Source organism: Pleurodeles waltl, chromosome 3_2 (genome assembly GCF_031143425.1).
Source record: "Pleurodeles waltl isolate 20211129_DDA chromosome 3_2, aPleWal1.hap1.20221129, whole genome shotgun sequence".
NCBI classification, from domain to species: domain Eukaryota; kingdom Metazoa; phylum Chordata; class Amphibia; order Caudata; family Salamandridae; genus Pleurodeles; species Pleurodeles waltl.
This window is the reverse complement of record NC_090441.1, coordinates 215768879-215902752: the sequence shown is the minus strand read 5'-3', so window position 1 is coordinate 215902752 and position 133874 is coordinate 215768879. Positions and strand designations below refer to the sequence as shown.

Below are 133874 nucleotides of genomic sequence, written 5' to 3'. Positions count from 1 at the left end.
GAAGGCATGCATACGTCATGCCTTTTCCGGTGGTTAGCCCTCCTCGAGCGCATCAACCAAGTACAGAAAACATGCGAGGCTCGCTATTTTCTGTCCGGCTCGTGGACTACTTTTTCTCTAATTTACTAGCGCGATTTCGCTTGGCAGAAGTCAAGCGCTTTACATAGTTAATTGCACTTTTTCGGGTTACGTACATAAATGCACTTTTGCCGATAGGTAAAAAGTCGGGTTAGGAGTTTACAGTGCTATCAGCTCTAACATGAGCAAACGCAAGACCCGTTGCATTGCAAATGCTTGTTATAATATATGTCCCCAATGAATACTCCGAAATTAGACAATATTTCTTGGTCCTATTCAGTACCCTTGAGTAACTGACATTAGCAATATGCACTCAATATTGCGGCATATCTGTATAGCTTGTCTTAGTCCTACTTCTCTTTTCATGAAACTTCCAGGAGACTGGCTCTGCGTGAGCCGTCCTCTGTTTCTATGCCCTCACTTGCACGGTCCGGAAGTGCGTTGTCTTCTGCTTCTACTTTGTTAAATTTGGAACTGCTACACCCGGCGAGCGTCAATTCGGGAAGAGACGCCGGGGTAGGTTCCAGATGAGCGGACCGCTGCACAGATTGTGAGTAGCTCCTGATTTTTGTGGTTCCGACACCTTTGACACTCCAAGAAGCGCGGCGGCTAGCACAGACCTCCGTGTGCAAAAGCTTCAGCTGCGGAGTTGTCGTATGTGAGCTAAATGCTCCAGTTACTCCTCGCTTGTGTGTTTCTGTCTCTGACACTCCAAGAAGCGCGGCGGCTAGCACAGACCTCCGTGTGCAAAAGCTTCCGCTGCGGAGTTGTCGTATGTGAGCTAAATGCTCCAGTTACTCCTCGCTTGTGTGTTTCTGTCTCTGACACTCCAAGAAGCGCGCGGCGGCTAGCACAGACCTCCGTGTGCCGTTGCCTTGGCTGCGGAGTTGCCGTTTGTCAGCTAAATGCTCCATTTACGACCCTCACTATTATGTTTGTCTCTGGCGGGGTCGTAAAGATCGCTTTACATCGCCATTTTCTAACCAAAGTTTTGCAACAATTGTGAGGATGTGTCCCGAGGTTTACAACGGCGCTTTGTCTCGGGGCAGCAACGTCTACTTGATTAACACCTTGTTTAAAGTGCTGACTGTGTTTCTCTGCCGCCCCATTCTGTCTGATATTAAGTGCATTAGGACTTGACATTTCGTTTTACAATATTCACGTCTCAACTATTGTCTCATTTCAATTGTTGGTCCTTGTTTCTGATACTAGCGGCAACAGTCCTAGGCTTGTATCTTCCCGAGGAGGCTCATCCTACAGTTGGGGATGGTAAGCTCGCTGGCTTTCACTATATTGCATTATGGATTCCACCCTGTGTGTGCACTGCTTTGGCACAGGTTGCGTTTGAATACACAATACGCACTTTTTTTATTCTGAATTAATCTACCTTTTCTCTACAGGGCGACCTCTTTGTTTAGTTGACCGGACGGACAGTATACTTGTATGTAAGTGACTGGAGTTGACCTTTTTTGTCCTCATAGTGACCTAATACTTTTTTGCGCTTCAGGAGAAGTTTCTTTTTGTTTTTGTTGGTCCTGATGAAGTGTCATTGGATCCGTTTGGACCGCCGGACACGAAACATGTTGACCTGTGTTTAGAGGCGATGTGATAATTTCCTTGCCCTCACTCATTAATAGAAAGTGGTTGAGCATTATTTCTCACATTATCACTTCCATGCTGTTTTTAATCTTGGTCTAAATCCTCTGGGTCTTTCAAACATTAAATGATTTGTTTGTTGAGGTTTAGAAACAATTTTAATACTTTCTCTCCTGCTTGATTAGTGTCTGCCCTTAGGCACCACCTTAGACATTCTATTTCGGCAGCCACTAAAAAGATCTCCGGCAAAGAGCCCCCTCTTGGGGAGCCCGTCAGACATTGCAGTGCTGGTCTGACGAGGAGCATCCCCGATGATGAAGCATGACATCCGAATGGGTGTTTTTGCCTCTAGAAAACAACGTGTGGTTGCCTGGACTCCCTACACAGTGTGCCTAGTTTTGTACACTACATAGAGGGCCAGCCTCCTGCACAGGACCCCCACTTAGGTAAGTGGGTTGTGTAGAGGGGAGCTGGAGGAACTAGGAAACCCCACAGTTAAGTACCACAGTGCCCCCCACTGACCAGGAAGACAGGAGTAAGTTACTGGATTTTCCCCAAACCACCCAAAAGAATGAAAAAGAAGATATTGCAACACCCAGACAAGACTGCAAGAAACCAGTGTTGGGTTACTGAAGAGGAAGACCTGTGGAAGAAGTGGACCAAGTCCAGACATCACAGAAGTATCCAGTCGGGGCAGGGGCCACGACCCACTCGTCTGTGGTTGCAGGAGTTGGTCGAAGGTAGAACGAAGACGGTCAGCATTGCAGCCTTGGAGTTGGTCAAGAGTTCCTGGAGGATGCAGTCGACGTCCCACGCCTGATGGATGATTGCAGTCGGTCAGTGATGTGGAAAAGCCACCAAAAAGCCTTGGCAAAGGCAGAAGTCATGGTGAAGCAAAGGTGGAGCTGCCGGGAACCAGCAAGGTCCAGGAGGAATCAACCCATAGTGGGAGTGCTGTGGGGACCCTCAGCAAGGCAGATAGTCCACAGAAGAAAAGGCAGCCCCCTCAGGAGACCCACTGAAAGAGGAACCAGGAGTCAGAGTAGCACCTGCAGCACAACTGGAGAAGGACCCCATGCTGCAGGAGAAGCACGCAGGGGGCTTTGAGTGCCAGAAAGGAGTGATGGGGCTAAATGGAGCCTGAAGATTCCTTGGAGGAGATGCCAGCAAGCCTTGGTAGCTGCAAGAGGAGCAGTTTACGGGGCTACAGTCCTGCGAGGGAAGGCAAGGTCTTACCTCCACCAAAGTTGGACAGCTGAGGACCAAGAGGACTACTTCAGCCCACCATCCGAGATGCAGGTTCCACGGAGCTCAGGATGAGAGGAGTTCCACGCAGCTGGTCGTCGTTGCAGTTGGTGCCTACGGATGCAGGGGAGTGAGTTCTTCACTTCAAAGGAGATTCCTTCTTCCTTCTTGTGCAGACTGAAGACTTGCTGCCCTCAGCTGGGGAAGTGTTGTAGAAGCTGGATGGAGCCATGGAAATAATGTTGCAAGCAGAGTCTTCGTTGTGGATGCAGATTGTTGGTTCCTGAAGGGTCCAGTCGCAGTTCCAGTGGCTAGAAGTCAAAGTAGAGGTTGCAGAGGAGTCCTGCTGAAATCTTGCAAGCCGCAACTTAGGACCCACCCAAGAGGGAGACCCCAAATAGCCCTGAAAGGGGGATTGGTCACCTAGCAGGTGACCACCTATCAGGAGGGAACTCTGATGTCATCTGCCTGACCTGGCCACTCAGATGCTTCCAGAGGTCCCTGCCCACCTTGGATTCAAGATGGCAGAATCCAGGGACCCTTTGGAGGAGCTCTGGGCACCACCCCTGGGGTGGTGATGGATGGGGGAGTGGTCACTCCCCTTTCCATTTTCCAGTTTCATGCCAGATCAGGGACTGGGGGTCCCTGAACCAGTGTAGGCTGGTTTATGCACAGAGGGCACCAAATGTGCCATTCAAAGCATACCAGTGTGTGGGGAGGCTACCCCTCCCAAGCCATGTAACACCTATTTCTAAAGGGAGAGGGTGTTACCCCCTCTGTCAAAGTTAATCCTTTGTTCTGCCGTCCTGGGCTTGAGCTTTTCAAGCACCAGGAGGGTAGAAACCTGTCTGAGGTGTGGCAGCAGCTTGGACTGCCCAGAAAACTCCAGAAGGATGGTAGGAGCAATGCTGGGGGGGTCCTCTAAGGAGCCTCCAGAGTGCATGGAATCATACTTCACATACTGGCAAAAGTATGATACCAAACATGACCAGGTTCGGAGTTACCATTATGTAGCTGGACATAGGTAGAGACCTATATCCAGTACAAGCATAAAATGGCGTCCCTGCACTCACGAAGTCCAGGAAAATGGTTCTGGAGCTCATGGGGGCTCCTCTGGGCAAGGAGGGCCTACCATGGGGGTGACTTGCAGTGACCTGTAGTGAAAAGGGTGCACAGGCTGCAATGGCAGGCATGCAGATACACTTTGCATGGGTTCCCCATGGGAGGCATAATACATGCTGCAGCCTATCAGGAGCCCCCGGTATCCCAATTCCCTGGGTACCATTTACCAGGGACTTTCATGGGGCCACCTGTATGCCAAATGTGAGGTGTATGTGGTTCAAGTAACCACGTTTAAAGGGAGAGACCATAATCACTGAGGTCCTGGTTAGCAGTATCCCAGTGAACACAGTCAGACAGACTGACAACTGGCAGAAAATGGGGGTAACAATGCCAAGAAAGAGGGTACTTTCCTACACTGAACAAGTCTGCTTCTTGTGGGAAGGCTCAAATTGCAATATTGTTTCTCCGGATCCTGCATGAATCCTGCAACATCCAAGGTTGCGCATCCTCCAGTTTCATAAGGGCTCTGTTTGCACGTGGAAGCAATAAGGAATCTCCCTTGGTCTGAAGAAGTGACCCCCCTACACCCACAGGCCCCTCAAGACAACGTCGACTGGCTGGTGGGGTCTACTGTCCCACGGACACCGAACGGCTCTGCATCACAGGTGGTGAATCTGTGGCTTCCTCTGGGTCCTGCTTGTCTTCTGACCAACTTGGGAAACTGTGGGCCCCTGCTCCTGCCACTGGATTGGAACCCCTGGGCACCACAACTGTTGCTCTTGCCAAGGCTTGTTGACTCTTCCTCCAGGCGATCTTCAGGTGCCAAGAAGCCCTGGCCTCCAGCACTGTGCAACCTGAAAATCAACTTCTGGCCTGTAACTCCTGCAACGTGGGACTTCTGTTTTGTTGTGCTACTGAGGCCTCCTTGTGACTCCCTGTGTCCAGAGCCTGTGGGTCACTTATGGGGGCTCCAACGACTTCTGGTGGCCTTCTTGTGTGTGAGGGCCAGCACTGACTCCCCCTCAAGGGTTGAGTCCTCTGGGCCTTGCTGGTCCCAAACAACTCTGCAAACCCATCTTCAGCTCCTCCTTGCACATGCCAGTGCTTGTTGGTGGCCTTGTTGGTCACTGACCGTCCTTCAATTCGGCGACTGTCGAAGGACAGCTCATAGGGATCTTCAGCAGCTCTGGGACCCCACAACCGGACTTCTTCCTCCACCGACTTGCAGGAACTTCATCTCTAGGAGGGTGGGTATTGCCACCTGCACCACCTGGGGAGCTCCAACGGTGCTGGGTTCTGTCTCTTTCTTTACAAGTCCTCCACATCTGGAATCTGTCCCTGGGTTCCACTGGCCTGTTCCACGGGTCGTGACAGCAGATGGACAATCCAAAGCTTCCATTGACTTCAGTCAGATTCTCTTCTCCCTTCTGCATCTGGGTCCCTGGTGTAGGTACTCCTGTCTTCTGGGTATCCTGGGGTGGGGGGACTCTCCAACCTTCCACTTGTCTGGTGGTTTCCTCGGCGTCCTCTGGGAAGGGTCTAAAACGCACGAACTCCAACCACTACTTCCTGTAAGCCTATGGGACGACTGGGTTGGTAACCTCTCTGCACCTGTCACTGGGAGCACTTGCTGTACTTCCTCTGGTGTTTTCATCTTTCCCCAGCTCCTAGCTAACTACTGTCCTCACCTTGGTTGGATTCGCTATTTCGCATTCCACTTACTTAGTATATGGCCATAGTGCCCTGTATATTCTATGCTATTTACGCTGGTTATTTTTGTGTGTATGTTGTGTGTAGATGTCTCCCAAGGGAGATACACTAATGCTAGTCTAGTAGTAGTGATGTAATAAAGTATCCTTTATTTTTTTCAACATATGTGTGGTTCTTTTTTGTGAGTGAGTTACTGTCTGACTACTGTTGTATTGCACGTGCTTTACATTCCTCCTGGATACGCTTTATCTACTCGCCCTAGCTACCCCTAGAGAGCTTCTACTATCTGGACACCTATTCAGTATCACTAGGGGTTGCCTGGACTCAGTATATGGTGCCACACCATAGGTGTACACCATTAACGGAGCCAGCCTCCTACACTTATGATAGAAAGAAAAGAAAACTATTGTGACAATGTATGTGTGGGTATGATAGATTATTCTTTGCAACATACATAAACCCTTCATGAAAAATTTGTCTCCGGGTGGAGCGGGGGGTGGATTCTGCAAGATTTGCCAGATTGTAGATTACAAGAATATAGTTACAATATAGAGTACATACCTAGTTGGAGGAATGCTCAAGCAGATTGCTTGTCTCCTATGCCACTGGATTCGAAATATGTGGTTTTGAGTGAGAAGAAAGGTGCAGTGGCAGGTGCGATTGATGTGGTTCAGTGGAGTCATGGTGCTGTCAGTGATACAGGGTGGACGTTTGAAAAGGATAATGATGAAGTGCTAAAAGCTGTTTTGCAAATGATTGAGAAAACAAAACAGAAACAAGAGACCAACTTTAAAGAAACTCTCACTTCCCGCCAGAAGTGTGAGTCTTCACACTCTGCAGCCGACGCCCCCGGCTCGCGTTTGGAGAAACCAACACTGCAGAGAGGACTCCCAGGTGACTCCAATGACGTGGACACCCTGAGTTGACCTCCCTGCACCCCCACTGCGACGCCTGCAGAGAGGATCGAGAGGCTCCCCCTGACTGCAACTGCCTGGTAACAAAGGAACCTGCCGCCTGGACCAAGCACTGCACCCGCAGCCCACAGGACCGAGAGGAACCACCTACCAGTGCAGGAGTGACCAGCAGGCGGCCCTCATCCTAGCCCAGTCGGTGGCTGGCCCGAGATGCCCCCCTGTGCCCTGCCTGCATCGCCAGAGTGAGCCCCCAGGTCCCTCCATTGTTTCCAATAGCAAACCTGACGCCTACTTTGCACACTGCACCCGGCCGCCCCTGTGGGTGTGTTCTGTTTGCTTGTGTGTGCCCCCCCCCCCCCCCCCCCCCCCTCCAGTGCTCTACAAAATCACTCTGGTCTGCTCCCCGAGGATGCAGGTACTTACCTGCTAGCAGACTGGAACCGGAGCACCCCTGTTCTCTATAGGCGCCTATGTGTTTTGGGCCCTCCTTTGACCTCTGCACCTGACCGGCCCTATGTTGCGGGTGCTGTGGCTTTGGGGTTGCCTTGAACCCCCAACGGTGGGCTGCCTATGCCCAGGAGACTGACTGTGTAAGTGCTTTACTCACCTGAAAAACTAACCATTAGTTACCTCCCCCAAGAACAGTTGATTTTTGCAGTGTCCACTTTTAAAATAGCTTATTGCCATTTTTGCCAAAACTGTGTACATTACTGTTTTAATTCAAAGTTCAATACTTACCTATGCCAAGTACCTTACATTTTATGTACTTACTTGAATCCTGAATCTTGTGGTTCTAAAATAAATTAAGAAAATATATTTTTTTGTATAAAAACTATTGGCCTGGAGTTAAGTCTTTGAGTGTGTGTTCTCATTTATTGCCTGTGTGTGTACAACAAATGCTTAACACTACCCTCTGATAAGCCTACTACTCGACAACACTACCACAAAACAAAGCATTAGTATTAGCTAATTTTGCCACTATCAACCTCTAAAGGGAACCCTTGGACTCTGTGCACACTATCTCTCACTTTGAGATAGTATATTCAGAGCCAACTTCCTACAAAGGTGGAGTAGTGAGTTGAGTGCATTGTCAAAAGAGACTCAAAGTGGGTTGTCAGGCATATTTAGGCACTCTCCATGATCCTGGGAAGGTGTGGCACAGTGTGTGCATTGATTTTATGGGTCCTGGAGGACGGGAGGTGAGATGACGTTCCGGTAGACATGGCTGCCAGGCCCCGCCCACCGCAGATGCCGGCAGTTCGGAGCGGCGCAGGCCGGGGGTGGATGCATTTGGAAACTCAACGCGTGTCGGATTCTTCAGTTGGAAGCCTTTTTTTTTTTTTCACTCGATGCAGCGGAGGGTCCCCTGGATCGGATTCCCCCCTCGCTCCCTTGCTCTGCTCCCAGGGGATTGTGTTTGCCGTTGCTGAGAGCACGGAGAGCCGGGAAGCAGTGCGAGTGCGGTCAGAGTGGCCCGCACACCTCTGTCACCTTTTAGCAACATGAGGTATGGAATCTGGTCTGTGGTGGGAGCTTCGAAGCCACGCTGCATAAAATGTTTTGTGAGACGCTGAGAACAATGGAAATCGAATCATTGTGCAGTGCACAACGCAGCCCCATTCCTCTCTCGCTCTAGGGTATGGAGCCTTGACCTGGCCTGACCTGGGCTGATTATTAGAGGTCACAGCAAGTGAAGAGGAGCAAGCTGAAGTGCCGGATCCCCTAAATGGGATATTTATATTGGCAGCAAGGTGTTTTTTTTTTTTATGATGAAGATGGATGGTGAATATTTTTGGAGTACATAGAGGACTTGAACCAGGATAAGTTTATCCGGACATGTATGGCCAGGTCTTCCTGAATCTAGCGAACCTTCACCCTACAAATACTTTTGGCTTGTTTGTGTGGGGTGTGCAATCCTGGTTAACGCGATTTGGGGAATTTTGTGACGCATTTTTTAGCGGCCTTAACAGCATTATGGGACCAAAAAATAGTCAAAATCTTGGGGAGAAAGGAGAGGGTGCCCGAGCGGCGCAAACTAAGAAACCTAATGGAGAAATGGTCCCCGGAAGCAGACGTCCAACCTGGACACTCGGGAAATTGAGTGGAAAACGTTCCGCAGGAATAAGTAAGGATGCCAAGAGCAGCATTCCCCCATTATCTTCCCTTGTGGGAGATAAGACACAACCTATGATTATGGGCTTTTGGGAGGGGGGCTCGCAAGAAGATAATTTAGTGCATATTGTGCCTCCTCAAGTTGACACTCAATCAACATTAAGCGGGAAACTCGGGCCGATAGTGAAGGGAAGATGCATCCTGATGATGCGAGCAAAGAAAAGGACTCTCTCCTGAACTGGTTGCAAGCTCCTGAAGTTCTGGATGCTCCTGAGATTGAGTTGCCCGAGGGTGGAAAGGATCCTTCTATGTCATTAAAGTATGGGGAAATACATACACTCCACTGGGAAAATGTCCAACCAGGATTTGAGGAGCAAGAAGCCCACGACTCCTCTCAAGCTAGCCAAGGGAAAGCCACTAGCCCATTGATGGGCGATGCAGGGGACTTAACTCATATGGCCCAAACACTTGCCACAGGATTTGAAGCAACTGGGGCAGGGGCAAAGGCAAAGGAAAAGGGGCCTGAATGGTCTAAAGATGGAGGTGATACATTTTATTCCTTGACAGAAGATTCAGACTCCACCAACAGTGATCAAGGCTTGAGTGAAACCGGAGCTAGCATATCCTCCGAATCTGTGAGTTTCTTATTACTAGCAGAGCCCACAGTGTGACAACAACGACGAGAAAGCAAGGGGCGGGCCCCCATTAGAGATGGCATGGAGCTCTCCGCCCAGACCAGGAAAATACTTAAATGGGACTACTCAGGAACTAATCTGGTGAGCACTGCGGAGGCGCATACTCCCGAGGTCCAGGCCAACGCGGAGAAGAGGTGTGATGCACTGGTGTGTAGCTTGGTTTCTAGCACTGGCACTAGGCATACAGACTCAGAAATGCTACAGTCTATATATGACTCGATTAAGGAGCTACAAAGGAACTGTCCGCAAGGTGGTGAAATCATGTGTAGAAATTGAAGGGAAACTAAGCACAATGGAGGATAGGATGATGGCAGTAAAAGCAGATATTGAGGCTCTAAGAGTACAAACCGCATCACATGATGGACAATTATCTGATATTATGTGGAAACTAGAAGATCAGGAGAATAGGCAGAGGAGGAACAATTTACGTTTCTTAGACATTAGAGAAGGAGCAGAAGACAATAACATTAGGGCATATATGATTAAAATGCTGTCTGAGGTCCAACGGGTGCATAGGTACCCAGTAGTACGACAAGAGGGTCGCAAAGAAGAGGCTAAACACCCCAGAGCTATATTGGTCTATTTTGTGAACTACCTCCTGAGACAGGCTATATTTGAAAAAGCCCACCCGATGCCCTGCGTAGTGGGGAGGGGGTAACCTTCACTCGACCAGATTATTGCCATGTCACTGTAGAGCGAAGGTTTAGGCTGCTGATCAAACCTTTTCAGGACACAGGTGGAGAGGCGCATTTACTTGCACCCGCTCGTTTAAAGACTGTGATCAATGCGAAAGTTAGACTGTTTAATTCAGAGGTTCAGGCTAAAGAATATTTACTTGGGCTTAAAACAACATAATGTAAGGATTTCAAAGGGAATACGGTTTAAGAAAGTTTGGTGCTTTCGAGGGAGCAAGCTTGGGTGGTCTGGACAGTCTGGGGTGGGGTGGCGGTCTGCACCTAGGCGACACCAACATTCAGGCCAACGCTGGTCTGATTGCCTTGTCGGAGAGGGGGGAGAGGTCTTCAAGGTGGGGTGTTTGGGAGGGGGGTGGCGGGGCAGTTAGGGAGGGAGGGGCCGAGGTAGTTGGGCGAGGGGATGGATGGGGTTCGGGGAGGGGGCAAGCCGCCACGGGGGAAATAAAAGGGGAAACTTCATACACAAAGAAATACAGTCAAGACAGGATCAGCAAGTACAAACGCCTCACTTCTAGGAACTTGTGCTATGAAAATGGTAATGAAGGGGTGGGGATGCAGAATCATGCATGTTTGTATAAATTGTAAGTTGGATATTGATAAGGGTGAGTCAGTTATGCAAAATCAATCAAACCTATCTATTTGTCGACAATCCGGATAGCAACTATAAATGTATGTGATCTAAATAATCCTCGTAAGAGGAAGAAAATTGCAGATAACCTGAGGATATTGACAGCAGATATTTATTGCTTGCAAGAGACGCACATAGAAAAGGCAGATAGAAAATTGTTTGAGACTTTGGGTCTGCGTCTGTTAGGGTGTACTGAACAGATGTCTAAAACAAAGGGGGTTGCTATTTTAGCAGGTGATACTAGCTGCACCGTTACTCGGAGGAAAGCAGATGTAAGTGGGAGATGGGTATTAATGGAGTGTACATTCGGCAATGTCAGATTCACGTTATGTTCATTATATGGCTCAGTGGACGATGACCCCTCCTTATTTGATTTTATATCTGCAGAATTAGCACTCTGGCCCGTTCCGTATATCGTATGTGATGATTTGAACTTTAACGGGTCATGGGACGGAGTACAGAATTTAAGAGATGTTAGGAAGGAAAGATACCCGGGGCTGAAGCCTAGAGTTTTTCAGGCCCTTAAGAATATGTAAAGGGAAGTTGGGCTGATAGATGCATGGCCAGCTTTGGAGAGGCCAAATCCGGGGTATACCAATTTTTCTGCACCTCACATGAAATTTGCTCTACTAAATTACTTTCTTGTTTCTCCCATATTTCTAGATGAATTGGAGATTAAGCTATACCCTCGTTTTATGGCGGATCATAATCCATTAGTATTAGAGGTCAGGGTTAGAGACTGGCAGAGATTCAGGAAGAACTGGACCTTTGAGAGTGCTTTGCTGAATAACCTCCTGTATGTACAGCATATGAATATGCGGCTGAAGGAATTTTGGGATTTTAATGTAGGAGCTGCCCCAATAGAGATAGTGTGGGACACATTAAAGGCAGTTATAAGGGGGGAAACTCTTGGCTTCAGCGTAAGGCGACAAAAACAAGCAGCAGCCCAGTTTCACGTACTCATGGGGGAATTACAAACAACTGAAGAGCAGCTTATTGGGGAGATCGAGAATGAGGTTGGGTTTAAGGACGCCCTTCCCCAGGTATCAATAGCTAAAATGCTATTAGGAAAACATTCACCGAGAGGACAGCCGAAACTTTTTTAACAAAACGAAGGGAATGCTATGAATTCAGTGAGAAAGCAGGGCATATTTTAGCAATGCGGACTCGTCAGAGGGCTTCTTTAGGCTCAGTTTTGAAAGTGCGGAACAAAGCAGGGCTGATAGTTACGGGACCCGATGCCATCAGGGAAGCTTTCCGAGAATACTACTTAGAATTATATTGCGCTGTCAACACTGGACAGGAGCATATTGATAGTCACTGGCTGAGGCTGACTCGGGTGGTTGGATTACTACAGAGGATCAAATAACACTGGGGAAGGAGGTGACAATGGAAGAATTGTCAGATGCGCTAGAAGCGCTTCCAAATGGGAAAGCTGTAGGGCCGGATGGCATTCCTTTAGAGCTATATAAATGCTTTAAGAATATGCTCTTACCAGTGTTGTTGAAACTGGTGATCCATGTGCAGCAAGGGGGCAACCCCCCTCCGTCTTGGGGCTCTGCTAATATTGTAGTGTTTTTAAAGAAAGGCAGGAACCCGACCAGTCTAAGCTCGTACCGTCCGATCACCCTTATTAATAGTGATGCGAAAGTCTACTCTAAAATATTTGCGACCCGATTGTGTGTATTAGCAAATTGGTCAGTTGTAACCAACATGGATTTGTCCCTGGTAGGGATCACAACCGATCATATTAGAAGGGTGATAGCGTTGTTTGATGCTACGCATATAGCAGCAGAGCCCATGGCTATGATTCTGCTGGATGCTGAGAAAGCATTCGACAGAGTCAACTGGGAGTATATGTGGGACACTTTGAAGGTATATGGTCTAGGATGAAGATTTATTACAGCTGTCAAAGCTTTATATAGGAAACCAAGTGCTAGAATACAGATCGGGGGAGAATATTCACATCCCTTTAGGATCGAACAGGGTACACAGCAAGGATGTCCATGTGCACCCCTATTATTTGCATTATACTTAGATCCCTTTCTGTGATTCTTGGAAATGAATGCTAATGTTCAACCAGCCACTCGCTATGGGTGGGCAACAAAAATTCTGGCTTATGCAGACGATGTTGCAGTTATAACCGCCAACCCGGATCTTGCCCTTAAAGAAATTGAGAGCGCTGCAGAAAATTTTGGGGCAGTCTCGGGCTATCTTCTTAACAAAGATAAGACTCAAATAGTTTTGAATGAACACTGTAGTTCGTCGGATACACGAAAAGTAGAACACTCGGTCTATTTAGGGATTGATATTCGACCCCAGGTAGAGGAGATTGTCCGGACTAACCTTTGGCCTATTATAGATAATGCCAGGTATAATTTTAGCAGATGGAATAATTTGCATATGACAATTATGGGGCGGTGCAATATGATAAAAATGATGTTCCTTCCTAAAGTGTTATATCTATTTCGGGCTATACCATTAGAATTTGAGAAATCTTGATTTAGGAAATTGGATCAGCTGGTAATGCGGTTTGTCTGGTCATATGGTAAGATACGTAGAGCCAATAAATATTTGATATTACCAAGGTCAAAGGGCGGAGGGTCCCTTCCCAACTTTAAATTGTATCAGACGGCAGCTGCAATGCAGTATATGCAACCACTGTTTAAAAACTGATCCCTGGTCAGGGATGGGGAATATGTCCAGAGTATTTATGAGGTATTAATTGGCCCTGCTGCAAATGGGGCATTGCTCACACTCTTGGAGCCCAGCTATTTTAAGAAGGTTCGGTTTAAACTCCTAAATGCCGCTTTTAAAGTCTGGAGTCCTTGGGCTTGGAAGATATAATTACTATACTTTGATTAAGAATAATACTTTTCTTCCCGAGATTTTCCGAGATAATATCATGGAAAGGTGGAATCAACAGGGAGTACAAAGATTAGGTGATTTTATTGAGGGTTCTACAATCACCACATTTGAAAATCTTCCTGGGAAATTTGGTTTAGCCCTAAGGGGCTTTTTTAAATATCTACAAGTAAGGAATTTTATCCTCTGGAGAACCGGCGGGCAGGGGGGTTTGTAAAGAATCCTTTATTAGAGATGATGATCTCCTCTGATAAGATTACGATACGATCAATATATGCTAGACTGACTGACGATTTACCAGAGGATCTGGCTAAGTAGAGCAAAAAGTGGTGCGACACGTTGAATGTGGAAGAGGTTATTTATGAATCTCTCGAGCTAGGCCGGACCTCTTTGATCTCAGCATCCCTTCAAGCACAACATTATAAAACAATTTTCGATCTGTATATTACGCCTGGGAAACTAGCGCAATAAGGCCAGGTACAAGGGGTGCACTGCCCAAGATGTCAACTACATGGAGTGGATGTAATACATATGTTCGCCACCTGCACGAAGCTGGTGAACTTGCGCATTAAAGTGGGGCAGTTCATTAAAGACGTTGCCAAATTAGAAATTGTACTAACACCAGGGGTTGTCATGTTCGGGGTTTTGGAGTTAAGTGAGCCGTTCGCCAGTAAGTTTCTCTTTATAGCTATGTCTGTGTTTTGATTGTGTATTTCTTCTGCATTGCTGGATCAAACGCCCCTCACATATCAAAATTGGTTAAATCGCCTCCTTGAGATATATACCAGTTGGAACAAGCCCTGTGTGATCGAAAAGGGAAAAAGAGGGAGATGTGAAGGGCAAGATATACGGGGGGTATTGGGGAATGGTTAGCTAATAGGAAAGGACTGTATAGCGCTATTGTATATTTTGTTAAATGTTTTTCCATTTTCCCTTTTTTTTCTTTTCTGATGAATTATATATGTATTTTCTTGGGTACCGAATAAAAATTAATACAAAAAACAAAATGATTTTATGGGTCCTATGTCTGGTCTTAAACGGAAACTGAGATTTGCATTGTTAATAGTGGACGTGCAGTTGAGGTGGTTGGTGGGAAGAGTTTGGTCAGATGTTTCTGAAAGGTCTACCAGAAGTGCGCCTCGAGACCTTCTTTGAGAGGAGTTTCCTATTTCCCCTCATCAGTTGGCATCTCAGGATATGAAGGAATGTGTGCCTTACAGTTGCACATGGCGTTGTACCGTCCTGGCGCTTATGGCACTCTGGAGGGCACAATACTATACCATACGATATGGTAAAGTGGACGATACAAATAGCACTGGCCAAAAGATTGAATGTTGAAGACATCTCGGGTCTGCTTTGGACATATTGCACTATGGAGAATTCTTTCACAGGATGTTTCCTTTTTGTCCAGTGAGGCGAAGGAAACCAAGCCCCAAGCTCATCCCTTATTGGATGAATGATTTGGTTGAAGGGGACGTGGCTTGGCAGCAGCTAAGCTGCCGCAATCTAAGGGCTCTCCTGGGAGCTCAGACTCCTAACCCTCAGCATCTGGAAACAAAGCCGACTACATCCATGTTAAAGTGTGTCCCCAGTCGGTGCTAGACATCAGCGGAGTCTGGGGGTGGCAGAAGTGTTGACGGAGGAGCAGTGTGGCCAGGGCTGGGGTGCGGAGGGTGCTGGCAGTGGCGGCCCCTAAAGCTTGCCACCTGGGCCGCAGCAGGCCAGATGTGCTTGTGGTGGGACTCAGCCTGCCAGAGCCTACGGCGGCTGCTCATCACTTGCCAGCGAGGGGAGTGCAGAGGTGGAGCAGCCCTATCAGCTGGGACAAGCAACGAACGGTGGAGACCGGATCCGGAGTGAAGTGTCTGGATCGAGGAATCCCCGTAGGTCTGAGGCCCGAGGAATCAAGGCAGTGGAGGAGAGGAGAGCTGGGCAGCCCCTGGGGGAGATTGAGGCACACATCAGGCCCAGTGGCTGGTAGACGGATGGGCAGGAGCCGGCGGAGGCAGCAGTGCTGGCTGATCCCAGCCCTGCATGGATTTGTTTGAACTCCCCTGGATGGGCTGAGCGGGAGCACACGAAGCAGCGCACAACCGATGTCACTGTAACCCACCCATCCTCATAGCACACGCTCTGGTGGGAAGGCATCACCCGGGAGTACACCAGTTGACATTTGGGGGGAGTGGCCCACAGGGAGACCTGTCCCCCCACACCCCCATCTGGCTGGGGAGCGGTGAACGAGGAGCACGATGAAACCCAAGGGGCCACTCAGACGCAGTCCAAGAAGATGCACAAGTACTTGGTGACCAAGCCAGTGGTGCTGAGTGACTGGGGCGTGGAGGAGGCACCGGAGGCAGCGGAGCCCTCGCTGGGCACCATCATGGCAGCGATCCCAAGTCCTCGCTTGAGCCCACCTGGATGCTCTCACCATGGATACTCAGATCCTGGTCCTTGACTCCACCAGCGCAAGCCTGGGATCCGGCTGAGGGTCGCAGCGCAGCTGGAAAACGCTCCTTCAGAGACACAAAGACAAACTACGCGGCGGATAAGCAGGAACAGCTACAGCAGCAAAAGCTGTGGCTTATGCAACGGACCGTGATGCAACAGAGCGGACTCTTGCTAACGTTGCATCTACCAGAAAGGGCACATAGACCGGCGGGCGAGGTGCAGGTGCGCTTAGAAGTTGTGGGACACCATACATTATGGTATTAGAGCCTTGGCATAATTGCCCTCCAATGTCCAATGGGCAAGCAAAATAGTATAATCGGGTGGCTGCTGGGGGAGGAAACCCACAGCGCAAAATAGGTGCACGCATAGGTGCTAGGCATAACAAATATGCGGGAAGAAGTATCGGCAAAGAGGTTTTTGTACAAAATAGATTGCATTTGAATTCTGCTTGGGGGCAGCCAGCCATTCCTTAGCTAGTTATGTTAATGCTGGGGCGACAGGAGCTCTGCAAGTTGGGGGAGGTGAATTTGAGCCTACTATGCAGGATAGCGGGTGGGGGGGGGGCGGTTATTGGGGAATTTTGTTCTGTGATATGTTGTGGTGTTTTCAGTTTACTGTGTTCTTGCTTAGCAACATTACATACCCGGTATAGGGGAAATACTACGAATAAGCGGGAGTGGGGGGTCGATAGGTCTTGGCTACATGTTGGGGGGGGTGCGGTGGGACAGAGAATACAGTACTGCCCGACACAACATGGAGCTCCGTAATACATCGGAGGTTAAGGGCATGGCCTTGGTAATAAAATCAAACGCACCGTAGCCCTACAATACATCAGAAGACATTAACCAGATTTCGTCCTACTACAGGAAATCCACTTGAAAGGGAACGGACATAAGGCATTGGATCGGGTGGAATACTCCCTTATAGCACACGCAGGCTATACATCCAACTCCAGGGGTACGGGAATAATGGCCAAACCGTCCATGCCTTCCACGCCTGGCAGTGCACGGGCTGCTCAGCTTAGCAGATTCATAGCACAGACGGGTACCTGGGAGAGTCAAACGCTCCACATATGCTCTGTATATGTGCTGCTGCTGCTCCTTACTGAAACCTACCATGCGAGTGCCGAAGTACTACCTGAACTGCCTAAAGGTACCCCGATACTGGGAGGAGGTATGAATGATATTATGGACCCAGGGAGAGACAGACTAACAGGAGCCATGGGGGCGGAAAAATGTTAGCTCACTCGAGACATTTGTAGATGCGATGGGGCTGGTGCACCTGGCTAGGGAAAATAACCCGAGGGGGAACCAGTTTAAATATTTCTTGACATCACATACATTTGACACAAATAGATCATATCTTCACATTGCATTCCCATTTGGGACAATTCCACGGGGCTACACATCTTTTGCGGGGAATATCCGGTCACTCTCCAGTGGAAGTGGCGCTCTTGGCCCAAGCAGGGACTGGATGTTACCCCCAAGGTCAGACCCATGGTATTTTAAAGATATCGCCTTTCAGGGCAAAATACGGGAACTGCCCGTTCACTACTTCCAGGAAAATGAAGGGTCGGTAGCCCCACCCTGTACCCTTTAGGAGGTCTTTAAAACAGTAATCTGGGGGCCAGACCCAGGCCCTGATTGAAGGGTTAAGAAGAGAACAATCTCTCCAGAGTGAGGGGTTAGAAACAGAAATTGGCGCTCTGGAGTCAGCAATATTGAAGGGAGGGCAGCCAAACCCTTCACAAAGTCAAAGGCTCCAGCTTCAGCAACAGGAGCTCAGAGATCTGGTGGAAAACAAGGCGAGAACATACAAGCTTGCTATGCAGCACTGTTTGTATGACTTTGGGGACAAGGCCAACAAACTAATAGCCTGGGTTGAGAGGGCAGGGGGAGAGACTGGATATTAACACTCCGGGACACTGCAGAGGTGACACATACTATCAGAGAGGCCATAGTGGAGACCTTCGCCAGGCATTATGAACAACTATATGCATCTAAGATTACGTACTCTGGCGAGGAATGTGCCGTCTCCTGGGGGATGTTCCCCTCCAGGCCCTCTCTAGTGAAGATCGTGAGGAACTGGAGCAAGACTTGTCAGAGGCAGAGGTGGGAAAAGCCATTAGAGAGCTGCAATACGGGAAAGCAGCCGGGCCGAATGGAATACCGGTTTGTGGCCGTGGATGCTGCAAAACACGTTACACACGTTTCAAGCGGCAGGGAAAAAGGGGATCCTTCCAGCGGATCAGAGACCGGCCACTCTAGTCATAATTCCAAAAAATAGTAAGGATGTGGAGGTCCTGAATGTGGAGGTCAAGGTTCTGGCGAACGCTTTAACCATCAGACAGAAAAGTGTAATAACAACAGTGGTTCACCCAGATCAATCTGGGTTTATGCTCCACAAGGGTACCAGATTCAATCTGAGACGTCTGTACGGCGTCATGCATAGGACAGGGTTGCCCGGCCATGAAGACGCAGTTGTGCTCTCCCTGGATGTTTGGATCGCCTTTGACAGTATTGAATGGCCGTACCTCTTTGCTGCCCTTGCCAGGATTGGTACCAAGTTTTGCAAATTGATTAAATTCCTTTACCAGACCCCTCTAGCGCAAGTGAGGGTGAACGTGGCGCTATCTTGCCCATTCACTCTTCATAGTAGAACGAGACAGGGATGCCACCTGTCCCCAATGATTTTCACACTGGCCCTGGAGCCCTTGGCTGCTTGGATTCGTCAGAACTCTCTGGTGCGGGGGATTTCTGGAGGTGGGGGGTGGGAAGAGTGCATCCCCCTATATGCGGATTTCTGCTCTATGCTACACAACCCCCAACCACAGTAGACAGGCTACTTCACATCTTCCAGATTTTTGGAAACTACTCTGGATACCAGATTAATTGGGACAAGTCCCTTATTTTCCCCCTAACAGGGAACACCCCTGTACCGTCATGCTGTGCTGCCCCGGTGTTGATGGCTGGATTCCAATACTTGGGCATGTATATAACACGTAATGTGGATAGATTCATGGAGGAAAATGTGTTTCCACAGCTGAAGTGCCTCCGCTGTGATGTATCCCACTGGTGGGGACTCCTGGTGTCCCTGGTGGGACGTGCCGTGCTCTTCAAGATGATGGCTCTCCCACGTTTGCTATACACCTAGAAACCCTGTACAGGGTGCCACTTGAGGTATTCCAAAGAATAAATAGTGAGCTGCGTAGTCTGCTATGAGATGGAGGTAGCTCACGAATCTCCTTAATCAAGCTCCAAAGGGGTGTGTTTGAAGGGGGGCTGGCAGTTCCAGATATACGCATCTACTACTGGGCGGCGCAATTGTGCACAATAAATTATGGGGTGCTTATGGAGGGAGAGGACCCGGCGTTCCGAGTGGACAGAGAAGTCATGGGTGCCCAAGGCTATCAGTCAATATTATATGATGGACAACGGGGGGAGGTGGGTGGAGGGGTCGGAGAATCAGCTGCCACTGCATACTCAATTGGTGGTGTGGGCATGGAGGGAGGCTAATAGATTCTTGGGATAGGAGAGTAAGCTTACAAACAGAACCCCACTGTGGGATAGTAAACTTCGTCAAGAGGTCAGAAAAATGCAGGGCTTTAGAAAATGGGGGCTACCGGTGCCGGTCCGTGGATCAATCGGCACCAGGCCGCCCGAGGAACTTCAACTTCATTTCACTGTGGCGGGCGGCCGAGGCGCAGAGCATTGTGCCCTCCCAAGCGGGCCACGGAAAAATTAACAATCATTTACCGGTCCGCGGCGATAAAAAGGTTGGACAACACTGGTATAGAGCACCTGGGAGACGGCTGGAGGGGTGGGTCGCTGCTGCCTTTTGAGGACCTAGAGAGGGAATTAGATATTGGAAAGTATGAGCACTTTAAGTTTCTGCAACTGGGACATGCATTACAGACACATACTAGAGGGGTAGCAATTGCTGGTATCGTCTCCAATGGAAGACAGACTATTGTCAGACACCATGAAGTGGTGGGGGTAGGGGGGAGGAGGAGGAAGGAAGAGGGCTCCAGGGAGGGGCGGTAATACTGGTTTGGTGTAATGGAACCATGTGAGTAAGATGGATATACTATCAATCAATGCTGTTTATACTAATGATGCTGTTGAACACCTCGCCTGTGATGTTATCTACTTGGTCATGGATTGTCTCAAATCTTATATGCTGAGCAAAGGTTGAAAAAAAAAGGATTCAGTTGACGGAAGGAATTTGTCTGTTGTTGACCAATTTGAATTTTCTTCGGTTGGAACGTGGTAAAACGTTTGAGTAGTTTTGTTGTCCCTTTGAAGTGAGAGATGTGCATCCCTGGTATGTGTTTTTGGTTATTGGCGAGTGGTGGAATCTATGGCAATATATGGCTTGAGTGAATGTGTTAAAAGAGATGATTGTATAGATGTAGGGTGCAGTGGTTTTGTGCTGAGGAAAGATGAAGCGGTTGTGAACAGATCTGGGGCAGATACCAACCAGCGCAGTGTTGGTCCAGAGAGCGTGGCACTATCAGATTGGAAAGGACACATAGGGCATATTTAGAAGAAAGTGGTGCATCAGTACTGATGCACCACTTTTCTTGCGTTGCCCTGTGCCCCCCTAGCGACACCATGTGTCTGCCATATTTACAGTACGGCGTACGTTAGGACAGTAGTGTCAAAGATTTTGCCGCTCGTGGTGCTTTGCAGGATTACCACCAAAAATGATAGACCTAATCCTGCAAAGTCAAGGGAGGCCCACTGAAAACAATGGCAGCGTCATTTTAACGCATGTCTCAGTCAGGCGTTAAGAATGACACTAAAAATGGTGCAGTGAAAGCCTGTAAATTTCACTGTGCCATTTTTATGGGCCTCCCTGTGTGGGAACGCCCCCTTGCACGCATTGTGACTGGCCCAGGCATAATGTGGCGCAGGGGGTTAAAAAAATGACGTAATGCATGCATTGTGCCACTTTGTAAATATTTCACGGGGAAATGGCCTCCTTAAGACATAAGTGTATAAAAATTACACTACTATGGCTTGTAAATATGACCCCTAGAGTAAAAAGGCTTCCAAGTTACTTGCAAGAGTTTACTTGATAACTAGTGTTAATGTAATTGCATGCTTTACTGTTTTGATGTTCTTAGTGTTCTTAAAAAAAAAAAAAAAAAACTAAAGTCACTTGGCACTCTTTGGCAGAAAACAAATCCATTATTGAGAGATATCCATCTATAATTCTGCATGTTTGCTTTTCACTGTTCTCGTGTCAGAATAATGCAACCCCACGTTTTGAAGAGATGGAAGCCCTTGATACTGATGTGACATGAGGGGATACACCCATCTCTAATTTGTCCTCAATAAACAGAGGCATCACAATGTTGGTGAAGAATCTGTATAGTTTATTAAAACAAATCCTCATATGCATAATTGCATCACATTCACATTTCATAGATCCATCTTCCTGACAAGACAGCTTGCTTCTTTCCTTGAGACATTCCTCTTCCAGTCACACTGCCTTGCTACTTGCAGATGAAATTTCAGCTCTGCACTGGGCCAGTCTTCAGGACAGACCATTTATACATGGATCATTGTTCACCGAGTGCCTTTAACGCCATGGGTGCCTTTGCATCACTTCTCCAATCTTGAAGAAGATTGAGTCCATACTTTGCCTAGAAGTCCATGTGTACCAGCTCTTGTCCATGTGGTCAGTGTTGCCCAAGGTACATAGGTGAACCTATTACAGTAGAAAGATGCTTAGGTACGTTTGTCTCCCAGACTTCGCAAGAATTGCTTGGAAAGGCATTTCCTGCACTGGCACCCCATTAACCACCAACACTATGCCACTTCTGACCTCACACATCTGCACCAACTAAACTAAATGAGCACTCCCCTCTTATCAAATATTGACTTTTGTCTAATGCTGCTGAAGGATACCTCATACTCCTTGTATTCATCTTACACTTGTATCACTCTACTTCTACCCCTCAACTATCAGCTAATGGGGGTGCCATCACGGTACATTGAATATTCAACACCACATCCATGGGAGCTCCGGGGCCGATTTCATATATGACTAAATAAAGTGGATCCACAGGCAAACCTACTCGAAATGTAGCTAAAGCCTACAGTCGCCCTGAGCCTTGCCTTTCCCCAGCAGTACCTATGGATACCTCTGTCTTATCTGAGTCAATATCCTCCCCTCTACTACTGAGGAAATCTCTCTAGCTTCTAATCCCTCTGCTAAAATGTTCTAATTTTAAGAAGAATCCAGAAAAAATGTGGGACCCTGATACAGAGTCCACTTGGTAAACATCAAACACAGAAATAAATGTAAAACAGATAACCTTGTGCACAATAAGGCCATCTATACAAATAGCCAGTAAACTGGATAACATTTTTGGTGGCAGTTAAATGATCAGAAAACATACACATTTATTTAGTACTGTTTTGCAGATTGCCAGAAAAAAAGTTCATTTTTTTAACCCCAGCAGCACATTAATTTTAAAATAGAGCAATGTTCTTATTAAGGCTTGAGAGAAAAGGCAAATTTGGACAAATTAAGAAATCATTAAAAAATGCAGCTAATGCAACAATACCCTCAAACATGTATCTGCTCACGCATTTCTCAAAGGCTCACAAATACAGACAATAAATATTTCCAAATCAACTGGTTTTCCTGAACCACTAGATACTGCAATACTAGAGTTTCTCATTTAAAATTTCCCAAACGCTTTTTCACAAGTAATGTATTATACAATATATTTTGCAATTTTCTATACTGCAAATAATGAATTACATTTGTTTTTTCAGTACATTCTTTTTATCAGCTAGACTAAGCCCAACTTGGAGTTCTGCGGACGTGTACTAATTCACATGTGACGGATATCCTGTTTGTTTTACTACAAATGTCACAGGATAGAACAGTTATATTAAAGCAGACTGGAAATCTGCACACCTGGGATGAAGTAAGCCGTCCGGCAAACTCTAATTCAGGCTCTAAATTACGCTCCGTGAATTCCAGACACGTGCCACACTGCTGGTGTCCTTTGGGACAGTTCGATAAATAAACATCACAGATTTACAGGACTGTGGTAGACAGGTGAAATAGTGGTGGCCATTATGTGAACACAACTGAACCCAGAAACACCAATATTAATTCCAAACTGTTATGATATGTAAATGGATAGTCAGAAAAAAGAAAGTTAGGCATAAATACTTAATAAACCCACTTGAATGTGTTATGGGATTACATCTTACTCTTTAAACATCTAATTAGATGTTTGCTTGTGGGTTAGCTACTAATTGAAGCTACATTCATTTACATACCCTAATTAATTTGGACATATTTTCGATAATGAAAGATCAGAGAAAAATAGCAGAAATTGCTCACAATACTTTTGTTCTGGTCATTTTATTGTGTCTAAAATAGAATACGAGTGTGTAGGCAACGTAACCTGAATTTTTCCGTGTATGACCGATACACGGCCATGTTTCTTACAAGTAACCTTTGTGCCTAACTCTTTACTCATTGGGCATGAAAACACAAGGTGACAACTTATCAAGTGAGGCACAGAGCACGCTAGGCACACTGGGTGAAATCACTCCGTGGGGAAATATTCCTAAGGGCATATACGCAATCGAATGGAGAAATGCTACATACACATTTTACAGCAGCCTGTATATTGAACTTTGCAAATATGATATTGCATATGCAATGCCTATTATAACGGATAACATTATTGTTCTTGTACACCGCTCTCTGGTGCTAAAGAGGTTTTTTAGAAGACACTTTTTCCTATATGACTTGCACAAAATTATGAAGTGTCCCCTTTTATTGAAACATAACAGTGATATACTTTGACCATGATGGTTCTTCTTTACACATGTTGCACATTCTTAAGATATGTCTGACTGCTTAAATGTGTCAGACAGATCTTTAAAAAAACATCAGTCAAGACATTTTCCTATATATATTTTGATGTAAACTTTGTGCACAGGCGTTTTTCGTATTGCATTTCAGTAATGGCTAGTGAGTGGGGATGCTTTGGTTCATCATATAATGGTAATTATTAAAACATGGCAACCATTTGCTGGTATTAGTAAAAAGAGACACTCGCCTTCTGCAGCTAGACCACTGATCAGCAATGTGTTTCAGCTGTTACATGGAGCAGTATTTCATCCTACTCTTTAAAGAGTATACTGTAGATTTTGCAGGTTGTAGGTTGTGTTTTCACTTTTTATGTTGTTTTACTTGCATCAGTATTTTATATCAGCCTCCCGTTTTCTGTGGATCGGACAAGATGTTTTATATTCTATTGGCTTTCTTAGAATTATAGCTTTGCCAGAGACTAAACCCCAAAAGCGGGGTACGTTGTTAAGAGGTGTCTTGACTTGTCCTGAATGCTAGGTAACTATTTAGCTGCCAATCAGGAAAGGTGTGGAATGAAGTACTCATTAGGGACAGAGACTTCTAAGAGCTTAGCTATAATTGTGTGTGTTTTCCCGGTTCTCCGTTCTGTGTTTCTTGTCTCCTGAAGAATATGGTGAATATGTTGAGTAAAGCTCTTCTCACACTCAGTGCATTGATCTTTTTGCTCCCCGTTAGATGCTCTGTGATCTTTGACATGATTAGTGATCTGTTTTAAAGTGTCTTTGCAGGCATCGCACTGCCCCTCTCTTTTTGTACAAAGTGATGTTTGGTGGTCAGTGAAATTACATTGTACACCATTTGTCTCTTTCTTAGGATATTGATATTGCCCATTTGTCATGGCTGCTGCCTCGGTGTGCATCCTCTGATGAGCAGTAAGATGCCTCTTCTGGGAAAAGCTTTTCCTACATTTAATGCAGTGACAGGGTTTTGCTTTGACACAAACATTTTCTGCATGCACTGCCTGATGACTAATGAGATACTGCTTCCGAGTATAGCTTTTCCCACATGTAGTACACATAAATGGTTTCTCTCCTGAATGCATCATCTGGTGTCTTTTAAAATTACCCTTGTGAGTGAAGCTTTTGTCACATTCTTGACAAAGAAATTCTATATCTTGACAGTTGCTTTTCAGGTGTACTTTAAGTCGTCCCTTTGTATTAAAGCGTTTCTCACAATCGGTACATTTCCAAGGTCCCTTGAGAGAATGTGTTTTACGGTGATAAATAAGTTGTTTCTTTGTACGGAATCTTTTCTCACATTCAGTACACTGGTGAGATTTTGGAGTCATGTGCCTCAGTACATGCCTCAAGAGACTTGCCTTGATACTGTAAGATTTATTGCATTCCGAACATGGGTACTGCTCCATGGTTGCATGTGTACTCTGATCTATTACAACTTTAGGATCACTTAGGGTGCACTCGATGTAAACTGAAACACACGGAATTACTAAAACCATTCTGGCAAAGAAAGGCCTCCTCTCCTTTGAGCTTTGTATTACTTTCTGACAACATCATCCTTAAACCATCAGTGCCCTCCTTGTAGTGTTGGAGAGTTCAATTTTACTGTTCCTGATAAAGCTTAAACTTGAGTGCCTTCTCTGTTTATTCTTCAAAAGTTGCACCATTTTTCTGAGCTCATTGTTTCAGTACCTGCCAGATAAAAAGGACAGTTAAACCATTAGATTTGTTACCACACATTGGAATCTCTAACCTTTTCATTTACTACATTGAGATGCTACTAACACGAAACATCATGGTATCAGCACAAATAAAAGTAACTAAAAGAGTGTGCACTCCAAAGAAGTGGCTTATGGGAGACTAATATGGAACTCCGCTTATACTTTAGATTATTCAATTATTGTGTAAAGTGTGATTGAAAGAAGGAGCACTTATGAGAAAACAACGTGGGTAAGGTAGCTTAGATGGGATGATTACAGATTTCTCAAAGGCAAATCTCAGAATAGTTTTGATGTACAGTTCAAAAGAACAGGATCATTTGAAGCCTTGCAGATCAAACAGAGCCCACTTTTTCTATAAACAAAATGTATTGTTTTTAAGGCAAACAAAAACACAACAGTAAACACACTGCTTCTTTAATTAAGACATCTCCACACACAGATCACATTTAACCCACATCCTTATGCTTTTAGGGTGGAAGTCCACAATATGAAACTGGGGCATTTTGATAGCACCACTCTTGCTCCATGATGGTCTGGATTGCTGTGTTTTGAGAGGTACTAATGACATCATTGTTTGTATGGGACACTTTAGGCTGATTTATGGCCTGTGTGCTCATACAACAATGTTCAACCCACACATGGTGCAGTATGTATTGTACTGATGAACACTAGCAGATAGACAACGCTTTCATTAGTGACATCCCTTCTGAAGCAGAAGTTATACAATTGCCTGCATGAGTACCGCACTGACTTTTGTAATTCACACTTATTTCCAGGAGTACTCTGAAATAATCTCCAAAGTGGGTTGTTTCAATAAAGAGAGTTTATTCCAAGAGCACAGTACAAGAGAAACTCTATGCGGGTGAATGTCAAGACACTGGTAACTGGAAAATCCTCCAAGAATGAATCCAATAATATACTACAGAAACAATGATGTAATAAGAATGTTCACAACGAAGACATTCAGCAGGAGGCGGGGAAGTAGCTGATTTACTAATTTGGTTAAAGGCAATCCTTCAATCCACCCCCCCACACCCCTGCATCTCTTCAATAATCAGAAAAGGTGCAACAGATATTACCACAACCACACATTACAACTGCTCAGTTCTACAAAGATCACTGCAGTCGCTCTCAGAACCTTTAAAGCTTCTTCTCCGTCAAGGGATTTGCCATGACCATGCGCTGAATCCCAGAGCACAATTTTTCATGCCCATGCGCGAAATCCCAGATCACACTTTTACATAAAGAAAAAGAGAGAGTATATATATATATATAAAATATAATAATTTATTTTGGAAAGAGACATTTTTTTCTGAACAAAAGAAATGTTTTACAACAGCCAGGCAGGCTATATTAGCCAATTTTGGAGTACTTATTTTTAAAAATCAATACGTTTTAAAATAGAAAAGAAAAAAAACACTACAAAAAAAAACAATTAAAAAAAACTAGCGACCTGAAAAACACACACACAAACCATTTTAAAGGAGCAGTGAGAGAAAATGAAAAGACTACAGAGTATATAAAACTCAGCAGTAAGATTTATCCTTGACCTCCCCAGACGGACTCATCACCTGCACTTCAAGAAGTTACACTGGCTACTAATCCAAAAGAGATGAAAGTCCAAGATGCTGACAAAATGTCATCTCCCAAACAGTCTCTCATGCTTTTTAGATTGTCTGCCTTGGCATTGTCCAGACTCCTGTCACTTCTGTAAGCAGATGTCAAGAAAAAGTCTGAAAGACAGAAAGGTGATAAAGCTGCTTAGTCTTCATGAAGAACAGTGCAGGCGTGAACAGGTAGCCGGAAGATCTGAGGGATGAGAAGAGGAACTTCCCTCTACTCCACTGCTTTCTTCACGACTGTGATCCAGAACACCAAGAAGGTGCATTTAGGTGCTATGATTTACATCAATGGTCTCCTTCATGACATTACTCTCAACACGTTTCTTTTTTTTACATTTAATATGCATTTTTCTTAAACCATACAGCTTTTTTGTGCAATAACTAAAAAAGGGGGTACAGGTAAGCATTGGTGGTTCATATAGGCAGATCAACTATTTAATAAAGTCTCCCCCCAGTGAACCCTTCAGTGTGTGAGTTTAAGGCAATTAATACCTACTACTGTGATGCAGTGGCATCCCCATGTGTTGCGGTCACTACTAACCCTTCCTTCCCCGGTCTTCCCTTGAATCTTCACCTTCACTATCCGTGGAGGTCAGGACCGAGCCTGGACCCAAGAAGACATCACAAATTTCTTCCATTCAGCCTTGTCCTCAAATACTTTGCCGTTGTGGCAATTACTTTCAACACAGTTACTGGTGTCCTCTCTATCTTCAAGAGCAACACATTGGTTAAGTAAGCAAAATGCTCCAGGTCTTCTCATTACACCCAATCTTCATCTTCTGTTCGCGATTACTTCCTGACCCTTTCAGATTCTCCACAACACATACCGATAGAAGGTATTGGTAAGAAGTACAGATACACTGGACATCCTAATACCAATGGCCCAATACAATTCTTATGTCATTTTCTAAATGATGCCCTACCATTCCTTTGCTCATCCTTTGTTGCCCAGATTCCAAGTGTTCTTGAACCGGTGGTGGTGTGGTTTCTAGCTCCAGCCTCAGCTAAATTTGCTCCAACATGGTTAAAAAAAAAAAAAAGAAGAAAAAAAAAACACACACACAGGCCTCGCGAGCAGGATTTTCTTTTAATGCATGCAGCCTCTCTGCCTCATTCACTGATAGTGACAGTGGCTGCAACAACAAAACGTCAACTCACTTCACATCCTCTACAGTGTCCCCTGGGAAGGGAAGGGAGAAATTGGCCGCATGTCCTGTGGAACATCGGTGACTGCCATGAAAACAGCAAGTGCGACTGCCTCACTCAGGAAGCACAATAGGCAGACTCTTCAGAGGTTTCAAGGAATACTTCCTTGCGAAACTAAACATGAATTCTTAGAGGTGCTTCAACAAGGGAATGTTGGCCTCCAATCAAGTAAGTAGTGCTGCTGCTGATTCTGCTGAATTAGCCACCCCTGTCTTCTGCCATAGCCTGGCCCTTCATCGATATTTATGGCTCCACCTGACAGGTTAGAAAGTTAGAGGTTCAAGAAAGGATTTTAAAAGTACAATATTCTACTAATACTTTGTTTGGGGCCCATGCAGAAGACGAAATACTGTGCAGGAAAACTGAACTGCACACACATAAATCAGTTGGGCTACAGAACATAAGAAGTACAGGAAGCATTTCTAACCCCTCAGTGTCTGCAGCAGCTTCATTCGCAGCAATAGCATCAGAAGTATTTTAAACCTTGAAAGTCGTGAAAGGAAAAGAGAGTTAACAAACATGAGTTTCCACACAGTGGGTCTCCTTTTCACCCTCTTGCATTAGCCACTCTGAAAGGAGTTAGCATAATCAATCATCTGGTAGAGTGGAAGAAAATGACAACAGGCAAGTGGGTGCTGAATATTGTGCAGAATTGCTGTTCTCTGAAGTTGAAGTCATATCCTCCAACTATTACACCAAAGAAAGCATCATCCGCTTCCTTTGGTTGTCAGCACCCTCCTGCTCAAAGAAGCATCTTTGAATTTTTTTTTTCGACTGCTCTTGAACCGAACTATTTCGAGGTGCGCAGGTGAAGTAGGTGTGTTAATCTAAGGCATGTCTAAATGTCATATTCATCAGAGGGCGGTGAAGACTCTGACATTGTTCTAAGCAGTGAGTCTAGACTTTCTGTGCTCATATGTGACCCCCACACTGAGACGAAACCTCTCTATTTGCTTTAATATATTTGGTCCATTAAACCTATTCACTTTAGGGCTGTATTATAAAGTAGTTGGTTTGTGACCGTGATCAAACTACAGTTTCCCATCAGACCTCACTGAGCTGCAAATCTGCACTTAAAAAGAAATAAACAGCACACCTTTCAAATTCAATCCAGTTTTCTGCTGTGTCCCTTCGCTGCTTACACCTCCCTTTCATACCTTAAGTTGGTTCTTCCTGATACTGCGGTTCTCGGCCTGTGCTGCTGACTCTCCTGCCTGTGCCCCGCCTGGGCCTCCCTTCGCTCGCTACTTCCCAGCTAAACTGGTCTCCCACTGTATGTACACTTCTTACCTGCTGCGGGCTCCGAGGGCCACGTGTCTTTTGATTACACTATTGATGCGTGAGAACCCGTCACTTGCCCTGAGTGAACCCCTCACTCGCCCCTGAGTGAACCCCCCCCACACTCGCCCTGAGTGAACCCCACACTGCCCCGAGTGAACCCCTCCACACTCGCCCCCGAGTGAACCCCACACTGCCCCGAGTGAACCCCACCACACTCGCCCCCGAGTGAACCCCTCACTCGCCCTGAGTGAACCCCACACTCGCCCCTGAGTGAACCCCCCCCCACACTCGCCCTGAGTGAACCCCTCCACACTTGCCCCCGAGTGAACCCCACACTCGCCCCTGAGTGAACCCCCCCCACACTCGCCCCTGAGTGAACCCCCCCCACACTCGCCCCTGAGTGAACCCCACACTCGCCCCTGAGTGAACCCCTCACTCGCCCTGAGTGAACCCCACACTCGCCCCTGAGTGAACCCCTCCACACTCGCCCCGAGTGAACCCCTCCACACTCGCCCCGAGTGAACCCCTCCACACTCGCCCCCGAGTGAACCCCTCCACACTCGCCCCCGAGTGAACCCCTCCACACTCGCCCCCGAGTGAACCCCCCCACACTTGCCCCCGAGTGAACCCCCCCCACACTTGCCCCCGAGTGAACCCCCCCACACTTGCCCCGAGTGAACCCCCCCACACTTGCCCCCGAGTGAACCCCCCCCACACTGCCCCGAGTGAACCCCACACTCGCCCCCGAGTGAACCCCTCCACACTCGCCCCCGAGTGAACCCCACACTCGCCCCCGAGTGAACCCCACACTCGCCCCCGAGTGAACCCCTCCACACTCGCCCCCGAGTGAACCCCACACTCGCCCCCGAGTGAACCCCTCCACACTCGCCCCCGAGTGAACCCCCCCACACTCGCCCCCGAGTGAACCCCACACTCGCCCCCGAGTGAACCCCACACTCGCCCCCGAGTGAACCCCCCCACACTCGCCCCCGAGTGAACCCCACACTCGCCCCCGAGTGAACCCCACACTCGCCCCCGAGTGAACCCCCCCACACTCGCCCCCGAGTGAACCCCACACTCGCCCCCGAGTGAACCCCACACTCGCCCCCGAGTGAACCCCTCCACACTCGCCCCCGAGTGAACCCCACACTCGCCCCCGAGTGAACCCCACACTCGCCCCCGAGTGAACCCCTCCACACTCGCCCCCGAGTGAACCCCACACTCGCCCCCGAGTGAACCCCACACTCGCCCCCGAGTGAACCCCACACTCGCCCCCGAGTGAACCCCCCACACTCGCCCCCGAGTGAACCCCCCCACACTCGCCCCCGAGTGAACCCCCCCACACTCGCCCCCGAGTGAACCCCACACTCGCCCCCGAGTGAACCCCACACTCGCCCCCGAGTGAACCCCACACTCGCCCCCGAGTGAACCCCCCACACTCGCCCCCGAGTGAACCCCTCCACACTTGCCCCCGAGTGAACCCCCCCACACTTGCCCCCGAGTGAACCCCCCCACACTTGCCCCCGAGTGAACCCCCCCACACTTGCCCCCGAGTGAACCCCCCCACACTTGCCCCCGAGTGAACCCCCCCTCACTCGCCCCCGAGTGAACCCCACACTCGCCCCTGAGTGAACCCCTCACTCGCCCTGAGTGAACCCCACACTCGCCCCTGAGTGAACCCCTCACTCGCCCTGAGTGAACCCCTCACTCGCCCGTCCCTCGGCCCTCCCGGCCTCCTACCCGGAGCGCCCGCACCGCAGGGAGGGGTCTCTGCCTGTCCTCTCCGCCGCCGGGTCCCGTTCTCGCCCTCCCGCCGGGGGGACTCACCGTGCTGCCGCCGCCGGGGGCTCCCAGGGCTCCCGCGGGACACACGAGCCCGGAGGGGCGGAGCGTCCCCACCCGAGGCGCAGACAAATGACGCATACAGGCGAGCTGCGCATGCTCCGGAGACAAACACCACACTGCGCATGCTCCGAACACGCAACACTGCGTAGGCTCAGGCCAAACACTGCGCATGCTCCTGGGACGGACATCCAACACTGCGCATGCTCCGAACACGCAACACTGCGTAGGCTCAGGACAACAACGCGCATGCTCCGGATACAGAACACTGCGCATGCTCTTTACACAGACATCTGTAAAACAGACATCTCCTGGCAGCCGCGGAGCGCGTACCACTCTCAACTTCCCGCACAGAGGACAGTGCGGCGGGCGCAGCTCAGGGACCGGCGTGCGGGGTGTCACCAAAGAGACAGCCACGGGCTTATCTGCGCCAATGCATAACGTCAACCCTCATTTAATCAAAGCTTGACTCGTTCTCTGTGTAAAAACTGCATTTAATTAACACTCCTCAGTATCTCTTTCTCTCTATTTCCCGTTGGCTCGCTCTCTTTTAACTTTCAGTTTTGTAATACAAACTACACCCAAAGGTATCAGAGCGCTTTACACGAGCACCGGTTACATTACACAAGGGCACATTAAATTATGGCACAGGGAGATTAAGTGATCTCCCCAGAATCCCAGGATGTTGAGCCAGCACAGAGACTCGACCCGTGTTCCCAGCTCCAAAGTCGGCAGCTCTCGCCCTTATGCCACATCCTCTCCCCAGCTCCTGCTTAAGTCATTCTGCAGCCCTCAGTCACTTCAAAACTCATACTACTGCTACTTCTATGTTTTGTAATGTCCTGGTTTTTGTTTTTAAAATCTGCTCACCCTAGCTCTTCTGATTCTTCCCAAGCCTACAGCGAGACGTATTCTCTTCAAGCATGGACAGAGGCTGCAGGTGCAACTTCTCTTCTTCATCCTTAAGCGCTGGACGACCTCCTGGGCCAGCATGTGCTGCAGCAGTTCAAGGCAGGACCCATTTTGCTGCTCCACCTAATTTACATTGGTTGTAGCGTTTTTTGAATAGTCAGTGCATTAAATGGAAAAACAGAATTGCAGGTACTCTCTAGTTAAACTGCCTGTTTGCTCCTGAGAGATGCAGGTACTCTCCCATTAAATATATTGCAGGAGTGCTGAGAAGTGCAGGTACTCTCCCTTTCAAATTGAAGAAGTGCTGGTACTCACTACCGGACAGTACCTGCCCATTTAAAGCACTGCACAGTCCTCTATTTTCCTCATTTGCCATAAAAGCCACCACCTGCTGCATAATTTGAAGATTTCACCAAAGTTGAAATGTTTCTTGCTCAAATCAAGCCCATCTAAACACTGCTTCGTGGAAAACTTCAGTGATGAAGCATGCCATAAATTGTACGTGATGGCCGTGCTTTCCTAAATGAAGTATCTCTATCATCTAAGTAGGATCATATATCATTTATTATCTTAAGCTCACTAATTCATGTGTGTACTATCTATCCTTCCAAATCCATTTGAACCCAGCCATATGCAAATAAGTCTTGATCCTGTCCCAAGATGCTAGGTTCCGATCCAGGGTGGACCTGGTCTGGTAGTTCGGGTTGGAATGTTCCCATGGGGAACCGGGTCAAGACGTATTTGCGTATGGCTGGATTCAATCTGGGGTGGCATGGTGAGCAAAAGAACAATGGACTAAACCCAGATCTGTGACTGGGGGTGAGGGTTGGAAAAGTTTCAGCACTCCGTCCATCATCTTTACGTGTTGCTAAAATTTCCTTAAGTGGTAGGGGTATGCCCAGACGTGGGTCCCTTGCTTTCTGTGCCACTGGATTCAAGCTAGCCTGGCTGATGAAGGGTGATATCCTGAAACCGGTCCCAGGAGGCTTGTTTCTGGTCCAGAGAGGACCTGGCCTTGCAGTTGGGGCTGGACTGTTCCTGTGAGGAACAGGATCAAGACTGATTTGCATATGGCTGCGTCTAAACCTGGGTGGCATGGTGAGCAAAAGTACGATGGATTAAACCCAGATCTGTGACTAGGGCTGAGTGTTTGAAAAGTTTCAGCACTCCGTCCATCATCCTCTTGTGTTGCTATTTTCAAGGCACACTACAAGCTCAGAAGTTGTCACTATTCAATAGGCACTTACAAGCATATTAAATCCTCCAACCACAAGACTGTGAGCCCGTCCGACAGCAGGTGACTGAGCACTCCATGAGGAGGAGAGCTTAGAGTTTCTGGTCCGCGTTACTCGAGAGAAAAATCTGCAAGAGAAAGTGGGTTTTGCATTGGCCTATTATACTATTTGTGTGTATATGATTATCATAAAGTGCAATTTAAGTAAGCGTTGTGTTTATAACCGACATTTACAGTAATAGTTTATTTGAGTGGTTATTTTGTTTGGGGAAACAGTAAGTGTGACGAAGTGCCTCTTTTATCATGGTTAGCCCCCCACGTTTTGCCTGGAACATGATGTGGTATCAAAGTGTAAGTGCCCTGGGACCTTGCTAAACAGGTTCCCAAAGCCAGATCTCTTTCTCACAACTGTACTTTGTTTGGCAATGTTAGACCTGACAGCCTTAGGGTAGTCACCCCTAACTTTTTGCCTGCCTCCCTCCACTTTTTGGACACTGTTTTTGCTGGCTTTTAGACTCTGCGCACTTTATCACTGCTAACCAGTGCTAAAGTGCATATGCTCTCTCCCTTAAAACATGGTAACCTTGAATCATACCTGATTGTGCTATTAATTTACTTATAAGTCCCTAGTAATGTGCACTCTATGTGCATAGGGCCGGTAGATTAAATGCTACTAGTGGGCCTGCAGCACTAGTTGTGCCACCCACTTAAGTAGCCCCTTTTTCCTTGTCTCAGGCCTGCCATTGCAAGGCCTGTGTGTGCAGTTTCACTGTCACCTCGACTTGGCATTTAAAAGTACTTGCCAAGCCTAAAACTCCCCTTTCTCCACATATAAGTCACCTCTAATGTGTGCCCTAGGTAACCCCTAGAGCAGGGTGCTGTGTGGGTGAAAGGCAGGACATGTACCTGTGTAGTTTACATGTCCTGGTAGTGTAAAACTCCTAAATTCGTTTTTGCACTACTGTGAGGCCTGCTCCCTTCATAGGTTAACATTGGGGCTGCCCTCATACAGTATTGAAGTGGTAGCTGCTGATCTGAAAGGAGTAGGAAGGTCATATTTAGTATGGCCAGAATGGTAATATAAAATCCTGCTGACTGGTGAAGTTGGATTTAATATTACTATTCTAGAAATGCCACTTTTAGAAAGTGAGCATTTCTTTGCACTTAAATCTTTCTGTGCCTTACAATCCACGTCTGGCTGGGCTTGGTTGACAGCTCCTTGTGCATTCACTCAGACACACCCCAAACACAGGGTACTCAGCCTCACTTGCATACATCTGCATTTTGAATGGGTCTTCCTGGGCTGGGAGGGTGGAGGGCCTGCTCTCACACAAATGACTGCCACACCCCCTACTGGGACCCTGGCAGACAGGATTGAACTGAAAGGGGACCTGGTGCACTTCTTAGCCACTCTTTGAAGTCTCCCCCACTTCAAAGGCACATTTGGGTATAAAACAGGGCCTCTGCCCTACCTCATCAGACACTTGCTGGAGAAGAAACCTGAACCAGAAACTACATCCTGCCAAGAAGAACTGCCTGGCTGCTCAAAGGACTCACCTGTCTGCTTTCTACAAAGGACTGCTGCCTTGCTGTTGGCCTGCTGCCTTGCTGAACTCTTGTCTGGCTGTGAAAGAGCTCTCCAAGGGCTTGGATAGAGCTTGCCTCCTAGGTTCCCTGAAGTCTCAGGACCAAAAAGACTTCTCTTTTTCACTTGGACGCTCCGTGCGCCGAAAAGTTCGACGCACAGCGTGTACCGCGGCGAGAAAAACGCCGCACACTGATGCTGATCGACGCGACGCTCTTGGGACGACCGGAAATCCGACGCACGGCTTCACAAGGACAACGCCGCCCGACCTCTAGAGGAGAAATCGACGCGACGCCTGCCGTGAGATCGTAATTTCGACGCGCAGCCCGCAGAACGACGCGCAGCCGGAAAACAAGCAGGAAAATCCACGCACAGACCCGGGACATCTGGTAATCCCCGCGACCCACAGAAAGAGACTGTCCGCGCGCCGGAAAACGACGCACGTCTTCCCCGCGTGGAAAATAACGACGCAAGTCCGTGTGTGCTGGGGAGAAATCGATGCACACACCCTTTTTCCACACACCTCTTCCTTTGTGGCCCTCTGAGGAGATTTTGCCACTCCAAACCAGGTACTTGTGCTTGAAAGAGACTTTGTTTATATTCTAAAGACTTAAGACACTTTATATCACTTTTCCGTGATATCTCTACAATTTCCCATTGCAACTTTATACTTTTGACCTACAATTATCCTGATAAATATTCTATATTTTTCTAAACACTGTGTGGTGTATTTTTGTGGTGCTATATGGTGGTATTGTATGATTTATTGCCCAAATACTTTACACATTGCCTTCTAAGTTAAGCCTGACTGCTCGTGCCAAGCTACCAGAGGGTGGGCACAGGATAATCTTGGATTGTGTGTGACTTACCCTGACTAGAGTGAGGGCTTTTGCTTGGACAGGGGGTAACCTGACTGCCAACCAAAAACCCCATTTCTAACAGGCAACTTCAACCACCCTCGAAAATTCCTAGTAAATGGTACCTAGGGCATGGGTACTGGAGAGGGGCCCCAGAGATGCAGCTTCACTTGTGCACTCTGAGAGGCCCCAGACCAGCCTCATGCAGACTACCATTGCAGGCTGCGTGATAAGTTGTTCCCAGAATTGCAAACATGACATGACCCTCAGCTTGAGTGCCATCTCCCTTAACACTGCATGCAATATAAATTATTTACCTCTCTAGCAGGCCTTACAGCTCTAAGTCAGGGTGCATTATATTACAGGTGAGGGCATATGTGCATGAGCAAATATGCCCCTACTGTGACTATCAATTCTTAGACATAGTAAGTGTACAGGGAAGCCTTAGTAAGTGCATGTGCTGGACACTGGTCAGTACGAGTTTCACAGCTACATGATAGCCTCTCTGAACCCTGGGTTGTCTGGTATCAAACAACTGAGCATAATAAATCTTCACTGGTGCCAGTGTTGGATTTATTATCAAATGTACTCAGAGGGCACCTTAGAGGAGCCCCCTGAAAACCTAACAGCCCTGGCATGGTTGCTGACTGGTCTTAACCAGCCTGCCACCACCAGACATGATTCTAGACCCCTGTGGTGAGAGCCTACATTCTCTAGGGCCAGAAGACAAAGCCTTTCCTGGGCAGAGGTGGCACACCTCCTTCCCCAGGCAGGCACCCTGCTCAGACAGGAAGCTTCAAAAACTATACCGCCTTTGAAATGCGACCCCAGCCTCTGTTGCTACCAGCAGAAGACAACCCCCCCAGTTCAGCCCCCACTTTAGGCGGAAAAACTGTTGTGAAAACTAGGAAGAATAGCATGGGTGGCCACCCTCAGCCAGCATCACCCCTCAGGTGTGGCAGGCGAAGTGACCCCTCCATTTCATTTTTCTCCTTCTTGGATGGAAGGAAAATAGCCAATTAAAGTTAGGGTTGTGTCCCCCTCCAAAAGGAGGTGGTCACGTAGTGGTTGTAGCCACCCAAGGTATGTAGCCTATTGGCTACAACCATGTACCTCCACTAACGCCCCTAAATACACTACTTAGGTGGCAACCCCCGACCAGAACTTCAGATTCAATGGACACAAGAAGACCAGGACAAAGAAGGCCTGAGGCACGAGAACTGAAGCCCTGCTGCATAAAGAAAAAGGCGCCAAACCTTGTTGGCTGCTCCAAACACTTGTCAATAAACGCTGTGGTGTCACCTGGAACCTGAAGGACTCCACAAAACCTCGGAGCACCTCCAGCCGTATAAAAATCGCCAAGCACCTCTCTCAGAGTGAAGGTATCACTCTCCGGCACCCTGCAGGCAAGGAAACCTTGAAATCCGGTTTAGTGCCCGGCTGCCACCCAATGACCCCGACAGAGCAGCCCAATTAAAAACTGCATAACAGCACCTGAGGATTAGACCTGCCTCTTTACCAAGTTTGGTGGTCCTAGGAACTACCTGAGCTGTGGTGTACCAATACCTGGGGTACTGGACCCCCATTCGCAACCACCAAGAAGAAAAGCCCCCCCCCCCCGGACTCTTAAAAGACCAGAAGCAAGCACCTCCTGAGGGACTTTAGCGTGCCCGAGACCCACCTCCTGAGTGACCTGTCTGACCTCCAATCCACCTCAAAACTGCCTGCTTCTGACCACACAGATCTGAAAATGCACAGCGGCCGGCTGACCTATCCAGCTTGCACCCAGCCCCACTGGCCTCTCCACTGACCAGCCAGCTCTGCTCCCACGAGCCCCAAGCCCCTGTGACCTCCTCCCTCCAAGGAGACCCCTGGGACTTACCTTTAAGTCCCCTTGTGCAGTGCATTTCCAAGTGGCCCCTTCTCCGGTGCGCACTAGCTCAAAGACCTTCAGCCGCTGATCCACCTTAAACCAGGAATTGCACAAACTTCTCCTGCTGGACTGTTGGACCTGGCCACGGCCTCGACTTAAGGACAAAAGGTGACACTAGTGAGAGCATTGCCTGATTTTATATGCAAATTTCTAATTTCTCCCATTGACTTCAATGGTGCGCAATTACGCATAAAAGCATTACGTTTTCCGAACTTTGAAAAATCATCTGAAAGTACTTATCTTGTAACAAAGGTCCTGGTCTTAAATATTATATAAAATCAGCTTTAGTTTTGCGAATTGGACTCAAGTTATTCTGCTGAGTGTGTGTCTCTATTTAATGATACTGTGAGTACAGCAAATGCTTAGCATGACTCCTAGATAAACCTAACTGCTTGCTCACACTACCACAAAAATAGAGCATTGGGTTGTCTGTTTTTGCCTTTGGATACCAAGGTGGGGTTTTCTGGACTCTCTGCACAGTGCACATAATTTTCGTTCACCATATAGAGAGCCAGCCTACTACAGTAAGATAGACAAAACCAGCCACTGATTTACTTTTGATGTCAATGTCACTTGAAGAAACCTGTAAATCAGCTGCTTTCGCATGATTTAAATACCTCTCTGAGAGAGTACAATGTGACTGTCACTGGTGGTTTCAGTAGATTGTTCATGCTGGCTTTCCTTCGAATGGGACGGGTTTCTGGCGATCCTAGGGTGGGGGCTATTTTTTGGCCGGTTTTATACAGTGGATCCCTGTGGCTTGGCCCCATACTGAAATATTGTCCCAGTATCAATGTCATATACACAGCGCAGCCCCGAGGTCTTGGTTCCAGTGCCAGCCATAGAATGTCACTGAGCAGCAGTGGGCTTCGCCAGGAGCAGGGCGAGCCCCTGGGCTCTAATCACAAATAACTTGCAAGCTTTAGATTTCTGCCTCATTCGGCAGTAAACATTATGTTAGGGCAGAAGAAAAACCTCTAACTCATGCTTGAAAGATCAATCGAGGAAGGAAAAGGCAGCAGCAGGACTGACAAGAGAAATCTTCCTTTTGTATGCTAGCATTCCTAGGGGAATGGCACATGTCTTTTAAACATTATTTGTGGGAATGATCGAGAACATTATCCAGTGCTTAATTTGTAACTAAAAAGGTGCCGGTGCCCAAAGCCCTCCTCTTAAACATGCAGCTTCTGCAATTAAATGTGAGAACACAGAATACTGAGGCAGCGTAATCCTGAGGCCACCTCGGGCCTCTTCCATCCATGTAAAGCCATCCTAACACTCACTCTTGCAGCTTTCTGCTTTCTCCCTTTGTGCCGCTTTTTCGTTTTTATCTTCCTCCGTCTTTCCCATATGTGTCTTTTGCTCGCAGCAAATGCTTGAGGCAGAAAAATAAGCGCCGGCCCTGAAAAATAAGTGCCGGTGCTCACCACCGGAAACAACAAGCACAAATTAAGCACTGACATTATCCCTCCACAGGTCTAAGACAAATTAAGTAATTTTGCAGAGTAAACAATTCAACGAAAAATGGATGCTTATTTTCTATTATATTGGATGGGATGCAGTGTTAAAAAAGATAGCTAGCAAAGTCAAACTGTCAATAAATGTTACTTAAATTATGGCAAAATGTTTCAGGCACATGTTTGCTAACCTTGTATTTATTTAAAATGTAAAAACTATTTACTCGAATAGGCCCTGTCAGAAACTGGGTTATTGATTTTGGGGAAGGAGGGCTTCCAATTTATAAAGTGCACTCTACTCTCAAACAATCTACTCTGTGTCACTCTACTCCACTCTGCGTAATTCCAACCTACGCCACTGAACTCTACACCACTCTACTCCACTCTGCATAACTCCACTCTATGTCACTGCACTCTATGCCACTCTACCCCACTCTGCATAACTCCACGCTGTCACTGTACTCTACGCCACTCTAGTTTGAACTACTGCACTCTACACAACTGCACTGTCACTGCACTCTACTCTGCATCATTTTACTCTACACCACTGCTCTCTGTGCCAGTCAACTATGCACTACTCCACTCTGCATCACTGCACTCTATGCCACTACACTGTATGCTACTACACCCTAAAGCACTATACTCTGCACTACGGTATGCAACTCTGCTCTGCATCACCCTACACCACTGCATTCTATGCCACTTGCCTCTACTCTGCACTCTATGCCTCTGCACTTTATGCCACTCAACTCTACTCTGCGCCACTGCACTATGTGCCACTGCGCCTCTCTATTCTGTGCCACTCTACTCAGCATCACTCTACTCTGTCATGCCACTCCACGCGATGCTACTGCATGTGATGCCACTCCACTTCACCCACTCCAATCTTTTCCACTCTGCACTACTGCACTCTACTATTCACCACTCTAATCTTTGCCACTGAATTCAATGTCACTGCACTCAATGCCACTATACTCTTCAACACTGTACTCCAATGCACTCTACACCAGTCCACTCTACTCTATGCCACTCCAATATATGCCACACTACGAAACTCCACACTTTGCCACTCCAGTACACAACACTCTCTGCCATCCCACTCTACAACACTCTATGCCATTCTACTCTACAAAGCTCCTAGCCACTCTCCTCTATGCGACTAACCTTTAGCCATGCTAAACAGCAAACATGCTGGTGTACAAAGTGGCTAAAACACATTGGCAAAACCAGCAGCTCTTGCATAGGTAAGACCTATTTGCTTTGCAAATGCTTGTTTACAGTTTGCAGTTCCCCTGCCTAAATTGCATTTTCCTCACGCTTCTGTTGTGACTGCAGCACGTTGACTGCCTGGGCACCGAGGAACTGTGGTACCTTGCGTGTTCCCGGGTCTCAAGAAATGCTGCATGAAGCCTGTAGCTGCAGACTGTGAGTTCCACTCATCAGGAGCTGCCTTCCCTTGTGCTTCTGGGCTCCTGGCTGCTGCCCCTTACTCCTCCAACTTCAAAATGGCTATCACTTGCTTGAGGGATTGTAGCTGCCTTTTAAAGCTGCTCCGCAACTAGTTTGGTTCAGGTTTCGTTTTCTGATTCCTTTCCATCATGGCTCTTTCTTTCTTAATATCTTTCTGGTTTTCCCAATCCTCAGAGTTTCCTCTTGTGACGTTGGATGCCATTTCCTTTTCTTTTCGTTTACCACAGGCAGACTTCAGTCTGGTTGCAAGGTGCGTCCCCACAAAACAGTGGTCTTTTGTGTTTTATTTCCTCACTTCCTCCATTTGCTGATCCAGACTTCTTGTTCCTGAAGAATTCCACTTTCGGATTCTTGGTTTTCTTCACTCCTTTGAAGTTTTCGTCCAGCAAGGAGGTTTTTTGTGCCTTTGGCTTCTACATCCTGAGAAGGTGGCAGCTTCTCGAAGGCACTTGCCTGCCACATATTCCAGAAACATTCCTGTACATCAGACAGAGGAAGACACGGACTAGGATTACAGGTAAGTATTCAGACCTGAACAGATTGCAACACCAACATTTCTGATTGTTTTTGCAATAGATACGGATGTAGACCTGACCGCTGTCCTTTAGCAACAAACTTTGGAATTAGACCATTTAAGGACCAAGAATGCTACCCCTCGACAAGCAATCCGCTCCAGGTCTTGCAACCTTCCTGAATCACTCCTTCAGCTTCAAAGTATTCCGGATATCTTTGAAGATTAAAGGAGTTTCTGGACTGCCTGGTGTTTTATTTTTCTATTTGACTTGGACATTTTCCTTCTGACAGACCCAAAGTTAAGTATCTGATTGGTGCCTTGACCTGCGCAGTTCCGAGTCGTCCAATTTTTTTAGTTGTCACAGAAAACCCTTGTCTGAAAAATGATGCCAATTTCCTGACAAACTTCAAGATGTTTGAAAGAACTGGATGTGAAGCTTCTGCAGAGGTTGTCTTGTGTGACATATCACAGGAAAAGTCTGATGTACTGCCCTATTGTACACAATTTTCGGATCTTGCTGGTGAAACCAAACATGGTGGAACACACTCAGGACCTTATTGTGAAGAGGGTAGAAAGAGAAGTTAAAAGATGAGTAGGCAAGAGTTATCAGAGCTCCTTCATTTGCTTAACGACTGGATCAAGTTCTCCTGTGAACACAGAAGTTAAAGAAAGAACAGAAAAAATAGGTTTACTTTTACTCCCTCTCCCCAAGTTTTTAGGCAGTCAGAGCCAACTACTGAACCTACTAATCCTTCGCCTGATGTGCTAACAAACCAATGCAACTCAGATCTATTACAGGCTCATTGTCTGACACAAATGGGATTGAAGACGTAAGGAGCGAGTTTTTTTCTGTGAAAACCCACATTTCCTGCTGCAAGTCTGTATTATCTGACCTTCCTAGCCACAAGGAAAATGACAGATCTAGTTCTTTGTATTGGAGAAAGGGTGTACATTTCTACTCATCCTAAAGCTTTCAGCTCCTCCGATGGGTCCAGTTCACCTTTGGTGACATTGGATTTAATTCTTCAAGACCATCCCTGTTCCAGCCTTGTTAGATTCCAGTGCCTCTGGAATGTATATGGACTTGAGGTGTGGCCAGACACTGAAAGTTCGGGTCAGGAACAAGTCTTCTTCAGATCATGTACAGACTATCAATGGATTTCCATCAACCTTGGATCTAGTGATCTCTATCATGGTCCCTCTCTTAGTGTCTTTAGGCAATCATAAATAAATGGTTAACTTTGATCAAATAATGTCTCTGAATTATGCCATCGTGTTTTGGATACCCTTGTTGGAATCACAAACTCCCTACTTCTGTTGGAAGATCAGGGTTGTCTCTCTTTCCTTCCAGTCTTGTAGAGACATTTGTTTTTGAGACAGGAGCTATTGGGCTCCAGTGGTACAAGAACTTTCTGAAGCCTCAAGCCTCTATAGCCCAGACCGTTTCCATAATTATGACTTATCAAGAGTCTCTTAAGTTCTTTCAGAAGTCTATGTCTGTGTGATTTCTTCTTCATAGGGATTTGGATTGTGCCATCCCAATGGAACTGGAGCCATAATTTCCTATGACATAATCTACTCTCTTTCACACTCTAGAAGCAGGTTATGAGAGAATATTTGGATGAAAACCCTTGAAACGGCTTGATTACTTGATCAGTTTCCGCCACTGAATCTTCTCTCTTCTTAGTCTCTGAGAATTTCAAAGAGATAGGACCTTTCATCAATTATCATGGATTGAATAAGGTTAATATTAAGGACCCTTCCACTCATCAAGCACATCCGTGAGTCAGTTTGGGGTGCTAAATATTTCACAAAGTTTGACCTCTGTGGAGTTTACTGTCATCTCCGGATAAAGAAGGGTGATGAGTGGAAGATGGGCTTTTGGACACCCTTAGGGCATGAGTATTGAGCCATGCCCTTTGGCCTCCCCACCAATCCAGCAGTTTTTCATAGTATGTGACATCCTGAACCAGTTTCTTGTGGCACACCTGGATGACATCCTGGTCTTCCCTTTTTTTCCTTCCTAAACATCAAGTCCGTGTTCATTCTGTCCTTCTATGTCTCTTGAAAAAACATCTATCCTGTAAAGTGGAAAATTGCGTGCTCGAAAGAACAGAAATGGAGAATTATTGCCTCTATCAATCAATCAATCATTAAACTTATAAAGCGCACTATGTACCCGTTAGGGTTTCAAGGCGCTGGGGGTGGGGGGCAGCTGCTATCGGTCGAAGAGTCATGTCTTGAGGAGTCTCCTGAAGGTGAGGAGGTCCTGGGTCTGGCGCAGGGAGGTCGGGAGAGAATTCCAGGTATTGGCGGCGAGGTAGGAGAAGGATCTGCCTCCGGAGGTCTTGCGTTGAATTCAGGGGACGATGGCGAGGGAGAGGTTGGCAGAGCGGAGTTGGCGGGAGGGGACGTAGAAGTTGAGTCTGTTGTTCAGGTAGGCGGGACCGGCGTCGTGTAGTGCTTTGTGCGCGTGGGTGAGAAGTTTAAAGGTGATCCTCTTGTCCACGGGGAGCCAGTGGAGGTCCTTTAGGTGGTGGGAGATGTGGCATCGGCGGGGGATGTCGAGGATCAGGCGGGCGGATGCGTTCTGGATGCGTTGGAGGTCTTTTGCTGGGATGCCTGTGTAGAGTGCGTTGCCGTAGTCAAGTCTGCTACTGACGAGGGCCTGGGTCACCGTTTTTCTGGTTTCCGTCAGGATCCACTTGTAGATTCTACAGAGCATGCGGAGGGTGTTGAAGCAGGAGGAGGAGACTGCGTTGACCTGTTTGGACATGGTGAGGGCGGAGTCGAGGATGAAGCCGAGGTTGCGTGCGTGTTTGGCTGGAGTAGGTGGGGGTCCCAGTGCGGTGGGCCACCAGGAGTTGTCCCAGGCCGAGGGGGAGCGTCCGAGGATGAGGACTTCCGTCTTATCTGAGTTTAGTTTCAGACGGCTGTTTCTCATCCATTCGGCGATGGATTTCAGTCCCTCGTGGAGGTTGGCTTTGGCGGTGTGTGGATCTTTAGTAAGGGAGAGGATGAGCTGGGTGTCGTCGGCGTAGGAGAGGATGCTGAGGTTGTGCTGACGGGCCTGTTGTGCAAGGGGTGCCATGTAGGCGTTGAACAGCGTTGGGCTAAGCGAGGAGCCTTTGGGGACACCACCGATGAGGTTGGTGGCTTCAGAGCGGAAGAGACTCTCTGGGTTCTGCCGGAGAGGAAGGAGGAGATCCAGTTGAGGGCTTTGTCTTGTATTCCGGCTTCGTGGAGAAGGGTTAGTAGGGTGCGGTGGCAGACTGTATCGAAGGCGGTGGATAGGTCTAGGAGGATGAGGGCTGAAGTTTCGCCGTTGTCCATTTGCTGTCTGATGTCGTCTGTGGCGGCGAGGAGAGAAGTCTCGGTGCTGTGATTGCGTCTGAATCCGGATTGGGGGGGGTCTAGGATGGAGTTGTCTTCGAGGTAGTGGGTGAGCTGGGCGTTGACGATCTTCTCGATCACCATCGCTGGGAAGGGGAGGAGGGAGATCGGGCGGAAGTTTTTGAGGTCGTTGAGGTCAGCCTTTGGTTTCTTGAGGAGAGGTTGGATGTCGGCGTGCTTCCAGCTGTCCGGAACGGTAGCGGTGTCGAAGGAAAGGTTGATGATCTTACAAAGTTGGGGGGCGACGGTGGAGTCGGCTTTGTTGTAGACGTGGTGTGGGCAGGGGTCTGATGGGGATCCTGAGTGGATGGAGTTCATGGTCTTTCGGGTTTCGGCGTCATCTACGTTGGTCCAGGTGGTGAGGCGGTCGGCGTAGGAGGAGTTGTCGGGGGTGGGGTCTTGCGGAGGTGTGGAGTTGAGGCTGTCGTGGATGGCGGCGATTTTCTGGTAGAAAAAGGTAGAGAGTGCGTCACAGAGTTTCTGGGATGGTGGGATGTCGTTGACGTTGGGGTTGGAGAGCTCCTTTTCGATGCAGAAGAGTTCCTTGCTGTTGTGCGTGTTGTTGTTAAGGCGTTCTGTGAAGTGGGAGCGTTTGGCGAGTCGGATAAGTTGGTGGTGCTTGCGGGTGGCTTCCTTGTGAGCTGCTAGGCTGTCGGTGTGCGCTTGAGCAGCCATTTTTTCTTGAGTTTCTGGCAGGAGTGTTTGGAGGTGATGAGTTCGTCTGTGAACCAGGCTGCTTTTTTCTTTTCTTGGTTGACGGTGGGCCTCTTGAGTGGTGCAAGGGTGTTGGCGCAGTTGAGGAGCCACTGTTGGAGGTTGATGGCGGCGGAGTCCGGGTTGGTGAGGTCGGTCGGCGGGTTCTTGGCGAGGGTGCTGGTTAGTTGGTCTGCGGTGACTTTTCCCCAGCGGCGGTGTGGTGGTAGTGGGGTGCGGTGACGTTTGGTGTTTTTCTTGAATGTGAAGTGGACGCAGTGGTGGACAGTCCAGTGGAGTTCGGTGGTGTGGTTGAAAGAGATGTGGTTGCTTGCAGTGAAGAGTGGGTCTAGGGTGTGACCGGCGATGTGGGTGGGTGTGTTGACCAGTTGTCTGAGTCCGAGGTTGGAGAGGTTGGTGGTCAGTGATGCGGTGTTGGCGTTGTTGTTGTTCTCCAGGTGGAAATTGAGGTCTCCAAGGAGGATGTAGTCCGTTGAGGCGAGGGCGTGGGTGCTGGCGAGGTCGGAAATGGTGTCACTGAAGGGGGGTCTTGGTCCTGGTGGTCGGTATATGAGAGTTCCTCTGAGGGTGGTGTTGGGGTCCGTGTGGATCTGGAAGTGAAGGTGTTCAGCTGTCTTGAGGGTGTCGTCCGTGTGGGTGTGGATCTTGAGGGTGGATTTGTGGACGATGGCTATTCCTCCACCGATTCTGTTGGTGCGATCTCTTCTGGTGATCTTGTAGCCGTCAGGGATGGCGATGGCGATGTCCGGGGCCGAGGAGTCGTTCCACCAGGTTTCAGTCAGGAAGGCTACGTCTGGGTCGGTGGTGTCGAGTAGGTCCCAGAGCTCGATGGCGTGCTTTCGTGCGGAGCGTGTGTTGAGGAGGATGCATTGGAGGTGGTTGGAGTTGTTTAATGTAGGTTTCCTTGTTCTGTTGCAGGTGAAGTTGCAGGAGTGGCAGGAGAAGGGTCCTTTGGTGTGCTTCGGAGTGGCCTGGAAGTAGGCTGCGGAGGAGCCAGGGTTAAGGGCGAGGAGTTCGCTGGCCGAGTAGCGAAGGCTGGTGGTGCGGGGGGCGTGCGGGCCAGGGGGGGGCCGGCGCTGGGCGCGGTCCGGGGACGGACGGGCGAGGACGGGCTTGCCTCTGGCGCGCCAGCAGCGCGCCCGCTGCGCGGATGCGCAGCGCCAGCCATTAAGAAGGGAGGGAGGAGCAGCTGGGAGACAGGAGGCAGGCGGGAGCGGCGAATGGGGGCGCGAGGGGGGCGGGCCGCGGGGAGGCAGCGGCAGGGAGAGAACGGCAAGGGGGGAGCGCACAAGGGGCGAAAAACCAGGAAACAAGGCACAATAACAAGAGTAAGGCACAATTCAAAACAGTCACAAAAATACGCTAAATGGCACAAAATACAATTGGAATACAGCAATCAGAAGGGGCACAAATGGGGGCTAGAGCGCAAGGAGGTAGGCACTGAAAAAGTGGAAAAACACTTACAGGAACGGCGAAAAAGCGGCAGAAGCCTCGGGCCTCGAACACGCTAGCAGCAGCGTGGGCGGGGGTCAGGGGCACGAGACAGCAGGGTGGTGCTGCGGACGTGGGGGGCGAGCCCTGGACCAAAACAGGTCAGAGGTGAGAGTCTGTGAGAGTCAATTATTTACTGGCCGTTCCTTAAATCCATCAAGGAGACCCAGAATTTCTTAGGACTGGCTAACTTTTATATACAGTTTGTGTGAGAAAATAGGGTGGTGGTTGACTGGGGTGTGAGCCCTGGTCAAGCATTGGCCATAATCCCTGGCAGGGTGAACCAAAAAAGTGACTAAATTAACCTGTGCTTAACCCTTGGTAGCTTGACACAAAAACAGTTAGGCTTAAATTAGAGGCATTGTGTAAAGTATTTATGCAGCACTCAAACAGTTATAAAGTGAAGGCACAACACAAGAAAAATCGAACATCAATTTATATACATAGAGTAAATTTTAATACATTATTTGACACCAAAAAAAACAAAAATCCAACCAGTACAACCAATGTTATTAGTTTTTAAAAGTTTTTAGTACAAACTAGTGTATAAAAGATTGTCGTTGGGGTCGAAGAAAGTTGTGCTGAAGATTTCTACATCCGGACTTAGGGCCTGATTTAAATATTGGTGAAGGGGAATACTCTGTCACAACCATGATGGATATCCTGTCTGCTGTATTACAATCCCCTTATATCCTATAGAGATCGTAATACGGGAGAAGGGATATCTGCCACATTTGTGATGGAGTATTCCATCTGCCAAGATCGAAATCAGGCCCTTAGTCACTTTTATGGAAGCTGATACTCTCCAGCAGAGCGAGGCATGATGATGTAGTCTAAGGCAGTTCCAAGAGGTCGGACACCCTTTTGGCGAAGGCCCGCTGAACATGATTTGCTGCTATGGAGAAGAACCTAGAAGAAGCAGGCACAAAGTCCGTCCGATGGACGATGCATCTTGGGCAGATCGATAAGCAGGTTGGTCCCGGACTTTCCTCTGTTCTCAGAGCAGTTTTTATCCAAAACGTTTTCAAGTCACTAAGTTTTGGATTTTGGCCATCTGGGCATGTTTAACACCACATCCAAGGGTCCAGGACTGGCAGGACACCACTTGGGGGTTCAGAACTCACTTAGGCTGGGACGGATGCAGGTTCAAGCTGGTGGGAGTCATTTATGACCCTGTGGCTCTGAACAGGAGGCCAGCAAAGTAATCCATGGAGCCACTCTGGTAGGCCTAGGTTCAGGTGAATATAGAGTACTCCAACAACAGGGCTGGTCTCTGAGGGTTCCAGGCAGGCTCCAGGCAGCAAAGCAGTCTTGTGGAGTACACAGAAGGCCACTGCAGCAGGCAGTCCTCTAAGAGTGTTTCTGCAGGTCCAAAAAGTAAAATGAGGAGTGGGACTGAGGGCCCTATTTTTATACCTGGTGCCTTCTTTGAAGTTATAAGAAATGTCTAGAGATTTCTCTTTGAAATGCTTGGAATTTCATGGATCCCCTGCCCTGGCTCCAATCTGGATATATGGTATAGCACTCTACAAGGGACTTGTGAGTAAAATAAATACCGATTTTACCATGTTTAGGGGAGTTAGTACAAGCGCTTTAGCACTAGTCACCAGCAGTAAAGTGCACACGGTCCTAAGACCAACAAAAACGTATTTCAGCAGAAAGACTAAAGTAAGTAGGGGAAAGTTTGGGGAACACCACCATAAGCCTGACAGGTGTAACAGTTCATGATGAACTTTGCAGACATGCATCCACCACTTTGAAGAAGGAGAACCTAACTGAAGGTTTTTCTTGGAATCTTAAAGTCAAGGAGACCTTTGTCAATCTCAGGAAGACTTTCAACCAAGCTCTCATTTCCAGATCCATCCATGAAGTTTATTGTGTTACTGATCCTTCAAATTTTGATGTTGGAACCTTACTTCTTCAGCTCCAGGAGGAGAACAACCTGAAGCATCCCAAATGTTATCATGCCATGTCCTGAAATCATGTGAGCAATGGTTTTCAGTTCTGGAATGCCAGTTTATAGGAAGTGGCTGCATCTTTTAATTGGATCTGTGGAACCTTTTGAGGTGTGGATGGCCACCAAAACCTCAAGTTTCTGTAGAACAAGCAATGCAGAAACAGTGGTAAAGATTTTAGGGCCTATTTCTTTTCTCAATATATTTTCTGTGTTACGCACATCTCTGGCAAACAGAACATTGATGGTAATGCCTTGTCTATAAGGGACATCTTGGTTGAGGATTCTGAGACATCTGTGCTTTTGCTTCCTGACAAAGTGGTCTGTCTGGCAAGCTCCTTTTATAGTGTGTGAGAGATGCCCATGCTGAGATCTCTCTGGAAGACCTTGATGCGTTGCAGGGTCAAGTACCCTTGGCCTACCGCCAGAATCTATATTTTTTCTAGCAGGCCTCGTTGATCCCTACTAAGGTCCTTCAAAATGAGGTTCTGGGAATGTTTCACTGCACTGCAGTATTAGGTCATTGCTGGGTTAAGTCAACCTTAGAGCTTGGTGACCTCCTTTTCACAAGGATGTAGAGTTTTAAGTTAAATTCTGTCCTGCTTGTTTAATCCATGTGAGTCCACAACACATCTTTTGGCTTTATCCAGCCTTTGCCTACCCCTCATCACTGGCACACTATTTCCCTGCTGACTTTATTATGGATTTACCCCCTAGAGCAGGAAAGCGAGCCATCATGGTCACAGCAGAGCTCTTTTCTAAAATGGTTTCCTTTTCTTTGTTCTGAAGGGGTGCATCTGTCAGCATGATTGTGAAGAAAAGTCTGGTTAATATAGCGCATCTGCATGTGATGCTGGGGACTATGATCTCACATAGGGGCTCTCAGTAGATTCCTGGCACTGCACCTGCTTTACCCTGGGAACCCATCAAGATATATCCTCAGGTTACCGCCCGTCATCTAATAAACAGACTGAGATGGTCAGCTGAAGTCCTGAACAGTGTTTGAAGAGAAGCGGGGTTGTAATGCCAGGCACTGCCACACCTGAAGTGCAACCCCTAAACTATTCACTCGTTGTGCACTGAAGAGAGCTCGGGCGGAGCCGAGAAGCAGTGATCCAGCTGGCGGAAATGAGGAGAGTGGCACGAGCGGGTAGATGAAGAGAAGCGGCCGTGACCTCACCGCGGGGAGCTCTGCCTGTCTCCGGGCGGACGCTTCGGCCCCGTCAGAGTGTGACCGGGATGACGCAGCTCGTGGCCGCGGCGCGCGCCGGGGCGGCCCTGAGGAGCCGTGACGCGTGACGTCGCCAGGAGAACCGTAACCGCGAGGGCACAGGGCAGCACTCCGGCAGGAGGGAGCAGTGTTTGCGGCGCGGGAAACCGCGGCTCAGCTCCCGCGCATGCGCCGTATGGCGGCTCACCTTCTGCGCATGCGCCGTATGGCGGCTCACCTTCTGCGCATGCGCCGTACGGCGGCTCACCTTCTGCGCATGCGTGGTATAGTGTCCCAGCTCCAGCACATCGGAGACGTAACTTTCGAACGTGGCGTGTAGTGTCGCATGCGCCGCACAGTGTCTCAGACGTCGCGCATGCGCGGCGTAGTGTGCCGAGCTACGCGCATGCGCAGTATGCTGTCTCAGACTCCGCGCATGCGCAGTGGCGTGGATTGTTCTGTCGCCTCGGTCTCCCCTGAGGACCCCTCTTCCTCCTCGAGCTCCCCGGACTCCCCCCTTCAGCCGCAGGGACCCCGCCGCGGAGATGCCCCAGCAGGATCCGGACACGGTGAGTCTGAAGACGGGGGAGGCCGTGGGAGGCGGCCCCGGCAGCGGTTGTTTCCCTGCAGTACCGGGGGCAGTTCCAGGGGCTCTGCCCCCTCTTCACACAGACCGGGCCGGGGCGCTCCTGCTGCTGTGTCCGGCTCTGGGCCCCAGGACTCTGCCCCCCGGACACTCGCCTCCTACCCCCAGCACCGGGCCCAGCAGCTCACACTCCCAGACCGCCCCGAGCGCTGCAGCACCCGCCCTCCCGGGACACACCACCGGCCGGGCTTCACTTGGGCAGGTGCTCCCCGGTGCTCAGGGCCGGCACTTCCTTCACTACAGAGAGCCCTGCGCTTCCCAGGGCTGCTGCAGTGCATTTAATGGGAGAGACCTGCACTTCCCAGTCATTCTGCTGTACATTTAATGGGAGAGCCCCTGCACTTCCCAGCACTGCTGTAATACATTTAATGGGAGAGACCTGCACTTCCCAGGGCTGCTGCAGTGCATTTAATGGGAGAGTACCTGCGCTTCTCAGTAATGCTGCTGTGCATTTAATGGGAGAGACCTGCACTTCCCAGGGCTGCTGCAATGCATTTAATGGGAGAGTACCTGCGCTTCTCAGCACTGCTGCAGTACATTTAATGGGAGAGACCTGCACTTCCCAGCACTGCTGCAGTACATTTAATGGGAGAGACCTGCACTTCTCAGCATTGCTGCAGTACATTTAATGGGAGAGTACCAGCACTTCCCAGCACTGCTGCAGTACATTTAATGGGAGAGACCTGCACTTCTCAGCATTGCTGCAGTACATTTAATGGGAGAGCCCCTGCACTTCCCAGCACTGCTGCAGTACATTTAATGGGAGAGCCCCTGCACTTCCCAGCACTGCTGTGATACATTTAATGGGAGAGTACCTGCACTTCTCAGCACTGCTGCAGTACGTTTAATGGGAGAGTACCAGCACTTCTCAGCACTGCTGCAGTACATTTAATGGGAGAGCCCCTGCACTTCCCAGCACTGCTGTGATACATTTAATGGGAGAGTACCGGCACTTCTCAGCACTGCTGCAGTATATTTAATGGGAGAGTACCGGCACTGCTCAGCACTGCTGCAGGACATTTAATGGGAGAGTACCGGCACTTCTCAGCACTGCTGCAGTACATTTAATGGGAGAGTCCCTGCACTTCTCAGCACTGCTGCAGTGCATTTAATGGGAGAGTACCTGCACTGCTCAGCACTGCTGCAGTACATTTAATGGGAGAGACCTGCACTTCCCAGCACTGCTGCAGTGCATTTAATGGGAGAGACCTGCACTTCCCAGCACTGCTGCAGTACATTTAATGGGAGAGTACCTGCGCTTCTCAGCACTGCTGCAGTACATTTAATGGGAGAGTACCTGCACTTCTCAGCACTGCTGCAGTACATTTAATGGGAGAGTACCTGCACTTCTCAGCACTGCTGCAGTGCATTTAATGGGAGAGACCTGCACTTCCCAGTCATTCTGCTGTACATTTAATGGGAGAGCCCCTGCACTTCCCAGCACTGCTGTAATACATTTAATGGAAGAGACCTGCACTTCCCAGGGCTGCTGCAGTGCATTTAATGGGAGAGTACCTGCGCTTCTCAGTAATGCTGCTGTGCATTTAATGGGAGAGTACCAGCACTTCTCAGCACTGCTGCAGTACATTTAATGGGAGAGTACCAGCACTTCTCAGCACTGCTGCAGTACATTTAATGGGAGAGCCCCTGCACTTCCCAGCACTGCTGTAATACACTTAATGGAAGAGACCTGCACTTCCCAGCACTGCTGCAGTACATTTAATGGGAGAGTCCCTGCACTTCTCAGCACTGCTGCAGTGCATTTAATGGGAGAGTACCTGCACTGCTCAGCACTGCTGCAGTACATTTAATGGGAGAGACCTGCACTTCCCAGCACTGCTGCAGTGCATTTAATGGGAGAGACCTGCACTTCCCAGCACTGCTGCAGTACATTTAATGGGAGAGTACCTGCGCTTCTCAGCACTGCTGCAGTACATTTAATGGGAGAGTACCTGCACTTCTCAGCACTGCTGCAGTACATTTAATGGGAGAGTACCTGCACTTCTCAGCACTGCTGCAGTACATTTAATGGGAGAGACCTGCACTTCCCAGGGCTGCTGCAGTACATTTAATGGGAGAGACCTGCACTTCCCAGGGCTGCTGCAATGCATTTAATGGGAGAGACCTGCACTTCCCAGGGCTGCTGCAATGCATTTAATGGGAGAGACCTGCACTTCCCAGGGCTGCTGCAATGCATTTAATGGGAGAGTACCAGCACTTCTCAGCACTGCTGCAGTACATTTAATGGGAGAGTACCAGCACTTCTCAGCACTGCTGCAGTACATTTAATGGAAGAGACCTGCACTTCTCAGCACTGCTGCTGTACATTTAATAGGAGAGTACCAGCACCTCTCAGTAATGCTGCTGTACATTTAATGGGAGAGCACCTGCACTTCTCAGCACTGCTGCAGTACATTTAATGGGAGAGACCTGCACTTCTCAGCACTGCTGCAGTACATTTGATGGGAGAGTACCTGCACTTCTCAGCATTGCTGCAGTACATTTAATGGGAGAGTACCTGCACTTCTCAGCACTGCTGCTGTACATTTAATGGGAGAGTACCTGCACTTCTCATCACTGCTGGAGTACATTTAATGGGAGAGACCTGCACTTCCCAGGGCTGCTGCAGTACATTTAATGGGCGAGACCTGCACTTCCCAGGGCTGCTGCAATGCATTTAATGGGAGAGACCTGCACTTCCCAGGGCTGCTGCAATGCATTTAATGGGAGAGACCTGCACTTCCCAGGGCTGCTGCAATGCATTTAATGGGAGAGTACCGGCACTTCTCAGCACTGCTGCAGTACATTTAATGGGAGAGTACCAGCACTTCTCAGCACTGCTGCAGTACATTTAATGGAAGAGACCTGCACTTCTCAGCACTGCTGCTGTACATTTAATAGGAGAGTACCAGCACCTCTCAGTAATGCTGCTGTACATTTAATGGGAGAGCACCTGCACTTCTCAGCACTGCTGCAGTACATTTAATGGGAGAGACCTGCACTTCTCAGCACTGCTGCAGTACATTTGATGGGAGAGTACCTGCACTTCTCAGCATTGCTGCAGTACATTTAATGGGAGAGTACCTGCACTTCTCAGCACTGCTGCAGTACATTTAATGGGAGAGACCTGCACTTCTCAGCATTGCTGCAGTACATTTAATGGGAGAGCCCCTGCACTTCTCAGCACTGCTGCAGTACATTTAATGGGAGAGACCTGCACTTCTCAGCATTGCTGCAGTACATTTAATGGGAGAGCCCCTGCACTTCCCAGCACTGCTGTAATACACTTAATGGAAGAGACCTGCACTTCTCAGCACTGCTGCAATGCCTTTAATGGGAGAGTACCTGCACTTCTCAGCACCGCTGCAATGCATTTAATGGGAGAGTACCTGCACTGCTCAGCACTGCTGCAGTACATTTAATGGGAGAGTACCTGCACTTCCCAGCACTGCTGTAATACATTTAATTGGAGAGTACCAGCACTTCTCAGCACTGCTGCAATGCACTTAATGGGAGAGACCTGCACTTCCCAGCACTGCTGCAGTACATTTAATTGGAGAGTACCAGCACTTCTCAGCACTGCTGCAATGCACTTAATGGAAGAGACCTGCACTTCTCAGCACTGCTGCAGTACATTTGATGGGAGAGTACCTGCACTTCTCAGCACTGCTGCAGTACATTTAATGGGAGAGCACCTGCACTTCTCAGCACTGCTGCAGTACATTTAATGGGAGAGACCTGCACTTCTCAGCACTGCTGCAGTACATTTGATGGGAGAGTACCTGCACTTCTCAGCATTGCTGCAGTACATTTAATGGGAGAGCCCTGCACTTCTCAGCACTGCTGCAGTACATTTAATGGGAGAGACCTGCACTTCTCAGCATTGCTGCAGTACATTTAATGGGAGAGCCCCTGCACTTCCCAGCACTGCTGTAATACACTTAATGGAAGAGACCTGCACTTCTCAGCACTGCTGCAATGCCTTTAATGGGAGAGTACCTGCACTTCTCAGCACCGCTGCAATGCATTTAATGGGAGAGTACCAGCACTTCTCAGCATTGCTGCAGTACATTTAATGGGAGAGTACCTGCACTTCTCAGCACTGCTGCAGTACATTTAATGGGAGAGACCTGCACTTCCCAGCACTGCTGCAGTACATTTAATGGGAGAGTACCTGCGCTTCTCAGCACTGCTGCAGTACATTTAATGGGAGAGTACCTGCACTTCTCAGCACTGCTGCAGTACATTTAATGGGAGAGTACCTGCACTTCTCAGCACTGCTGCAGTACATTTAATGGGAGAGACCTGCACTTCCCAGGGCTGCTGCAGTACATTTAATGGGAGAGACCTGCACTTCCCAGGGCTGCTGCAATGCATTTAATGGGAGAGACCTGCACTTCCCAGGGCTGCTGCAATGCATTTAATGGGAGAGACCTGCACTTCCCAGGGCTGCTGCAATGCATTTAATGGGAGAGTACCAGCACTTCTCAGCACTGCTGCAGTACATTTAATGGGAGAGTACCAGCACTTCTCAGCACTGCTGCAGTACATTTAATGGAAGAGACCTGCACTTCTCAGCACTGCTGCTGTACATTTAATAGGAGAGTACCAGCACCTCTCAGTAATGCTGCTGTACATTTAATGGGAGAGCACCTGCACTTCTCAGCACTGCTGCAGTACATTTAATGGGAGAGACCTGCACTTCTCAGCACTGCTGCAGTACATTTGATGGGAGAGTACCTGCACTTCTCAGCATTGCTGCAGTACATTTAATGGGAGAGTACCTGCACTTCTCAGCACTGCTGCTGTACATTTAATGGGAGAGTACCTGCACTTCTCATCACTGCTGGAGTACATTTAATGGGAGAGACCTGCACTTCCCAGGGCTGCTGCAGTACATTTAATGGGCGAGACCTGCACTTCCCAGGGCTGCTGCAATGCATTTAATGGGAGAGACCTGCACTTCCCAGGGCTGCTGCAATGCATTTAATGGGAGAGACCTGCACTTCCCAGGGCTGCTGCAATGCATTTAATGGGAGAGTACCGGCACTTCTCAGCACTGCTGCAGTACATTTAATGGGAGAGTACCAGCACTTCTCAGCACTGCTGCAGTACATTTAATGGAAGAGACCTGCACTTCTCAGCACTGCTGCTGTACATTTAATAGGAGAGTACCAGCACCTCTCAGTAATGCTGCTGTACATTTAATGGGAGAGCACCTGCACTTCTCAGCACTGCTGCAGTACATTTAATGGGAGAGACCTGCACTTCTCAGCACTGCTGCAGTACATTTGATGGGAGAGTACCTGCACTTCTCAGCATTGCTGCAGTACATTTAATGGGAGAGTACCTGCACTTCTCAGCACTGCTGCAGTACATTTAATGGGAGAGACCTGCACTTCTCAGCATTGCTGCAGTACATTTAATGGGAGAGCCCCTGCACTTCTCAGCACTGCTGCAGTACATTTAATGGGAGAGACCTGCACTTCTCAGCATTGCTGCAGTACATTTAATGGGAGAGCCCCTGCACTTCCCAGCACTGCTGTAATACACTTAATGGAAGAGACCTGCACTTCTCAGCACTGCTGCAATGCCTTTAATGGGAGAGTACCTGCACTTCTCAGCACCGCTGCAATGCATTTAATGGGAGAGTACCTGCACTGCTCAGCACTGCTGCAGTACATTTAATGGGAGAGTACCTGCACTTCCCAGCACTGCTGTAATACATTTAATTGGAGAGTACCAGCACTTCTCAGCACTGCTGCAATGCACTTAATGGGAGAGACCTGCACTTCCCAGCACTGCTGCAGTACATTTAATTGGAGAGTACCAGCACTTCTCAGCACTGCTGCAATGCACTTAATGGAAGAGACCTGCACTTCTCAGCACTGCTGCAGTACATTTGATGGGAGAGTACCTGCACTTCTCAGCACTGCTGCAGTACATTTAATGGGAGAGCACCTGCACTTCTCAGCACTGCTGCAGTACATTTAATGGGAGAGACCTGCACTTCTCAGCACTGCTGCAGTACATTTGATGGGAGAGTACCTGCACTTCTCAGCATTGCTGCAGTACATTTAATGGGAGAGCCCTGCACTTCTCAGCACTGCTGCAGTACATTTAATGGGAGAGACCTGCACTTCTCAGCATTGCTGCAGTACATTTAATGGGAGAGCCCCTGCACTTCCCAGCACTGCTGTAATACACTTAATGGAAGAGACCTGCACTTCTCAGCACTGCTGCAATGCCTTTAATGGGAGAGTACCTGCACTTCTCAGCACCGCTGCAATGCATTTAATGGGAGAGTACCAGCACTTCTCAGCATTGCTGCAGTACATTTAATGGGAGAGTACCTGCACTTCTCAGCACTGCTGCAGTACATTTAATGGGAGAGACCTGCACTTCCCAGCACTGCTGCAGTACATTTAATGGGAGAGACCTGCACTTCCCAGCACTGCTGCAGTACATTTAATGGGAGAGTACCTGCACTTCTCAGCACTGCTGCAGTACATTTAATGGGAGAGTACCAGCGCTTCTCAGCACTGCTGCAGTGCATTTAATGGGAGAGACCTGCACTTCCCAGCACTGCTGCAGTACATTTAATGGGAGAGTACCTGCACTTCCCAGCACTGCTGCAGTACATTTAATGGGAGAGTACCTGCACTTCTCAGCACTGCTGCAGTACATTTAATGGGAGAGTACCAGCACTTCTCAGCACTGCTGCAGTACATTTAATGGGAGAGTCCCTGCACTTCTCAGCACTGCTGCAGTACATTTAATGGGAGAGTACCTGCACTTCTCAGTAATTCTGCTGTACATTTAATGGGAGAGTACCGGCACTTCTCAGCATTGCTGCAGTACATTTAATGGGAGAGTACCTGCACTTCTCAGCACTGCTGCAGTACATTTAATGGGAGAGTACCAGCACTTCCCAGCACTGCTGCAGTACATTTAATGGGAGAGTACCTGCACTTCTCAGCACTGCTGCAGTACATTTAATGGGAGAGACCTGCACTTCCCAGCACTGCTGCAGTACATTTAATGGGAGAGTACCTGCACTTTTCAGCACTGCTGCAGTACATTTAATGGGAGAGTACCTGCACTTTTCAGCACTGCTGCAGTACATTTAATGGGAGAGTACTGGCACTTCTCAGCACTGCTGCAGTACATTTAATAGAAGAGTACCTGCACTTCTCAGCGCTGCTGCGATGCATTTAATGGTAGAGTACCGGCACTTCTCATCACTGCTGCAGTGCATTTAATGGGAGAGACCTGCACTTCCCAGCACTGCTGCAGTACATTTAATGGGAGAGTACCTGCACTTCTCAGCACTGCTGCAGTACATTTAATGGGAGAGTACCAGCGCTTCTCAGCACTGCTGCAGTGCATTTAATGGGAGAGACCTGCACTTCCCAGCACTGCTGCAGTACATTTAATGGGAGAGTACCTGCACTTCCCAGCACTGCTGCAGTACATTTAATGGGAGAGTACCTGCACTTCTCAGCACTGCTGCAGTACATTTAATGGGAGAGTACCAGCACTTCTCAGCACTGCTGCAGTACATTTAATGGGAGAGTCCCTGCACTTCTCAGCACTGCTGCAGTACATTTAATGGGAGAGTACCTGCACTTCTCAGTAATTCTGCTGTACATTTAATGGGAGAGTACCGGCACTTCTCAGCATTGCTGCAGTACATTTAATGGGAGAGTACCTGCACTTCTCAGCACTGCTGCAGTACATTTAATGGGAGAGTACCAGCACTTCCCAGCACTGCTGCAGTACATTTAATGGGAGAGTACCTGCACTTCTCAGCACTGCTGCAGTACATTTAATGGGAGAGACCTGCACTTCCCAGCACTGCTGCAGTACATTTAATGGGAGAGTACCTGCACTTTTCAGCACTGCTGCAGTACATTTAATGGGAGAGTACCTGCACTTTTCAGCACTGCTGCAGTACATTTAATGGGAGAGTACTGGCACTTCTCAGCACTGCTGCAGTACATTTAATAGAAGAGTACCTGCACTTCTCAGCGCTGCTGCGATGCATTTAATGGTAGAGTACCGGCACTTCTCATCACTGCTGGAGTACATTTAATGGGAGAGTACCAGCACTTCTCAGCACTGCTGCAGTACATTTAATGGGAGAGTACCTGCGCTTCTCAGCACTGCTGCAGTACATTTAATGGGAGAGTACCTGCGCTTCTCAGCACTGCTGCAGTACATTTAATGGGAGAGTACCTGCACTGCTCAGCACTGCTGCAATACATTTAATAGAAGAGTACCAGCACTTCTCAGCACTGCTGCAGTACATTTAATAGAAGAGTACCAGCACTTCTCAGCACTGCTGCAGTACATTTAATAGAAGAGTACCAGCACTTCTCAGCACTGCTGCAGTACATTTAATGGAAGAGTCCCTGCACAGCTCAGCACTGCTGCAGTACATTTAATGGGAGAGTACTGGCACTTCTCAGCATTGCTGCAGTACATTTAATGGGAGAGTACCTGCGCTTCTCAGCACTGCTGCAGTACATTTAATGGGAGAGTACCTGCACTGCTCAGCACTGCTGCAATACATTTAATAGAAGAGTACCAGCACTTCTCAGCACTGCTGCAGTACATTTAATGGAAGAGTCCCTGCACAGCTCAGCACTGCTGCAGTACATTTAATGGGAGAGTACTGGCACTTCTCAGCATTGCTGCAGTACATTTAATGGGAGAGTCCCTGCACTTCTCAGCACTGCTGCAGTACATTTAATGGGAGAGTCCCTGCACTTCTCAGCACTGCTGCTGTACATTTAATGGGAGAGTACCAGCACTTCTCAGTAATTCTGCTGTACATTTAATGGGAGAGTACCGGCACTTCCCAGCATTGCTGCAATACATTTAATGGGAGAGTACCAGCACTTCTCAGCACTGCTGCAGTACATGTAATGGGAGAGTACCTGCGCTTCTCAGCACTGCTGCAGTACATTTAATGGGAGAGTACTGGCACTTCTCAGCACTGCTGCAGTACATTTAATGGGAGAGTACCTGCGCTTCTCAGCACTGCTGCAGTACATTTAATGGGAGAGTACCTGCACTGCTCAGCACTGCTGCAATACATTTAATAGAAGAGTACCAGCACTTCTCAGCACTGCTGCAGTACATTTAATAGAAGAGTACCAGCACTTCTCAGCACTGCTGCAGTACATTTAATAGAAGAGTACCAGCACTTCTCAGCACTGCTGCAGTACATTTAATGGAAGAGTCCCTGCACAGCTCAGCACTGCTGCAGTACATTTAATGGGAGAGTACTGGCACTTCTCAGCATTGCTGCAGTACATTTAATGGGAGAGTACCTGCGCTTCTCAGCACTGCTGCAGTACATTTAATGGGAGAGTACCTGCACTGCTCAGCACTGCTGCAATACATTTAATAGAAGAGTACCAGCACTTCTCAGCACTGCTGCAGTACATTTAATGGAAGAGTCCCTGCACAGCTCAGCACTGCTGCAGTACATTTAATGGGAGAGTACTGGCACTTCTCAGCATTGCTGCAGTACATTTAATGGGAGAGTCCCTGCACTTCTCAGCACTGCTGCAGTGCATTTAATGGGAGAGTACCTGCACTGCTCAGCACTGCTGCAGTACATTTAATGGGAGAGACCTGCACTTCCCAGCACTGCTGCAGTGCATTTAATGGGAGAGACCTGCACTTCCCAGCACTGCTGCAGTACATTTAATGGGAGAGTACCTGCACTTCTCAGCACTGCTGCAGTACATTTAATGGGAGAGTACCAGCGCTTCTCAGCACTGCTGCAGTGCATTTAATGGGAGAGACCTGCACTTCCCAGCACTGCTGCAGTACATTTAATGGGAGAGTACCTGCACTTCCCAGCACTGCTGCAGTACATTTAATGGGAGAGTACCTGCACTTCTCAGCACTGCTGCAGTACATTTAATGGGAGAGTACCAGCACTTCTCAGCACTGCTGCAGTACATTTAATGGGAGAGTCCCTGCACTTCTCAGCACTGCTGCAGTACATTTAATGGGAGAGTAACTGCACTTCTCAGTAATTCTGCTGTACATTTAATGGGAGAGTACTGGCACTTCTCAGCATTGCTGCAGTACATTTAATGGGAGAGTACCTGCACTTCTCAGCACTGCTGCAGTACATTTAATGGGAGAGTACCAGCACTTCCCAGCACTGCTGCAGTACATTTAATGGGAGAGTACCTGCACTTCTCAGCACTGCTGCAGTACATTTAATGGGAGAGACCTGCACTTCCCAGCACTGCTGCAGTACATTTAATGGGAGAGTACCTGCACTTTTCAGCACTGCTGCAGTACATTTAATGGGAGAGTACCTGCACTTTTCAGCACTGCTGCAGTACATTTAATGGGAGAGTACTGGCACTTCTCAGCACTGCTGCAGTACATTTAATAGAAGAGTACCTGCACTTCTCAGCGCTGCTGCGATGCATTTAATGGTAGAGTACCGGCACTTCTCATCACTGCTGGAGTACATTTAATGGGAGAGCCCCTGCACTTCCCAGCACTGCTGTGATACATTTAATGGGAGAGTACCGGCACTTCTCAGCACTGCTGCAGTATATTTAATGGGAGAGTACCGGCACTGCTCAGCACTGCTGCAGGACATTTAATGGGAGAGTACCGGCACTTCTCAGCACTGCTGCAGTACATTTAATGGGAGAGTCCCTGCACTTCTCAGCACTGCTGCAGTGCATTTAATGGGAGAGTACCTGCACTGCTCAGCACTGCTGCAGTACATTTAATGGGAGAGACCTGCACTTCCCAGCACTGCTGCAGTGCATTTAATGGGAGAGACCTGCACTTCCCAGCACTGCTGCAGTACATTTAATGGGAGAGTACCTGCGCTTCTCAGCACTGCTGCAGTACATTTAATGGGAGAGTACCTGCACTTCTCAGCACTGCTGCAGTACATTTAATGGGAGAGTACCTGCACTTCTCAGCACTGCTGCAGTGCATTTAATGGGAGAGACCTGCACTTCCCAGTCATTCTGCTGTACATTTAATGGGAGAGCCCCTGCACTTCCCAGCACTGCTGTAATACATTTAATGGAAGAGACCTGCACTTCCCAGGGCTGCTGCAGTGCATTTAATGGGAGAGTACCTGCGCTTCTCAGTAATGCTGCTGTGCATTTAATGGGAGAGTACCAGCACTTCTCAGCACTGCTGCAGTACATTTAATGGGAGAGTACCAGCACTTCTCAGCACTGCTGCAGTACATTTAATGGGAGAGCCCCTGCACTTCCCAGCACTGCTGTAATACACTTAATGGAAGAGACCTGCACTTCCCAGCACTGCTGCAGTACATTTAATGGGAGAGTCCCTGCACTTCTCAGCACTGCTGCAGTGCATTTAATGGGAGAGTACCTGCACTGCTCAGCACTGCTGCAGTACATTTAATGGGAGAGACCTGCACTTCCCAGCACTGCTGCAGTGCATTTAATGGGAGAGACCTGCACTTCCCAGCACTGCTGCAGTACATTTAATGGGAGAGTACCTGCGCTTCTCAGCACTGCTGCAGTACATTTAATGGGAGAGTACCTGCACTTCTCAGCACTGCTGCAGTACATTTAATGGGAGAGTACCTGCACTTCTCAGCACTGCTGCAGTACATTTAATGGGAGAGACCTGCACTTCCCAGGGCTGCTGCAGTACATTTAATGGGAGAGACCTGCACTTCCCAGGGCTGCTGCAATGCATTTAATGGGAGAGACCTGCACTTCCCAGGGCTGCTGCAATGCATTTAATGGGAGAGACCTGCACTTCCCAGGGCTGCTGCAATGCATTTAATGGGAGAGTACCAGCACTTCTCAGCACTGCTGCAGTACATTTAATGGGAGAGTACCAGCACTTCTCAGCACTGCTGCAGTACATTTAATGGAAGAGACCTGCACTTCTCAGCACTGCTGCTGTACATTTAATAGGAGAGTACCAGCACCTCTCAGTAATGCTGCTGTACATTTAATGGGAGAGCACCTGCACTTCTCAGCACTGCTGCAGTACATTTAATGGGAGAGACCTGCACTTCTCAGCACTGCTGCAGTACATTTGATGGGAGAGTACCTGCACTTCTCAGCATTGCTGCAGTACATTTAATGGGAGAGTACCTGCACTTCTCAGCACTGCTGCTGTACATTTAATGGGAGAGTACCTGCACTTCTCATCACTGCTGGAGTACATTTAATGGGAGAGACCTGCACTTCCCAGGGCTGCTGCAGTACATTTAATGGGCGAGACCTGCACTTCCCAGGGCTGCTGCAATGCATTTAATGGGAGAGACCTGCACTTCCCAGGGCTGCTGCAATGCATTTAATGGGAGAGACCTGCACTTCCCAGGGCTGCTGCAATGCATTTAATGGGAGAGTACCGGCACTTCTCAGCACTGCTGCAGTACATTTAATGGGAGAGTACCAGCACTTCTCAGCACTGCTGCAGTACATTTAATGGAAGAGACCTGCACTTCTCAGCACTGCTGCTGTACATTTAATAGGAGAGTACCAGCACCTCTCAGTAATGCTGCTGTACATTTAATGGGAGAGCACCTGCACTTCTCAGCACTGCTGCAGTACATTTAATGGGAGAGACCTGCACTTCTCAGCACTGCTGCAGTACATTTGATGGGAGAGTACCTGCACTTCTCAGCATTGCTGCAGTACATTTAATGGGAGAGTACCTGCACTTCTCAGCACTGCTGCAGTACATTTAATGGGAGAGACCTGCACTTCTCAGCATTGCTGCAGTACATTTAATGGGAGAGCCCCTGCACTTCTCAGCACTGCTGCAGTACATTTAATGGGAGAGACCTGCACTTCTCAGCATTGCTGCAGTACATTTAATGGGAGAGCCCCTGCACTTCCCAGCACTGCTGTAATACACTTAATGGAAGAGACCTGCACTTCTCAGCACTGCTGCAATGCCTTTAATGGGAGAGTACCTGCACTTCTCAGCACCGCTGCAATGCATTTAATGGGAGAGTACCTGCACTGCTCAGCACTGCTGCAGTACATTTAATGGGAGAGTACCTGCACTTCCCAGCACTGCTGTAATACATTTAATTGGAGAGTACCAGCACTTCTCAGCACTGCTGCAATGCACTTAATGGGAGAGACCTGCACTTCCCAGCACTGCTGCAGTACATTTAATTGGAGAGTACCAGCACTTCTCAGCACTGCTGCAATGCACTTAATGGAAGAGACCTGCACTTCTCAGCACTGCTGCAGTACATTTGATGGGAGAGTACCTGCACTTCTCAGCACTGCTGCAGTACATTTAATGGGAGAGCACCTGCACTTCTCAGCACTGCTGCAGTACATTTAATGGGAGAGACCTGCACTTCTCAGCACTGCTGCAGTACATTTGATGGGAGAGTACCTGCACTTCTCAGCATTGCTGCAGTACATTTAATGGGAGAGCCCTGCACTTCTCAGCACTGCTGCAGTACATTTAATGGGAGAGACCTGCACTTCTCAGCATTGCTGCAGTACATTTAATGGGAGAGCCCCTGCACTTCCCAGCACTGCTGTAATACACTTAATGGAAGAGACCTGCACTTCTCAGCACTGCTGCAATGCCTTTAATGGGAGAGTACCTGCACTTCTCAGCACCGCTGCAATGCATTTAATGGGAGAGTACCAGCACTTCTCAGCATTGCTGCAGTACATTTAATGGGAGAGTACCTGCACTTCTCAGCACTGCTGCAGTACATTTAATGGGAGAGACCTGCACTTCCCAGCACTGCTGCAGTACATTTAATGGGAGAGTACCTGCGCTTCTCAGCACTGCTGCAGTACATTTAATGGGAGAGTACCTGCACTTCTCAGCACTGCTGCAGTACATTTAATGGGAGAGTACCTGCACTTCTCAGCACTGCTGCAGTACATTTAATGGGAGAGACCTGCACTTCCCAGGGCTGCTGCAGTACATTTAATGGGAGAGACCTGCACTTCCCAGGGCTGCTGCAATGCATTTAATGGGAGAGACCTGCACTTCCCAGGGCTGCTGCAATGCATTTAATGGGAGAGACCTGCACTTCCCAGGGCTGCTGCAATGCATTTAATGGGAGAGTACCAGCACTTCTCAGCACTGCTGCAGTACATTTAATGGGAGAGTACCAGCACTTCTCAGCACTGCTGCAGTACATTTAATGGAAGAGACCTGCACTTCTCAGCACTGCTGCTGTACATTTAATAGGAGAGTACCAGCACCTCTCAGTAATGCTGCTGTACATTTAATGGGAGAGCACCTGCACTTCTCAGCACTGCTGCAGTACATTTAATGGGAGAGACCTGCACTTCTCAGCACTGCTGCAGTACATTTGATGGGAGAGTACCTGCACTTCTCAGCATTGCTGCAGTACATTTAATGGGAGAGTACCTGCACTTCTCAGCACTGCTGCTGTACATTTAATGGGAGAGTACCTGCACTTCTCATCACTGCTGGAGTACATTTAATGGGAGAGACCTGCACTTCCCAGGGCTGCTGCAGTACATTTAATGGGCGAGACCTGCACTTCCCAGGGCTGCTGCAATGCATTTAATGGGAGAGACCTGCACTTCCCAGGGCTGCTGCAATGCATTTAATGGGAGAGACCTGCACTTCCCAGGGCTGCTGCAATGCATTTAATGGGAGAGTACCGGCACTTCTCAGCACTGCTGCAGTACATTTAATGGGAGAGTACCAGCACTTCTCAGCACTGCTGCAGTACATTTAATGGAAGAGACCTGCACTTCTCAGCACTGCTGCTGTACATTTAATAGGAGAGTACCAGCACCTCTCAGTAATGCTGCTGTACATTTAATGGGAGAGCACCTGCACTTCTCAGCACTGCTGCAGTACATTTAATGGGAGAGACCTGCACTTCTCAGCACTGCTGCAGTACATTTGATGGGAGAGTACCTGCACTTCTCAGCATTGCTGCAGTACATTTAATGGGAGAGTACCTGCACTTCTCAGCACTGCTGCAGTACATTTAATGGGAGAGACCTGCACTTCTCAGCATTGCTGCAGTACATTTAATGGGAGAGCCCCTGCACTTCTCAGCACTGCTGCAGTACATTTAATGGGAGAGACCTGCACTTCTCAGCATTGCTGCAGTACATTTAATGGGAGAGCCCCTGCACTTCCCAGCACTGCTGTAATACACTTAATGGAAGAGACCTGCACTTCTCAGCACTGCTGCAATGCCTTTAATGGGAGAGTACCTGCACTTCTCAGCACCGCTGCAATGCATTTAATGGGAGAGTACCTGCACTGCTCAGCACTGCTGCAGTACATTTAATGGGAGAGTACCTGCACTTCCCAGCACTGCTGTAATACATTTAATTGGAGAGTACCAGCACTTCTCAGCACTGCTGCAATGCACTTAATGGGAGAGACCTGCACTTCCCAGCACTGCTGCAGTACATTTAATTGGAGAGTACCAGCACTTCTCAGCACTGCTGCAATGCACTTAATGGAAGAGACCTGCACTTCTCAGCACTGCTGCAGTACATTTGATGGGAGAGTACCTGCACTTCTCAGCACTGCTGCAGTACATTTAATGGGAGAGCACCTGCACTTCTCAGCACTGCTGCAGTACATTTAATGGGAGAGACCTGCACTTCTCAGCACTGCTGCAGTACATTTGATGGGAGAGTACCTGCACTTCTCAGCATTGCTGCAGTACATTTAATGGGAGAGCCCTGCACTTCTCAGCACTGCTGCAGTACATTTAATGGGAGAGACCTGCACTTCTCAGCATTGCTGCAGTACATTTAATGGGAGAGCCCCTGCACTTCCCAGCACTGCTGTAATACACTTAATGGAAGAGACCTGCACTTCTCAGCACTGCTGCAATGCCTTTAATGGGAGAGTACCTGCACTTCTCAGCACCGCTGCAATGCATTTAATGGGAGAGTACCAGCACTTCTCAGCATTGCTGCAGTACATTTAATGGGAGAGTACCTGCACTTCTCAGCACTGCTGCAGTACATTTAATGGGAGAGACCTGCACTTCCCAGCACTGCTGCAGTACATTTAATGGGAGAGACCTGCACTTCCCAGCACTGCTGCAGTACATTTAATGGGAGAGTACCTGCACTTCTCAGCACTGCTGCAGTACATTTAATGGGAGAGTACCAGCGCTTCTCAGCACTGCTGCAGTGCATTTAATGGGAGAGACCTGCACTTCCCAGCACTGCTGCAGTACATTTAATGGGAGAGTACCTGCACTTCCCAGCACTGCTGCAGTACATTTAATGGGAGAGTACCTGCACTTCTCAGCACTGCTGCAGTACATTTAATGGGAGAGTACCAGCACTTCTCAGCACTGCTGCAGTACATTTAATGGGAGAGTCCCTGCACTTCTCAGCACTGCTGCAGTACATTTAATGGGAGAGTACCTGCACTTCTCAGTAATTCTGCTGTACATTTAATGGGAGAGTACCGGCACTTCTCAGCATTGCTGCAGTACATTTAATGGGAGAGTACCTGCACTTCTCAGCACTGCTGCAGTACATTTAATGGGAGAGTACCAGCACTTCCCAGCACTGCTGCAGTACATTTAATGGGAGAGTACCTGCACTTCTCAGCACTGCTGCAGTACATTTAATGGGAGAGACCTGCACTTCCCAGCACTGCTGCAGTACATTTAATGGGAGAGTACCTGCACTTTTCAGCACTGCTGCAGTACATTTAATGGGAGAGTACCTGCACTTTTCAGCACTGCTGCAGTACATTTAATGGGAGAGTACTGGCACTTCTCAGCACTGCTGCAGTACATTTAATAGAAGAGTACCTGCACTTCTCAGCGCTGCTGCGATGCATTTAATGGTAGAGTACCGGCACTTCTCATCACTGCTGCAGTGCATTTAATGGGAGAGACCTGCACTTCCCAGCACTGCTGCAGTACATTTAATGGGAGAGTACCTGCACTTCTCAGCACTGCTGCAGTACATTTAATGGGAGAGTACCAGCGCTTCTCAGCACTGCTGCAGTGCATTTAATGGGAGAGACCTGCACTTCCCAGCACTGCTGCAGTACATTTAATGGGAGAGTACCTGCACTTCCCAGCACTGCTGCAGTACATTTAATGGGAGAGTACCTGCACTTCTCAGCACTGCTGCAGTACATTTAATGGGAGAGTACCAGCACTTCTCAGCACTGCTGCAGTACATTTAATGGGAGAGTCCCTGCACTTCTCAGCACTGCTGCAGTACATTTAATGGGAGAGTACCTGCACTTCTCAGTAATTCTGCTGTACATTTAATGGGAGAGTACCGGCACTTCTCAGCATTGCTGCAGTACATTTAATGGGAGAGTACCTGCACTTCTCAGCACTGCTGCAGTACATTTAATGGGAGAGTACCAGCACTTCCCAGCACTGCTGCAGTACATTTAATGGGAGAGTACCTGCACTTCTCAGCACTGCTGCAGTACATTTAATGGGAGAGACCTGCACTTCCCAGCACTGCTGCAGTACATTTAATGGGAGAGTACCTGCACTTTTCAGCACTGCTGCAGTACATTTAATGGGAGAGTACCTGCACTTTTCAGCACTGCTGCAGTACATTTAATGGGAGAGTACTGGCACTTCTCAGCACTGCTGCAGTACATTTAATAGAAGAGTACCTGCACTTCTCAGCGCTGCTGCGATGCATTTAATGGTAGAGTACCGGCACTTCTCATCACTGCTGGAGTACATTTAATGGGAGAGTACCAGCACTTCTCAGCACTGCTGCAGTACATTTAATGGGAGAGTACCTGCGCTTCTCAGCACTGCTGCAGTACATTTAATGGGAGAGTACCTGCGCTTCTCAGCACTGCTGCAGTACATTTAATGGGAGAGTACCTGCACTGCTCAGCACTGCTGCAATACATTTAATAGAAGAGTACCAGCACTTCTCAGCACTGCTGCAGTACATTTAATAGAAGAGTACCAGCACTTCTCAGCACTGCTGCAGTACATTTAATAGAAGAGTACCAGCACTTCTCAGCACTGCTGCAGTACATTTAATGGAAGAGTCCCTGCACAGCTCAGCACTGCTGCAGTACATTTAATGGGAGAGTACTGGCACTTCTCAGCATTGCTGCAGTACATTTAATGGGAGAGTACCTGCGCTTCTCAGCACTGCTGCAGTACATTTAATGGGAGAGTACCTGCACTGCTCAGCACTGCTGCAATACATTTAATAGAAGAGTACCAGCACTTCTCAGCACTGCTGCAGTACATTTAATGGAAGAGTCCCTGCACAGCTCAGCACTGCTGCAGTACATTTAATGGGAGAGTACTGGCACTTCTCAGCATTGCTGCAGTACATTTAATGGGAGAGTCCCTGCACTTCTCAGCACTGCTGCAGTACATTTAATGGGAGAGTCCCTGCACTTCTCAGCACTGCTGCTGTACATTTAATGGGAGAGTACCAGCACTTCTCAGTAATTCTGCTGTACATTTAATGGGAGAGTACCGGCACTTCCCAGCATTGCTGCAATACATTTAATGGGAGAGTACCAGCACTTCTCAGCACTGCTGCAGTACATGTAATGGGAGAGTACCTGCGCTTCTCAGCACTGCTGCAGTACATTTAATGGGAGAGTACTGGCACTTCTCAGCACTGCTGCAGTACATTTAATGGGAGAGTACCTGCGCTTCTCAGCACTGCTGCAGTACATTTAATGGGAGAGTACCTGCACTGCTCAGCACTGCTGCAATACATTTAATAGAAGAGTACCAGCACTTCTCAGCACTGCTGCAGTACATTTAATAGAAGAGTACCAGCACTTCTCAGCACTGCTGCAGTACATTTAATAGAAGAGTACCAGCACTTCTCAGCACTGCTGCAGTACATTTAATGGAAGAGTCCCTGCACAGCTCAGCACTGCTGCAGTACATTTAATGGGAGAGTACTGGCACTTCTCAGCATTGCTGCAGTACATTTAATGGGAGAGTACCTGCGCTTCTCAGCACTGCTGCAGTACATTTAATGGGAGAGTACCTGCACTGCTCAGCACTGCTGCAATACATTTAATAGAAGAGTACCAGCACTTCTCAGCACTGCTGCAGTACATTTAATGGAAGAGTCCCTGCACAGCTCAGCACTGCTGCAGTACATTTAATGGGAGAGTACTGGCACTTCTCAGCATTGCTGCAGTACATTTAATGGGAGAGTCCCTGCACTTCTCAGCACTGCTGCAGTGCATTTAATGGGAGAGTACCTGCACTGCTCAGCACTGCTGCAGTACATTTAATGGGAGAGACCTGCACTTCCCAGCACTGCTGCAGTGCATTTAATGGGAGAGACCTGCACTTCCCAGCACTGCTGCAGTACATTTAATGGGAGAGTACCTGCACTTCTCAGCACTGCTGCAGTACATTTAATGGGAGAGTACCAGCGCTTCTCAGCACTGCTGCAGTGCATTTAATGGGAGAGACCTGCACTTCCCAGCACTGCTGCAGTACATTTAATGGGAGAGTACCTGCACTTCCCAGCACTGCTGCAGTACATTTAATGGGAGAGTACCTGCACTTCTCAGCACTGCTGCAGTACATTTAATGGGAGAGTACCAGCACTTCTCAGCACTGCTGCAGTACATTTAATGGGAGAGTCCCTGCACTTCTCAGCACTGCTGCAGTACATTTAATGGGAGAGTAACTGCACTTCTCAGTAATTCTGCTGTACATTTAATGGGAGAGTACTGGCACTTCTCAGCATTGCTGCAGTACATTTAATGGGAGAGTACCTGCACTTCTCAGCACTGCTGCAGTACATTTAATGGGAGAGTACCAGCACTTCCCAGCACTGCTGCAGTACATTTAATGGGAGAGTACCTGCACTTCTCAGCACTGCTGCAGTACATTTAATGGGAGAGACCTGCACTTCCCAGCACTGCTGCAGTACATTTAATGGGAGAGTACCTGCACTTTTCAGCACTGCTGCAGTACATTTAATGGGAGAGTACCTGCACTTTTCAGCACTGCTGCAGTACATTTAATGGGAGAGTACTGGCACTTCTCAGCACTGCTGCAGTACATTTAATAGAAGAGTACCTGCACTTCTCAGCGCTGCTGCGATGCATTTAATGGTAGAGTACCGGCACTTCTCATCACTGCTGGAGTACATTTAATGGGAGAGTACCAGCACTTCTCAGCACTGCTGCAGTACATTTAATGGGAGAGTACCTGCGCTTCTCAGCACTGCTGCAGTACATTTAATGGGAGACTACCTGCGCTTCTCAGCACTGCTGCAGTACATTTAATGGGAGAGTACCTGCACTGCTCAGCACTGCTGCAATACATTTAATAGAAGAGTACCAGCACTTCTCAGCACTGCTGCAGTACATTTAATAGAAGAGTACCAGCACTTCTCAGCACTGCTGCAGTACATTTAATAGAAGAGTACCAGCACTTCTCAGCACTGCTGCAGTACATTTAATGGAAGAGTCCCTGCACAGCTCAGCACTGCTGCAGTACATTTAATGGGAGAGTACTGGCACTTCTCAGCATTGCTGCAGTACATTTAATGGGAGAGTACCTGCGCTTCTCAGCACTGCTGCAGTACATTTAATGGGAGAGTACCTGCACTGCTCAGCACTGCTGCAATACATTTAATAGAAGAGTACCAGCACTTCTCAGCACTGCTGCAGTACATTTAATGGAAGAGTCCCTGCACAGCTCAGCACTGCTGCAGTACATTTAATGGGAGAGTACTGGCACTTCTCAGCATTGCTGCAGTACATTTAATGGGAGAGTCCCTGCACTTCTCAGCACTGCTGCAGTACATTTAATGGGAGAGTCCCTGCACTTCTCAGCACTGCTGCTGTACATTTAATGGGAGAGTACCAGCACTTCTCAGTAATTCTGCTGTACATTTAATGGGAGAGTACCGGCACTTCCCAGCATTGCTGCAATACATTTAATGGGAGAGTACCAGCACTTCTCAGCACTGCTGCAGTACATTTAATGGGAGAGTACCTGCGCTTCTCAGCACTGCTGCAGTACATTTAATGGGAGAGTACTGGCACTTCTCAGCACTGCTGCAGTACATTTAATGGGAGAGTACCTGCGCTTCTCAGCACTGCTGCAGTACATTTAATGGGAGAGTACCTGCACTGCTCAGCACTGCTGCAATACATTTAATAGAAGAGTACCAGCACTTCTCAGCACTGCTGCAGTACATTTAATAGAAGAGTACCAGCACTTCTCAGCACTGCTGCAGTACATTTAATAGAAGAGTACCAGCACTTCTCAGCACTGCTGCAGTACATTTAATGGAAGAGTCCCTGCCCAGGTCAGCACTGCTGCAGTACATTTAATGGGAGAGTACTGGCACTTCTCAGCATTGCTGCAGTACATTTAATGGGAGAGTACCTGCGCTTCTCAGCACTGCTGCAGTACATTTAATGGGAGAGTACCTGCACTGCTCAGCACTGCTGCAATACATTTAATAGAAGAGTACCAGCACTTCTCAGCACTGCTGCAGTACATTTAATGGAAGAGTCCCTGCACAGCTCAGCACTGCTGCAGTACATTTAATGGGAGAGTACTGGCACTTCTCAGCATTGCTGCAGTACATTTAATGGGAGAGTCCCTGCACTTCTCAGCACTGCTGCAGTACATTTAATGGGAGAGTCCCTGCACTTCTCAGCACTGCTGCTGTACATTTAATGGGAGAGTACCAGCACTTCTCAGTAATTCTGCTGTACATTTAATGGGAGAGTACCGGCACTTCCCAGCATTGCTGCAATACATTTAATGGGAGAGTACCAGCACTTCTCAGCACTGCTGCAGTACATTTAATGGGAGAGTACCTGCGCTTCTCAGCACTGCTGCAGTACATTTAATGGGAGAGTACTGGCACTTCTCAGCACTGCTGCAGTACATTTAATGGGAGAGTACCTGCGCTTCTCAGCACTGCTGCAGTACATTTAATGGGAGAGTACCTGCACTGCTCAGCACTGCTGCAATACATTTAATAGAAGAGTACCAGCACTTCTCAGCACTGCTGCAGTACATTTAATAGAAGAGTACCAGCACTTCTCAGCACTGCTGCAGTACATTTAATAGAAGAGTACCAGCACTTCTCAGCACTGCTGCAGTACATTTAATGGAAGAGTCCCTGCACAGCTCAGCACTGCTGCAGTACATTTAATGGGAGAGTACTGGCACTTCTCAGCATTGCTGCAGTACATTTAATGGGAGAGTACCTGCGCTTCTCAGCACTGCTGCAGTACATTTAATGGGAGAGTACCTGCACTGCTCAGCACTGCTGCAATACATTTAATAGAAGAGTACCAGCACTTCTCAGCACTGCTGCAGTACATTTAATAGAAGAGTACCAGCACTTCTCAGCACTGCTGCAGTACATTTAATGGAAGAGTCCCTGCACAGCTCAGCACTGCTGCAGTACATTTAATGGGAGAGTACTGGCACTTCTCAGCATTGCTGCAGTACATTTAATGGGAGAGTCCCTGCACTTCTCAGCACTGCTGCAGTACATTTAATGGGAGAGTCCCTGCACTTCTCAGCACTGCTGCTGTACATTTAATGGGAGAGTACCAGCACTTCTCAGTAATTCTGCGGTACATTTAATGGGAGAGTACCGGCACTTCCCAGCATTGCTGCAATACATTTAATGGGAGAGTACCAGCACTTCTCAGCACTGCTGCAGTACATTTAATGGGAGAGTACCTGCGCTTCTCAGCACTGCTGCAGTACATTTAATGGGAGAGTACTGGCACTTCTCAGCACTGCTGCAGTACATTTAATGGGAGAGTACCTGCGCTTCTCAGCACTGCTGCAGTACATTTAATGGGAGAGTACCTGCACTGCTCAGCACTGCTGCAATACATTTAATAGAAGAGTACCAGCACTTCTCAGCACTGCTGCAGTACATTTAATAGAAGAGTACCAGCACTTCTCAGCACTGCTGCAGTACATTTAATGGAAGAGTCCCTGCACAGCTCAGCACTGCTGCAGTACATTTAATGGGAGAGTACTGGCACTTCTCAGCATTGCTGCAGTACATTTAATGGGAGAGTCCCTGCACTTCTCAGCACTGCTGCAGTACATTTAATGGGAGAGTCCCTGCACTTCTCAGCACTGCTGCTGTACATTTAATGGGAGAGTACCAGCACTTCTCAGTAATTCTGCTGTACATTTAATGGGAGAGTACCAGCACTTCCCAGCATTGCTGCAATACATTTAATGGGAGAGTACCAGCACTTCTCAGCACTGCTGCAGTACACTTAAAGGGAGAGTACCGGCACTTCTCAGCAGCATACAGATACTCTAAATAGCGAATATCCACACTCCTGTATTTCCATTTAAACCACTAGTACTATCGAGGCGTACACTGACCCCACAGTCCTATCAGTGGTCACCTACTGCATGGATCCCTCTCGCTGTGTACACTGATGAAGCCCCACCGAGGGGTCCCTAGACTGAAACGTGACACAGCGCAAGCCACACCAGGTCCACTCCCAGCCACACTGAGTCCTACATGGATGGTATGTCTCAGTTGCTTGAACAACTTCCTTAAAGCCACTAGAGAAATCAGTGGGACTATGAAAAGATCACTTCTTCTCAACTATGAACGTGAAGAAATCTACATGTTGTTCTTAAACCTTCCTAACACTAGATACCATGACTCTGAAAAGTGTGCGGCTGTACTCAAACACATTCCAACCCACAAATAACTCATCTTACACATACTTCATGCTCTGTCTCGCTCAACATCAAGACGAAGAGTCACTCACAGGACTGTTGCCTTAACTGGACTGTAGGCACCACCATTGGCCTCTTAACTGGGCTCTGCACACACCCATCATGCTACACCCATGCCCAGTTAGGCTATCTGTGTCATAATGTGTGGTCTGCACCCACCTCTGTACACAGTGCTCATTGAGCCATGCTCTGCATTCACCCATAATGCTACACCCATGCTCAGTTAGGCTGTCTGTGTCATGATGTGTGGTCTGCACCGACCTGTGTACACACTGCTCATTGAGCCGTGCTATGCACACACCTATCATGCTACACCCATGCCCAATTTAGGTTGCCTGCGTTATGATGTGTGATCTGCACCCACATGTGTGCTCCCTACCCATTCAGCCATGCTTGTACTCCTCATACTACACCCATGCCTAGTTAGGCTGCCTGTGTCATAATGTGTGCTCTGCACCGACCTGTGTACACACTGCTCATTGAGCCGTGCTATGCACACACCAATCATGCTACACCCATGCCCAATTTAGGCTGCCTGCGTTATGATGTGTGATCTGCACCCACTTGTGTGCACACTACTTATTGACTATGCTATGCACTCCTCATGTATGCTTTACATTGACTTAGGCTGACTCAATGCCAGTCATACTCTTTACACCTTCAGCGACTATCATCTGTCTGTGCACAGTCGGAGGTTATATTTTGTACATTCCACCATGCACAAGAAATCATCAGGGGATCCCTGGAAGGAATGTTGAGCCGTGCACCGACACTAAGGGGAACATGTATGTACCATTTTTCCTGTCGCAAATGGCCTGATTTGCAGAATCGGACTGTTTGCGACAGGAAAAAAACAGACGTTCCCTTCCTAATTGCGAGTCGCAGCGCGATGTAGCATTGTTTTGTGACCGTGAATGCGGTCAGAAAACAATCGCAGTTAGCACCAGTTTCAAACTGGTGCTAACCCATTCGCAAACGGGAAGGAGTCCCAATAGGACCCCTTTGTGATTAGCAGCGAAAATATTTTTTCAGAGCAGGCAGTGGTCCCACGGACCACTGCCTGCTCTGAAAATTGAAAAGAAAACTTTTCATTTTTTGTTTTTGAAATGCATCTTGTTTTCCTTAAAGGAAAACGGGCTACATTTAGAAAAAAAAAACAGCTTTATTTAAAAGCAGTAACAGACATGGTGGTCCGCTGTCTCCATCAGGCCACCATCCTTGTGAGTGCAGCCATTCCCCATGAGGTCGCAAATTGTGACATACCTCATGAATATTCATGAGGTAGGTCATTTGCGATCCCCTTGCGAATCGCAAACAGTGTAAAGTACACTGTTGTTCATCCGGTTTTGTGACTCGCAAATTCCGAGACGCTAAGACTCTCAGTTTGCGAGTCGCAAAACCGGATCTTTTTACATGTGGCCCTACATCCCTAACACGAGCCTTACCCTACATTGAAGGGTAGGGTAAAGAGCTTGTGGACTGACTGTAGAGGCACAGAAGGGAGCTCCATATATAATAAGGAGCAGAGGCCTCCAGGGTCGCTTTTAATCCGTAACCCTTTTTAAGTACTACGGCATTCTGGGAACTTTGCTTTATATTCCTTTAAACAACAGGGCATTACAAACAGTGGCTTGGCTGTGGTGCTTTACTTATGCAGTTTTGTGTCAATCGTCTGGCCTGTCGTGCTGTGTTGATTGTGCAGTTGTACTAACTGGGAGCAGCGCTGTGAAAACCCGCTCTAATGCTTTACGTATCAGGGCACTGTGCGGGCTGGTAATGATTTACACAGTGAGAGTTCATGACAAAAAGGATGGCATTACACACAGAGGTGCTGTTGAAGCTTCCCGGATTACAGATTTGCTTTATATACTGGGGCAGTATGGAGACTTGCTTAACTGTGGTGTTTTATGTATGTGGGGTAGTGAAAATTGTGCCATGATACAACTATGTATATATGTGTACATTGTGCTAAGTAGCATGATTCTGGTACTGAACTGTGCAAACTAGCATGCAGTTGTACTTTATAACCTGCCCAGCGTAGGTACTGGCATCATGGCACTATCGGTAATCTGAAGGATAATTCTTTACATCGAACCTTTAATTGAGCAGTGGCCGTGGCACACTAAACAGTCCTTGGTACAGTGAGATACCCTTGCACAATGACCATCCCTTGTCTTGTTGAACATCAGTGATCACCACTGGCAGGCCTGCGTTTTTAGCGTAAATGTTCATTACTTTAGAGCACCCTAATTAACAAACATTTTTGGAAAATTGTACTCTGAAGTGCTCTGTTTGTATCCATTTTCCTCAGAATTTTCTTTGGGAAAGAAGCACCCTCAGTCATCTAGAGAGTTTTGAGCTGCCCACTCTTTCACCCAACGGGTGCAGTTTGGGGCTAGTAGACTCATTTTTGTCAGGAGTATTTGAGGTTGCAAGCACAGCCGTGGCCAGGAGAATGCTCCAGGAGGGTACATCTACGAGTTCTTTGCATCACATCAATCTTGTCTAAAGCTCACAGGTCGCCTGGCTCTTCATTTACTGCATCGGGGAATAATGGTTCACCAGTTGCTTTGCATGAAGTCACACATGTATACACACCACACACCGCACACACACGCGCGCTTACAAGGAAGACAGGTTAGTGGTGACTACAAAATGAAGAAATAATTCCTAAATAACAATGAGTACAAATGAAGTTTTTTGGTGAATCACATTCCTGAGTATGCCCCATTCGTTTCTTCCTGCAGGTCCCGGTTACAATGCTTGATGTCTCTTCGCACTTCTCGGGAGAGGAGTGGAAGCTCTTGCACGACTGGCAGAAGGACCTGTACAGGAACGTGATGAACGAGATCCACCAGGCCTTGGTCTCGCTGGGTAATGATAAACAACCTTTACACTTAGTAAGATGTTTTACAAACTTGGTGCTTGATTATGGACAGACTACACAGTAGCCAGGTATTTTACTCATGCAGATGGGTATAGTATGTGATATTAGTGCTTTAGTCCCAGATCTGAAATATACCCATATTAATAAAACGGTCTATTGTAACATCATCTATGTGCAGACTAGTGCAGTTGTGAAACATTCACACCCGTGTTTCTGAATATTTACATAGGTTATTGTACATTCACGCTGGCACTTGGACACCACTGTGTTATTCAAGTATTGAAGTGGCATATGTGGCACCTACCGTAATAGAATGTTTTTTGCTCTTTCAACCTCGAGGGATGAAGGCAGAGTCAGCCGCTGTTATTCACACATTTTTGTGTGTGGTCATCTGAACTGAAGGCAGAAGTCATCGGTGGCTTGAGCAAGAGCATAAACCCATTTAGCTGCCTTGCCATAATGACAAATAAATATTTGCACCTTCCTTCGAATAGTAGCAAATGTCAGCACATTTATGGGGCTCCCTACAAAGTTCATAGGAATTGTACTAAACCATACCCCGGGTAATTTATGGATTAAATGTGCTCACTTAACATTAAACACTATGGCCCTAATCACGACCCTGGTGGTCCGAAAACTGCCAGGGCGGCTGTGGCAGTGTCACCGCTGATCGCCTGGCGGTGGATACCGCCAAATTAGGAGTTTGGCCGAAGCCAAACCGCCGAGCCTCCACCCATCCCGCCACAGTACTGCGTTCCGCCAGGCCAGAGGTGAGCACCTCCAGCGCGATGGATGGCATGATACCGCTAGTGATATCAGGAGGTGGGAGACCGCCAGCATTATTCTGGCGGTTGCACCTCCAGAAAAAGCTGGCAGTCTCGCACCCTGGCGACAGGAATAAGCATTCCTGTCACCATGATACACTCGCACACACGTCCACATACCGGATACATGCACTCACATAATCCCACACACTCACGAATGCACTTGCGTCATACACCCCCATTCACATTAACATACATACACAAACACTGCACTCAAGCACTCATTCACTCCCTCCTCCCCAGCGCAAACATACATTCACATCTCCCTCCCACCTCCCCCAGTACATACATACATTCACATTTCCCCGTCCCCCCAGCGCATACATACATTCACACCCCCAGCACATACATACAGTCACCCCCCCCACCTGCACTGCATATACACACTCACCTGCTCTCCCCGTCCACTGACACACACGCACTGCTCACCCCGTTCACGCACACAAACATGCACCGCCTCCCCTTTTACTCACACAAACATCCACCCCTCATCCACTTACATATACATGCGCACTCATACACTCACCCCTTCCATCCGCTCAGTCGCACTTGCGCACTCAGTCGCTCACACGCACTCATGCACTCCCCCATCCACAAGCACTCACACACCCCCACACCCCATCCACAATCACTCCCCCCCTCATTCATGACATTCACACACACACACACACCCACCCTCCCCTGTCGGACAATCCACATACCTTGTCTGTCGAGGAGGTCATCCGGGAGGGGATGAGATTGTTCTTGAAAACGTCACTTAGCCAACACATGTTTTGTTGCATTCACGACTTCATCAGGGCTAAAAACACAACATAATAACCACTACTTAACATAAACTTTAATTTATAACAATATTTCAAGCATGTAACCGGCTCCAACTGGATCCGCACGTCCTGCCCGTTCCCGAAAGAGGCGCTGGGAGTCGGGAGCTCAGAGCCTGGAGCTCGGAGCTCCGGCAACTGGCAGTTGGTGGTGGAAAAGCACTAGCGGAGATCCCTGGTAAGTGCTGGGTTGGGCCAGAGTTGAGGAGGGTATGGGGGATGCGGGGCCGGTGCCAGGGGGGAAACCGCGGGCTGCTGGGGGCAGTTGAGTTCAGTTAGGTTGGGCGCGGTCGGGTGAAGCCTGCTTGGGTTTGGGCTTGGACCTGTGCTGGTTTGGGCTGAGACAAAATTACAAAGAAAGGGAGCACACTGCCTACACTCCAGCAACAAAGTCCAACCCCAATGCATCATGGTAAATGCAGTCGAATTCGTAGTCCATTCCGAAAGTAATAGTCTTTCACCTCTGTAGGCGCAGCAAGTGCTGTTTATCCCTGTACACGTGTTTCTGGGTTTAGCCCATCATCAGCAGGGAGCAGCATGGTATAGGGGCTTGCTTGAAATGCCTCCAAATGTTTTCTCAGGTTTATGTACCTCTCATAGCGCACAGGTGCCTCCCAAGGCTCGTCAGCCGTGGCTCAAGGGAGCCGTCCAAAGACAAAATTACAAAGAAAGGGAGCACACTGCCTACACTCCAGCAACAAAGTCCAACCCCAATGCATCATGGTAAATGCAGTCGAATTCGTAGTCCATTCCGAAAGTAATAATGTCTTTCACCTCTGTAGGCGCAGCAAGTGCTGTTTATCCCTGTACACGTGTTTCTGGGTTTAGCCCATCATCAGCAGGGAGCAGCATGGTATAGGGGCTTGCTTGAAATGCCGCCAAATGTTTTCTCAGGTTTATGTACCTCTCATGGCGCACAGGTGCCTCCCAAGGCTCGTCAGCCGTGGCTCAAGGGAGCCGTCCAAAGACAAAATTACAAAGAAAGGGAGCACACTGCCTACACTCCAGCAACAAAGTCCAACCCCAATGCATCATGGTAAATGCAGTCGAATTCGTAGTCCATTCCGAAAGTAATAAAGTCTTTCACCTCTGTAGGCGCTGCAAGTGCTGTTTATCCCTGTACACGTGTTTCTGGGTTTAGCCCATCATCAGCAGGGAGCAGCATGGTATAGGGGCTTGCTTGAAATGCCGCCAAATGTTTTCTCAGGTTTATGTACCTCTCATGGCGCACAGGTGCCTCCCAAGGCTCGTCAGCCGTGGCTCAAGGGAGCCGTCCAAAGACAAAATTACAAAGAAAGGGAGCACACTGCCTACACTCCAGCAACAAAGTCCAACCCCAATGCATCATGGTAAATGCAGTCGAATTCGTAGTCCATTCCGAAAGTAATAAAGTCTTTCACCTCTGTAGGCGCAGCAAGTGCTGTTTATCCCTGTACACGTGTTTCTGGGTTTAGCCCATCATCAGCAGGGAGCAGCATGGTATAGGGGCTTGCTTGAAATGCCGCCAAATGTTTTCTCAGGTTTATGTACCTCTCATAGCGCACAGGTGCCTCCCAAGGCTCGTCAGCCGTGGCTCAAGGGAGCCGTCCAAAGACAAAATTACAAAGAAAGGGAGCACACTGCCTACACTCCAGCAACAAAGTCCAACCCCAATGCATCATGGTAAATGCAGTCGAATTCGTAGTCCATTCCGAAAGTAATAATGTCTTTCACCTCTGTAGGCGCAGCAAGTGCTGTTTATCCCTGTACACGTGTTTCTGGGTTTAGCCCATCATCAGCAGGGAGCAGCATGGTATAGGGGCTTGCTTGAAATGCCGCCAAATGTTTTCTCAGGTTTATGTACCTCTCATAGCGCACAGGTGCCTCCCAAGGCTCGTCAGCCGTGGCTCAAGGGAGCCGTCCAAAGACAAAATTACAAAGAAAGGGAGCACACTGCCTACACTCCAGCAACAAAGTCCAACCCCAATGCATCATGGTAAATGCAGTCGAATTCGTAGTCCATTCCGAAAGTAATAATGTCTTTCACCTCTGTAGGCGCAGCAAGTGCTGTTTATCCCTGTACACGTGTTTCTGGGTTTAGCCCATCATCAGCAGGGAGCAGCATGGTATAGGGGCTTGCTTGAAATGCCGCCAAATGTTTTCTCAGGTTTATGTACCTCTCATGGCGCACAGGTGCCTCCCAAGGCTCGTCAGCCGTGGCTCAAGGGAGCCGTCCAAAGACAAAATTACAAAGAAAGGGAGCACACTGCCTACACTCCAGCAACAAAGTCCAACCCCAATGCATCATGGTAAATGCAGTCGAATTCGTAGTCCATTCCGAAAGTAATAAAGTCTTTCACCTCTGTAGGCGCAGCAAGTGCTGTTTATCCCTGTACACGTGTTTCTGGGTTTAGCCCATCATCAGCAGGGAGCAGCATGGTATAGGGGCTTGCTTGAAATGCCGCCAAATGTTTTCTCAGGTTTATGTACCTCTCATGGCGCACAGGTGCCTCCCAAGGCTCGTCAGCCGTGGCTCAAGGGAGCCGTCCAAAGACAAAATTACAAAGAAAGGGAGCACACTGCCTACACTCCAGCAACAAAGTCCAACCCCAATGCATCATGGTAAATGCAGTCGAATTCGTAGTCCATTCCGAAAGTAATAAAGTCTTTCACCTCTGTAGGCGCAGCAAGTGCTGTTTATCCCTGTACACGTGTTTCTGGGTTTAGCCCATCATCAGCAGGGAGCAGCATGGTATAGGGGCATGCTTGAAATGCAAGCCCCTGGTTTGGGCTGAGCTGAGGGCTAAGGCTGTGGACTGAGGTCAGAGAGGACGGGGCAGAGGAGTTTTGGGGGGAGCTGCGACAGGGAGAGCGTGAGTGTGAGCACAGGCGACCGTGCTGCTTTCCCTCCTGCCTCCTTGCCCTACCTCTGTACCAACTCTGCCCTTCCCGGTCTTGGTCCTGGTTCTGGTTCTTGGTTCTTTAATCTCCCCCCACACCCACTCCTTCCCTCGCCCCTTCCCACGCGGTTGCTACCTCTCAGCCACCTGTTGGCTCCGGCTGCCCTCTGGTCCACCCTATTCTCCCCTCCTGCTCCTCCCGCTCCATCGGATCTTCGCGGGCCTACCCAGCCCTCCTGGCCTGGGTCCTGCAGGTCCTAGCCCCTCCCTCTACCATGCTTCTCCCTGCCTTCCCTGGAAGATCCTATGACAGCTGCAGTTGCGCAAGGAGGTCTCCGATCGCGGTGGTTGTAGCTAGCCACCGCTGAGTGCGTGCCACGGGGCTCTCGTGGAAGCGGCCCAGCTAGGCTGGGTGCGTCCTGTGAGTCCTTGGTGAGACCCGCTCGCAGCCCATCCTCCTCAGTCACCCTCTCCCTGCTGATGGTATCCTGCTTCACCATCCCAAACCCCTCCTTAGGGCGCACATTTAGAGAAAGAAGTTGCCGGGAACCAAGCTGCCACTTGTTATCATCTTGTGTTAGTGCACTAAAAGCGCAGCGAGAGTGCTGTAGAAGTATAGAAGGCGAACAAGAGAGCAAGAGAGTTGAAGCCCCAAAAATGCGCTCTGGGAGAACTAGACACCTCCCTATCTCCAGTAGAAGAAAGAAGCCAAACTGAAGAGGGAGGGCTGACTCATCTGGAATTCTGCTCAGCGTCACTGACACTAATGATACAATTGATCAGTCACCCTCTCAACAGAACAACAGCTCCAACTTGATCAATTCAGGCAACCAGACAGCGCCCCACGGCAAGACTAGCTTAAGGGGCTCAAGGACTGTACAAGACATTCTTTCAGCTGCAAAGTGCCAGCCCAAAATTGACACAAAATGTCTTCTTCTTAAGGACCCAGCTTCAGCTATCTATGCGGTAAATTCAAGTACTCCAGGTCTACCATCCCCTTTGAAACCAATTATCATCAGTCAAGTAGCAGCTCTTGGTTCCGCTCCAAACTCAGTGCACCCCCCCAAAATTGTCAAAACTGTGGAGCATCTATCTGTTCCACCAGTCGCCCTGCCTCTGGGGTCATCCTCCTTGCAAATGAGGTCTAAACCCTTTACAGAGGTTCAGGTCCATTTGCATGGCACCGGATCGGAGTCTCCACCCACAGCCGAAATTGTCAACTGTAACGTCTGTGAGAAAGTAGCCTCTTTCTAGCCTTGTTACCCCCACATTTGGCCTGTTTGTGAGTGTATGTCAGGGTGTTTTCACTGTCTCACTGGGATCCTGCTAGCCAGGGCCCAGTGCTCATAGTGAAAACCCTATGTTTTCAGTATGTTTGTTATGTGTCACTGGGACCCTGCTAGTCAGGACCCCAGTGCTCATAAGTTTGTGGCCTATATGTATGTGTTCCCTGTGTAGTGCCTAACTGTCTCACTGAGGCTCTGCTAATCAGAACCTCAGTGGTTATGCTCTCTCATTTCTTTCCAAGTTGTCACTAACAGGCTAGTGACCATTTTTACCAATTTACATTGGCTTACTGGAACACCCTTATAATTCCCTAGTATATGGTACTGAGGTACCCAGGGTATTGGGGTTCCAGGAGATCCATATGGGCTGCAGCATTTCTTTTGCCACCCATAGGGAGCTCTGACCATTCTTACACAGGCCTGCCACTGCAGCCTGAGTGAAATAACGTCCACGTTATTTCACAGCCATTTTTCACTGCACTTAAGTAACTTATAAGTCACCTATATGTCTAACCTTTACCTGGTAAAGGTTAGGTGCAAAGTTACTTAGTGTGAGGGCACCCTGGCACTAGCCAAGGTGCCCCCACATTGTTCAGAGCCAATTCCCTGAACTTTGTGAGTGCGGGGACACCATTACACGCGTGCACTACATATAGGTCACTACCTATATGTGGCTTCACAATGGTAACTCTGAATATGGCCATGTAACATGTCTATGATCATGGAATTGCCCCCTCTATGCCATCCTGGCATAGTTGGCACAATCCCATGATCCCAGTGGTCTGTAGCACAGACCCTGGTACTGCCAAACTGCCCTTCCTGGGGTTTCACTGCAGCTGCTGCTGCTGCCAACCCCTCAGACAGGCATCTGCCCTCCTGGGGTCCAGCCAGGCCTGGCCCAGGATGGCAGAACAAAGAACTTCCTCTGAGAGAGGGTGTGACACCCTCTCCCTTTGGAAAATGGTGTGAAGGCAGGGGAGGAGTAGCCTCCCCCAGCCTCTGGAAATGCTTTCTTGGGCACAGATGTGCCCAATTCTGCATAAGCCAGTCTACACCGGTTCAGGGGACCCCTTAGCCCTGCTCTGGCGCGAAACTGGACAAAGGAAAGGGGAGTGACCACTCCCCTGACCTGCACCTCCCCTGGGAGGTGTCCAGAGCTCCTCCAGTGTGCTCCAGACCTCTGTCATCTTGGAAACAGAGGTGCTGCTGGCACACTGGACTGCTCTGAGTGGCCAGTGCCACCAGGTGACGTCAGAGACTCCTTCTGATAGGCTCCTTCAGGTGTTAGTAGCCTATCCTCTCTCCTAGGGAGCCAAACCCTCTTTTCTGGCTATTTAGGGTCTCTGTCTCTGGGGAAACTTTAGATAACGAATGCAAGAGCTCAGCCGAGTTCCTCTGCATCTCTCTCTTCAACTTCTACCAAGGAATCGACTGCTGACCGCGCTGGAAGTCTGCAAAACTGCAACATAGTAGCAAAGACGACTACTGCAACTCTGTAACGCTGATCCTGCCGCCTTCTCGACTGTTTTCCTGGTGGTGCATGCTGTGGGGGTAGTCTGCCTCCTCTCTGCACTAGAAGCTCCGAAGAAATCTCCCGTGGGTCGACGGAATCTTCCCCCTGCAACCGCAGGCACCAAAAAGCTGCATTACCGGTCCCTTGGGTCTCCTCTCAGCACGACGAGCGAGGTCCCTCGAATCCAGCGACTCTGTCCAAGTGACCCCCACAGTCCAGTGACTCTTCAGTCCAAGTTTGGTGGAGGTAAGTCCTTGCCTCACCTCGCTGGGCTGCATTGCTGGGAACCACGACTTTTGCAGCTACTCCGGCCCCTGTGCACTTCCGGCGGAAATCCTTTGTGCACAGCCAAGCCTGGGTCCACGGCACTCTAACCTGCATTGCACGACATTCTAAGTTGGTCTCCGGCGACGTGGGACTCCTTTGTGCGACTTCGGGTGAGCACCGTTTCACGCATCCTCGTAGTGCCTGTTTCTGGCACTTCTCCGGGTGCTACCTGCTGCTGAGAGGGCTCCTTGTCTTGCTCGACGTCCCCTCTCTCTCCTGGTCCAATTTGCGACCTCCTGGTCCCTCCAGGGCCACAGGAGCGTCCAAAAACGCTAACCGCACGATTTGCAGCTAGCAAGGCTTGTTGGCGTTCTTTCGGCGGGAAAACACTTCTGCACGACTCTCCACGGCGAGAGGGATCCGTCCACCAAAGGGGAAGTCTCTAGCCCTTTTCGTTCCTGCAGAAACCGCAGCTTTTTCTGTCCAGTAGAAGCTTCTTTGCACCCGCAGCTGGCATTTCCTGGGCATCTGCCCATCTCCGACTTGCTTGTGACTTTTGGACTTGGTCCCCTTGTTCCACAGGTACCCTAGATTGGAAATCCACAGTTGTTGCATTGTTGGTTTGTGTCTTTCCTGCATTATTCCTCTAACACGACTTCTTTGTCCTTAGGGGAACTTTAGTGCACTTTGCACTCACTTTTCAGGGTCTTGGGGAAGGTTATTTTTCGAACTCTCACTATTTTCTAATAGTCCCAGCGACCTTCTACAAGGTCACATAGGTTTGGGGTCCATTCGTGGTTCGCATTCCACTTTTGGAGTATATGGTTTGTGTTGCCCCTATCCCTATGTTTCCCCATTGCATCCTATTGTAACTATACATTGTTTGCACTGTTTTCTAAGACTATACTGCATATTTTTGCTATTGTGTATATATATCTTGTGTATATTTCCTATCCTCTCACTGAGGGTACACTCTAAGATACTTTGGCATATTGTCATAAAAAATAAAGTACCTTTATTTTTAGTATAACTGTGTATTGTGTTTTCTTATGATATTGTGCATATGACACTAAGTGGTACTGTAGTAGCTTCACACGTCTCCTAGTTCAGCCTAAGCTGCTCTGCTAAGCTACCATTATCTATCAGCCTAAGCTGCTAGACACCCTATACACTAATAAGGGATAACTGGGCCTGGTGCAAGGTGCAAGTACCCCCTTGGTACTCACTACAAGCCAGTCCAGCCTCCTACATTGGTTGTGCAGCGGTGGGATAAGTGCTTTGAGACTACTTACCACTCTTGTCATTGTACTTTTCATAAGAGAAAAATATACAAAACAAGGTCAGTGTATATACACATAGCCAAAAAGTTTTGAATTTCCTCTTTTCACTCTTTTCTAAGTGCTGAAAAGTACTTCTAAACTTTCTAAAAAGTTTAAAAAGTTTTTTTTCTCTGTCTTTCTAAAAAGCTCTGACAAACTTTTTTCTCTTTTTCTATCACTTTAACTCTCTCTAAAAATGTCTGGCACAGGCCAAAATGTTGACCTGTCTAAGATTGCATATGATCACCTTAGCTGGAAAGGAGCAAGGAGTCTCTGCATAGAGAGAGGTTTGAGTGTAGGGAAGAATCCTTCCTTAGAACTGTTAATTAACATGCTTAGAGAACAGGATAAGGCTAAAAGTGCCCCATCTGTTGAAAAACTAGCTAATGGTTCTCAATCTGATCCAGGGACTCCCCCAGGTAAAGGTTCAGGAAAGAAACTTCTTAGCCTTCCCATTACAAGACAGTCTAGCATAGTTGGTACTGAGGTGGAGTCACATCATACAGATGATGTGCTCTCACATTACACTGTCAGCCAAGCTGTTAGGGTGCCCTCTGTAAGGGACAGGTCTCCTTCTGTTCATTCCCATCATACCTCTGTATCTAGAAATGTCCCTCCCACCAACCCTGATGACAGATTGTTAGAAAGGGAACTCAATAAGTTGAGAGTGGAACAAACCAGACTGAAGCTTAAAAAGCAACAGCTGGATTTGGATAGACAGTCTTTAGAATTAGAGAAGGAAAGACAGAAGTTGGGTTTAGAAACCCATGGTGGCAGCAGCAGTATTCCCCATAGTCATCCTGCAAAAGAGCATGTTTCCAGGAATCTGCACAAGATAGTTCCCCCTTATAAGGAGGGGGATGACATTAACAAGTGGTTTGCTGCACTTGAGAGGGCCTGTGTTGTACAGGATGTCCCTCATAGGCAGTGGGCTGATATCCTATGGCTATCATTTAGTGGAAAAGGTAGGGATAGGCTCCTTACTGTGAAAGAAAATGATGCTAATAATTTCCAAGTTCTTAAGAATGCACTCCTGGATGGTTATGGCTTAACCACTGAACAATACAGGATAAAGTTCAGAGAGACCAAAAAGGAGTCTTCACAAGACTGGGTTGATTTAATTGACCATTCAGTGAAGGCCTTAGAGGGGTGGTTACAATGCAGTAAAGTTACTGATTATGACAGCCTGTATAACTTGATCCTGAGAGAGCATATTCTTAATAATTGTGTGTCTGATTTGTTGCACCAGTACTTGGTGGACTCTGATCTGACCTCTCCCCAAGAATTGGGAAAGAAGGCAGACAAATGGGTCAGAACAAGGGTGAACAGAAAAGTTCATACAGGGGGTGACAAAGAGAACACTAAGAAGAAAGATGGTGAAAAATCTCAAGATAAGCATGGGGACAAGGGTAAAACCAAAGATCCCACTTCAAATCTTAAACACTCTTCAGGGGGTGGGGATAAAACAAATTCTTCCTCTTCTTCTCAACCTACACAATTTAAAAAGCCTTGGTGCTTTATGTGTAAAAACAGAGGCCATAGGCCAGGGGATAAGTCCTGTCCAGGTAAACCCCCTGAGCCTACCACCACTAATACATCAAGCTCTAGTGCCCCTAGCAGTAGTGGTACTAGTGGTGGGACTGCTGGCAACAGTCAAGCAAAGGGTGTAGTTGGGTTCACTTATGGGTCCATCATAGAAACTGGGGTAGTCGGTCCCAAGACAGTTTCTGTCACACCTAGTGACATTGGCCTTGCCACACTGGCTGCTTGTCCCCTTACAATGGATAAGTACAGGCAGACAGTTTCAATAAATGGTGTTGAGGCCTTGGCCTACAGGGACACAGGTGCCAGTATCACTTTGGTGACTGAAAACCTAGTGCACCCTGATCAACACATCATTGGACAACAGTATAAAATTATTGATGTCCATAACTCCACTAAGTTTCTTCCCTTAGCTATAATTCAGTTTAGTTGGGGTGGAGTTACTGGCCCTAAGCAGGTGGTGGTATCACCTAGCTTAACTGTAGACTGTCTCTTAGGTAATGACCTAGAGGCCTCAGGTTGGGCTGATGTAGAGTTTTATGCCCATGCAGCCATGCTGGGCATCCCAGAGGAATTGTTCCCTCTCATTTCTACTGAAATGAAAAAGCAAAGGAGAGAAGGCCTGAAAACTCAGGATCCCTCTCCATCAACAGGTAAAAAGGGTATCACCGTATCCCCTAACCACCCTACCATTCAGGATACCATTCCTGTGGTGGGAGAAACCTCTCCTGGGGTGGCACCTGTTCCAAGGGAATCATCAGCTGGCAAAGCTGGACTCCCTGAGGTAGAAGTACCTCTCTGTGGGATAACTAACTTTGGTGACAAGAAGAGCACCATTTTAGTTAACATGGAGCATCCCTCCAACCCTCCCAGAGATACTTTAGTGCAGAAACTCTGCACTGCCTCACAACACTTAGGACAGCATCCCTGCCCTAGTGTGGAGCTGATAGGACAGCATCCCTGCCCTGCTCCAACTCAAGAGAAACAGCATCCCTGTTCTCTCTTCCAGCCATATGGACAAAGTTTTTGCCCAGCTATGGCTTTACTGAGACAGCATCTCTGTCTGGCATTTCCATCATTACAAATAGGTTCAGTGGACAATTCCCACTGCTCTAAACTAAAACTTACTGATAGAAACTCTGAAAATACATCTTCACATTGTTGCTTAGCTAAAAACCTTCAAACAGGGTGGTTTACATCCCCACAGGGAAGTAACCATATAGTGGATGAAAAGGGAGTGACCAGTCTATTGCAGAGCTACTCTCTACTTATCACCACTTAGACAATAAAGTCTCAACTGGCCAAGGTTAGCCTTATTGTCCTTCGTTTGGGGGGGGGTTGTGTGAGAAAGTAGCCTCTTTCTAGCCTTGTTACCCCCACATTTGGCCTGTTTGTGAGTGTATGTCAGGGTGTTTTCACTGTCTCACTGGGATCCTGCTAGCCAGTGCCCAGTGCTCATAGTGAAAACCCTATGTTTTCAGTATGTTTGTTATGTGTCACTGGGACCCTGCTAGTCAGGACCCCAGTGCTCATAAGTTTGTGGCCTATATGTATGTGTTCCCTGTGTAGTGCCTAACTGTCTCACTGAGGCTCTGCTAATCAGAACCTCAGTGGTTATGCTCTCTCATTTCTTTCCAAATTGTCACTAACAGGCTAGTGACCATTTTTACCAATTTACATTGGCTTACTGGAACACCCTTATAATTCCCTAGTATATGGTACTGAGGTACCCAGGGTATTGGGGTTCCAGGAGATCCCTATGGGCTGCAGCATTTCTTTTGCCACCCATAGGGAGCTCTGACAATTCTTACAGAGGCCTGCCACTGCAGCCTGAGTGAAATAACGTCCACGTTATTTCACAGCCATTTTTCACTGCACTTAAGTAACTTATAAGTCACCTATATGTCTAACCTTTACCTGGTAAAGGTTAGGTGCAAAGTTACTTAGTGTGAGGGCACCCTGGCACTAGCCAAGGTGCCCCCACATTGTTCAGAGCCAATTCCCTGAACTTTGTGAGTGCGGGGACACCATTACACGCGTGCACTACATATAGGTCACTACCTATATGTGGCTTCACAATGGTAACTCCGAATATGGCCATGTAACATGTCTATGATCATGGAATTGCCCCCTCTATGCCATCCTGGCATAGTTGGCACAATCCCATGATCCCAGTGGTCTGTAGCACAGACCCTGGTACTGCCAAACTGCCCTTCCTGGGGTTTCACTGCAGCTGCTGCTGCTGCCAACCCCTCAGGCAGGCATCTGCCCTCCTGGGGTCCAGCCAGGCCTGGCCCAGGATGGCAGAACAAAGAACTTCCTCTGAGAGAGGGTGTGACACCCTCTCCCTTTGGAAAATGGTGTGAAGGCAGGGGAGGAGTAGCCTCCCCCAGCCTCTGGAAATGCTTTCTTGGGCACAGATGTGCCCAATTCTGCATAAGCCAGTCTACACCGGTTCAGGGGACCCCTTAGCCCTGCTCTGGCGCGAAACTGGACAAAGGAAAGGGGAGTGACCACTCCCCTGACCTGCACCTCCCCTGGGAGGTGTCCAGAGCTCCTCCAGTGTGCTCCAGACCTCTGCCATCTTGGAAACAGAGGTGCTGCTGGCACACTGGACTGCTCTGAGTGGCCAGTGCCACCAGGTGACGTCAGAGACTCCTTCTGATAGGCTCCTTCAGGTGTTAGTAGCCTATCCTCTCTCCTAGGTAGCCAAACCCTCTTTTCTGGCTATTTAGGGTCTCTGTCTCTGGGGAAACTTTAGATAACGAATGCAAGAGCTCAGCCGAGTTCCTCTGCATCTCTCTCTTCACCTTCTACCAAGGAATCGACTGCTGACCGCGCTGGAAGCCTGCAAAACTGCAACATAGTAGCAAAGACGACTACTGCAACTCTGTAACGCTGATCCTGCCGCCTTCTCGACTGTTTTCCTGGTGGTGCATGCTGTGGGGGTAGTCTGCCTCCTCTCTGCACTAGAAGCTCCGAAGAAATCTCCCGTGGGTCGACGGAATCTTCCCCCTGCAACCGCAGGCACCAAAAAGCTGCATTACCGGTCCCTTGGGTCTCCTCTCAGCACGACGAGCGAGGTCCCTCGAATCCAGCGACTCTGTCCAAGTGACCCCCACAGTCCAGTGACTCTTCAGTCCAAGTTTGGTGGAGGTAAGTCCTTGCCTCACCTCGCTGGGCTGCATTGCTGGGAACTGCGACTTTTGCAGCTACTCCGGCCCCTGTGCACGTCCGGCGGAAATCCTTTGTGCACAGCCAAGCCTGGGTCCACGGCACTCTAACCTGCATTGCACGACATTCTAAGTTGGTCTCCGGCGACGTGGGACTCCTTTGTGCGACTTCGGGTGAGCACCGTTTCACGCATCCTCGTAGTGCCTGTTTCTGGCACTTCTCCGGGTGCTACCTGCTGCTGAGAGGGCTCCTTGTCTTGCTCGACGTCCCCTCTCTCTCCTGGTCCAATTTGCGACCTCCTGGTCCCTCCAGGGCCACAGGAGCGTCCAAAAACGCTAACCGCACGATTTGCAGCTAGCAAGGCTTGTTGGCGTTTTTTCGGCGGGAAAACACTTCTGCACAACTCTCCATGGCGAGAGGGATCCGTCCACCAAAGGGGAAGTCTCTAGCCCTTTTCGTTCCTGCAGAAACCGCAGCTTCTTCTGTCCAGTAGAAGCTTCTTTGCACCCGCAGCTGGCATTTCCTGGGCATATGTCCATCTCCGACTTGCTTGTGACTTTTGGACTTGGTCCCCTTGTTCCACAGGTACCCTAGATTGGAAATCCACAGTTGTTGCATTGTTGGTTTGTGTCTTTCCTGCATTATTCCTCTAACACGACTTCTTTGTCCTTAGGGGAACTTTAGTGCACTTTGCACTCACTTTTCAGGGTCTTGGGGAGGGTTATTTTTCTAACTCTCACTATTTTCTAATAGTCCCAGCGACCCTCTACAAGGTCACATAGGTTTGGGGTCCATTCGTGGTTCGCATTCCACTTTTGGAGTATATGGTTTGTGTTGCCCCTATCCCTATGTGCTTCCATTGCATCCTATTGTAACTATACATTGTTTGCACTGTTTTCTAAGACTATACTGCATATTTTTGGTATTGTGTATATATATCTTGTGTATATTTCCTATCCTCTCACTGAGGGTACACTCTGAGATACTTTGGCATATTGTCATAAAAATAAAGTACCTTTATTTTTAGTATAACTGTGTATTGTGTTTTCTTATGATATTGTGCAAGTGACACTAGTGGTACTGTAGTAGCTTCACTCGTCTCCTAGTTCAGCCTAAGCTGCTCTGCTAAGCTACCATTATCTATCAGCCTAAGCTGCTAGACACCCTATACACTAATAAGGGATAACTGGGCCTGGTGCAAGGTGTAAGTACCCCTTGGTACTCACTACAAGCCAGTCCAGCCTCCTACAACGTCTACATAGATAACCTTACCTTAGTGGGCTTCAGTCACCTCTTCCCCACCTCTCTGCTGGCATCGCCACCAAGGTAGCTATTCCAGCACGCCAGCGTAGGCCAGTCGTACCCCTTGGACTCTCAGGCTTAAGCCTGAACCATCTACCAAAAGCCTGCTCCTGCGACAGCCTCTCTAGCGCAGCGCAAGCAGACCCAAAATTGGGCAAGAGCTTGTTCAAACGCCTAGAGCACCCAATGGATGGACCCTGCCTCGATCTACCCCTCGGCAGCTCAAAACCCCTCAGTTGCTCTGCTCCCTGGGATAAACCAGCAAGCTGCTTGCAGCGGAATCCGTCAGCGCTTACCTCCTTGGAATGGGAAGCAATGGCGGCAGTATATGGTGACGGAGATGGGTTTGGCACCTTGGGGCAAAGTCAGTCTTGCTCTACCCTGCGCTCAACTGCAGCAACTTTTTCTAAGACCGGGCTCCATTTGAGGGTCGACATTCCTTCTGAGATTGCCATTGCACCAGATATACCAACAGTTTTGAATACCATACAGAGTACCTTTCATCTCCAGTCCACAAAAATGGACACCCGAGTTAAATTGCTAAATACATTATCAGTTTTTACTTCAGGAATCGACTCAAAAATTGCAGATCTCAATAACTTGATAGTCAGAGCTCAGAACTCTGCAGATTCCTGGCTACCTGCCTGTCCCTATACCTGCTCTTGAATCTTGGCTAAACTAAGCTCTCTACCAGGAGCCTTAAGCAGCGTCTTTGATGACTTGAAAAGAGCACTTGCTCATAATGAAGTGGCTGCTCTTAGACTAGCCTCCGATCCCACAAGCAACAACCCTCTCAATCCCCCAACAACATGTCTGCAGGACACATCCTTGTAACCTTCCAAGCCCTCATTACAGGAACCCCCTGATGGCCACCGACCGCTAGCGAACAACCAAGCAACACAGCCCCCCTGGAACCTCCTTGCAGAACTCCGACTCACCAAGCAGCTCGGGCCCCCTCCCAGCCTTGCGGCTCCTCTTCCTCAAGCCATAATTGATACCTCAGCTAAAAAGTGCTCCACGTTTTCACCAAGACAATTACGAGAAGGCGCCTCTACTAGTGATTCTAGTAGTAACATCATTGCCAAAGGAGGCATGTACCGAACCCCTCCTCCGGGAACCGTCAAATGTTCTGACAAATGCACTTCATCAAAAGTGCACCTTACTGTTACAGCAAACTTTGATAAAAGACCTTGCGAGGTTCAACTGTCCCAGAACTTAGTAAGCAAAGAAAAGCCCAGGGAGAGGGTGCAGGAGAGCGGCTTCACACCGACCGTGCCAGCAACTTTCAAGGCTACCAGGCCTCAAAGTAGCCCTAACCATATGATGCTCCAGCCACACATAGCCTCCACGAGCTCTCCGTTGACCCTGCATAACAATGCCGCAAGCTCTACAATAACCTTGTTGCACCCGGAATATAGATCGAGAGGCTCATTTAACCTGCTGAACCGTGGGAACATTCTATGGTTGTTAGGACAACTCCCCGAAACCGCAAATCTCACCTCAGCGGATATGGTCTCAGAAGCACTGCATTCAGGAGCTGCGGGATACATATAACCCCGGCCCTACACCCTGCTTATCCACAACCTCTTTTAAACTGGCAGGGCAGTTAAGGGTCTCAACCATCATCCAGTGCTTCCAACAAGACCACAAGTAACTCAATGAACTCTCTCGGCATGACATGGCCCAGTTCAGCGTCTCTGCCTGGCTCTGGGGCACCATCTTTCTCTAATGACTGGAGCTGGTTACCCAGCGCATTGAGTATAGGATCAAGGCAACTATGATGGGACGGGCTAAATATCAGCAACAAAAAGGACAAGTCCAACCTTGCAATATGTTCCTGGAATATCATTGGGCTACTGGACAAACTGGAGGACAAGTGCCTACTCAACTACCTAACATCATTCCAGATAATAATGCTGCAAGAGACTTGGACAGAATCTCCACCTGCAATTACAGGATTTGTGAGCTATCATGTTCCGGCAACCAGGAGGGCTTGCTTTGTGCGCTTGAATGGTAGAATCATCACAAATCTCAGTTCAACAATGAAGGCGCGCCATCATACGTCTGCAGCAACGTGTAGCAACGTGTAGTTCTTCTTACTGTGACCCAAGGCCCCTCCACCCTTCATCTAGCCCTAATGAATATCTATATCCCACCGGGAAAAACTCGCAAACTAGAAGCTGCATGTCAACTGAAAGAGAATATAGAAGAATTACTCAATAATGCTCCATGCCCCCAACTGAACCTCAGATGTGATTTCAACATGAACCTGTTGGGATCTGATCCTTCTGATGAAGCCAATGGCGCAGAACCTTCTTTGACAGATACCGGACCAAGCTCTACCTGGGTCTTGTAAGGGGGACAAGCCAGGGAAACAACTCCTAAAAGATCTTGAAGCAATGGGACTCCAATCTGCCAACGGCCGCTACTGCACGGATCAACCCGCATCATTCACATTTTTCAACCAAAAAGCATGATCAATAATAGACTTTGCAATTTTATCCTTACCCCTGTTCAGCCGAATTTTGAAATTTCAGGTAACAAGCAGAGCGGAGAGTGACCACTTACCGCAAGAGCTGCATTTTACTCACCTAATTGAACATCATAAACCTGAACATGAATGGACACATTGCAGCAAGCCATATATATATCTAATGGGAGGCGAATTAAGTGGTCCTCCAAGACCACTCCTGCGCTGACAAAGACAGCCAAGCGAATATGGTCCCTTAAATGGAATCTCACAGACCCTGAGCAAGCACCACAAACAACCTGGGATGAGTTTGTAGTAGAGATTTTGGCATCCTACCATCAGCAGCTCCAAGGAACAAGACCCCACGTCTTACACAGCCCCTCACCAAGGAGGTACACAAAGACACTTAAACAGAACTTAAACTCCGCCCTCTGCTGTCTTCAGAAAGAACCTAGGAACGAAGCCCTGCGAGCACTGGTATCTACCTCCAGGGAGGCCTATAGAGGCCACCTTTGGTCACATTAAAGAGACAAGGCAGCCATGCTAGCAGCAAAACTCTTGCACGCATCAAAGACAAATCGGCATGCACAGTTCTGGAGGCTCATAAACAGCCTAAGCTCCATAACACACTCCCCCACCATGAGTAATATCTCTGAGCCCACCTGGTATCAGTTTCTCTCACACCATTTTGGCCTTTCGACTAAACGCAATGTAGGCGAGGCAAAAGCATCAACCTGTACTGCCACCTGCTCTCCAAAACAACAACAGCAGTTTTTTGGTTCCCCTTGAAACAGTGGAGATGAGAATTACTAAGTGCCGGAGCGAGGGAGCACCGGGTCCCAATGGTATCCCAGCTGCCCTGTACAAAGAGGACCCAGATTTCTGGGCAAAACATCTTTCAACACTCTATAATTGCATTCTTGTAACCAACATCATCCCGCAAGCATGGAGAGGCTCAACTATCCACCCCATCTATAAAGGGGGTGTGACTAACGATCCAGCAAATTTCCAATTAATAACACTCCTAGATGTCGAATCAAAAATCTTTGCAGGAATTCTCTTAGAAGAGCTTGAAACCTGGGCTAATGCTAACAACCTGATCCCGTCCAAACTGGATTCTCCAAAGGGGTGGGCACAACTGCCAACCTCATGGCCGTCGCAGTATTATTTGACCAATGCCAACGTGCCAAGAAGCCCCTCTTTCTTTCATTTACAGACTACAAAGCTGCATTTGATCGAGTAGAAAGAGGGAAACTCTGGTTTAAGCATGCAAGTTGGGGCATTCCCCCCCAGTTGCTAAAAGCAATAGTCCTTCTCTACACAGATACTTGGGTGAGGGTCAAACTGGGTGGTGGGACGCACCTTTCCAGGAAAATTCCCACTCTTCAGGGTCTGCGCCAGGGATGTGTGCTTGCACCCCTTCTCTTCAATTTATTTTTGGCTGACCTACCGGCAGAACTGGACAAGGTGAACTCACATTCACCAAGGTTGGGGCACACTGCCATGACAAGCTAGCTGTATGCCAACAATCTCATCCTTTTCAGCCACACTTGAATAGGCCTGCAGAGGCTACTTAATGCAACAGCTGAATTCTCTGGAAAAAATGCTCTCCTTACTAATTTGAATACATCAAAAATCATGCCCTTTAAGACGACTGGGCGGATGTGACATCAGTGGTACTTGGGTAGCCACAAGGTTGAAGTAGTGCGCAAATAGAAATACATAGAAGTTCTTCTTGACAGCAATGGCTCCTTCAAACCCCATCTGAAGTCGCTCAGTCGTAAATCCACGTTGCTTGCATTCGCCTTCAACAGCGTTAAAAAAGCAACTGGTTCTTCAACCTATCTGCCGTTATTAAAGGTCATTCAAGCCAAATTAATACCAACATTCACATATGGCTCAAAATTCTAAGAGGCCGCGGCGACGACCACTTGAACAAAATGATCACTAAGCTCTTCAAGAGGGTGTTTACCAAATTATGTTTCACCGGCCCAAGTTCGCCTAGAACTTGGCGTGGTAAGGCAGTCTCTAGAGAGGAAAGGGGCGTTTATCAACCTAAGCCATAAGCTCAAGGTAGCAAAAGAAGTCTCACTAAGCTCTCTTATTTGGGTGGAATTGACTTCAGATACAACTTCAGCGTTCTGCCGCTACCATGAGTCCTCCTTGACAACACTGGGCCTGAAAGATCAACTACTCCAACTCAGCTCACAACAGCTTGTCAAACATGCAACAAAAGTAAGCGCTAAGTCTCTCTCACATCTTCAGGACAAAGAGGCTTTATCGAAATGAACCCACGCCTGGTTGGTGCTATCATCATATGGCTCTCTAATCCCACAACTATATCTGCAAGCAGCAATTAATCCACGGACTAAAACAGCCTTTATGAAATATCGAATGGGCTGCCTTCCAATATATGACGAGAGTCAGCATGACTGACACCTGTTGGTTGTGCGGGCAGGCCCCGGAAACGCTAATCCATCAGATATGCCTATGCAATGGCACCACGACAGATCGGCGATACTGGTAGGCTTCAAAGGGGACGACGTACAGCACAGCTGCAGACTGGCTACATTCTTGGATAAATTAGAACGCCTTCTTCAAGAGACTGAATAAGCGAGGCCAATGTGCACAATCAGTCTGCAAGCAACATCGTAGCAATCCGTAACTTAGTTGAAACATTTTAACCCAATCTGATTTTATTACTGTATTTATGACTTCCTGTTTCTTTAAAGTTTTTTTTATTGTTCTCCCTTCTTTTTTCTTCTTCTTTTCTCCTTTCTTTTTCTCTCTTTTCTCCTTTCTTTTTCTCTCTTTTCTTTGTGTAATGGTTTTTATTGACTGAACACGTGTTCAAATAAAATACAAAAATACACTCACTTCCAATGCCAGTTTTGCCCCATTTATTGGACTTTTACATTAAGTCTATTGCACCTTTGGAATCACATGGAGATATTCTGTTATAAATTGATGTTTATGTTAAGTAGTGGTTATTATGTTTTGTTTTTAGCCCTGATGAATTCGTGAATGGAACAAAACACATGTTGGCTAAGTGGTGTTTTCAACAACAATAACCCTCCTTGAGTTGACAAGCTTGAGCAGCGAAGTTCTGGAACATTTATTTCAAGATACAATATACGCTTGAATGTGTGCTGGAGGCTAATAGGTGGAATTAGTGTATAAGTCAGAAAATGAGAACAGGATTCCTAATAATATGCGTTTTGGGTATGAAAACAAACTTGATCGATAATCTTTGAGTTTAGATTAATCACGCCGGGTAATTCCTGTCATTGTCCTGTACGATTCTTCATCATACGCCATTCACACTGAAGTATCTCTGCACATACTTCATAGTAACACCTTTTTTCACTTGTCATACTAGGTCCTCTGATTGTGACTACTGTCTTTTCATTAAGAGCTGGTGAAAAAGAAGATCTACGCCCTCTTGCCACGCAAGAGTCGGAGGGAATGCCCACGGATAATCATTCCCCAGGTGAGTACAGAAGCGCTGTAGTGGAGAGCGCTCCTACTGGTTCGGAGCGCAGAGGATCATTGGGAATGGTTTATTTATTACTGGATATTGATCCCACTTCAATATATTCACTACGCCATTTACTGTTCGGTATTATGCACCATTAACAATTGTGTGTTCTTAATTCGGATCTGACAACAAAAGGTGGGTTGTCCTCCCTCCCAGCTGTCCTGCATCCACACTGCACCCTTTAAGAAATACTGACTCCACTTTACAGGCCCGAGAGCATTACTAAGGGCCACCCTAGTTGGAGCAGGTAGGATTAGCCCTCAGTCTTTCGTCCAGGATAGTGTGAACTAGATTAGCGGGTAGTCTGTGGTGTCCTGCAGGTGTATAGTGGCATGCACTCTGCACAAGTGTACACTAGCAGTGCCAACTAGAGAAGCTGTGGTTCCACTCCTAACTCTGTACCCCAGCGCCTGGCAAGCGCAGACCTGATTCAGGGGGCCACAGAAGGTGTTTTTTACCCACACCATTCTCGGACACGTCATCTTTTTACAATCACTTGCAAGAACAGAACATTCTCTAGAGGTCAGCTCAGATATAATATATGGTGGGCCACCCTGTGCCTCCGGCTCTGCTTCTAAAGCCTTGTGGCTCCTCTGTGGCTCACTCCCTTGTGGGGACCACCATGCAGGCTTTAACAGGGCCTTTCTCTTGGTTCTCCTGATCTGCACCCTACTCCCCAACTCCTTCCATCCTAGGGCAGTTCATCTCCAGAGTCCTAGTCCAGTTCTTGGACTTGAGAGAAAGATAGGGGATTGTTTCAGGCAAACTCATGTTATATTACGCAGATGCCCTCTGGTTGCCAGGTGTGGCTTTGCCCATCACAAAGGTTGGGGGGAGGGGGTGGTTGGATGTGACCTTGGTTAATGTAGCAGTTCAAAACCGCCTTGGAAAAAAGCATTCTGCCAGCTTGCAGACCTTTCCTGGGTGTCTAGGAAACCTTTGTAGGCAAGAAAGGCAAGTGCTGAGACCCGGGGCAAGAGCAGCGCGTGTGAGATGAAACCTTGGCAGTAAGGATGTCAGGAAGAGGCGAATGGTTGCAGCTGGCAGCAGGACCGAGAGTAGGCTCGTCCAGGTGAGCGGGGGAACGCTCTCAGCAAGACAGAAGTAGGCTCGTAGACTGGATATGCTCGATAATGAAGAAGGGTCAGTTCAGCTGGGACAGAGGAATTTACTGGAACTTAAAGATGTCAAGGAGAACAGAGGAACGGGAGCAGCGCTTCCGGCAAGAGGAACTGGATGAACAGGGAGTCTGGTATTAGCCGTAGAAGTGGTGTAGATGAGAGAGAACCCCTTTTTCGGTCACGCCTACCAGAAAATACAAGCTGTCTGCTTGAAAAATACCCTTTGTGGGTTTACCAAGACCTTGCCTTTTCTTTTCTGCAAACACTCAATGAGAGTGCATGTGTTTTCTTGCTCTCTCTCGTGTGCTGCTTCTCTGGATTTTAGAGTATTACAAAATGGGGAATATGTCTTTATTAGATCATTCTCCCCTACTGTTGCTTACATGGCGTATATAGAATGGTGGAGCAAAGGTGGCGCAGATGTTCTTTCCCTAGTTAAAACGCAGGGGAATTCATCTTTTAACCAGATATGGCCATCCTTTGCGGACCTGAGTCATCGCTCTTTTCATATAACAGGAAGAGGACTGATTCAAAAGCACAAGCAATCCAGGAACCAGGCTGTACCTTCCACGAGGGCTTTAATCCCAAACAAACATATGTTCACATTCCCATTTGCTGCCTTTAACTCGTCTCCAAGTTGGGCGCGCAGCAGTGCATGAAAAGCACCACCTTTTGCTAAGTAGCACCAGATTGTCCCCAAACGTTAACGTATTAAAAGTTTTTTCTTTAAAGTGTGTTTTATCTTTGAACCTAAATACAAGAACACATGAGAACTGTAAAACACCCTGAATGTCCAGCAAGAAGATGGGCAGCCCTGGATCCAGAGTGGACTGAGCCAGCAGTGTCACACACTGTCTGTAGCTCGCCCCTACAAGCCTCTGCCCCCATCTGCTTCCTTCCCTCTGACCCCTGCCTCTCCCTCTGCCCTTACCAGGCTCCCACACAGCCAGGTCCCAGCATGGCTGTTCGTTCTCTGCTCGAAGTTTACTTTGTCCTTGGGACAAGTAGGCCCAACCCCCTGCAGCACAAACCCTTTGGCTGCCTGTTTACAGAGAGTGGAATTCTCTGCAGTTGAGGTAATGTGTTTCCAAAAGATAATGCTGTTCGAACTTGTATTTATGGTTCATTATTTGAAAGCCTTCATTATTAGGGTGAGTGCTGTAAATAAATGTTTTAAGGTCACACTTCACTACTGACGTTGGTTCCAGTACAAAAAAAAACAAAAACCTGTACACACATGTTTGAAAAGTTTAGGCTAAGAGGCTAAGTATAATGCTCCCAGAATGCTCTCTGATTATATGCAAATGGAGTGTCATTTAGTAAAATGTGTTGATGCATGCTAGTATTTCCCAAAAATATTTCTAATGGAAAATCAGTGTAACCATTTTCAACACGATTATGGGAAGCATGAAAATAAACAAACACTGACAAAGCCAACTGATCTGACATATTTTTATAAGTCTTTTAGTTTCATCAATGCGTGTCTTGTTTTGACATGGCTTTTGTAACACTTTATTGTTGTGGGAGCTACCAGGCCCTCAACATTGTAACAAACATTGGCAAAACACCCCAAAAAGTTTTTGAACTCTTAAAGCACACGTTGCCACCAGCGGCATAACAAAGGCCCCGCAGCCGCCCTCCAGGGGGCCCCTTCAGCAAAGCACCTGCCCTGAGTGAGTCTGGAGAGGGGGCTCCTCCATGTTCTTTGCAAAGGGGCACCCTCTAGTTTCGTTACGTCACTGATTGCCACTGTAGTTCCTGACACTGAACAAAACTACTTTGTGTGGCAATATGCTCCTTGTGGAAGAGCAGAATGCGATCACTCACAGTAAAGCCAGCCGAAAGAGAGAGAAATAGAAGTTTAATAACAACAAAATGTCTTTGTTAACACCAGACCTAATTAGGGACCAAGACCCACATGTAGGTAGCTTTTTGCATGTCGCAAACAGCGACTTTCGCTGTTTGCGACATACAAAAAGCACATTGCGATGCACAAACCCAGTTTTGCGATTCAGTAACCAAGTTACCAAATCACAAAACAGGTTTGCGACTCGCAATTAGTAAGGGGTGTTCCCTTCCTAATTGCAACTCGCAGTGCAATGTAGGATTGTTTTGTGACCGCGGGCGCAAACCAATCGCAGTTTGCACCCATTTCAAATGGGTGCTAACACTTTCGCAAAAGGGAAGGGATCCCCATGGGACCCCTTCCCCATTGTGAATGTCACTGTAAACATTTTTTCAGAGCGGGCAGTGGTCCTGCGGACCACTGCCTGCTCTGAAAAAATGAAACGAAAACGTTTCATTTTTCTTTTTTGTTATGCATCTCGTTTTCCTTTAAGGAAAACGGGCTGCATTACAAAAAAAACCAAAAAAAACTGCTTTATTGAAAAGCAGTCACAGACATGGTGGTCTGCTGTCTCCAGCAGGCCACCATTCGCGAGGGGGTCGCAAATTGCGACCCACCTCATGATTATTCATGAGGTGGGCATTTGCGAAGCACAGATGGTGTCAAGGACACCATCCTACATTTGGATTTGCGACTCGCAATTTGCAGGTCACAAATCTGAACCTACCTACATGTGGCCCCAAATTCTTAAAGAAAGTCACAAAAGTGCACCCATGGTATATGTCGTACCCCTATAAAATATTTGTGAACTGTATTTTAGCATGGGTAAATACGATGTGTAGATTTGCTCATGTGAAAATCTATTGAGCATTTGCAAGTTCATTTTCCCTCCAGCCACTTTCTTCCCAACCCTGGAAGAAGTTCTAATTCTGCCATTGTCAGGAGTAAATGTCCAACCTTTCTTATTATGGGAAAATATTAGAGAGAAGCTGGTAAAAATCTTTAAAACATGCAGGTTAGTAGGTTTTCAGACTCAAAGGCATTCCAACCCTGGAACTATTGCTTACTGCTTCCTCCAGCCCCAGTATGCAGATCTGCAGAAAGGTGGCAAAATAAGGAAATTGCTACAGTAGGGATTGAAACTCCAAGTATTCAAGCCCTACTATGGTAGTAGCCCTGGCATAATCAGAGAGGCTATTAATTGCTGCCATAATTTGTCGCCACACTACATGGCACCAAAGGGACAAGTAGATCTTTTTACAGGACAAGTAGATTTAAGAAGCAACCTGTCCCCTGGACAAGTAGATTATTTTAATAAATTCCACACCCCTGAACTATCAGAAGGCACCGGGCATCTGATCCCTCAGATGGCAAAGACCACTCAGGGCAGAGACCACGCAACTATCACAAGGCACCGGGCATCTGATCCCTCGGGTGGCAGAGACCGCGCAACTATCAGAAGACACCGGGCATCTGATCCCTCTGGTGGCAGAGACCGCGCAACTATCAGATCCCTCGGGTGGCAGAGACCGCGCAACTATCAGAAGGCACCGGGCATCTGATCCCTCGGGTGGCAGAGACCGCGCAACTATCAGAAGGCACCGGGCATCTGATCCCTCGGGTGGCAGAGACCGCACAACTATCAGAAGGCACTGGGCATCTGATCCCTCGGGTGGCAGAGACCGCACAACTATCAGAAGGCACTGGGCATCTGATCTCTCGGGTGGCAGAGACCGCGCAACTATCACAAGGCACCGGGCATCTGATCCCTCAGATGGCAGAGACCACTCAGGGCAGAGACCACGCAACTATCAGAAGGCACCTAGCATCTGATCCCTCGGGTGGCAGAGACCGCGCAACTATCAGAAGACACCGGGCATCTGATCCCTCGGGTGGCAGAGACCGCGCAACTATCAGATCCCTCGGGTGGCAGAGACCGCGCAACTATCAGAAGACACCGGGCATCGGATCCCTCAGGTGGCAGAGACCGCGCAACTATCAGAAGACACCGGGCATCTGATCCCTCGGGTGGCAGAGACCGCGCAACTATCAGATCCCTCGGGTGGCAGAGACCGCGCAACTATCAGATCCCTCGGGTGGCAGAGACCGCGCAACTATCAGAAGACACCGGGCATCTGATACCTCGGGTGGCAGAGACCGCGCAACTATCAGATCCCTCGGGTGGCAGAGACCGCGCAACTATCAGAAGACACCGGGCATCGGATCCCTCGGGTGGCAGAGACCGCGCAACTATCAGAAGACACCGGGCATCTGATCCCTCGGGTGGCAGAGACCGCGCAACTATCAGATCCCTCGGGCATCAGAAGGCACTGGGCATCTGATCCCTCGGGTGATGAAAGCTTCAACCTCAAACCTTAGTATTCACCCCACACTGAGCGCTCAAGACTACAAGACAAGTGCACGGATAGGCGCCTTGTGACCTCCTTCGACTCTTGGCCCCCCTTTCTGAGTTACTGAAGGAGGGAGAGGAAGAAGAGGGCAGCAGGAACACCCCTTCCACAACAGCATAGCACACGTCAGCCCAGGCTAGTGCCACCCCTGCCTCTCACTGAGCTCAGCTCCAAGTGCCTTCCTCGCAAAGTTGTTTTTCCCCACTTTGCTGATGTTGTATCCCCCCCCAACCAAGTGCACCTCAAAATTAAACCAAGTCATCACAAAACATGTTTGTCCAGGAAAAATCACGTTGCATTCTATTAGCTGTGTGATTTTTGTACACGTTGTTCAGAGCGCGTTCTTAGGAATTATAATACCCCTGTGTCCAGGTCATGTATGCGCCTTATAACGCTGGTGCCTTTCTTACCTGTCGCTGCTTTTGGTTCTCTTTTGGTGAAAGGTGGGGGCACTAAATGTTTTTAAATTGGGAAGATCGTTGCTCCTGACTTTCAAAGCAGTTCAGTATGAGTCATACCAGCAGCTCTATTTTCGTATTTCTCAAATTCGAGACTTCTTACAATGGAGTTCCTTGTAGTTAGACAAAAACATTCTTATGGGGGTGCCAGTGTGTCTAGATGCATGCCTAGGTAGCTTTGTCCATACAGCACCCCAAAGCAAACAAACACCAGCAGAACCACTAAGCAAGTACCTGCATATTAAAGATGAGACCTGTTGGCTTTGACAGTACTTGTTGTATGAAGTAGCCAGAAAAGATAGCATTTCCGTGACCAGGGCATGTGCGTGAGAAGGTGCACATTTTAGGCATGTGTTGAGTGTAAGCACTGCCCCTCGCCCCATGTATGCACATGATGCTTGGCTACTGCTGTGCTGGTGAGAGAGGCTGCAACTTGCCATCTTGTGGTGTATGGGGGTGGCTGCGCAGAGAGGGCGGCTGGCTGCAGGGCTTGGAGACGTCCACCTGTCAGGATCCCAAAGAAAGCACTATTCAAGTTGTCAAAGCCAAATGGAAGGACAAAATTCATGGTGAAGGCAAACCACAGTCATTTGCAAGTACTCACTGTGTGTCCTTTGTCGGACAGCAGTTACTTTGCCCACATTTTAAAGGTCACAAGGTACTTGTGTAGTGGGTGCACATACAGTATACTGTCCACACTCCATGGAGGAAATGAAGGACCTCAAACATGGGGGACTGCAGAGGTAATACACACAAGAGAAAAAGAGGCGTGCTCTTCCTAATGCCCTATTATCAAATGCTGTCAGCCTCCTCCGTGCCTTATATGAGAGAGTAGCCACCCTTGAAATTACCAACACGTATCGCGTACCACAGGCATCCTTCAGATTGTCAAATCTGCTGGTAGATAAACACACAGCAGTCTAACTTTGCTGCTTTAGATTAAGCAACAAAAAGAACAAATGATGGACGGAATGCAAAAGAAATCAAACATTCACCACCAGTCACAGATCCAGGTTAGATCCATTGTTCTTTTGCTCACCATACCACTTCAGTTTGGACCCAGCCATATGTTAATCAGCCTTGATCCTGTTCCCCATGGGAACAGTCCATCCCGAACTGCCAGACCAGGTCCTCCCTGTACCAGAAACAAGCATCCTGGGACCGGTTTCGGGGAATCACCCCTCCTCAGCCAGGATTAGCTGCTTTAGATTAACCAGCAGCATATCTTCTGCCATCAGCTCTCCATAAGGTGTACCAGGATGACCCTGTTGGATATAATTTCCCCTTCACTCCTGGATCCTCCTCTGGGAGAATCAAGTGTGTTATAAAAAGAATATTCCTCATTTGTAGTCTCAGGACTGCCTCAGGGTCGGATTTCAGCTGATGGTACTCTGAGGTGACTTGGTTGTTGATTCACATTACTGGGGATTTAGTAAAACTGTTTTCAGTAAGAGTATTAGGAATGCAAACCATTGCTTTGTGGAAGTGGCTTTAATGCCAAATGTCTTACCAATAAGAGTGTCCTGTCCTCATTGCCCTCGGGCCCTCAGTAAGGATCTCCTTTGCACTGTTTTCCCATCCAGCCTGAGCCAGTGTTGTAGTTGCGGAGGTCACTTTTCACAGCATGTGCTACTGAAACAAAAACTACAACCTGAGCAGGATTTCTGTAGCAGCAAATGAGCCTGTGTTGGGCAGGACAGCTGCAGGACTTGATCTGAAGCGGTTTAGGATGTCCTGATGCCTCAGACTGTGTCAGCTTCCAGTTCTGCTCCTTTTTCTAAACTTGTCTTTATTGTATGACAGTGCAGCGTATCACATATACATCGCATAGAGAGTGGAGGCATTTACAATACGCGGTGGAACAGATCATGGGAACTACTAGTCGGAGCCGGTGTGCAGCATAACAGCCAGTTAGCTGGAGTGTAGGGACCCCCATAGGACCTACCCGGATATATCCAACCACACGGCCCATCCTTATATCTAGTGAACGTGGACCCAAGGGGCGGTCATGTGTTGTTAACAGTCTTACGATCAACATTACTGTCCTGAATCTGGCTTAGGCCGCATAAGGGGCACCATTAGGGTTCATTGTAGGGGAGATATTGGTACGCAGTTTAAGGTATCTTTGGGGTTTCCATTTTCCTGTCTTGATTATCCTACTGTTGTGAAATATTGACAACCTGTGTTCTGTCTCCTGGGGCCTAACTTTGGGCTCCGTTATTGATGTTGTATCAAATGTAAGGCTCAGAACAAGGGTTATGACAATAAAAAGACCTTTTAAAAAAATTACTGTCCTGAAATAGCAGAACTTTTCAAGCATTTACTTGAACAGGATACGATTAACGAAGCACGGCCGCGGCATGCCAGTGAGTGTTATCTGTCCTCAGCTTGTGCACAGAGGGGGGACTGTGTGGGATCAGGGAAGAGGGTGTCTGCATTCTCGTCGTGGGAAGAGCTCGGTGGTGAGCAGCATGCAGCCCCCACCCTTCCCTTCCCCGGGAGCGGAAGCCCACCCTGACTTTAATTCTACATCTAAAAGAAAAAAAGCCTTTCTTCACTAACGCACAAAACATAAGCAGCCAAATGGACTGCTTCGTGTAAAAATAAATGACATTTTGTGTGTCTTCTCTCAGCAGGTGGTGTAGTTGCCAACTCTGACGCGCCATTCTGCACGAAACGCGAAAGAAGCCATTATCGGAGGACACCTCAAGGCGCTGGTCTTAGAACCAGCGATGATTATTTCAGCACAGGTCAGGCAGAAGTGTTGCAATGTTTACAATAAAAATGTTCAAGTTTGTTTTGTCCTGTTATAAACATCACAGGAGCTCGAAGTAAAGTGTAAATATACTATCCTCTGCTTTTCAATGACACATCGTCATTCTGTATACCAAAAACAACTCGCTTTCACTTTCAGTGCGTCAAGTAATTAGAGTTGGTGGGTTTTAAGTGGCTTGTAGGGGTCAACCTGGCTCCAGTTGCTAATTCTGTGTAAAGTGCCAAGATGCAACCCTGCCCTTGTCTGCACCTTAACAAATGAATAACCAAAACAAGGCTTCCAAAAAGACCCCCCACACTCCTGGAGTGTCGCCCCAGATTAGAAGGTCAGCTTCCTTATTCACCACCCGCAGCTCCTGGCCCATGTTTGCGGAAATACTATCTCGATCTAACTTTGGTGTTATTAGCAATCTAGATTTGATTGTAGTATTTATATAGCATTCTTTCCTACCCCTGATCAGGACTCCATACACTATAAATGTGCTTCTACTGATTCATTCACCAACTCGCTCCCCTTGTAGAGCTTGAGGCTTGCTTTAGGATAGGCACTATAGAGGTGCATCTCTATCGATCACTCACACACTCTTTCGCTTCCACTTGTAAACATCAGTGCTTGCTATAGGATAGGTACTAAGGGGGGTCCCGGTAGCAATCATTCATTCATTCATCCTTTTGCCCATTCACTCACTTTCCTTGTAGAGACTAAAGATTGTAGGGGACAATCACCACCGATTCAAGAAGAGAATTTAAAGAGCCGCACACAGGTCCTGACTTGTGCTTTCCCTCAAGTGATGCTCAACCTGGACCACCAAGAGTCAATACATCTTTAATCCCCTGGGCGAAAACTCAGCACCAAACAAAAGAATCCTTGTGCCGCTGTGTAGAGAGGAGTGAGGGTCTTGAGATGGACCTCGACGATAAAGTAGCTCCCACCATAAACGTCTGTGGGCCTCAATCTTTAGATTTCATGGAGCGACATAATTGTATGTTCTAGGACACCGTGTCCAACACAAGCTGTGGAGCAGGTATTTGACCTGCGCCCTTACAGTCCACTGCTTGTTGTGTCCGATTATAAAGTTAAAAGTCAGATTAAATGTGCTGCCATGTCTTTGGTTGGTTCATTAAAAGTGTTCTCTATTTACTGCATTATATTGATATCAGCTTACAGATCATTATAGCCAGCCCCTGCTCAGGTGTAAAACACATTGTTTTGTGAATTTGTGCATGAGTCACTATCTAAAGTTATCTACTGAAGACCTAGGTCTTCACATAATCTTAAAATAACATCTGAGAAACCACAATGTGCATATAAACCTCCATTCTTTATTTCTTATTACAAATATGTTTTTACATTGGAACACACCTGTAAGTAGATAATTATGTTACTATGTGTAATAACTTATTACAGCCAAGTAGTGATAATCTTCACAGCACTGCAGAGGGCATGTTGTCCTTCATAAGCGCTGACAGAAAGTGTGTGTGGCCACACAATCACACTCTGAAAATAAAAATAAAAGTGAAAAGTCTACTAGAGCTCAGAGGATAGCTCTGGGCGTCTGTGAACCACGTCACTCAGAGGCTGGGAAGAAGGTGGACACTGTCCGTACAAGCCACTTGTCTGCAGAAAGATCTCTTCTTGTGACAGACAGCTGAACCAGTCAAGGCATTGAACTGAGTACTCAGCAAGAACACATTGCACAGCGCACCGGGAGGCAGGTTGTTTGCAGTAGTTTTAATTGTTTTTCTTGTGTCAATAACCACATTTATTCTCAGGGAATACTAGTTTTCTGTAACTTGTATTTAGTTCCACATACAATGTCACGTTCAGTATCTTCATTGCAGCTCAAGACCACTTGTATGTTATGTAAGAGGGAAAGCGACACAAAACATTTCAAGGACACAGCTAAGGCAGCAGTGGTGAAATGCTGTGAGGAATGACATATCCCCAAGGACTGATTACTGGATAGTGCAAGTGACCTCAGAGTTATGCAAACTTGCAAAGGCCCTTAGCCTGTGGCCATGGCTCAAAAGTGCACGCACCCGTGATTCAAGTCCCTCAGCAGCAGACGTGGCAATCATGCATGTGGGCGTAGAGCTTTGGAATGTCACTGAATGTGACCCAGGGCAGGGTTTGTGGTCTGGAGGGACACCTGAGGAGCACCCTGCTTTCACCGACCACGACTACTCCTAGTTAACTGGGCTGCTGAGGACTCACAGTGGGGGCAGCGACAGATTGTAGTGTCTTATGTCATGAAGAGCCTCTCCAGTATTTTGTAAATTAGTCTGCCGGCCTGTCTGCCGGTCTCCTGCAGCCATGTGTAGAGAATGACCATTGATTATGTCAGTTACATGATGCACAGGAATCCATTTTGATTTCTTGAACCCAAGTGGTACCTAAGATAGAGGGTGGGGGTAGCCCCAGGCAGCAATGTGAATTGCAGGATTCGTTCTGGACATTTCCGAGGCCCTTTATAGTGGACCAGACTCTAGCGTGTGGAGGAAACGATCAGGTGGTCCTTGATAAGTATAGGGAGGTTTCCCTGCTCCCTCGTTCCCTGGAAGGGCAACCTCCACACATCAGCAGGCAGATACATGGGCCAGTCCCTTCCCTTTCTGCACCCTTGTTTTGGATCTCCTGTGACACATGAAGGTAAAGATGATGATGGCTAAATCATTCTCGGAGGAGTAAGCAAAAGACAGGAGCTGCCTGAAACGGGCGCCAGGGCTGACTCTTGACAGGCACAAGCACTGTCTGCAACGGGCAGAAACATCCAGGCAGTGGGCCAGTATTTCGCTACCTGAATTCGGGGTCCCATCAGTGGCGACTGAGAATCTCGTCTGTGTGTCAGGGTTGAGGAATGGCCACCAACTCGCCATGCTATGTTCTGGATCAGAAACCTGGGGAGTTCTACAAGCGGGGTAGGAGAGGCTGCATTTGGACCGGTCATGAAGGAAGGAGCTGACCACCTGCTTGGAAGGGGCCCGAACATGCCCTTGCATGAGGAAGATTCTGTCTACAAGAGCGGGAAGTGAAGGAGCTGTTGCAGAACGAACTGAAGCTGCCGCTGCAACTTGGGGAAGGCCTCGCCCAGCTTGCGCTGAAGGTAGAGCGCCCAAGGATGCTGGCACTCACAAAATTTGACAGCAATCTTCACTGGCTTTCCAAGCAAAGAACCTGCGCTAAAAAAGCAGGAGGTGCTCAGCAGCTCCCTTGCTGCCGGTCAGCTGCCTCCTTCCTCCGTCTGCCCCTGCCTTGTCAGCCTGCTTTAATTTATTTTAGTGCCATAGTTATTTTGTGCTATTTCTTAGTTATTAGGCCTTAAAGACTTGGGGCCAGATGTATCATTTTTCCAAATAGCGATTACCTAATTGTGATTATCTGCTAATTGCAATTACGTGATCACTATTTGAACGTATGAAACTCCAAGGCTTGCAAATCGACCTACCTCATTAATATTCATGAGGTAGTTCGCAATTTGTGAACCATTGTGAATGGCTACAATCGCAGGGATAGTGGCCTGCGGGGCTCAGCAGACCACCATGTCTGTGATTGATTTTAAATAAAGCAATCTTTTCTTCTTTTTTAAAAAAAAATGCAGCCTTTTTTCCTTAAATTTAAAAAAGAAAAATGAAAAGCTTCCTTTTAATTTTTTACGAGTAGGCAGTGGTCCGTAGAAAAAATGTTTTTGCATGCATTCACAAAGAGGAAGGGGTGCCATGGGGACCCCTTCACGTTTGCGAATGGGTTACCACCTACTTGAAGTAGGTGGTAAAATGCGAATCAGTATGTATTCGAAATTCCAATTTGGTATTCATACATACCAAAATGCATTTTTGTGATCACGTAAATCGGGCAGTGATCTGCACGACGGGACACTGCATGGGGGCCCCTGCACTGCCCATGCTAAGGGCCCCGGAGCACCCCTTCCGCCAGCCTCTCGCTGGCAGGGGAACCCACCAGGGAAAGGCTGGGGGAGGGTATAGATACTTGTTATTTTTGTAAATTGGTGTGGATCTCCTTCTTGAGTCGTGTGTCTCATTTATTGACTGCGTGTGTATTTACAGGTGCCTCACACCCTCTCTGATGAGCCTAAGGATGTTCAAGCACACTACCCCTAAGAGAGCACCTTAGGATTGCTAGGGAAGCACCTTGTATACTGGTCAGGGAACCCCTGCACTCTTTGCGCAATATATCTCATTTTGGTATATTATATAAGGAGCCAGCTTCCTACAACATGTTTGTAAACACACACATTAATGTATAAGATACAATTATACTTACCAACTTACCTGCAAAGTAAAAGCACTTCTGATTTAAGGAACTGCGATATAAAGGCACTCCGTGTGTAATGACCGCACTGCTGCGACTCCTAATGTAATAACTATAAAGTACATTACACACGGAGTGCCTTTACTGCTGCGACTCCTAATGTAATAACTATAAAGTACATTACACACGGAGTGCCTTTACTGCTGCGACTCCTAATGTAATAACTATAAAGTAATGACTGACATCCTTAGCCTCACGGCCCGGAGGGTAGGCTGCAGTGGGGTGCACGTGCTCTTCAGTTTTGCTTCAGCCGTAGGGTAAAGCTGCAGGACGGGAGTGGTAAAAGGCTCTGATGGTTGCAGTCTGAGCCTAGTAACCACCCTCTTGTTTGAGACTCCTAAATAAGTTCCTTAAGAAACACAACTCCTCGGCGACTTATGCTACCATTTACTGTTCACTCGGAGGTCATTTTTCTGCAGAAAAATAATGTAACTCCTCAACCTGTCACATCGCGACCATTGTTTCTTTTATACACTGCTTAAGCTGCATGTCTTTGAAATGATCTTGATATATGCATTGGGAACATGTAAGTCACCTGCACATATGTGGCAGACTATACGACTATTATTTCTTTAATAGAAGGATGGCAAATTGCTAATCATGAAATCTCAGCCATGTGAAATAAAATAAAAGAGGCTTATATATACAGGGAGTGCAGAATTATTAGGCAAGTTGTATTTTTGAGGATTAATTTTATTATTGAACAACAACCATGTTCTCAATGAACCCAAAAAACTCATTAATATCAAAGCTGAATATTTTTGGAAGTAGTTTTTAGTTTGTTTTTAGTTTTAGCTATGTTAGGGGGATATCTGTGTGTGCAGGTGACTATTACTGTGCATAATTATTAGGCAACTTAACAAAAAACAAATATATACCCATTTCAATTATTTATTATTAACAGTGAAACCAATATAACATCTCAACATTCACAAATATACATTTCTGACATTCAAAAACAAAACAAAAACAAATCAGTGACCAATATAGCCACCTTTCTTTGCAAGGACACTCAAAAGCCTGCCATCCATGGATTCTGTCAGTGTTTTGATCTGTTCACCATCAACATTGCGTGCAGCAGCAACCACAGCCTCCCAGACACTGTTCAGAGAGGTGTACTGTTTTCCCTCCTTGTAAATCTCACATTTGATGATGGACCACAGGTTCTCAATGGGGTTCAGATCAGGTGAACAAGGAGGCCATGTCATTAGATTTCCTTCTTTTATACCCTTTCTTGCCAGCCACGCTGTGGAGTACTTGGACGCGTGTGATGGAGCATTGTCCTGCATGAAAATCATGTTTTTCTTGAAGGATGCAGACTTCTTCCTGTACCACTGCTTGAAGAAGGTGTCTTCCAGGAACTGGCAGTAGGACTGGGAGTTGAGCTTGACTCCATCCTCAACCCGAAAAGGCCCCACAAGCTCATCTTTGATGATACCAGCCCAAACCAGTACTCCACCTCCACCTTGCTGGCGTCTGAGTCGGACTGGAGCTCTCTGCCCTTTACCAATCCAGCCACGGGCCCATCCATCTGGCCCATCAAGACTCACTCTCATTTCATCAGTTTTGGGCACTCCAGTGATGTTGCAGCTCTGAAATATGGCCAAACTGGTGGCAAGTGGCATCGTGGCAGCTGCACGCTTGACTTTTCTCAGTTTATGGGCAGTTATTTTGCGCCTTGGTTTTTCCACACGCTTCTTGCGACCCTGTTGACTATTTTGAATGAAACGCTTGATTGTTCGATGATCACGCGTCAGAAGCTTTGCAATTTTAAGAGTGCTGCATCCCTCTGCAAGATATCTCACTATTTTTGACTTTTCTAAGCCTGTCAAGTCCTTCTTTTGACCCATTTTGCCAAAGGAAAGGAAGTTGCCTAATAATTATGCACACCTGATATAGGGTGTTGATGTCATTAGACCACACCCCTTCTCATTACAGAGATGCACATCACCTAATATGCTTAATTGGTAGTAGGCTTTCGAGCCTATACAGCTTGGAGTAAGACAACATGCATAAAGAGGATGATGTGGTCAAAATACTCATTTGCCTAATAATTCTGCACTCCCTGTATATGTATATCTGACCCTGGGAGAAGGACAGTGATTCACACTTGGGTACGTTCACGTGTTCAGGTCTGATGCTGAGGGAAACTGCATTATGGCAAATATGTTTATTGAGCTTGTAGATTCTTGCCCATCGCTGTGTCCGTCACCACAGAAGTGAACTGAAGTCCCGTGTGTGTTCTCCTTCTCACAGACTGTTCACTTGCTCTCCACACTGATAGTTTGCATTGGACTCCTCAAAAGGAAGATCTGAACTGGAGAAATCTGTCTGGCTCCGAAGGGTCAGAAATCAGCCACCGCCCTCACACAGGTGCGTAAAGTAGTGTAAAAAACGTACATAAATGGCATTAGATATTTGGTTGATTCTTGCCGTAACCTTCTCTCATCCCGCAGTAAGTCAAATGAACCAAGCTGCTGACACGTTCCTACCAGCTACAGCCTGTGTTGAGGATCATGTCTATGAAATACATTATTTTAAGGACAGACACCAATAACATCCGAATATACAAGTGGAACAATGTTAACGATTTAAAATGAGCCCTGAAGAAGTTCATATAGAACAAAACACAACTCCTGTTGCGTACAATTCCTGAATACATTGAATGTGAACAATTGTGCAACATGGAGTAATTCCACATATGGAAATATAAGACACTGGACATTGTGACTGAAAACTTATGCAGTGTGCTGAGTAATGATACCTTCTTTTTAACTGGGGTTTTCCCTATAAGAGGGTGTGTGGTGGCTGTCCCCTCACGCTCTGGCACGTATTGTTTCTTTTGGGATACATTTGTCTTTTGCTTTTGGGATACACTTGGTGAAAGCAGTGCGTGTGGTTAGCCCCTTATCAACATTATTCATTGGCACGCAAATGATCATTTCATTTGCAGACAGATCCAAAGCCTCTGCTCACAACTTCAACTCTTGTCTGATGGCGTCGTTCTCTCAAATTAAACGCTGATAAGACTGAGCTGTTCTTCTTTGGAGGGGCCTCTATGAGCTGGTCCCCTTCATGGAGACTGCTGCAATTGGGCAATGACCTTCAACCAAAAGAATCGGTGAAAACCCTAGCAGTAATTATGGATCTATCTCTTACATTCACAAAACAAATCAACCCTCTGATCTCTTGTTTCTTCATTGTGCATGTATGTGCAGAAATACTTCCGCTGGTTCCTCTGAGTTTGTTTGTGCTGTAGACTGGAGCATGCTCTCATCCTGTCTTGCACTGACTACTGTATCTCCCTATGTTTGGGGCTCCATAAGAGGTCAATTTAACAAAGGCGACTAACTCAAAATCTTGAAGTTCCATACTTGTCTTCCCATGCAGAAGTGTTTGCTGTGTAAACCTCTATGCATGTGACGTAGGAGATTCAGAGCGACTGCTGCATAATTCAGGTGGCACTGAGGGCATTTCACAAATATGGTCATTCATTAGATCGAGAGTTCCTATTGTTATGAATAGTTCTCCTATATCTCCAGCTTGATAAGGGGAAGAGCTTTTTCTCACCCGGGGTCCACGTAGTGGATGATCTGCCTACCCAACTGTGCTCAGAAATGGACTGTCTGAAGGTTTATAAGAGCTTGAAAGCTCCTACTTCCCTAGGTACTTGCATTCTTCCTAATTTGAGGACTGCGTTTTTACAGCAAGAAACCCCCACTGGCAGGAAATCATACAAAATTAATAATAATATGAAAACAAGCAATAGTGACATGCACAGACCAGTCAACCACCGGGGGAGCCAGGAGAACCAGTTCATGAACCACTCTGATCAGGGGCACCTTCCTCCTCATGCATGTCTCTTTGTAAACGGTGTAATGTTTGGATGGCAAGACTCAGAATCCCATTGTCCCTGGGATTGCCTGGACACTGATCTTGGCACACAACCTCTTCTCATCTGCACTTGCTAGACTTCCTAAACACTTGACCAGGAGCAGTAGCATAGAACCTTTGTCTACTACAAGAAGGTGGTGCCCACTCGTTACGCAGACTAAATGCAAGACACATGCACCACAATATCACGCCTTTGTGTCTTGCCAACTACTGATGCAAAAAACAATGCCTGCTACCACACCTACTAGCCAGTAAACTGAGGGTGAACAAGAAATATTAAGCATTGATTACAAGGGGTTGTCTCCTAACAAACCCCTGAGGTCCATTGGCTAACCCGAAGCCCACCTATGTATTTGTGTTCCTCCGTGATAAACGCTCTGACTGCACTAGACTTGTAACAGCTGAGTTGTCAAAAAAGGAGTAAACAAGGACCTATCACACTCACGATGAACAGTAAACATATTAAAATACTAATGCAATGAAATACAATGGGTCCAGTTCACAAACAAAGTAGTAAATCTGCTCTTACAGATTTACACCTGTATGTCGGTGTAGATTTACCTTGTTCTGGAGTTTACAAGCATTTGCAGGAATGCAGACTGAAAGGTACGCCAGGTTTCTTCATAAATTCCTGGAAAGGTCATGTGACGTTGCCGCGGGATCCTATTCCCGCTTAACAGAATTCTCCAAAATGGTGAACTCTGCAGAGAGCATAGGACGCCCTGGGCATATACAAATCTTTAAAGGTGTTTTCCAGAAGAAAAACCTGCTCCCCTCCTCTCCCAACAAATCTGGGTGATCCAGTCCACTTCCAACTCTGAAAGGAAAGGGGAGATTTGCCTGCTCTTTACTAGAATAAATCTCCACCCTTTGCAGCGTGGAAAGAGGAAAGAGATGAGTTTGTGAATGACAAAAGACAGCTATGTTACTTATGTTTACAACCACATTTACCTTTGTGAATAGGCTCCACAGTTGTACAATGATGGACGTCAAGATACCGAATGCTCTGAAATTACAGTGGTGAAAATACTGGATAAATTTGAGCAAGACTCCTGCAGCGGAGAGGGCGCTGAAACATCCCTCAGGAACAGATCTTCTGCCTTCCGGCTGATTGTACAGGCATTGGTCATTTCATGGTTAGACTACGGGAATTCCTTGCACTTTGGCTCCACTCACTACGTAATAAAAAGGCTTCCGGTTATTCAAAAGATGACGGCCCTCCTCCTTCTTAATATTTCGAGGCACTCGCAGACCTTCACTGGCCCCCGAGTGAGCAGCGGGTGCAGTTCAAAGACTGTTGTAGTGCTCATGAGGCCTATTATAGAAAAGGACCTCAACTACTACAAACGCTTATTGAATCCTGTACCCTGGAAGGGATTTGAGAGCAGTGAATGCATATCCTGTAACTGGACCTAAAATCTGCAGGGAAAGAAGGGGAGGCCGTTCGTTTAAGTATATGGCCCCCAAGTTGTGGAATTCTTTGATGATTAGCCTCGCAATGGACTCAGAATCTTTCTTCAGAAAGTCTCTGCAAACTTGTCTTTTCCTTAATTAGTTGTTACTTTGGACCCTGTACGGAGCTGCAGCTGAGGTTGTGCTGATTGTTCTAAGCCCTGGGAAGCCTCTGGGTAGCCATGCACTCTACAAATTCAGCGGAATAGATTCATTCATTTGTGTTAAATTGTGGTTTCTGGGGTCATTTCAACTGGACTCTTTGTCGCTCTCTCTTCATAAGAATTCTGTGAAAAGTTAGCAAAATTCTTTACCTCTAAATTTTTTTAAATATACATAGATATTAATAGATTCCACACTGCCCATCTTTCAGCACAGTTTTATCCCTGCCTCTAATCTAGGGGTTAATTTAGCTCCTACAAATCACGAAGAAGTGACTGCCATTTTATAGATAGTGAAATAAGGCTCCTTGATGAACTTTGCCCTTTGTCCTTCCTCTAGTCCTGAGCACAGTATTTGTTCCAACTCTTGCCAACAAAATCAAACTCTCTTTCTTAGCTGGCATAGTTCCCTCTGGAGAAACCATCCCTTCACCGAACAAGCATATTCCAGCGACAGAAAACTATAGATCCATTACACTGACACTTTCTTTTGGAAAATGAACTGAATTTATTGTAGCCAAACACTTAGTTTAACATCTGCAAGATTCTAACTGCCTGGATCCTTGACAATTTGGCCAAGAGAAATCTCTTTCTCTAGACGAACTGAGATCAATTCTGGAGCAGAGCGATTCAGCGGCCCTGATTCTTCCTAACCTTTCAACGGCTTTTGATGCTGTGGACCACGCCATCTCTTTGGACCCCCTGATTCAAACTGGAATCATTGGGTCTGTCACAGCTTGGGTTTCTTCTTTTTGTAAGAGTTGGGCTTAACCTGTGGCCTTTCCACCTAATTCTTTTGACTCGTCAGTCATCAAATGTGGGGGTTCCCACATGGCTCCTCGCTTTCGCCAGTGCTGTTTAAAATGGGCCCACTGGCCCAGCTGAGTAAATTCTTTGGCAGTATGTCTGTTTCTTACGCAGACAACTCATAACTGTGTGTCTTGCCCACGAAGCACCCAAGGGTACAGTGAATTGGCATAAGATCTTCTTTAGGGTCCAGTCATGGATTGTGCAGAATTTCCTCAAATTCAATGGCAAGAAAATTGAGATTGGGTTAGTAGGCAACAACAATGAGCTTTAGCAAAATAACCTTTGTCCAGTGGTTACTGGCACTGAAAGTTAAATCCTTAGGAGTCTTGTCGGATAAAGAAATAATCTCTCAGTTTAATGCTGTCTAATCGGCTTGCATCTGCTTACTAAGACTTCTGGGAAAGTCCCTGTGTTCTTGCCACATCACCTTCACGCTCAGGTATTCTCAGCAGATGCTTTGTTGAGAAATAATTATTGCTGCACTCTATATTCGGTCCACTTCACTACCATGCAGAGTATACTGAACTTTGGAGTATGTGACACAACCTTTGAAACTTCAACCATGTCTCTCAAACCAATATTGAAGTCTAGCAGCCTCTACTTAAGCAGGGAATTACCTTCAAGACACTCTGAGAACTGGCTTTAAGACTCTGCCTTATTCAGGAGGTTTTCTGTGAAACTGAGATGTCACCTCCTTTTGAACTATGCAATCCATACGTCCCTGCAAGCGATCTGTGTCTCAGAACTTTGGTTTTTTGCTCATTGTTTGAAAGATCCCGGCTGGGAGGGTGGTCTCTCTGGTTACTTGACCCTCAGCATTGGAAAAAACTCCCTTTGTATCTTAGGAACATCTACTCACATTTTGCATTTAGAAAACCCTAAAAGATTACTCATTCTGCTTGCCCCCCCCCTCCGCCTTTAATTTCCTCTTTTTATATAACAAGCACTCTACAAAAAAAAATTATATCAAATTCAAATGCACCCCAGCGTTGAAATGTATTTTACCATTACAAAATGCTATAGGGGTCCATCCTAACTGGGCTTGTAGGGTCGGCTCTTCTGGCGAGAGATAGGGGCAGTGAACGAGTAGTCTGAAGAGATTGCTAGTGAAATGTTAAGGTGACTTCACTCAACTACGGTGTTGCTACATCAAGCCAGTCCAGTCCTGCTATGTAACGGGCCTACACAGATTACCAATACTTGCTAAATGTTGAGACCCCCTACTTGAGATGGTGCTGTCACAACTACTAGTAACGGTTGGGGGGGGGAGACCAAAAAATAAGCATTATAGCTAAATTGTACTTTTCACATGTTTTGTTCCTCAGGCTATCCGCTGCTAAATGCAGACATGTACGGAGGAAACGAGGATGAACCACAGTCTCCTTTGGTGGATGATTCCGAAAGAGGAGTCGACAGTATCAGCTCAGGTGAGCATCAGAGGCCCTGAAAGCACTGCAAGTGCGGAGCTGATGGCAATGGGCAATTAGGGCTCCTTGTTACTCTGATAATTGAATCCAATGCTTCATCAGAGCTGTCCCCTTGCCATAACTCTTTCTCAGATCATTGCAGCTTCCATGGAGGCCATACGTCCTCAACGGATCTGTTCCTAGAACTTTCCTCCCATCTACTAAAATAAAATAGTCCTTCTTTTACCCTCTCAGAAAAGGAGGCTCTAACTTGGATTGTAAGACCTTTTCCGGTGCCAATGTAACTCAACCTGGACTTTCCTTCTCACCACAGGTGCCGCTGTTATATCCTTCATCATAAAGGACGAGGACGAGCCCAGTTCCGTTGACTGTTGGGACAGCAAGACACGAGGAATTATTGATGCCCCAAGAGGTGAGTAAATGTCCGCCCATCGAAAACCGAAGAACACTTACCTTGTCTGAAAATATTTAGAATTCAGTCTCAAGGCTTCCGAAGAAGATAAATCTTCCATATTTTGGTCTCCGATCTTTATTTGAGCCTTGGTGTTTCATGTGGATTCTGCATCAAATGTAGGGGGCGTGAGAAGATTTTCTTTCACTGCGATGTTTTGCTGTGGTCTTTGTGACGTTTTACTGTAGCTCATGATATGATTTCCACTGCACAGCACAATATTTTTTAGTGCATACTGACATCCTTTTCACTATAATCAAGCGCTGTAACGTCGGGAATGTAAGTAGGCTTTTTCTCTGCAGGACTCCAGTTGTGTATAATGCAACACTAACAAGGGTATTTCACCAGCCAAACAGCTTGGGGTGCGAAGGACCATTAACCCTGGCTGAGGTGCCCTGGCCCACAGAATTTAAATACTCTTGCTGGATCCATGAGCGTTTCTACCTATACTGCTCCGTCCACTGACAGCAGATCCACCACGCCATGGCAGCATAACAAACCTGTCCGGACTTTTCTTACTTTGTGGGTGAGGAGAATAATAGCTGACATGAGAAAGAACGTCCGAAGGTCACGTCAGGGAGCAGTTCCCAGACACTGAGTTCTCCTGATGGTGGTTCTGTAGAGATCTATAAACAAAATACAGTTCTGCAGGCCGGATGGGTAGGCAGAGGTGCTTGCACACAGATAACCTGCATATCTTAATATACTGAACCTGGCTTTCTGGGATATTACACCAAGGTATGGCGTTCCAACGACGTCTGGCAGAATGCCCTCACTAGTACAGAACTCTTCGCGTTTGGTAGGCTAACTTTAGGTACAAAACAATATGGTTGAATTCTTTGTTTTTTTCACCATTCTAATGCTGATAACAATATGTCTCATCTTTCTAATAATGACAGTTCGTGTTTTATTTACACAAATTAGATCTTTTCAATAAACATTTCAAAATGTATTGTTGCATCTTTTCTTGTAATATCTTGGGCTGCAAAAGTGACATACGAAAGGGCAGGTCTGTTTCCATGAATTCCTTGGGAATCAGAGTGGCCATGTTCGAAGTTACCGACGACATGTATAACTCGGGAAAGTTAGGAGTTTAGATGTGGTACTGTGAGCAAGCCAAAATAACCTCTCCTGATTATACAAGAAGACTGAGGGCCTGGTTCAGAGTTTGGGGGAGGGTCTCTCACACAAGTGACAGCTATCCTGCCCGCCATATTACAAGTTCCAGAGGCCATAATGGAATTGTAATCCGGCGGACAGGACATCTGTCACGTTTGTGACGGAGAAACCCCTCCACCGAACTCTAAGTCAGGTCCTGCGTCTCTGTATCATGAGATTTTGTTGACCTAAGCCACAGTTCTACTGTATGTGTAGAGACCGTGCAACATCAGTAGACCCGAATGCTACCGGTGAGTGCTACCATTCCAGGTTAAGCAGATGGCTACTCCAAGCAGTGCCGATGGGTCGTTTGATTCTGATTTGTTCCAAGTCAGCACCTCCTCCGGAGCGAGGCCTCTAGTGTACTTAGGTCAGTATTACATCTGGGAAACCAGATCTCTTCGCTTTAGATTAGTGATACTCAGAGGACGGCCCGGGGGCGCTTGCGGCTCTACTGACCTTACATGCGGCCCCCGCCGAACGACCGCCCTGGGCTGCTGTTTACTTCAGAGAGCACTTACATCCATAGAGACGTTTAATGAACGGGCAAAGAATTAGTTACACGATAACTTAAGTCAAATAAAAGTAGCAAATAATGCGTCCTGCTTCACTTAACTATAGGAACACATTCATTTTTTAGGTTTAAATCTGTTTTATGATTTTTTTAAGAAGAAAAAATCAAACAGAACAAATCAGCCCTCGCATACATCCAGAGGCCAATGGGCCAAACAGAAGCTTAGATGCTGAGATGAGAGCGATGGGTGGGGGGGGGCAATAAGAGGGGACATATAGCAAAGGAAAACTTCGAACGACATAAGGTAAGTCATACTGAGCATTTCTGAAGAATGAGGAACACAAGGCAGTCGGGCTTGCAAGGACATTGTTCCACTCATGAAGGAGCTGTAGTACCACAGGTCGATCGTGTTCCACCTGGGTGAGGCGGAGGGCTTGCAGATGTATCGTGCAGGATAGTTCTCTAGATTCCTGGGATAGGAAGTGCATACGCGCCCCCGTGTTTTGTCAAATTGGGGCAGCTTATGTTCATCCCTGGCAGTCAGGTTCTCCATGCTCAAGAGACCACAGAGTTGTGCATCCAGTTCAATTTCATCGATATGTTGTCTACGTCCCATTTAGACAAGATAACTTGTTTAACAGCGAAGAGTGCAAGGGTGATGGCCCGGCCCCACGCCGAGTGCAATGGGTACGTTAGTGCATTGGGAAGTCCCAGTAATACGGGGAAGCGGGGTACGTCTGGTTCAAACATCTCATTGATATCCGCCAGTACCTCAGACAAAAGTGCTGTACCTTTGGGCAGTGTCAAAGAATAAAAGTTAGTGTCCCAGATTGACCACAGTACCTCCAGCAATTGTCATTCCCCCATTTCCTCTTAGCCAGTCATGTGGGTGTGTAATACTAGTAGTGAACGATTTTCAACAGCGCTTCCTTACCACTGGCACTACAGCAGATGTGCATGTTCGATGTGGAATATTCGCCATTTCTTTTGGAATGAAGGGGCGTTCACATTCCATTTACCATCGCGGCTGTACAGAACACATGACTTTTTTTTGTGATGGAGAATTGAGAAATGCATAAATGGCTGATAATACACTCTTGTCTGTATTACGAGTAAAAAGCCACCTCTCGAAGGGCGTGAGCGGGTGACTGGCATGTGGTTTTATGTGCGGTTGTTTGACCCAGTGTCTAATGGCGAGATACTGTCAGCGTGCACCAGAGGGGATGTGATAATCCGATTGGATTTGTGCAAAGTCTAGGAGGCCTTTCTGGTCAAAAACATCCCCCACTTATTTACAACCAGCAACTTGCCACTGCAAGAATGATGTGCCCTGCATGGCGGCGGGAAATCCAAATTCCCAAAAATTTGTGTCTCTTACGAGATACGGGAAGAGAGTTTCTTCGGAAGTTGCAGCTTGTCCCATGTGCCTATCGTCCCCCGAAGCACTGGAGAGATGTAAACCCCCACCGGTCTGGATGCTTGAGGGAGCCAGGGTACCTTCTAGATATGGATCCCAGCTGCTGCCTAGTCTATAAAGCACCAACCAGTGCTTCTCCGTCTTGGGTCTAGACCACCCCACCATGTATCTAAGCTGTGCTGCCTTGTAGTAATGTGTGAGATGAGAAATTCCCAGACCACCCTCTGTCATCGGCCAGTAAGCCCGCCTCTTCACCATACGTGCCTTTTGCCTTCCCAAATATAATTCTCCATTAGGTGCTGCATTTTCTCAAGAACATGTGGGGGAGGCCGAAGCAGCAGTGTCTGCATCACATATAATATTTTGGGCAAAAGGGTCATTTTCACCGGCCAGTCTTCCCAGCCAGGAGAGAGAACCACTCGTCCAGGATTGTAGGTCTGTCCTGGCTGTAGCCAGGAACACCCCCTGATCACGCTTTGCAGTGCCCTCTAATGTAGAGTCAATTTGTAGGCGCAGGTATGAGCCTCCCTCTTCCACATGAAGGGGAATGTCAGTCTGCCTGTGCAAAAGTGAGACCCAGTACCTTAGTTTTCTAAAGATTGACCATAAAAACCTGATACCCTCCCAAAGGTCTCACGTTCTAGCATCAGTTGCGGGAGGGAGGCATGAGGTTGGGTGACAGCGAGCATGGCGTTGTCTGTATACATTGCCAGTTTATGTTCTCTGCCTCCCATGGTGATGCTCGCTATCGGTGGATTACTCTGTATCCTCTCAGCCAGTGGCTCCTTTTATAAAGCAAAGAGGAGAGGGGACCCTGCTGCTTGGTGCTACGAGTGGTAGTTAAAGGTTGCAACAGCACACCATTTCCCTCAGCCTCTGCCCTAGGATTGGCAGAACTACACCATACCCATCTCTGAAAGCAGGAGCAGAGACCCTAGCACCAACCAGAGATATGGCCAATGTACCCGGTCGAATGCCTTCTCTGAATCAACCACAAGCAGGAGGGCCAGCGTGCAGGAACAGTGAGCCTTGCAATGAGGTGACAACGGCGCGTAGCGTTATCACTACAGCCTCTTTCGGGGATAAAACTGGGATGGCCTGGGTCGACTAATCCCTGCATGTAAAGGGCCAAGTGTGCCCCCAGCATATTAGTGAATATTTTGGTATCTCCGTTCAAGAGAGAGATGGGGCGGTGGGATGCACAGTAGGCCGAGTCCTTTCCTGGTTAGGGAATCACTGTGACTATAGCATCCCTCGTTGTGACTGTGAGTGTTACTGATGTGCTAACGGAGTTATAGGGGTGGCTCAATGTGGGAGCTGATGTCAGGGAAAAGGTCAAAGAAAAGTGAGAGGTGTAGCCATCCTGGCCAGGCGGCTTTCCTGGCTGCAACCGGACTATAGCTGCGAGCACTTCATGAGTATGAAATCCCTGTCCATGTGTGAGGCCTCATTGTTCGGAATATGTTCTGTATGTAGTGACTCAAGTTATTGATTTGCCTCTTCGAAATCCAGCGTCTCTGCTGTATATAATGTGGCATAAAAGTCTTCAAATTCTTGTATAATTAGTGACCCTTCAGTTTCAGTTACCGTTTGTCAGAGAGCCTGGGTCATACCCTGTGTGCTAACAGGCATCCTGCCTTATTACCCCTGTATAAAAGTAAACGCAAGTTCTGCTCTATCCACATCAAGAGCTTTAAGCTCTTTCTCGGGCCGATGTGAGTTGACGTCGCCCCTTGTGGGAGCCTGTTTGTTTATGCTCCTCTTTGAGGTCCTTCACTGGGCCTTCCCGCTGAAGTCTCTTATCCCTTCTATCTCTCTTGTGTCTAGCTGATCTAGCTACAAGAGTGTCCCTTAGTACCACTTTCAAGGTGAACACTGAGTACAATGTATACACGCCCGTTCTGGGGATGGTCCATACGCCATGCATCCAGTAGCCCGTGTCTCCTAGCCACTGAAGGCCAGCTTCGGCCAACGCCCCGGTTTGTCCTGCTCTCTGGGCTGAGCTGTCTATTAGGGTGTCCAAGTCCCCACCCAGCAATACCTCAGTGTCAGGGGACACCATCACCCGTCCCTTGGCTTCCAAGAGGAAGGACTCCTGATGATCAATGCATGATGATGTGAATGCACAGCTCTGTATGGAGATACAAAGCCAGAGCAGTTTTCCTGTTATTTCTGCTTGCGTTTGGATTACTCAGCCTGGGAAATGTCTGGTTAGAAGAATTGGGACTCCAGCTCCCTTCTGTGTGCATGAGGAAAATAACTGGCGGTCAAACCAGCGGGCTCGCAGGCGATGCCCGTCCTTCTGAAGGAAGTGGGACCCCTGTGAAAACAAACATCACATTTAGATTTCCTGAACAAGAAGGAGGGCCAAACGTTTCACAGGAGCATTAAGGTCTTGAACATTGTATTTATTCATATTCAGGATATTTGTCATGCCGGGCCTGCCAACAGGAACCATCAGATCTAGATTTGCGAGTGATTCAGGCCCTCCTGCCAGGTCAGACCGACTGCATCGATCTCAGTTAGAGCAGTGTAGAGTGTGGTGTTGAGGGAAGGAATGTGAGGAAACAAGTAAAACAACTCAATAACAGTGCTCCCTCTGCTGCGAACCAGCTTGATCAAACGAAGGGGGTCCATGCCCATGGCGAGCGGGAATTCCGCAAGCTATGCGCGCTGAGAAGAGGAACTCCGCTACACAAGGCACAGGCGGTCTCAATGTCGCGCCAGCACAGCCAGGGCATGCGGATGTAGGGAATGAGCACTTTATCTCAAGGCAAGTGTGTAGCACTCATTATTATATAGAACATTGTTCTTGATATCAGTCGTTTCGTGCTCAGATGCACTCCCTCTTGCTGTCATATTAGTGCTGTCCATTCCTTTTCGCTTTCAGATTCGGTAGGTTTAGCTGCAGATGTTTCGCTGCTTGAGCTTGTCGTTGCAGCTTAGTTGTAGCGTGAGGTAATGCACTAGTCTTGCAGTGGTCGGCATCCTTTTCCGAGAAGTTCTTGAAGGCCAGGATAGAGTGCGCTTCCTCATGGGTACAGACTGTATGGGTCTCCTTCTTCCAGACCAAGATGAGGCGAAAGGGGTGCCTCCATCTGTATGAAATCCCCTTTTTCACGCAGAAATGCTGTGTCCGGCAGCAGGATTCTGTGCTGCTGGAGTGTGATGGCGGACAGGTCTTGGAAGATCCCAGCCTTTGCACCCTCGAAGATAATTGTAGTCTTGTCTCAGACAGCCGCCATCATGGTATCTTTCTGTTTGTATGAGTGGAGGCACGTGAGGTCTTGAAGCATGACAGGATTTTGGCAGGTCGGCCCACTCTATGGGTACGTTCCAGAGCAACGTCTTTGTCCACCAGTTCCAGCGCTACGTGACCGAGCAGTCGCACCACATATTCCTCCAAATTCCCAGAGTCTGCCTGCAACGGGAAGCCCTTAATGTGGATGTTACAGCGACGTGACCTGTTTTCATGGTCTTCCAGGCGATACTATAGATCCTCATTTTTGTCTTTTAGCTCCAACAGTGCTTGTCTGTGTTCATTGAGTCGTTCCTCTCGTAGGTCACCAGACCGCAAAAATGTGTCCAGTCTCTGCCCCATTTAATTCATATCATTCTTGATTCTTTTGACTTCCGCCGCCATATCTCGTTTAAGGGCTGCAGTGTCATCTCTCAAGGCCCCCGAGGTGTTCCAAGAAGGTGAGGGTCACTGGTTCTTCAGTCGCCAGGATCTTTGTCTGTCTGAGAGGATACACTGGATAGGGTGTCTGAACGCTCCTCAGAATGCTCAGCATGTCCTTCAAGGTTGTTTCTTTTTTATAGCAGTGCGCCGCCATTTTGCAGGGTGAGATTGGGCCGCCCCAAGGGTAGCAGGTTACTCTTGTGTTGCATGGTGTTGCAGATGACCTTGTATGCCTGTCATCAATCACACATCGGACCTTGGGTTGCAGAGTCCCGCCAGGTAAGTAATCACTTATGTAAAGGCCCTGCTCTAGCTCAGGGGGTCCCACTGCAGCAGAGTACGCTTATGCATCAGTCAGCGCAGGGAGCTGGGGGCGCAAGCAGCCTGTGTGTCTTCCTCTTCGGGGTGACGAGTGGGAGACCCCACTTCCTCCAGCCAAACCTCTTATGAATGGGGTGCTGGTGCACCCACCTCACTGTTTCATATGGGCCCCACTAGGCCTTGCTACGAGTCCAGGCTCCCAAGACCATCCAAAACAGTATGGGGCCGCCGATCACTGCCAGTACCTATGGTTCAGTGCAAAATTGTGTCTGTCAGCCGCAGTCGCCAGGTTATACGGGCAACGCTTCAATTACCGCTAGGGTTTCTCTCCCCCCTGCCGCACTAGCACAGCACAAAGGCGGCTGGGTCCTCAGCGTGTACTGGGGTGCGCTAACCTTGCCTTGTCATGCAGCGGCAGACTCACTCTTAGCACTGTACTCGTCCCCAACTCTATGATGCACTCAGAGCCTCAAACTCTCCCACAACCACTCACCTCTCTCCACCGGTTCGCGGGGTCCAGTGCCAGACTAACCACATTGCCTCAGCAGCTCGGGCGTGGATTACTGGGCGCCGCCATTTTAAGGCCTCGCTTCCAGCCCCTCTTGTCTGCAGATCCCTCCACCTCCGGTGTGTGGTCACCTGGAGCCACAAAGATGGCTTTGCTGCCTCCCCATAGCGAACCGAGGCGTGGGAGCTGCATTACTGCCCGGGCAGCACTGCCAGTGCTAACTTCCCTGCATGCATGTGACGGAGCTTGTAAGTAGCGCTGCTACACGGGCGCCTTCCTGGCCACATCCCCAACACATTCATTTTCAAAGACATTCAACAAAGATGTAAAAATACGATAAAGTCTCTTCAAAATTTAAAAAAGTGTATTTCATTAACATGCAGAAGCATATCACCTTAGTACACCAGATCCCATTAGTGCATTGAGAAGAGTTTTTTAAAAGTGATAGTCTTAAAAAACTTACGTGTTAAGATTCATGCGTTCTCTAACCCTGACACCAATGCCAATAGTGAACAAGAGGAAAGTCGGTTGTCACGTGGACCTGTCTGGCTGGCCTGGGTCTTTATTATACATGGGCAAGATTATAGTTTGTTAAATCCAGCACAAGAGAAGGTTTTGTGCAGCGCACATCCTGAACTGCTGTATCTCAGGGTGCTCGAATATGTGATCATGAAGAAAAAGGAGGCAAATTAAAATAAAACAATGAAATTGGATTGCATAATTTGGTCAAGTGGGGAAGCCTGGATTGATCCTAGTGTTTCTGGTTTCACATTGTACAAATCTCTTTCGTTCCATTCAGTAAACAAGTTGCCTCCCTTTTTACACTTGTCTCTCCCAGGGTAGCATTAGGAAGCAGAGAGGACCTGCCCCAGGTGCGGCGGAGGGATAGCGATTCAGATACAGCATAACACAGCACTGTCCGCTCTACGACCCTTCTAGACCAGGGACTTCATTTATCGGGCAGTATGAAATGAAACCCACAGCATAACTCCATGACTCACTATCCATACCATGTACGTGACTCGCTTCCCTTACGCCCACCTTACACTACACCCCCACACCCTCAAGGCCCCACTCTCACCCTGCTGATATCAGTGCGGTCCTCGTGCACACCACAGGACCATACTTTTCAACCCTTGGGAAAATGGTTACGAGTGCCCGTGCGTTATACTATAGTTTTCACGGCCTTGAACATTCATCATCTTAAAAGCTGAGGTTGAAAGGCAGCTATAGTCTTGGGTGAACAGGACTACACTCCTCATTAAGGCACCAAGTGATTGTTTCATACAATCATAAAGCATAAAGCTTCCTCCACCCTAAATCTGGCTTGAGCTGAAGTCCCACATATTTAACGTTTTAACAACCTCGACCTATTCTTATCCCAAGTGGCAGCTTCTATTCCTAACAGTCAGGAAAAGCAGAGAAGCTCTTGAAAGTGAGTGCTTGGGAGTTCTGATCTAGAAGGTTTACCCTCTTCTTCAGGTCAGCTCTCTCCTGCCAATGAGCACCATTGGTCTAGAACAGGGAACCGACATGGCCATCCTCAGCCTTGGAGGGAATCAGGCATTCTTCTCCTTAGCTGAAATACTCAAGAGTACATGAAGCAAGAGAGCTGAGGCCACAGCCCTGACTGATACCTGTTCCCACTTGTTATCTGCTCGTGAAGAGCAGCTGCAGCTTTTGTGAACTTTATCATAACCACATAGCACATTAATGAGCCCCCTCCGGGCCCCCAGCTCAGCGTCTTTAATTAGTAACTGGAAGGAGTGCTGAGGCGTGAATGTTAAAAAAAAGACAGAATTAGACACAGCGACCAGGGTAGTGTTTCTCCGTTCCTACTTACTCCCAAAGATTTATAGGGTTACAGTAAAAAGCCAGGTGATCCTGAACAGATGAACCCACAGTCTGTGGGAAAATTCCCAGAGTATGATGGTCATTAGCTTTTTGTTTTGAAAAAAACAAATTGCCATTTTGGGAGTTTGGTTTTGAAAAATGAAAACTTTGCTAAGCAATTGCTTGAAACATGGTGGCTGCTCAGCAAACTTTCAGTGCCTTCAGAGAAGCTCCTGTCAGGTGTCTGCATGACACCCCTACAGAATGTAGAAGCATCTGTCCATTCAGCAGCTGCAACGTTTACTCCTTTGAGTCTTGATAACTTTCGGGTCGCCATCACCGGAGCACATGGACACGCAAATACCACCCGCCGCATGCAAATTATAATTTAGGATTTAGAGAAGTAGCTGCAAAGTAATTAGACTGAACCTGAGTGTCCGAACAAGTGGTTTAATCTCAGTCCATTAATGCACTGGGCAACAGATCGCAGACTGTTCTCGATTCTGATACAGGAGACGAAGGGCCGGATTTGAAGTTTGCCAGATGGCAATTACTCTGCAGGGGTACTGTACTCCACCATCCGGAGAGACCGCTGCCCGCCAAAATCAGAGATGCGCGCCATTCCGATGGACATCTCTCTACATTCATAGCAACTGCTGTCATGGCGGCTCCTGTCCATGTAGCAGAGATTGTCAAACAGTGCGCTCAACCACCACCATCTATCTCCGAACTCTTCAAAAGCTTTTTATATTTCGAAATAAACCTCCCAAAGTGGCAGTTTGTTTTTGAAAAAAACAAAAAAGTATGAGCACCATACAATGGGAGTTTTTCCCCAAGGGTATGAGGCGCATATCAGTTTTTTTCCTGTAGGTTACTCCTGGCTTTGACGGTTAGGGATTAAACAAGCATCACACCATCCACCCTAATTGGGGTGTAAGGTGTAAAACGGGGATCAGTGAACATAATACTTAAGCTCCACCTGTCTCTAAATGAGGTGGGCGGATAGAGGGTTTGGCGCCCACCTCTACTTCACGTGTGAGATGGCGCACCCTGTGTGCCAAACTCTAAATGAGGCTCTACCTTTCTTCACAGCCGTGACTGTAACTTGGATTACAGCTGCTTCAGTTGGCATGTTGTAGCATAACTGAGTTATTTTACAAGTCTCTTAATATTACAGTACAAAAGATGGTCGGAAACCTCCTGAGTGATGGATCATTGGATCATTCACTCTGGGCGGTAAAATGACATAGTGGCTAGCCATTACTGCTGTGTACTTGGTGACCTGTAGCCCTTACCTGTGTTACGTTGGAACCTCATCCCCTGGATGCGTAACCTTGGGACTCAACTTTGAACTTTTACAGTTTATTGCAGTTACACTCTTCTGGTCATCAGAGCTCTCAGACTAAACCTCCAGTGGCGGGCGCAACTTTAAAAGTGCCTTTGCTAAGAACTGGGGCAACTTGCTGTATGGCAGATATCCATTCCTGGCACTGGTAGACACACTTGTTTGTGAAGTTGCTGCTCCCTGGTCTCAGTACTAGACTATTTTCTGTTGACTTCAGATTTCTTATTTTAACATCATATGTCTGAGTAAAGAAGTGTTGTTTTCTTCTTATGTCGGTAATGCTTTATTATTGAATTTGCTATTGAACGATAAGTGAATCAATATGTGTTTACGAGTACATTTGTAGTAAATAAAATGTATTAGGCTACATTTATCGGTGCTGGCATCACACATACACACAGAGAGAAATAGAAGTGCACATTTAGTTTTTTGATATACTCACTCAAAAGTCCCCTACCGGGACCGATCCTCAAAAAAGACAGTGTTCGTCTGGTTCTGTCAGTGTTTAACCACAGTACAAGGACCTATCTGTTCCCACTGCATGGGACACACACAGACTCACACTCGGTCCCCCCATGCATCACTCCTTTTTTGTCTCTCCTTTCCCATAGTCCTCACACACTTCCCCTCTCTAGTCCTCCATCCTTCTTATTATCTTGTCTCCCTCTCACTCTTGGTTCCTCTCATTCCTTCTCTCTTCCCTCTCCATCCCTCCAGCTTCTTCTCCGCCGCTTTCTCCACAGAAACATGTTTGGGAATTTTAAGCAGAGATTCAACTCACTGAAATCTAGTCTGAGCATCTTGATAAGAGATTGGTACAATGAGTCATACTTTTATTTACTTTATTTGTTCTTAGTAAACCTTATGAACAAAACTGTAATGATTGAACTTTGTTTTAATCTAGCCAGTGATAAAAGCATGAACACACAGAAGAAAGGTGGGGAACCTATGCAGCCTGCCAACAAAATGCAAACCTGTAGATCCTTCCCTGGAAGAACCAGTGCGAAGGCGCTACAGAGCTCTCGCAGTGGAAGAAGCTCTGGAACACCATTGTGGTCAGAAAGTTACCAGGAGCAGGGCGTAAAAGAACAAAGTGGCTTCTTCAACTCAAAACATTTGAGGTTACCTCTGGGAAGGCCGAAAGGGTGGCTACTGAAGAAATCCAACGAGTGTGAAAGTACTGCGGGAAATTCCTCAATTCTCAGTGGTCCTCAAGGCGCACCACAAAAGCAACCAGTGTACAAATGTTCTCAGTGTGATCAAAGCTTCAGCCTCAAGGGGGAACTCATTAGACACATGCGCGCACACTCAAGAGCAAGGCCGTTTTCATGTACTAACTGTGACAAAAGCTTCTTTGAGAAGGGAAGTCTTATAAAGCATTATATTACGCACACAGGTGAAAAGCCATACAAGTGCACCTACTGCCAGAAAAGGTTCAATCGGAAAGACAATCTCAATGGACATATGAGAATACATACTGGGGAGAGACCGTACAAATGTACTGAATGTGGAAAAAGTTTCACTTGGAAAGGGGATTTTAATCAGCATCGAAAGAAACATATGTGAGTGATTCACCCACACGAAAGCACACTGTCAAACAGAAAAATATTATGCAGGCAGTGCTCTTTTAATGACCAGTGACCAAATCTAAGGATTATTGGAAGCTTTGAAAAATATGAGAACAGACTGGGTAGCAATTGAAAATTCAATGCATAATGACAAACACAAAGAATTCAAGAACTGAAAAAAATTAATACACACAGGTATACTGCTTACATATCAACCACCATAAACAGATGTGATGCCTAAAGCCCCAGGGTGAAACAACTGTCATCAGATGATATGAGAAGTGCCCCAGAATTACAAAACAGTCATGTGTATATGCGATTGTTCATCATTATCCGAAAGAGAGAGGAAAAGCAAATTAAACATATCTTTACTGTTAATGTTAGGTGGAATAGTTTCCATCCATCACTCAGGCTTTAGGTCTGAGCATTACTCGTATTCAGAAAGCTGACCCAGTGTCTGGTGTTTATTCACTTTTGTAGTGATTACCACTCGCACTCCATGACGATATAATAAGAATAACTAGCATACTGAAGGAAAACTCTGTTCTTCTCATTTCCTCTCCTTTCAAGTGCTACAGCCCCGTATGAGGTTTTGTACAAAGGTACGGTATACTTTATTAAACCGTAGATTACCTACCTCTTTCAATCCGTCTGTCTAACTTTGGGCCTGATTTAGACAGCAGATGGGTTACTCCATCACAGACGTGGCTGATATCCCATCTGCCATATTACGGTCTCCATAGGATATAATGGGATCGTAGTATGATGGAGTATTCTCCTAGGCCAAGATCTAAATCCGTCTCTCTGTCCCCTGCCAACTGCTAATAGTTTCACTGAAGGACATTTCTTTACTACAGCAAAACTCATTTTGGCCCATATTTATACTTTTTGACGCAAAATTGCATTTGCACAGGTTTGCGTCAAAATGTATATCTGCGGCTTGTGCCATTCCAGGACGCCAGCTGGGCGCCTTATTAATGGAATGGTGCAATCTGGCTCAAAGAGTGGGCTAGTGTAAAAAAAATGCCTCTAACAAGCCTAGCATCATTTTCTGACGCAAAACCATCCATACCTCATGACTCCTGTCTTAGAAAAGACAGGAGTCATGCCCACCACCCCAATGGCCAGCACAGGGGACAAGTGTCTCCTGGGCATGGCCATTGTACCCTGTGCTATGCAGGGGGCCCCAAGTAGGGCCCCCGATGTCACCTTAATTAAAAAAAAAAAAAACACTTACCTATACCTACCCTACTTACCTGGGATGGGGTCCCCCATCCTCCGGTGACCCTCGGGTGGGGGTAGGGGTGTTCCTGGGGCTTGAGAAGGGCACCTGTGGACCCATTCCATGGTATTCACCAAGGAGATGGGTCCACAGGTCCCCTAACACCTGGTTTGACCCAGGTGTTAAATAATGGTGCAAAGCAAGCTTTCCACCATTATTGAGCCCCTCCTCCCACCCGTGCATCATTTTAGCACAGGGGGATAAATATGGGGCTATGGGGATAGCACCATTTTTTAGATGGGAACGCCTACCTTGCATTTCATTGACGCAAAGTAGGTTCACGTATCTAAAAAATGGTGCAAACTCCAATATTTTGACGTTAGATGCATCTAGCGTCAAAATATAAATATGGAGTTAGTTTTGCGCCGAATTTGCGTAAACAAAATTACGCAAATTCGGCGCAAATGGAGTGTAAATATGCCCCTTTGTGTCTCTGGAGCTTGAGGTGGTTTTGAGTCGTGCTAATGGTTTTGTTACGCTGTGGTTGCAGTTCTCAGTGACACAGGATGTTCCTGACTCGGGGGTGCGGTAAGTGTGCTTAGCATGCGGCCTGGTAAATCTGACTATTTTTGTCTTTCCAAGAGGGCTCTGAAAGTGTAGAA

The 133874-nt window shown here is 47.7% G+C and overlaps 2 protein-coding genes across 10 annotated transcripts; one reads left to right on the top strand and one right to left on the bottom strand.

Annotated features, from left to right (window-relative positions):
* Nucleotides 1–21405: 21405 nt before the first annotated feature.
* LOC138286715 (zinc finger protein OZF-like) lies at nt 21406–31717 on the bottom strand. 5 transcript variants are annotated; one of them, XM_069227225.1, is made up of 4 exons: nt 31574–31717; nt 27756–28720; nt 27209–27370; nt 21406–25608 (listed from the first exon to the last, which is right to left on the bottom strand). In XM_069227225.1, exon 4 carries the CDS (start codon nt 25413–25415, stop codon nt 24456–24458), a length of 960 nt encoding a protein of 319 aa, XP_069083326.1. In that variant the 5' UTR covers nt 25416–25608; nt 27209–27370; nt 27756–28720; nt 31574–31717; the 3' UTR covers nt 21406–24455. The 5 variants fall into 5 exon arrangements, with proteins under 5 accessions (XP_069083326.1, XP_069083325.1, XP_069083324.1 ...); XM_069227224.1 differs by lacking the exon at nt 27756–28720 and having other exon boundaries at nt 31487–31717; XM_069227223.1 differs by lacking the exon at nt 27756–28720.
* Nucleotides 31718–50758: 19041 nt separating this feature from the next.
* On the top strand, nt 50759–132368 carry LOC138286713 (zinc finger protein 282-like). 5 transcript variants are annotated; one of them, XM_069227218.1, is made up of 8 exons: nt 50759–50881; nt 77434–77560; nt 98350–98460; nt 106978–107094; nt 113706–113822; nt 119092–119193; nt 119507–119605; nt 131327–132368. In XM_069227218.1, the coding sequence occupies exons 1-8, from the start codon at nt 50858–50860 to the stop codon at nt 131986–131988; spliced, it is 1359 nt and encodes a 452-aa protein (XP_069083319.1). In that variant the 5' UTR covers nt 50759–50857; the 3' UTR covers nt 131989–132368. The 5 variants fall into 5 exon arrangements, with proteins under 5 accessions (XP_069083319.1, XP_069083320.1, XP_069083323.1 ...); XM_069227219.1 differs by having other exon boundaries at nt 50765–50881; nt 106981–107094; XM_069227222.1 differs by having other exon boundaries at nt 50765–50881; nt 131331–131491.
* Nucleotides 132369–133874: the final 1506 nt, after the last annotated feature.

What these genes read in the sequence shown, in the direction of transcription:
- LOC138286715 (XM_069227224.1), bottom strand. Translation starts at nt 25,415, where the DNA reads ATGGTTTTAGTAATTCCGTGTGTTTCAGTTTACATCGAGTGCACCCTA.
- LOC138286713 (XM_069227218.1), top strand. Translation starts at nt 50,858, where the DNA reads ATGCCCCAGCAGGATCCGGACACG. An exon ending in AGTCGACAGTATCAGCTCAG is followed by an intron (nt 119,194 to 119,506) that starts GTGAGCATCAGA and finishes TTCTCACCACAG; the next exon opens with GTGCCGCTGTTATATCCTTC. An exon ending in AATTATTGATGCCCCAAGAG is followed by an intron (nt 119,606 to 131,326) that starts GTGAGTAAATGT and finishes GTTTTAATCTAG; the next exon opens with CCAGTGATAAAAGCATGAAC.